The following is a 144,179-nucleotide window of genomic DNA, read 5'->3' on the forward strand; positions in this document are numbered from 1 at the left end:
CTTATCTGACTTTGTGACAGGTTGCTGCTGTTTCAGGGCAAACTTGAGAGGGGAGAAAAAGTCTTTGAGCTCAAAATCTGTACTTCTGTTGTAGGAAGAAGGCCTATTACAGGCTCCTGACCTTCCCTAAGGAGCTGGCTTTTAGGGACAAGACACCTCTCACCCCCCCAGCAGAGTCATTAACCCTTCCATTAATCTGCCAACAGGGACCAGTTGTGATAAATGCTTTTACAACCAGCTCAGGCTGGGGAGGACCACAGGAGAGCAAAGCTCATCGGACATAGGAAGCAGATCAGCTATGGCACAACAGTAATTTCTGGTCACTACATCCATAAACTGGAATTGAACTGGTGACCTCCAGCAAGCACTTTAGTCCCCAGAGCCCCCCAGTTCCCCTCTATAAAGGCTCTTATTTTAACCACTGACTCTGCTCACGTCTCAGCCCTTCCTCTCCCTGTCACTTTACGTCCCAGCATTGACATATGGTTGAACCGATATCCTTCCTCCGCTTCCTTTCTCATTGCTAAATGTCCAGTAGGATTGCACAAAGGCACCCAACAGGAAAGGTCAAGCTGAGTTTCATGCCTGAGGTCTAGGATTACATCAAATTCTTAACGTTCAGCTGTCCTTAGCATCGAGCAAGCACTTCCCAGTTTCAGCCTAGTCATAGCCAAAGCAACAGAATCCTTTTCACTTGGGTTTGCTCTACTCTTGCCTTCAAAACCCCCACCAGATCATTCCCACGTCCCTATAGGAACCAAGCTGAGCCTGAGCTCACTGGGGTTGTGCATACAGAGACCTACAGAGCTTCCCAAGGCAAAATTAAGACTTGCTAAAACTTTACACCTCAAGTTTGCAACTTGCTAACGTATTATTGACTAAATAAATAAGCCTGGGGAAGCTCTGAACATTTCCAAGCACCTAAAGGGCTGGCTCAGATTCTGAAGACTTTCAATTGAAATCAACACTGAATAAAGAAAACAAACAAACAAACCTCTCCTAAGAAAAGCACAAGCTTTTGAGGGAAATGTTTGGGAGATCTAACATGAAGGGACTGCATCAAAGTCCATGCAGTAATAACACTCTGAACTCATTGATATGCCTATGTGGCTCCCAGGTATTTCACAAACATTAATGAATTTATCTGTACAATCCACTCATGGAATTATCTATGTCCCTGGGTTTGGGCCTTGGATTAAAACTTGCAGATGTCACAAAACCTCAGCTAAACCCTACAATTCAGCTCAAGTCTTCAATGAATGCCTTACCCACAGGTAAGTCCTGTTCAAGCGAGCTGAGCCAGAGGCAAGGTGCTTCAACTTGCACCGCTTGACTTTTCCCTATGTTGAGACCTTGCTGTTCCCACACTTACCCTGTTGGCTGAGGTCTCCACAAAACACTTATCGCAGTGATCCTGAAGCAGAAATATTAACTAATACTGCACCAGTAACACCCATTGCGCTTCACTTCACTACCTGCTTCCCCAGACATCCCAGGAGCTGTTCCCCTCCCTGGTTCCCAAAGGGCTCTGTATCCCACTGCAGGAGCTGAGCACTATTATTTAACCTGGACTGACTTCCACAGGAGCAATTAAAGTCTTTAAGATCTTACCTGCATTTCACCAGCAGTCTTCTCATTAAAATAGTTACTTAGATGTTCCTGAGCCCAAAAGCATTAAGGTGTAAAGGAAACCACTGACTGCCTCTTTTTTTCCTTCCAGGACAAGTCAGGTATTTAACACAACTAAAGCCTCTGCTATGGCTACTCATGATAAAAAGAGAATATAATCTAAGCAGGATTACCATTTTGGTTTATATCAGGTACTAATTAAACCATATCCAACCCTGCAATGAAGCCACTTGCTCACTGGTTTCTCCTTTGACATAAGCTGAGCCCAAATTACATCTCTCCTGCCACTGTTGGCTGAGCAAGTTGGCAGCAATTGACTGAGCAAAGCCAATGCAACAAAATGCTGGAGAGGACCCAAAATATTCAGCCTTGGTAAAGAAAACATGGGTGTCACCCCTCTCCCCTTCAGCTACCTGGCAGAAATGGGCAATTCCAGAAGATACATGTTTTGTTGGCAGGGTTTAAGCAGCTGAGATAGGAAAGGTCTCCCATAGCAGTAGGGAAGAGGAAGCTACATATGGAAAGTTTCATTTCTGTAAGAGGTTTTCTTGCTAAGTACTAGGAATACAGGATATAGAGCATCAAATCAGAAAACCATGGGACTAAAGAATGCTATGAAAATATAAAACCAGTGTTAGTGTAACATTAAAGCTCCAGGGGACAAGCTTAAATAGCTTGCAAGACAAAACAAGGATGCACAACCACTGAGGTGAATGCACAGGGTGTATCAGAGAAGAACCTCCCCAAAACAAAGGTCCAGGCTTTATCCCCTCTGCAAGCTGCAGACCCATCCTCAGAGGAGAGTCTTACATACCCCCTGACCTTGGATGCATTGCATTGCCAAAGAGGAGGGCTCAGGGTGAGCAATGCAAGAATGATTTTCCCTTATCTTTACTGTAGAAGAGATTATTCCTCCCCTGTGTGGAGCAGTTTAAGTAATGAAGACCAGGGAGAACAAGATACAGCACATACACTATGTTTTAATAGCTGTACACAGGGCACTCTGCATCTGCTTGCACTCCAAGGCAATATTGGTGGACTCCCTGGCCAAGGCCATATGGACATCATGAGTCTCAGTTTCACCACCGTCTCCTTGCTATTGAAGCAGTATTGCAGCTTGGGATATTATTACAAGAAGATCTAATAATTCTCTATCCTACAGTAATTATGCCTGCAAAGCTGGTCTTATTTCAGAGGTGACTAACCCTTAAAGAAGGTGTTGTCCTCACTACAAATCAATGACCAACAGGTACCTGAAGCAGCTAGACTGGGAAAAGCCCTGGCTGCAAAGCAGTGCTAGGGCTGTTCTTTCCATGGCTGGGCATTTCAAACTTGCTTATGCAAACACGAACAGGTGGGAGTTGTCAGAAATGGTCAACAGAGCATCACTTGTCGAGCAGCAGCAGATGCTTGTATTACTCAGGCATTGAAAATAGGAATAGATATATTGACAATGCCTGAGCATCCCACAGGTGGTTGCTGAAGAACCAACGCTATGCATCACTTGAACCAAACAAACAGGATAGCAATTAAGCTACAGATTTTGTTAATATTTTCTTTAAAGTAGTTCACCAATATCCTGAACCAAATTCTGCTCTCAGTCACCTAGAACACCAGGGAGAGGAGTCACATCACCTTGCATAGAGGGTTGTGAAAGCACCGGGAAGGCAAGGACAGGGAAAGAGCTATAGAAAAATAAAAGCTCTTACATCTTTCATGAAGAAAGCCTGGATGGAAAATAAAAATAAAGACTTCGTGGTAAGCACAGGCTGGTGAGATTGAGTGTTATTACTTAAACAATGGGCCTAATCCTGGAATGCGCTGAGCACATCTTTAGCCTTTCCCAGCTCCTCCAGCCGCTGTGGGGAACCGAGGAAGATGTGCTTCACACAAAGGGAAGGCACAGTTTAGACTTGTCAAAGGTTTTTCAGTTTAAGCTCTCCCCCCAACTGATAATTTGGGTTTTGATTAAAATAATACAATGAGAGTGAAGGAAAGCTCAGCCTTCCTCAGAAAGGAAAGGGAGCAGGACTTACCTAGGGACTGCCCAGATGGGTCAGCTTTTACTTTCCTGTTAACATATTAAGTTGTGTAAGAGCAATTACCTTACAGACAATTGTAAAGGCAATAAAAAACCAAGGGATCTGTTCTCTCAGTGAATGCATGCTGAGCTCTCACTTCAAGCATTGGGAAGAGCTACAAATGCTTCATATGCTATGGAAACATGGGGCAACTCCAGACATTGACTTCCAGTTGCCTAAATAGAAAGTGAACCTATTCATGGCAAATAAGTAACATGATTTTATTCAACAGACATGGATCTATTGGTCAAGGGAAAAGTGGCATGGGAAGAGGAGGTTAAAGCAGCACTAACCCTCTACAGACTCCAGGCAGCAAAAGGCACAGTCTTGACCCACAGTGTAACTGAGGCCAGGAGGAATTCCAGTCCGTCTGGGAAGTGTTAATGGTTTCCCCTTTACTTTGGATTAATTTTCCTCAGAGAATCTTTGCAAAATATTCCACAAACCCTTGATATGAGAAATATGTGTTAAAAAGATTAAGAGTTCTCTCCCTTTGAGTCAAAGCTCCTTTCCTGGGGCAATGAGAACAAAACAAAAAGCCTACCCTTCCTGAAACTACAACAGGAATTAGGAGGGCTGTAGCTGCAAAATCCACAAGGGAGTTAAGACCTTGGTTATAAGCTTCCCAACCCATCACCCATTGTGTGATAAAAATCTTCCTAAGTAGGCACTCTCCTTTTCCCTCAAGCACCTTCTTTAATTGTGTCTTTGACTAAAAGCAAATCATTCTGCCTCTTAATATCAAGTTTGATTAAGTTAATCTTGATGTGATATCATGAAATAATATTTACTGCTCTCCAATAATTTATGTAAATAGCTTCCCCTTTCACCCTAGCTATACAGGATGACAGGTGATTCAGTGCTGCTGTTCCACATGTACATCTGTGGCCAAAGTGTACACCTTTACACCGTGCCTCTACAGAGCGCCTGATGGATCAAGCCATTGTGATAACAAAACACATGGCTTAAAGAAGACAGTGAAGCCTACCTTTCTCTTTGGCCTCAACCCCCCAAAACCTGCTCCAAAACTGAACAAAATAATGCTTTTAAGTATTTTTTCCCCAAACCAAACCTTTAGACAGTTGTATTTCATGCACAATTTTGCTGTTAAGTAAAGTAAGCACAATTCTCACCAGTAGCCAGTTACCACGGGTAATTTCCAACAGGGTGAGATATCGCACTTGCTGACCAGAACTTGAAATAAACACACTCAGACAAATTAACACCACATCATCACTGCAGCCACCAGTGCTCTGCTCAGATTTAAGAAGAGCCTGAAGTCAGTACAGACAGGCTGAGATAAGGAGGGGGATAGGAGGAACTGCATGAAAGTAAATAACCACCTGCAATCTCCAATGACTTGCCAGCAAGGAAGTCCAAGGCAGAAACAAAATACTCGAGGCCTCAGACAGCAGTTGGGCTTGGAGACATGGTAGAGCAAAAGGACACAACCCAAACTCTACCCTTAGAAGCTGAGGTCTGCAGGGGATCTCGACTCCAGCAGAGCAGAGCACATGTTCTCCTATAAACAAGCTTTAGTCATCTCTGTCTTCAAGGCATGCCATGGCTTTCAGCAAACGTATCTCTTGGAGACCTCCACACCAGAAGAAGACTGTCCATCCAAACCCAGGGCTTGCTTGGGTTCATGATGACCCCCGTGAGCAAATGGATGGAGAGGGCAGGTAAATGGGTGCAGAAGCAATGAAAGGCAATCTGTGCTCACACTTTATGTTGTGGGAGACAATGACACTTTTCAGGCTGTAATTGATCAGGATTTACTATCCCACATCACTTCTGACACTCTCCCCACAAACTACCCTCCCTGGGAGCATCCCCTGCAGCACCAATCTCACCATTTGCATGATTTTGAATTACATTTCAAATACCAAACCCGTAACAACCATGAACGCAGCAACCATTAGATGCTTCTGCCACTGAAAAGCTTCCACTCGATCACAACTCTAGACTTATTTTAAGTTGCATTTTCTGGGCATGAATTTACAAGACACTTTGGAGCAGGCACCTATTGTGGGAGGGGTAGGAAATAAGCCAAAGGGATAGCACTGTTTTCATTCGCCTTGCTTCATCTACAATAGCTCACATCCTTTGATTCCTTCTTTAGAGAGCGTTTAAGGCTTGTATAACATTGCTAGAAACCTGAAATCCTTTTAGCACATGAAACACAATGCAGCTGCCGGAAAGGCAGATTTCTTCCTATCCACACACAAGCCATTCCTTGTGGAAAGCGCTTCCATGACCGTTCGTAACTCATCTTTGCAAATAAGAACGCCAATTAGTGTCCGGTACAATGATGATGTGTATGATCGTGAGGAAGAAAGCGAGAGAGGACAGCTGTCCCTTAGAAACTCGATTGAGATTACCTACTCATTAGTACCAGACCATCTAAACAGCCACCAGATGGTAACAACTTCCAGTCAATAATGTGACATGTTTTGCAATCACCAAATCCCTTTGCAAAAACAGGGCAGGACAAATCTTATTGCCTGAGCACTTGGGCAGACTGGTAAAGAGAGCTGGAGAAGCTTGGCAGCAGGTGGAGGCAGGGTTTGTCCACACTTGTTCAGCCTGGCAGTGATGGGAGGGAGTTGGGCGAGTATGCACAGAGTTATATCAGATTTGGGATGCTCAGACATGAGGACCTTAGAGCAGATCACATTCTTCCCCTCTTGTGCCATGGTGTTTTCCAAAGCTACATAAGCTTAATAATGCTTTCTGTATTTTGCAGGGTATTCCCAGGTCTATGGATTAATATTTTGGTCATTTCCAAATCAATATAAAGCACCTTTAAACTTCATTAAAATTGCTGCTGATGCCCACCCTTCCACTGCACACTGATCTAGACGTGTCCAAGTAACTGTATATTAGTAATTCCAGCTGCAGGGAGGATCTGGACTAGGAAAGGCAACATCCAGCTCATGCAAAGGTTTGCAATACAGCATGCTACACAGTCCTACTCCCAGCTCCAGAAGATTTCTCATCATTGTGAATTCCACACAGGCGAGCTGCTTTAAACTGAATATCCTCCCTTCCTGGTGATCACAAGCAAATTGAAATGGATCACCTGGAAATTCATTGTTCAGAGCAACATTGTCTCCATGAAAAGGCCTGTAACACTGAAACCACAATTTTACAGTAGTTTGAAAGGAACAGAAAGAAAAGCTTCAGAAAAAGACCTCTGTCACATCTCAGGATTGTTTTCCTTTTTCTTCTTCTCACCTTCTTTTTGTCTTATTTCAGCCTCTCTGCATCTCACCTGCATGTTTTTGTAAGTTCTGGTTTCTAATTTCATTGAATTCTCTGCACTTGCATAGTTGGAGCAAAGCCCATTAAAGCCAGCAGAAAGATTTTCATCCATTTCAAGAGGTTTTAAATCTTGACCTCAGTGCATAATCTTTAAACAAATAGAAATGGAGAGCTACTAAGTCCACCCAAGATAGACCTCTTAGAGGAAGGCAAACATCAGCTCTGAATGGGGCTGTCCCACATTGAAACGTCAAGCTCAGATTAGCACTGGGGTGAGTGCAAGGTGTCCTTCTCCCAGCAAAACCCAGGTCTTGGCTCTCAACACAGTTAACAGCAGCAACAGTAGTATGTCCTAATCAATAGGTCCACTGGACATGGGACTGAAAGACAACCAGGATATTCTGTACATCTGAGAGATGCTTAATGTGCAAGGGCTTTGTACCAAGCAGAGTTGAAATATGCATTGTAAAAGTGAGAGGTAGCATATAGTCCACTACAGACTCAAACCAAGCATATCTCTAAATACTGACATCAAATCACCCTGTTAAACAGACACTTCCACACTCCCCAGTCTATGACAGCTGCAGCTGGGATCAGGACTGACCACTTGCCACATCACTTAAACAGGCAGAAGCATCCTTGTGCACCAAGGTGCATGTACAAACTCCAACAAGTGCCTCTAAGGCCATAGGAGACCTCAGACAAGGTCTTCTACCATGCACAAAGAGAAAGGCAATTTCTACCTGCTGCTGGGCTATAGGGAGATGGTCCTCCTTGCACTGCACTTGCTTGTCCACGAGGAAGGGGGATGCCCATAGGAAGCCTTGAGGTGATTTTCATTCCCCTGCTGTAAACTTAAAAGCCTGGAAGGCAGCAGGGAAAAGAGCAGTGGGGCTGCTTCCTGCATAGTGCTTTTGGAGGAAAAAAAGAGAAATAATAATTATCTCATAGCTCTCCTCCAAAAAGAACACGAGGGCACAGGCAGCCCATGGAAAGCAGTTAAAACTTCGCACAGAGGAAGGCTTGAAATCACCAAGCCCATGAAGATGCTGTGAAAGAGTACAAACGTGTCAGAGGGCAGAGCCCTAAACTCAACTGATCCCCTCCCACATACACCTAGCTTTTAGCTTGATCCTTCACAGCCAGCAGGTTTGGACCACTAAAGTTCAGGCTATGTCTCAGATCACACAGGCAAGCAGGGAAGCTTGAGGAAGGTCTAATCCTGGCCTCTTGGGAAGGGAACCCATCAGCTCTCCTTTGCAATAGAGTTGTAATGATCAAGACCCCCACCATGAAACAATATGTGTGCCAAACCTTGCTTGCAGCACCCTAAATCAAGAAAAAAGGCTATAAATACTCATCCTAGACACAAAGAAATTGCTTGACTTAGCACACAGTAGTTGCAAACATCCAATTCACTGCTGGTGCAAGAGCGCAAGCCTGGGTGTTGGAAACAGCATGTGAAAAACCCACAGCAGGGCCATGTAACAGGCACTTGCCTCCAGCAGGATTGGGATCCTGCCCCTAAACTCCAGCTGCAGGTACCTCGCACCCATTGCGACACAAAGCAGCACTTACGCCAATGTGGCCCTGTGAAGACTCATACCTGCAGACTTTCACACAGCAGACAGTTGCTAGCCAAGCCATAAACCTCTTTAAAAACCCATAGAGCTTCACAAAAGCCTTCTCTTAATAGATTATTTGCACCAGCCCTGCAGTCTCAGCAAGCAATATACAGTCATAAAACCCATTCTCATGCTATTTCAAAACTCCTCATCAACACTCGCCGCTGCCCTGCTCGGGTTTTATTTGCCATGTTACCCGAACGAGAAGGGTACGTTCCAGTTGCACAAAATGCAAACGGGGAGCCCTGGGCTATTTTACCACCCACACAGTTAATTACACCTTCAACAGCCAGCGGAGGGTTGGGTGTAAAGGATCCAAGCCCTCCCGTGGCTAGCAGAGACACGAAGACCAGCTGGCACCAGGATGCACATCCCACCAGAACCCTGTATCACAAGCTGGAAGAGACATGAGTTGATTCTTACCAGTGGGGTGTTCATAAACCTTAATGGATGTCATTCTCCCCCTCAAAAGCCGAAGCTCTCACACACCTAGACTGTTGTTTTTGTTTGTGCATAGGTTACTTTGACACAAGCTTGGCACATGAAATGAAGCTCTTAAGCTTGTGCTGTCAGTCACCTGAAGGTGCACAAAGTTATTTCAGTGAGAACCACTCAGTTATAACCAGGTTTTGTGATGTGACCATTTGTTCACCACATTCCCCTTCCATTCCTGAGATGGTTCCAGATTAACTTCTCTCTTTTGCCAACCCTACTATGCTTAAAGGCAAAAGTAATGCCTGCCATAGAGAAAATAAACAAACATTAGCTTGCTGCAAACCTGTATTTATGGTACTTCTAGGGTCTGGTTTCAGTGGTCAGTTCCCTTCCACTCAAGTCTTCTTTCTCCAAGTCATTGCTCTCCCAATCATTCATCTCAGCCTCCAAGAAATTACCCTTTATTTGTGTTTTCTGCACAGAAATCTCATTCCAAAGGGAGGTCAGTGTGCCTGTGAGGTTTCCCTAAGCCACAAATGTGGAGGGCACAGAAGAATTAAGAAAAGTATAACCCTTCTAAATAAAGAAGAGCCTACTTTATTAGCTGCTAATTGAGAGCTACATGGCTCTTCATACTGAACATTTATTTCTAATGGTGTGGGGAATACAGGCACACAAAAGCCTTGTCAGCTTGGTCTTTTAAAAAAGAAAATAGTAATGCAATTGCATTCCACATCTATTATAATGTAAGGAAAAGGCAATATGAAGTTATCCTGAACTTTTATCTTGGCTGCTTGCCACTACTTACAGAGGTTCACATGTGCTTGCTGTCATTGGGCTTGCCCTCTCTGGGCTTGGGGAGTGGTGGGAAGAGATGATAGGAGAAAAGGTTGTCAGCTACCCTAAGTCTATAATTGACTGACACAGCCACTTACTGAGCGTTACTGCTCTAAAAGGAGTGATCAAGGTAAATTGGGCTACTTAGAGTAACTTAAACCACAGGTTATTCACCATTAGGATTTCCCCATCTTCTTTGCCCCCAGCAGAGCTGAAGCTCCAGCAGAAAATGTTCCATCCATACAGGTTGTCCCATGCCACGGACACCCAGACTTGTGGTACAGCAGGAAATGGGACAAACTCATCTGTGTTCATCCCTGCAGGTCTTTAGGAAACATCCAAAGAAACAGGGGGTAAACAAAACACAGTTTTATGGACATCAATGGGATGTTTGCAATTATGGCTTTAGTCCTAGAGTTGATCCCTCACAAAGATGAGAGAAGCCAGCTGGTTTAAGACCCTCAAGCTTTATATACACTTTTATCCCCCAACTAACAGGAAAAGTGACTTTCTGGGCTGGAAACAGGCACTGCAGCCTTTGCCAAAACCACTTCCAGATTTGTACAAGCAGGCTCTCTGCGCTGAAGGCAACAAGTCCCCATCACAGGCTATGTCCATTGGCACTGAAGTCAAGGAATGTTTTACCATTATGAATCAACTTTACACTTCTCTTCACAAGTTACTACTCAAATAACATGAGGCTATATGGGGTGAAAATAGGTTTTTTACTGGATGCCTAGAAACAGGCTTTCATGTACTGGTTTGACCATCTAATTGCTAGCTTATCTCTTCAACTTTATGATTCACCTCGAGGGAGATCAACACCCAAAATATTACTTCAGCTTCTGCAGTTTCGGTTAGGCATCCAGCTGAGCATGATCCAATTTGAGCAGAGCACTTGAAACACCCTACCTACCCATATTTTGGATGTGTTAATAATAAGCTACAATAAGCATAAATCTCATGGAATGAGCTGAGATTTAAATGCAATGTTTTATGAAGTTATATAAAAATAATATCTGGTGAAAGCTTATTTCTTGGGGTAATTCCCCCACCTCAGCATAGCACCAAGAGAAAGTAATTCATCCCAATTGGAGTTGGGACTCAGCCACAAAGTATTGAAAATGGTCCAGATCTGCTCCCTTCCTTCTTCAGGGGTGATAAAATATGAGGGTTTTCTTTGACCTAAGAGAGAAGAAGGTGCAGAGGTAGCGTTCAGATGTAGGTTTGCATCTCAGCACCTTCCATGAGAAGGATGAAGTGTTTGTATGGGGACCACTGGTCCATAGCCACCACTCAGCTGCCTCATGGACCACTTTCTGGGCTAATACATCTACTCTCATGCCATGTGTTAATAAAACACAAGAAGTAATGCTTTCTCAGACCTCTGGATATTTTACTTCATCTCGGTATCAGTTTACAGCCACCATAAATCAAGCAGTTCCCCCTCCCTCCTTCCCTAATGTTTTATAAACTGCAGAAAGTTGGAGTCTTTTTTTGGCCCAACAGCCTACATATCCTATAATAAATGCCTCTCCTAATGTTGCTTTATTTTATCAATATTGCTAGACTTCTTAATGGGACTCTAAGCTCCTGACTAACAAAATATATTATCTGTCATATTCTGTATTTATTTTTACTGCTAGGAACAATGATGCTCTATCATGACCAGCGCAGGGTAACGGAGGTCAGAGCCCATTAATTGAAAGAACACATGGGCTGACCAGCCGGTCCCATACCCTGAGGGATAACCAGCACCCACAGCCACTGCTTTTTGGGGTTGTGATGTACCCCTGTAAGAGGGGCTCAAGCCCGTGACACCCGTTTCTCCCTAGTGGGAAACAGCACCCAAAGGATATTACACAGCACGTTATGGATGAGTTTTGGGGAAAGGCAAAAAGAAAAATATCCAGCCAGGGTAGCACAAGGTTGGCTTGCCTTCAGGAAACGCCTGGTTGTATGCAGCAGCTGTGGTGCGAGTAGTACAACAAATTCACTTACTGAATGACAACAGCTTTATTGGCAAGCCAATTCAATTAAAGCCACTGCAACCAACAAAGTCGCAGACAGCGCTCGCCGCATAACGAATATGGAATCATGCCTACGTTTCCCCAAGTGCCCTCAGCCCTCCCTGTCCCTCTGCATGAGAGGGAAAGGGATGAATGAATTAGGCTCAGATGATGGTAATTAATGGCTTGGCTGTCAGAGAGGCATTTTGTCGGCCCGGCAGTTGAAAGCTCCATATTACAGATAAAGTCCCAGCACTGCCCAGACAGGGTAACCCGCCTCCTGGAATGGTGGGAGCAGGAGAGGGGGGGAGAGCGCTGCTGGTTTGCATTGATCAACGTTGCACAGTATTGATAGGTAAATAATATGTTCATTTTTCATTTTCACAAAACATATCCTTCAGGCTACGGTTACGGGAGCTCTGACATGAGCTTATTAAGAAAAAAAGTATCCTTAATGCTGGGCTAAACACAAAACAAATATTCTTATAAAATATACATAAGAATCCATTTTAGCCTTTGGTAAAATAGATAAAACTTGGAATTCTTTTCTGTTGTTGTTCTTGTTGTTACACTAGAACTTTGCTTTCTAATGCAACATTTAATTTGAGACCTCCCCATGCACACATGGGTGAGACTGGTTTTCTGCTGTTACTGAAATTACTCAGGATTCGTTATCTTCTGCAGCACGACAAGTAATTAATTGATACTGGCCAGGTAAAATGACAGGGGTACTATTTTCCCCAAAAGCTCCATAAAGGAAGAATTAAGACTTAGGCCTAAACTCTCAAAATGTCTCACAAGACTTCTCTCATTAACTCATTTATGAATAAGGCAAAAAAGGAAGAAGGTACTGAAAGCTTCTGGGCAAAACCCTGTTATACCAAAGCCACAGGGAGTTTCAGTAACATGGAGGTGGGAGGATCAGACCATCACCCAAACCCGAGTATCTCCATCTCAAGCAAGCCAGCGTTGCTCCTGGCTGGTGGTACCCCACCTGTACCCCAGGGAGGTGATAACCTCCCTGGGGTGTTACTATCACAGCATCCCCCTTGCTGCAAAGGGTACATGGACACCATTCGGTTTAGTTTCCCTTTCCATAATAAGGAAAAAGCCTTTACAGATGCCCCTTGTTGCTCTCCTTTCTACATCCTCACTTCCCAAGACCCAATGCTAGCTCTGAGGTGCTAAGAGTTAAATACAGCCCTAAACCCCACATCCCTTTTTAAGCTGGAGTGGAAGCAAATTGAATTCAAAGCAGCAACCAGGAAGCTCAGGGTGTTTCTGGGCCTTTTTTTCAAGTTTTGAGTTATGAAATCAAATCTCTTTTCGGAGCACGCCAGTGTAATTGCCTGGCTGCTTTCCGTGTCAAAGTGACCAATACTTTCTGCGCCTCTGGGAATGTAAAACTGAAGAAAACATCACTCATTTGGACGTTCATTATGTGACTCGTTATTGTACATTAAACATTTGTATCCTTAAAATAATGGCCTCGCTATTACCAGCCACAAGATTCCCACTTCTCGGTTTAGTTCAAAGATGAGGGCACTGCCAGAGCTCCGGCAAGGTGACACCCAACACTTAGAGGACCATAGTACAGTGAAAAATAGTCCTGGCTTTGTTTGTGTCACAGAAAACACACGCCTTTTCATTTCCAGACAGCATTTCAATGTTCATTAAGGAGTAGACTAATGGCACAATCCTTAATCGCTCAAACAAGAACGGATGAGAGCAGCTCAGGGTCCACAGGAGTCAAGGGTGATGTTTTAATGGATAAGTCTTTATCTTGCAATCCTTGCTGTTGGAGTTACTCAAAAGCTAAAGCCAAGTGTCCCATGGCCATGCTAGGGGTGAGGAAGGAGCAGCCAAAATGGTTTCAACACCATAACACCACCAAGCTAACACCTTAGGCTGCTGCTGGGCAATGCAAGACCTTGATGGATGAAGCCAAGCTGGACTGGTTGGTTGTATAGCGGGACACCTAACAGTGCAATGTCACGCCATCCCGGACAGTGACTCATTGCCTGGGAGATGCAATTCTCAAACAAGCTTTCATGAGGTTGCCACCAGGCATTTTCAAACCAGTCCAGCCAGTTGTAGTGAGGGTTTGCCAAAGCATGAATAAAGCTGACCTTTGCTAGGGTGTTAAGAGGAGAGGAGGGTGGTTTGGGGGGAGGACAGACCAGGGCTGTGGTGCCTTCAAGTACAAGGTGATAGAACACCACCAAGGTAGTGGAATGGACCATGAAGACTGGTGGTGTTTGGAGATAGTCTCAAGAGACTTGGGTTGAGCTCAGCACCATGCAGACCCCAGACATACTGGGACTGGGTAAGCCTGCTCCAGTGCTTCTGCAGTGGGATAAAAGGAAGAAAAGGTGTCCTTGGACTGGGTCTCCTGCATGCAGAGGGGGACTGAAAGGGAATACAAGGACCTAGAACCAGAGGAGCTGGTCTGGCTTTGGTGCAGGACCAGCATCTGCTGCACTTTCTTCCATCCACCCCAGTTACAGGCAGGACACACAGTGGGGTCCCCCAGCCCCAAATCCTGCCCACCTCCCCCCAGCCCTACCCCACCACTCACTAAACTGCAGAGAGAGATTATTTAAATAGCAAAATCCAGCAGTTTGACATCATCTGGTCTCCAGCCACCACATTTGCTTCTGCAAGGTCCCCTGCTACTTCCCCAAGGTAAAGAGGAATTAACCCATCTTGGTTTCATCCCTGATTCACCAGCAAGGGCAAAGCTAGTCACAGTACAAAGCTGCTCATCAGAGAGGTTGAATATTCCCTCCCTCTTGTAAGTAAGAGATGCTGATGTCTCCAGGTGATATAGTTTGGTTATTTCCATTAATTTCAGAGTGCTGAGGGACATCCAATGAGCTTCAGACCCCTAAGATAAACCTACCAGCCATCTGAATTCCTCTGCCCACTGCAGCACTAAAACACAGCCCTTCCCTAAACCAGGAATTGTTAGGTACAGGGAAGAAATATGTATTTCTGCTAGGATAACGGAGCAATGTATCTTCTCACAATGAAGACGTCAGCACAGACCATGCCTCCAGCTCTAGAGGTATGTCTTCAAAGCAGCACTACACAATCCTGCACACTCATAACACCCAGTGTTTCTCTTACAAAGCAGCACTACACAATCCTGCACACTCATAACACCCAGTGTGTTTCTCTTGCACAAAGGGCTAAGCTGAGCCCACAGTGCCAGGTTACAGAGGCTTTACAAAAGCCTGATGCATAATCCATGCTAAGCTTTCCTGTCCCCATGGCAAACATGGGAGAAAGATGGTGTGATATAACATACATTGCAGATGCCATACTGTGGGCATGGGGAGATGACATATTTACAAAGAGCTACAGTCTTAAAGAGAGGAACAATTTAAAGAGCAGCAGCAGAGAACAACATATGGGTACTACTCACCTGCCCCATGGAGAACACCTCCCAGCAAACATCTAGTCTTCCTCATTCAGAACAACCCACAGTGGTCATGAAGATGAGCAGGGTGAGATGAGGTGCCACATAAGGCACACAAGTGAAGCTCAACAGGAAGCACCTTGTTAAAGTCTCCATCCTCTATAAACTAGGTGAGAACGTCCTCTCTTCTCTCCCAGAGCAATGCAGCTTTGCTCCCCCATATCCAGAGTAGACTTGGTACCTTGATGACCTGGGTTGTGATCAGAAGCACAGGCCTTGCACAGACCCAGAGGCTTTTTGAGTCCAAGGATGCTTTCTGAGCCAGCCAAACTCAATGAACACCACAGGCATTGCCTCCCAGGTCCAAAGAAACAAAGACAGCTGAAGCACAAGCACCAGGCTGCAGAACTCAGAGCAGATTCTGAGTGAAGACTGACATCACAATGCTGCTGGGTGGCACCGGAACCCCTCACACTCACAAGGGACCCACTAAGACATCCCAAGAGCATCAAGGTAAACCCCCAAAACACAGGAGCCTCTCACCATAGAAGGACAAACTGCTTCCAAATTCAACTCCAACCTTTTACTCCTCAGTTTGCTATCAGCCCATGCCTTTATCACCTACCCCATCAGCTACCTATTAGGCCTCTGTAACCAGGAACACCTGGAGGTGCAGTGGGCTGGATGCTCCACCTGTGGGTGATGAGTGGATGGTCATAGCTGAAGGTCATAGAATCATAGAATAGTTAGGATTGGAAAGGACCTTAACATCATCCAGTTCCAACCCCCTGCCATGGGCAGGGACACCTCACACTAAACCATATCACCCAAGGCTTCATCCAGCCTGGTCTTGAACACTGCCAGGGATGGAGCATTCACAGCCTCCCTGGGCAACCCATTCCAGTGCCTCAGCACCCAACAGTACATTCCCATCCCTGGCCAAGCAAGGCAGCCTTGGATGCTTTCTGAGCAGCTATAAGAGGATTAGTGGATCAGGTGAATCCTGGAGGCTGCAGCCTTGTCTCCTCCATCCTATCCATCTCTGTCTCCATCCCTATCTGGCTCTTGGCTCTGGTCATGCCTGGGGCTGTCAGTGGAGCCTGTGATCTGTAGCTGGCTCTGCCCATCTAGGTCAGACCCCATGGGACAGAGCTCTGCAGGTGAAGCCACAAGCAAGAGCACATATTACCCTTGGTCATCCCCCATTGTGGAGCAGCTCCAGTCTCACTGACTTTCTCCTAATGGAGATAGCATGCTCCAGTGTCCCAAGTTTTCCAGTTCAAACCACCCATGGGTTGTTGTGTTTTGGGACGTTAACATTCTTTTTCCTACTGAAGGTGACCACATTGTCAGACAACAGTCCTTGTCTTTATACCCAGTAGAAATTTGTGCATGACACCAATAAAACTGTGCAAAGCATGGATGCAAGTCAAACAGCAGGGAGAGCAAACTCCTTCAATCCAGGATTTACATCATATTCACCAAGGATTTATTTATTTAATCCATTAGCATTGATTTTCCTGATAAATCATCTGACCACGTGTCACAGAGATGTAACCTGGAGCACATGAACCAGTGCATCAAAGCACATGAACCAGTGGTGAATTGGGAGCTGTGATTTGTTCTGAAAGTGTGGGAGTCCTATGGCATGGTACCTGCTTGTGCAACCACCAGGTTTCAACAGCATGAGATTTCGGTGGAAGGTCACCAAAAAGCCCTCATCACTCACCTCTTAGTGCAAGAGACCTGCCCTGACTTTAATACAAGGAAAGAGAATGTCCCACATTGTTTCAGGGGGGCTTTACTTTGTCCTCCCCTCGCTTGGCTCATGGGTTTCTCCCCATCCCCAGCCCATGGATCCCATACATAATTATATATTAACTAAACATCCTCACTTCTTCTAAGAAAGAAAATATACAACATACATATGCTTTAATCTGAGCTTAAAGGGATTCAGGGCCCAGGACTCTGAAATTGAAGGAGATATTTATGTATTTGCTAAACTAAAACTCCCTGGCCTTTTAGCAACCATGTAAAGAGAGGGGGGTAAAAGGGCGGAATGAAAAGGCATGCTGAGGAAAAGTTATTCATTTTCCATTGGGCTCATGTGTGTGCCAAATTATCCCTTAATGTAAATTCTCCTGCACTTTTACTTAAACAATATTAGTAACCACAGCTCAGCATTGCTCCTCTCCCCCAGGTTTGGCAGGGGCTGGTTTAGAGAGGCCGGTGGTTAACCATCACAGGATGAACATCCACAGGGCAGAGCTGAAATACCCCAGTAATTAACTATGGGTTAATCATATTTACCCCAGCTCTGTTGTTCCAAGATTCTCAGACAAAGGCTAAATTCAAGAAAACTTAAAAAGAAACAGATCTTCAGAGCTGATTTATTAGTAATGCAATTAGGATGAGAGAGAGAATCTAATTACCAAGTACTCTCACTTCCCCCCCCCCAAGCTTATTTAAAGAGGAACCTCTCAGTGCAATAACTACTTTCTGGTTTACTTTACTTCTTGGCATGGCAGTTGGTGAAGCAGCTTCAGTGTTTTCTCAGCTGCATTTTTATGTCAATACCAAGAATGGGATGAAGCGGTTCGGACATGTCAAAGGAGGGGAAAAAAATCATAGTGATTGAGGCACTAATGTCAAAAACACCCCCAAAAACATTTCAGAGGAGCTAAAAATGCACCTGAGGCTGCAATGTGATTGAGGAGAGGCCAGAAGAACAGGTCATGCATGTGGCTGTCCCTCTGCTTCCCAGAAGCGCACGTAGGAAAGCACTGATGGAGTGCCAGGACGGTTTGCCCTCGGGTCTATCCCATGCAGATACATACTTACCATGGGAACCAGTGGCATAAAACCTTGCATTTAGCCCACACAAGGTCTGTAATCTACAGCAGACAGTACCAGAAGTGCAGCCAGGCTTGGGTCTGGGTGGGCAACAGCAGGCTATAAGCCCTGCATTGGCAGAGCTGGAGCTGCAGTGATTAATGCACATTGAATAGTAATAGTAACATGAATGCAGAGCATCTCTCACATGCAAGTGGCTGCACAGCTGCAGATCCTCACAGACACCCCAAACTCCCACAGCAAGGACCTCAACCAGCACAACAGCATGTCCATCCATTGCAAAACCTCTTGCAATTCAGAGCTGTATAGTGTGTGCATCTTTAATTACTGCTTATTGTTTATCTCTCCATGAGCCTCAGAGCTCTGAGTCTTGAAAGGCTTAGATGTGTGTTACAATGATATGTGGCAGCTTCATTGCTCTCATTCTGTTACTTCTATTATTGCAAGTTTGGCAATATGTAAGTGTGAGGCAATTCCCATCACTAATGCACCTATGAGGAGGAAAGGGACGGGGGTGCATTGGTGGCCCCAATTGAGGGTGAAGGAACTGACCTCTGGAGATAGGGAGAAGTTTGGGGGGTGAGTAGAAGAGAAGATGCTGAGCAGAGCTACAGGATGGGATGCAGGTGATTGATGAATGTGCATCTCCAGCAGCCCAAACCCATCCTCACTTATCTCCTGGGTGAAGGCAGAGCCTGACACTACTTGCAGTGAGGAGAAAGAAAACACAACAACAACATGCAAAAAGACACCTTAAAAGCACTCCCACAGCCCTTTGCCAATCCACCTAAATCCTGACCTGGAAGGAAACACCCCACCTTGTCCCAGGCTCCTGTGAGTCATGCTGAAACCTGCCAGCAATGCAGGCAGATGGGCCCCAGCACTGGGGCTCCTATTGGAGGGAATGGCATGTCCAAGCCAGGGCTATCAGCAAAGATCATGCCCTTCCTGGCTGCACCTCTCTGTGTGGGGAGGATTCACCTCCACCTTCTCAATGCAGTGCAGGACACACCAAAATTAGAAAAATCATTAAAATGAATCCTGTAGCATGAAGTATTTCTATGAGTCCCACTGATTTTTGAAGCTGATCGCTGCTCTTTCTCACTCCTTATATCAGAGCAGGTGTAAAAATAGGACCTTGCATCATGTTCATGGGAATATGTAAGGGAGGTTTGAAGAGAAGCACCTCTACAAAGACATCTGGCCCCAGGCAGGACCATGCTCTTCCATAGAAAACCTGTGCTCAGAAACATCACTGCTGTGGATGGATGTGCCCAGGAGCCCTCTGCCACCCAACCCACTGTGACTGTCACACCACAGGGAGAGAGCACCCATGACCAGGTCCAGGCCAGCTGCTTGTGCTGCTTGTAAATCAATAATTCACTGTCTCTTAAGTTATTATCCCAAAACACTTCAAGCACACATAGAATCATAGAATGGTTTGTGTTGAAGAGGACATTAAGACCATCTAGTTCCAAACCCCTGCCATAGCAAGGACACACCAGCTTCTTTCATCCCTGCAGCATCTCTCAAGGAGCCACCATCAAGCCAGACCCAGGTCCATCTCTGGAGCAATGGCAAACCAGATATCAGGCATCACTCTGTCCTGGAGCAAACCCTCCCTGCAGCCCTTCCAGAGCATCCTCACTGATGGACCAGCCAAGCTCCTCACCATCCATCCCTTTGCTGGTGCTGATCCTGAAGCTTTTCTAGGCCTTGGTGGTGCAAACATCAGCTTGCCATGGGTGTGTGTGTGAGACAAATACATTACTTGCTCCCAAGATCTGAAGGATTTCTGGGGTTAAAGGTGGAGGTTGGAGTTAGGGCACCACATTCTCAACCACAACAACACAGGCACAAAGGGAGGCTGGGGTTTTAATTGGGGGTGTTCATTTGGTTTATGTGAATTTGGTTGGGTTATTTTGTTTCGGTTTCTTTCAAGCAAGGTGCTGCGTGATATTAAACCCTATTCCCAAACACCACCAGAGCCACACATGGGCGCAGACCTGCATTTAACCTCCCAGGGAGCTTTTACAGTCACTTCCATAACTCATTCACCATCAGGCTTTTGCTTTCCCGATGCATCACTCCTCATCTCTGCTCGGCTGAAGAGCGAATCTGGCCTGGGATGCAGAAACACGTTTGTTACTTCCTACGCCATAATTGCAAACCACAAGGAAGAACATCCTTCCTCATTTCGGGGCTAAAAAGCTACAAAACCACAACTGCCTTAGCAATGGCGATAGCAGGGAGCAGGAGGATATCCCCTGTGCAGATGTTCACCCTGCCACCCGCACCGTGGTTTTGCACAGAGAAGCTGGAGCACCCGATAAAGCATCAGGGTCAGAAGGATTTACGAGGCTCCTATTCCTAAATGGAGGGGAGGGGGAGGTTTAGGGGCTGGGAAATGGTGTGGAAAGCACCAGCAGTGAGAGATTATCACCAGGGTTTGGCCATGAGCTCTGCATCATCCTGATATTCACTCTCCTCCTTCCCACAAAGTTCACTTTGTGAATGAGGAGTGAAATTCCCCCTGTCTCTGCAGCAGGGTGATTTTTGGCTGGGTGTATCCTGCTCTGGGTGCTTCCATGTGGATTCAGGAGGGGAAAAACACTCATTTCCTTAGTTATGAATGCCCCATCCCTAGCAGTGCTCAAGGCCAGAATACATGAGGCTTGGAGCAACCTGGCCTAGTGGAAGGTGTCCTTGTCCATAGCAGGGGCTGGACCTGGATGGTCTTCAAGTCCTTTCCAACCCTGACCATTCTATATCTACAAGATATCCTTTATCTTACCCTGGTATGTCCCACTCTACCCAAAAAAGTTGTTTTGTTTGATTTTTGGGGTGTTTCTTTTTGTTTTAATGGGTGTTTAATACTATGTACAACAAGTATTGAGCCCCCTTCGGCACTGCCTGGCCAGCACAGCCCCCCCACCAGGGATCAGCTGAACGACAGCCCCATAAATACTTCCAGCCTAACTAACCTATGGCCCCATACAGCTGCCTAGCCGGTCCACTAACCCTGTTACCTGCTGAATTTATGAGTCTTAAACAAGATAAAAAGAAGGGAATACTGGATTTATTTTCTTTCTAAAAGGAAAACTCAAAGCAAGGAGTCTATATTTCTAAGGGTTCAGCTAGCCCAGAGCCTGACAGCAGCCACTACCTACCACTATTTTATGGTCTTTGCTGGCTCTATCAGTACAGCTTTAAAAAGCAGCAATATTCCCTGTAAACAGTAGTTTGGGAAGGGAAAAAACCTAAGTACTCAATTGGCAGAAAGGGATAGGGAGGCAGCCTTGGGATGAGAAACAGGTTTCAATGCACAGCTCAGACCCGCACAGCCATTGTGGTCCAGCTGGAGACTGGGGTTTCCCACAGCCAATTTTCCCAGCCTTTGGAAAACCCTGTTATTTCATGCCCCAAACCCCAAGCAGCAGCTGCAGTGTGGGAATGGTGCCCAACCCAAAAGTCCGGCTGCAGCCTCCATCCCAGTTTTCATCTCCATAGTTGGAGAGATGCTCTACAACTCCTCCAAACAAATAAAACCACCACGTATTTACCTGTTCTCCCTATTTTAGACAACCCTTGACCTTGTGTGTTGTATAGGAAAGCTGTATAATGCCTGCCTGATAAACAACCTTTCAGGGTAGGGGTTTGTTTTATCTTCTACATTTAAAAGACAATCCCAGCCTTCCATTGATGGCTCCAGCACAGGCAGCTGAACCAGGCCTTTCATCTTTAAGGATGTGAATTAAAGGTACCACCTTTTCTTTGCTTTTATGAACAAGTCTTGACCTTCCAGCCCTAAAGCTGGATGGAGAGTGGATTGAACACTGAGGCTCTCCCCCTTTCATCCCAACTGCCACCACCTTGCTTGACACGTCCTTCTCATGGCTCCGGACTTTAACCTCCAGCATCTCACAGTGAGGGCAAAGGCAGTGATTATGCCACCTTCTGACTTCAGAGGGAGGGGATAAACTACAAAGTGACTTTAAAAGGCTCTGGGAAACAAGAAATGGACAGAAAAGAAACAAACTTGGAAGATAGGGTGAAGCCTCAAATCACTCCCAGCGTGATTTGGTGCCTCAAGCAAAGCACCCTTTTGGTCCCTTCAGCAGCCTGTGTGTTGTCTATAACCCATAACCAACACCACTGTGGGCATCACAGCAGCCCGGCTGCCCCCCATAAGGAGATGTAACACCAAGGGCAGGGAGCAAGTTGCTAAGAAAGTCAAAAGTACTTCTTCTTGACACACAGGGCACCAGTGTCAGCACTGAGATGCTGACCAGAGGTGTAGAAGGACACAGCTAACCACACTGGAGATTAAATACTTCAATCCTAGGGCAGGTTCCGACCCCAATTACACCTTTAGAAACCCACCATGATGCTTCTGGCTTTAACTGTGGTCCCCATCCGAATCCAGTATGAACGCACGCTCTCCAACCCATGATAAGCACCATGATAAGCTGCTTCTTCTGCCACACACAGCATCGCTCAGCATCCTCAACTCTGCCTTCAGCAGCTTCTTCATGGCCTGACTTACTTTCTTCTTGGGTTTCTTTAAGTACACAGCACAAAAAACCACACACAGGCCAACTTCAGAGATATTCCCACTAGAAAAATTAAATACTCATAATGCTTTCTTAAAGTGAATTGGGTCCCTTAATTTGCATCTTATAATAAGGATGTTATCATACTGGTTTATGGCTCAGCTCTTTAGTTTCTGTCTCTCAGGGGCTAGATTTCCCCTCATGAGTTCAATAGATGTCTGTGAACTAATGTAATTTTTTAAAAGGCTTTTCTCCTGTATTAACATTACAACCTTTATGAGTTAAAGGTTTTACTTGCCCAAGTGCAGGGCGTGTTGGTGTTTGAGAGCCAGGCACCGTCCATGCCAGCGTGGCTGCAGAGGATGCTGCAACCTGGGGTTAATCCTGGGCAGCGGGTGGAAGCCTTCCTCACCTCCTCATACCAAGCCGAGCTCTCCAGTGTCCTCCAGCTCTTACATTTAGCTTAATTATAAAACATTGTCACTCGAATATTAAAATAATGTTTAATACACAGAAGGGAATAAGCCAGCCTGGAAAAATGCATAATTTCCTCATGCCTGCCCTGCTACTCACATGCAATGAGCTCTGCTCTTTTCCACCCTTTCTCCTGACTGCCTCTTACAGGAATACGCTTCCAAGAGCCTTTAAAAAGCACTTAAATCCAGGGAGGCTTTCCCCATCTCCACACTTCCGCATGGTGCCCATCCTCAGGAGGCGGAGCAGGGCTGGGGTGGGATCCATCCTCTTATCCCTCTTCCAGCCCTGCATCCCTATGGCAGCACCAGGGTCTCCGGGAGAGGAAAACAGCAACGACTTGACTTAAATCCCAGAGGACGTTTTTAAACTTGCCCAAATTAGGGCCCAGGGGCGGATGCTCAGTGTTTCAAAACAGGCAGTCTCCCAGGTGCTCAAACATGCCACGGGTAGGAGCGATGTCGAAAATGCCAGCCCCTGCTTTAACATACCCTGGGATCATTCGTCACCTCCACACCTTATTTTATATTGCCAGGCTCTACTTTAAATAAGCTGGGCTCCTTTTTCCCCTCCCCTTTAATCACTACAGCTGCAGAAGGTGCTATCTCTTCAGCAGGGAGAGAGGAAAGGAAAATAAAGAGGAAATCAGTTGAAAGGGGAATTTAGGCAGCAAAAAAAAGCCAACAGAAGCAGCCAGGTGCAAAGCAGCTCCCAAAGGATGTTGCTTCCCCAAAGCATCCAAATGGAAAAGCTGAACCCTGGGGGAACATGCCAAGGAAAAGGTCAGTTGGAAGGAGAATATAAAAGAGTAAGTTTATCCATAGAGGAATTAGGGGTGCTTGAGGGGAGCAGTGCAGGCAGAGCCCATGCTGCCTACCAACTGGGGCTTTTCCAGAGATAAGCCATGGGATAAAGGCTGCCAGAGGACAATCTCAGCCATAGGGAAGGGGGACCAAAGCCTCACAGCCACCAGGTTCTGCTCACCAATGCAGGGCTGTAAGAGGAGGCCATGGAAATGACAGACACTCACATAGAGAAGAAAACACAGGTTTATTTAGGGCTCCATCCTCTACTCCCAATGCATCCCAGGTTTGCAAGGGCACAGCTATTTAAAGAGCAATGTGGCATCCCCATAGGCACTACAGGCTCTGCTATAGATGCTCAAGAAGCAAATTCACAGCCCCACTTTCTGCTGCATGCAGGTGTGCTGCACAGGAGGCCCTCGGCCACCAGCACCTTCACCCAACCTCTAGTGATGGATGGGGTACAGACCCAGAGAAACCCCATGGAAAGGGTTAAGCAGCCTGTGGATGCTCTTCCCATGCGCTTACCACATGGAGCAGCTTTGCTCACAACTGGGAAGCATTAAAGGTTTAGCACGGGCTAGTGCAGGTGGTACAGCTTTTGGTTGCAGGCTCTTTGATGCATTTGTCTGGACAAGCTCTGGGGATCTTCTGCCAACCCATAGGGACAAGCTGGAGAGTGGCCACCTCTTGCCAAGGGGCCCCTGTCTTTGGGACCAGCCCCTCATCAGCTCCATGGGGTTGAGCAGGGATCTTACTGCTCCACCTAGACCTTCCCATTGAGGAAAATCCCATCTTGCCTGAGCATTTGAGGTGGTTAAGCTTAGCGACAGCCATGCTGGGGGAAGAGGGAAAGCCCCAAAGTATTGCCTTTTTCATGCCATTTAAATTAAGATGTTGTAAAACGTGAAAATAACTTGAAAGGCAGTAGCCCTGTTTTATTAATAGCAAGTATTTATTAGCCTCCTTGATTTACAGTATGTTTCTGAAAGTCATCAGTCCATCACATTCTTCAGCACAGGGGCTGAGTTGTTTTGCTTGGTCAACACAATATGGAATATAGATCTGAATATGAGAAGCCAAATACAACCTTCATTTTGCATGCACATATCCCACCAACGGGAGGCCCGTAAATGAATCCTGTATAGCCCTTAGACACATGCATTTGCAGACATTTGGGGAGGAGGTGGGAGCTTCTATACATCACCACTGGAAACCCAGAGGGCCATGGAAATTGCCAGAGAAGAGCCATCAGGGCTAGATCAACCTCAGACAGCGTCACAGCGTGCACACCCCAGCCACCAAACAAGGTGGAAACCCACTTTGTGATCTTGCTATTGGGCTTTGACATGAAAAGCCATGTGTCCACCCATCCATCCCACTGCAGTGCCTGATGCTCACATAGCAGAGACCTCCATCTGCCCGCTACCATCCCAGCTTTGATTCCTCCTTTCCCCCCCTTGTCCATCTGTCTTGTCTGCACCACTTCTTGCCCATCACCGCGGCACATGGGCGCCTGCCTACTGGAACCGCAGCCGAGCCGGCATTCCCCAGGGATCACATCGTGCTCATTATGGGAGGCCAGACGAAATTAAATTGGGGCCCACTGGTTCTGCCATCTGAACTTCATCACTGCTAAAGACGCAATAAAAGTAATAGCAACAATGAACAAGCCTCTACCAGATGTGTAACTCTATCCAGTGAGATTAAGGAATAAGGGCCATATTTTGGGTTTGGGAGCCTTTTTTTGGTGTGTTCCTCCCCTCCCCAGCTCCATCTTTCCTTGGGAATAATTATTTGGACCTCTGTGGAAGAGGAATGTTAAGAGGGTGACTTCGAGGGGGAGAGGAGGCTCAGGGGGTATTGGGATGGAGGGGCAACAAGGTTTTATAGACTTGAAGCATACAACTGGATGATGATGCCTAATCACACATGAAATGGTTAAACTGGGGGGGAAGCAGAGACTAAAAAAAGCAGCAAAGAGGCACCACTCTCATTCAGGGGCATTGTTCAGATTGCTCCTCAACAGTAATTTACATTGGGATCACATGGAATATCACAGCTGAGGAGAGAGCCCTGAGAAGGCAGCTATGTTTAGCACGTCCTCCACCTCACCACCAAATACCTGCAGGTAAATCTCACCCCTGGGTTTCACCAGCATCTGGGCAGCTCAAACACACTCAGCAACTGAATAAATGAGATGCAAACCAAAAGTACAAGGTCAACAGCAGAGTGGGTAAAATAACCTCAGATAAGCCCAAGAAGGATGGTGCTTCCCTCTGCCTTCCCCTAGGGTTCAGTCACATTGCTGCCCACCAACACCATGATGCTCCTGAGCCCGATGCTGGGTACCACTGGTACCCAACACAAAGCCAGGGTTGAAATGAAGCACAGAGGGTTGGGAATGTTGCTTAAAAATCTCATTCATAAGTTTTTAGATCTGTTCTCAGATTCCTTCTGGAAAGACCTTTCTCATCTTGCAAAAGCCCAAGGCTCAAATACATCATGAATCCAAAATACATTTTACTTTGAAAGCAAAAATTTAAGTTAAACTTCACAGAAGACTTGACCTTTGCTGCATTTTAGGGTCATGAAAGTGTGCTTAGAAAGAAAATACAGCACAGTCAAATCGCCTTCAAGTTTGAAAGCAGCTTTGTCAACCCAAAAGAAAAATCAAAGCTAAGCCAGTTAATTCCCAGGTATCTTGCTCATATCTCAGGCCCTGGTCTGGGAAAGAAAGAGTTTTCCTTCTGTTTATTAAAACCTCCAAACTTTAGGAGATTTGGTTTTTTTAAAGACCAAACATAATTCACTTTTTAAGTCCAACTTGCAGGCTGATCCATTGGGAATATGCTAAAATACAAAATCCCTAGGAATACTGCCCCTCTTGCACCAAAACCGCAGCAGCCAGATCAAGGAATCCTGATGATACCCCCACTGAAAGCACACAGCATCCCAGGCTGCAGAAAGCAGTGGAAACCCTCATAGCTCCATCAAAGCCTTATTCTGGGACTGCCCTGTTGCTTTGCAGACCCTAGAGCCTGTGGGTAACAGGGAATAGGAGCCCCCAGCACTTACAAAGGGCTCACAGCATTCATTATGTGTATTTGCAACTTTAAGGCAACACAAATCCTGCAGCTATATTAAAGTCTTAAGAGTTGGGGGGGGTTAACACCTGTATTAAATAAAAATAATGGATTTTAAGGACTATCTCACTTTACCTTCAATACCTCAAGAAAGGACAAGTGCAATATCCCCCCCCCCCCCCCCCCCCCACATTCTTGCATTTAGCTGTCACTGCTTCCTTCTGCTTTTCCTGGGACAAACACCTTCCTTGCACTGGTTGCTGGAGGAGAGATGGGCCACAGCCAGAGAAAGCAGAGCACAACACACTCATTCCACCAGGCAGAGCATCAAAAGCACAACCAGGTACCCCAGAAGCCATCAATGAACTGAGCTTTGCCCCTGCTCAGACAAAATAAAGGCAAAACCCCCTAAACCTGCCCAGCACACTAAAAAACCCTTGTAAAGCAGCTTCCCAGCTGCCCTTCATTACAAGCACTACAGGCCTGCTGTAGATAGGTACCAGGTGATCCCTGGCTTGCAATGGGGAGAGAGCAGAGCAACCCCCTTTGCAATTAATAACTCCGTTAGCCCTGATCTGATGCAGCTGCCTGGTGCAGAGATACCCCGGGGCAGGAGCTGGGATGCCAGCAGCTAATGGGAGCTGCTAACTCCTTACTGATGGTGTGTTTGTGATCAATAGGATCGTTAATGCAATAGGATTCACCCTTCCAAGGCTCAAAACACCCCTTGTAAGCACACACAAAGGTGATAGCATAGGCTGGAATAGGAAGAACCTTTATAAACATCTCCGAATAGCAAAACAAGTTTAGGGTGTATGAAGACTTTGGACCTCAAAGACCAAATTGCCTTAGGAGAAGCAGCAATAGCTCCCTTTGGGACTAGCCAGGAGCCCAGGGAGATGGGACATAGGCATGACTTGACCCTACAGCTGTATGTAGAGGTTGTTCTGCTGCCCACCACGGCCCCTGGCCAAGTTTAAGGTACCAAAGTGTCTGTGCTTGTGCCATTGCCCAGGCAACATGAGAACCAAAGCCTGGGGTTTTGAAAGCAAAAGAGCAACCACCACCCATTGCAAAGGCAACATCATATTCCCTATGGCTGTTTCACCAGGAGGCAGTCATCCTGACTGGGCGTCCTGCTTGGATTTCAAGAAAGGAGATGAATAAAACCAGAAGTGAGATTGAAGCTAACACACAAAGCACATAAATCAGCCAGCCCCTCCTGTCCCATGCCTCAGCTCCATCCCACATCCCAACCAGTGACTCCTCTTGCTACCCAGCTGGTTTCTTTCACCAAATAAGGTCCATTCCCACTCGCCGGCACAGGCACAAGTAGCTACAGCCTATAAATCCCATCGGAGACAGCACACAAAGCACACACTTAACCCATCTTCTGTGCAGTAAAGCGCTTGGGCCCTGAACCAGCAAACTCCTTGGGTGGATGCTCAGCTCCAAGCAAGGGACGAGTGCCAGTGGCAAGCAGGAAAGCTGTGCAAGGGCTGGAACACTCAATGGGAGACATGGGGATGACAACCTGATGGCAGCTGCCCCTGGTACCCCAGCTCTGCATCCCTTGGCACTGACAGCATCTCCCCACCAGTTTGGCCTCCCTACTCCTTGCACAGACACTAAGGGGTGTTATAGATCCCACCAGCCCCAAAAGTACACAGTTTAACAGCAGGAATGTAACACGACAGCCAGCATTCATCAAGAGGAGGTGGGAGATGGAGGACAGCTGGGAGACCCCCAACTTCAGCATCACCAAACACCAACGGGGGTTCACCACGACTTGGGGTGACACAGCCCAACGCCTGGTCTAGCTCTGTGGAACACGTCTGCCCACCGGAGCCCCAGACACCAGCCCCAGCTTTCTCTCTGTAAACTCAGCACTTGGTTTTCCGCAGCCGATAACGCAATACAAAGTCATACCAGCCGCCTGGCCCTTGTTAGCATTAAAAATTAAAGACAGAGCAAACAAAACCTAAAGCTCCAACATTTATTATGGCAATTTCCCACCCACACACAGACCTGCGCTGGGGTTTGCTTTATTTTTAATGCATCACATCGGATGTGCCTTCCAAGACACGGCACAGCACAGAGATAACCAACAGGCCAGGTTGTCCACGAGAGCAAGATAGTCTTTTCCATGGGGAAAGGAGCCGGTTGAAGCCATCAGTGAGCCCTTGACCTTGGTGGGTGGGTTTGCTTTTTTTGTTTTGATCTTAGAAAATAACAAAAGAAACAAAGAAATGACCCAAAAAACCCCAAACCAACCCCAAAGAAGTGTCGTACTCTATTACAAAATATAAATACGATAGTCTTGCAGGCAGGAGGAGCCCGGGGAGCGCTGCCTTCGGACGGGGACTTCCAAGGCTCTCCCGTAGGGATGCGGTGAGCCAGCAGGACAGAGGCCACCTCCGGATGCTGAGATGCCGCCGGCCGCTCGCCCCAGCTTCACCTCCTTTCAGAACTTAAGTGCTCTTGGAGTTCCATCCGAAAACTGCCAGACGTCTGGGGCTCCCTGGGCGCTGCGCCAGCCGGGGGGGTACGCCGAACCTACAGAGAGCATGGGGACAGAGGAGAGAAAGGTGTGACATGGCCCTGGGTGAGAGGCATTCGCTTATTTTACATCTCTGGTTTTGGGCTGGTTTGGTTCTTTAACAACTAGGACACCCAGCTGTGGCAAAGGGGCACGGCAGGATGGAGCCCTTCCTCCTCTCAGGACACACTCTCGCATGCAGCATCGCTCAGCACCATGCAGGAACCACAGGGATCACTCAGGGAGAAAATGCTCTGGCCTCTACTGAGATATCTTGGCTGTGCCAGGAGCTCTGCTTGGGCAAGGACTGAGCCAGCCTGTCTGAAAATTGCCTCCTGTTCTTTCCTAAAACCACCAGGGTTTCCCACAACACCCACAGTCCATCCAGGTGCCAAAGACCCTCTTAAAGCCATTGGTACTGTTAACACACCACTCAGAAGGTGGTTGATGGAGGACCTTCCCCAACTCTTTACATGTTGGATATTGCACAACGTGTAAAGCAATGTGCACGCTACAGCTGCAAAGCTCAAGCTGCAGAGTCCCAACCTGCACCCAGCAAAGCATGCAGGCAACTCCAGCAGCATGGAATGGGGCGCTGGGATAGCAAATGTCCCCAGCTCTGCTTGCATGGAGAATGAGAGCGGCTGCAAGCCCCTGCTCGAAGCCCATCACCAAGCACTGCACTACCCCAGACAGCAGGCTAAGGGCTGCAGCAGAGGTGGCGAGGCCAGAACATCATCAGCACACCCTCAAAATCCACCTCTGCCTCCTGACCAGGGAATCAGCTTCAATGGTAACTGGTCCATTAACACTAGAGTGGTTGAGGGGCTACAAGTAAGACTTGTATTAAGACTATTAAGACCAAACAAGCAGCTCCTAGGCCAGATCTTCACCAGGTGTAAACTGGAGTGAGTGTCTCCTCTGAAGTCAATAGCATGTGCCCAATTCCCAACCCAGAGGGTTTGTTGCTGATGATGCCTGCGCCCAACACATTTCACGCTGACATAAAAGCGCGATGAGACTTGCTAGGGAGCCAAGAGCACCAGGGCCACCCCTGCCACAAGCAGTACCAGCACACCACTACTGCAAACCATACATCCCATCAAGGGACATGAAACCCAGGGAGGGGCCTGAGCCTCCTGCCCCATGCCTGGATCCCTTTGGCTTATTGAAACCAGCAGCAGAGGAGCAGCAGCTCTCCAGTGACTGGCAAAGAGCCCTCTGGGCAGTATCACTCTCCTGATCAATACTACAATTTGCCCATGCATCCGCCAAAAGTGGGTTTCAACCTTGATAGGAGAGGGAAAAGAGAGGGAGGGAGCTAAAGAGCAGCTGGTATCTCTTTTCTCTTTTGTACAACCTCTGCACTTAGATAAACCCCGAAACTGTATCTCGTCAGATACGCCAAAGCCTCCTGAATGTCAAGCAAAGACATGGTATCACTTATTCCCGTATTTATCTCAGCCTTTGGAAACACAATAAATACAAAACATCTGTAGTCTAAATTCTGGATACTGGTTCAGCGCCTTCATTACATTAATCATTCAATTTGGAGGAGATTAAATACTAACAGCAAAGGGGGCTGTGCCATAACAACACATTCCTCCTCGAAAGTGGATGGGGTTGGAGGTTTTAACGCTAGAGACATTGCTACCTGAGTATCACACTCATTTAGAGACATCTTTGTGCACAGAAACAGGAAAGCTTCTAAGTGGGTCATGCCAAAGCAGGTAAGAGCCCATGATGGGGCTGATGGGGATACACACCCCAACCCAACAAACCTCAATGGGTTCATCATGCCATTAACTCAATGGCAGAAAAACATCATGATAGTGAACTCTGCTTTGGTGTTGAGGTGACAGCGTGTTCTCATTCACAAGCTATGCTCTGGCAACTTCCACATCAGGAGCTGCTTCTCCTGAAGCTCCTCCAAACCACCCCAGCCCCATGCATGGCCACAGGGTGACACAGCACCCAGAGGGCTCATTTAGCTTGCTGAAACCTGTAAAATTCAGCTCTCTGAAACCTGTAAATCAAATGCACCACTGCACAATACTGAGAAAGTAATGAATAGGTGTATGCTTTCCTCCTATTAAACCTTATAGCAGCACGTGGAGCCCAGAACTGCCTGGAGATGTCTGTATATATGATAACATTATATGTGAAACATAGTTGTGGGGTTTTTATACTAAAACATAGTATAGAGAAAGGTAGTGGAATGACGACCGCCATAGGATAGACATGGGATGCAATACCCACTCCAAAATACAGCCCAGCTACACTCAACCCTGGGCAGACCAGCCGACGCAAGTACCCTAGACAACATCTCAACCATGGGTGAGCAACCAGCAATAAAAAAGGTTGAAAGAGAGGGAAAGACCAGATTCTGAATGGACATTTCATGGCATGGGATCAAAAGCTGTGCTGTTAAGGCAGCTGAAAAGCATTTTGCGCATCCCTGCATGCACCAGCACTGTGGGATGGTCACTGCATCCATCCCCTTCACCTCAAGCCCACCACACTGGGGATCTGTCTCCCCTATGCTGTGCTAGGGGTCCCTCTGGCAGTGCCTGCATCCACACTGGTCCAGCACAGCATCCGCTGGTACTGGCCTGGTGAAGGGCAGCGCAGTTCAGGGGCGCTGCTGGTGTTTTCCCAGCCTGTCTGCATGCTCATCCCACTATTTGGACAACACAACCTTCATTCCTCATATATGGGATTAAATCAGAGCTTTTTGCCTCTCTTAAAAAAGGAATAATATTTTTTCTTTAGATTATCTATTCCTGTGTGTTTTAAATCACAAACTTCCCCTTCAAGAAGGCGCTGGGCAAAATACAGGCAACAAACGATGCCATCACGAGAAGACGACAGAACAACTGGAAGGTTTTACAGAAATCAAGAGAAAAAAAGGTAAAAGGAAAAAAAAATAAAAAGAAAAGTATTAAATCCATTACACTAGGAACAGCAAGAGACAATATCACAGCAGTACGTGCTTTAATAAAGTAAAGAGATGCTGCAACATGCAGTATTTGTCAAACTGACAACATATACAGACCCCTAAGGGAGAGATGGGGAGACCTGCACTGGAGCCCGGATTTTAGAGGCAATGCACATGAAATGTTTCATAAACCTGCGATTCCCACCAAAAGAAAAAAGCCCATGGGAAAAAGGAGCTCCCAGCTCCAGCCAGGAATGGTGTCAGGAGCTTTGGGGTGCGATCCCAGAGCCGCGGTGTGTATCCCCCCGAGAGAAATCAGCTCCTGCCCATGCACCCGTGTGCGCCGGTGCTGATTTCACCCCACAGCCCCAAAACCTTTAGGTTTGGGGATGGGGGAGTCCCGGGGGGGGGGGGGGGGGGGGGGGTGTAGGGCTACTTTGTGCTCACCTCTTCTGCCAAAGCACTGCCAAACTGGGGAGGGAAATCCCTGCTGCAGAAGCCAAAGATGCCACCAGTTATCAGGTGGGGGGGTCACAACTTAGTCCTCAACCAAGGGAGGCAACCCCCCCCTCCCAAAACTACACATCCAGACTGCGAATGCTTCCCACTGAAAACTAACTTGTTTTAGCCCAAAAATCCTCTTCCTCAGCATAAAGGGGGTTTATCTAAGGGCAAAGCTGGGCAGCGGGCGCTCCTCAGGGCTCGGAGCGCGCACCCCAAAACACCCCTGCCCGGGTACCTTCTCCTAGAGCCTGCCGCTGGGAGCCACCTCCAGCGTGTGTCAAATGAGGACACCAGAAGCTGACAACTGTGTACTTTAAGGTTTTTTTTTTATTTTTTCAATAAAGGGACAAAATGGGTGTATGAACAGGATAATGCAGACAACTGCCAAAAAAACACAGACAGTGGTTTTTCCAATAGAACTTAACAAAGACCAGAAACAAATACAATAAAAAGCCAGGTTGTAATGACCTTTGGTCATCCAAATAATAAAAAAAAAAAAAACAAAAAACCAAAAAAACCAACAAAAATAAGGAAAAAAAACCCCAACAAAATAACCCCAAAATAACCAAATCCCCCCCCCAAAAAAGATAACCCCCAAAGAAAAATAAAAGATCAAATTAAGTGCCTCTGTTTTGAACAGAGCACGTAAGCAATAATAAATAGTGACTCCCATAGTAAAAGATAAAATTTCAAGTTACGACAAACAGCTTTCATTACAGGAATAGAAAAGGCCAATAACAAAATATTCTGCATTGCCATTTACAAAAAAGTATTGACTCAAGCGGGCTTTCTCTTTAATATGCTTTGCATATGAAATTCTTTCCAATCTAAATATAAAGCACCATTTAGTTTTTGGCAATGAAAAAAACTGCAAAACGGTTTTTTCTCCTTTTTTTTCTTTTCTTTTTTTTTTCTTTTTTAAGCTTTTTTTATTCTTTTTTTAAGCTTTTTTTTTCTTTCTTTCTTTCTTTTTACTGCATATGAAGTTAAGATGCTGGAATGTCGGGTGATAGAAGGAAAGGGACATAAAGCACACTACAGAACAAACCAACGTTATTAGCTTGCAGTACTGCATACAGTATGGCAGCAGGAAAAAAGAACGCAAAAAAGATATGTACACCCCTCTGTGACGGCCAGCAGCGTGACATCTCCACAGCATTCCCCCAAAGAGCCATCATATGGCCTCGGATCTGTACAATGTCACACTTTTCTTCTTTTTTTTTTGTCTTTTTGTCTTTTTTTTTGTCTTTTTTTTTGAAACATACAAATAATTTGCACTATATTATCCTGCCAAATTAAAAAAATATACTGTGGCAGCCTGTGGTTTTTTGTTTTTTTCCACTACCAAAAAAGGTACATCGATACCTTTTAAGAGAACAAGCAACAGTTAAAAATACAAGCTTCAATATAAATACTATAGTGCCTACACTAGATGAACATTTAATTCAAATACCATTCTAGAAATACAGAAAAAAGAGACCATAAATGTGTTTTTAGCATAGGAATCAACATGAGTGTGCATTTTCCTATATTTAAGTACTATATAATCTTAAACCTTTCCCCAATGCATGTTTTTCTTTATACAACCTGAAGAGCTGTGTATATCCAAGGCATAGAATTTCCACTACCAAAATGAAGAACAAGTCTTGTACACCACCAAGACGATGAACCCTAAAATACAGTTTCCCCCTAAACATAATGAAGTGTTGTGATTTTTTTCCTTTTTCTCCTTAAAAAAATTTTCTTAACATTTATATTTAAAAAAAGTTTTTTGTGTTTTTTTTCTTTTTGTTTCCTTTTTTTTGTACAAAAAAAAAATCCTTGCACTGTAAGAGCCAAAGCAATCATTCATTTTATGGGAGTGTAGAGTCTGTTTCCATTCACAGCGCTGTAATGTCGCGTCCGAGAAGATAAGCTCATTAGTCAAGTAAATGGCTGGCAAAGTTTTGTGTTTTTTATGGGTTTTTCTTTCTTTTATGCTCATCAATGAGATCATGTTCGATTTTTTTATTGGGTTTTTTGTGGGGTCTTTTTTTTTCAGCATTCTTGCAACTTTTCCCTTAAAGTATAGACCTGTAAACTGGGAAAATTGTACAGTGCACTTAATTGTCCTATCTGAGCAGTCTTAGTTTTATACTCAACCTCTGTACCTTCGATTAAAGAAAAGATACAGACATCACAGGCAGAGTCAAGTGCTATTTGAACACCAACCGGGGCGGGCGCTAGCTTAAGAATAAAACAAGGAATCCTTTTCCACATCAACACAAATAGCACACAGAATATGGGAGGGAGGGGAGAAAGAAAAAGGACAACTTTTAGGGAGCACAGACAGATACTGCTACTCTTTTGCTTATTATTTCTCTTTGTTTTAAATTCTCCATTACTTCTTCTGAGCATCACATTAAAGGCAAGTCTTAAAGAGTTCATAGTTAATCATCACTGTGTCGGTATTAGCTTATAACCTGTTCTAGTTTTAAATGGCAAACAGTACCACATTGTGCTAATAAATCACAATATTTTATTTTACTTTTTTTGCTCCTCTATCAGTTACACTTGGTAAAATATTATTGCCAGTCTTCTTTTTATTCTTTATACGGTACACACGCGGTCTTAAAAGTTTATAATTTGATTGTCAGCTTTGACAACCAAGTGGCTCCGGATTTATTTGCTTTTGGTGCCAGAATCAATAAAAGATATTATTAAAAGTAAATATCTTCATCAAACGGATTTCCTTACTTGTGTGTTTAATGGCATTGAAGGGCCTCTGCGCGTTTCACATTCTATTTAATCATCGATGGGGAGGGGAAGATAAAAGTTTGGGGTTGGTGGGGGGAAAGGTCCTATATCTTGTTTTAAGCTCTCTCCAGGAGCGAAGAGGGATTTTAGACTGGTACGATCAGTTCTGCTTTAAAAAATAATAATTATTATTATAATAATAATAAAAGGTGGGGGGAGAATGATGATTAACTAGGACTGAGCGGGTCATTTCTTTCTCTTCCTTAAAGTTTTCTCTTTCCTCTTCGTTCTTAGGTAGCCGGCGCTGTAAGAGCCACGAGACGGGGCTCGCACGCTCGGTGGGAGACGAGCTACGCGTGGAGGACGAGCAGAGAGGAGCCATCGGCATCGGCCGCGACAGATCCAAGGCACTCACATTATTTGTATGTGTGTGTGTGTGTATTATGTGTGTTTTAAAACCAAACGCTAACAGAAATCTACCTCTTTCTGACTGGTGGCAGTCGGTTACTTTCCAATTCAAGGCCTTTTTCCTTTTGTCTAATGGGTATACTCCAATCGGTGGGCTTATTCCTTTTTTAAGACAGCAAATCTAGCTAATGCAACGCTTCTTCGGTGCTATCGCTCCTGTCCGTAGAGGGTTACCCAAAGCGTGTTTTCCTTCGCACGTCACAAAACAAAACTGTACATGATATGTATTACAGGATGTATGCAGCATGGTCGGTTTTGTTTGCTCTCGGGTTTGGTTTTGTTTTGCTTTTTTTTTTCCTTTTTTCCTCTTTTTTTTTTCTCTCTTTCTTTCTTTCTTTTCCCGAACGGAACTGGAAACAGCGACGTGTTTGCTCAGCAACTAATCAGGGACAATTTAAAAACAGCCATAACATACCATACATGCTGTCTAATCCAACAAATAAAAATGAAAAGAAGAAGAAGAAAAAAGAAGAAACAAACCAAAACAAAAGAAAAAAACCCAAAACAAACCAAACCAAAAAATAAGAAAATAAAAACAACCCCAACATACACAACATGTAAATTATTGCACAAGAGAAAGGCTCAAAGTTTGCGTCAAATGCAATAGTATTGCCCCGATACAGATCATGCATTCAAACGGTGAGAACAAAAAGAAAATAAACAGGGTGTGCTGGTGACAAGCACTTTCCAAATATCCTTAGCTTTCCATGATTTCCATCACAAGGGACTAGAAAAACCTCTACGGGGATGCGGGGAAGGGATGGGGGTGATGGGGGGGGTGGGAGGGGGGGGTAACGAATATACCTCTATTCAGTTTTTATCTCGTTATTCAAGACTCGATCACTGTGCCATTTTTTCATGTGTTTCTCCAGGGTACTGTACACGCTAAAAGGCATCTTACAAATCTCGCATTTGTAAACGTCCTTTCCCACCTGCCCGTGTGTTTTCATGTGCCGGGTGAGCTTGCTACTCTGGGCGCAGGCGTAGTTGCAAAGCTCACACTTATACGGCCTCTCGCCCGTGTGGCTCCGTCTGTGGACGGTGAGATTACTACAGTTCTTGAAGACCTTCCCACAGTACTCACAAGTGTCGCTGCGTCTGCCCTCTTTTGAGCTGGGCCTCCCAGGGCCCGGGCCACTAATATGGGGGGTGCTCCCTCCGCTTCCCGTGCCGCTGCGGCCTGAGATCCCTCCGTCCAGCTCGCCCGGCGGCGTGGAGAAGCGCAGGCTGCCGTTCTCCGAGGAATGCTCGGAGGAGGAGGCGAAGGGCGATTGTCGGGAGTCGCCGAAGCTGAGGAAGGGGTCTTTCAGCTGCCGGGATGCAGCGTAGCCTGCCAGCCATTGGGAATAAACGTTCTCGGTGTTGGGCATGGCAGCGGCCGGCAGGTCGAACTCCTTCTCCAGCTTGATGCGTTTGGAGAAGGGGCTCAAGGAGCTGGGGCTACCCAGCAGCAGCTTTTTGGACAAGCCTCCCGAGGCGGATTCCCCCGGGGAGCAGCCCCGGCCGTTCACTGCCCCTTCGTCGATGCGGTCGGACTCGCCGGCCACCGAGTCTTCGTCGCAAGTGTCCCTGTGCACCTCGGGCTCGGGGAGGTGGCCCCGCTTGTGTTTCTCCCCCAGGACCTGGTGGAAGGCCTCGCTGAAGTGCTGCATGGAGCTCAAGACCATGCCCTGCATGACGTCCGGCATCGACCGACCCTCCTCGCCGGCCCGAGAGTTGTTCTCGTGGTGGCGGGCTGCCTCCAAGCTCATCCCAAAGCCGTAGTCCGGCCGGTCGCTCTCGTTCAAGTCCTCCTCCTCTTCCTCCTCTTCCTCCTCCTCCTCCTCCTCCTCTTCCTCCTCTTCCTCATCCCCATTCTCAGGGATCATGTTGGGGTCGTTCTCGCTCTTGAACTTGGCCACCACAGACTTGAGGGCGCTGCTGGCGCTGCCCACCAGGTCGCTGGTGCCCGGCTCAGGGGAGCTGGCGGTGGAGAGCCCATCATCCGACTTCACCGTCATAGGGGATGACTTGTGCATGTGGGTCTTCATGTGGCGCTTCAGCTTGCTGGCCTGCGTGCAGGCATGGTCGCAGAGGTTGCACTTGTAGGGCTTCTCCCCGGTGTGGCTCCGGCGGTGGACCACCAGGTTGCTCTGAAACTTGAAGGTCTTCCCGCAGAACTCGCAGGACTTGGACTTCATGGGCGGCTGGGAAGGAGGAGGAGCAGACTGCAGAGGAGGAAGGGGTGGCGTGGCCAGGAACGGGGGCTTGCTGCCGGGCTGGAAGGGCTGCAGCAACCTTTGCATAGGGCTGGGCCGGCTCGGGGACAAGGGTGGGCTGGAGGTGTTGCCGGCCAGCTCCCGCAGCCTCCGGGAGAAATCCATAGCGGGGGGCTCCATCGCCATGGGGTTCAGTCGCAGCACCCTGTCAAAGGCACTAGGGTGATGGGTGGCCAGAGCCATTTCTTCCGCACCCAGGCGCTCAATGCGATGCGGATCCAAATGGTGCCTCGGGGGAGGGCTAAAGAGGGGCGGTGTGGGTGGGAAGCGCCCTTCTCCCAGCCCCGATGCCTCCCTCGAGACTGAGCCGGGTATTCTGAGCAGGTTAAAAGGGTTATTGTCTGCAATGTGAATCCCGTGGAGAGGTGGCTGGGAAGGGCACTCTGCACCTAGTCCTGTTGGGATACCAACCCGTGGCGTCAGGGGGCTGCCGTGCTCGCTTTCTAGGTAGATCCGTAAGCCGTGCGTGTTCTGTGCGTGCTGCAAGAGGAACCAGGCGCTGTTGAAAGGCTGTTTACAAGTCGTACACGTGTAGCTGCTGGGCTCGTCTTTACCTGCAAAATAACACAACAAGCAGCGTCAATCTTCGGCCAGGCACAGGCACATGAGAGCTGTCTCCCTGCCTAAGCTGCTCTCCTTTGGGATGCTCAGCTGGGAAAGGGACATCCCAGCTTAGGCATAGGAAGCGGACAGGGGGACATGAGGGGTGTGATGGGGAGGTACAAAACCCAACCCACCCCTTCCTGCTGTCCCCAGCCCTGGATTTAGAACTGAACCCCAGAGGGTAACTCCAGCAAAACAGGATATAAATAATAAGAGATGTTAAAGTCAATGGATGCCAGAGGCTGCTAATATTTAAACTGAAATAAATAAGATAAATAAATATAAATCTTCTAAAAAGCACTCCAGAAAACCACGCACATCAGTTCAAAGCAGCAACGCAAAGCATTCCAACTGCTGGCAAGCTGGGCATCACCACATTAGCCTCTCGCTTATGAGACTAACAATAAGTACAAAAATGGACAGTATCTCCTGCTCTTTAGCAGAGGTTCAACTCTGGGGCAAATAAGGAGAAAAAAGGGGAAAATGCTAAATAAAAACATAGCATGGGATGTGGAAAGGGGAAGGCAGAGAGAGCAGCAGCTCCACCAGGGAAAGAGCTGGAGGGTGGCCAGGAGGCCTGGCCGAGCGCCCTGCCGGAGCCACATTATTTCTCTCACACTGAAAAGAAGCTGAGGATGGTAAATGCCACTTTGGCAAGTAGCAAGCTAACTCTATTTCATGATAATTTATTTTTGGAGATAACACGGACATTAGAAAAGAGCAACCAACTAATAAATAACTAAACAAAAAGCCAGCTAATAATGACAGCAGAAAGCAGCCCCTTCTGATATATGGCAAAACAAGGGGGGTGAGTAAGTTTTTGAGGGCTGCCCACAAGGAAGGGGTCGTGTGAGATATGGCAAAGGTGAGAGTGCTTTTATCGATGACTGTGATTTGGTAAATAATTCACTTCCACCCCCCTATGGATGTTCTGCTAAATGCTGGTAAACTGGAGCTATGAGGATAGAAATTCGCTCTCAGTTCATGTAGAGCTGCTCTTTAGTGATATTTGGAAAAATAAACATGATCTTGAGGTCTGTTGAAGAATAAACCAGAAGCCCTCAAAGAGCATCAGTGCTTGGGGTGATAATTGCCTGCACCACATACTCCTGCCCTGACCCAACAGTTACATTACGAGCATCTGGCTCCGTAGGCACCACTCCTGGGTAAAGCTGTCTATGTGCTGGCACTAAGAGCCGCCACTGTTAGGTTTCCCCTATTTGCCTAATACGAAGGAAAGGAAAAGAAAAAGCCAAATGTGAAGATCTGGAAGGAAAACATTGCTTTATCTGCGCTCATCTCGTTTCCCATCTCACTTGGGAGGAGAGGAAGAAAAGCCTCCTGTGGGCATTTTCATTCTCTAGCAAGCTGAGCAATGATGTGGGGATACAAGAGGCCCCGTCGCAGCTTTCCTCCCTGCCTCCCAGCCCTGTGGTTACTCCACGTCTGGCCTGAGAAGCTGAATCAGGCGAGTAAAAAGAGACTCAATCATCTACAGCAGGCATTTAACACTTTAATCACTTGAAAAGCCCTTGGAAAAATATTTAACGTTTCATCCTGAAAGCAGCGTCGGAATAAAATGCACTGCGGTGTTTAGGATGTGCCAGGCGTGTGAGTGCAGATAAATACTTAAATCTACTGAAATGAGAGGGAAATTCAATTGGACTTTCACATTCCTATGCTCATTTGTGAGCTCGGGGAAAAAAAAACCTTCAATGGGGAAATTTCATCTTGCTTCGCCATAATGAAGTGGAAGTTTTTAACACCACGGTGGGAGCTAACAATGTAACGCTGCCTCGCCTCTCTACCTTATAGATCAGGTCAGAGAAAATAGCATTTTATCTTCTAATGAGGATACAACATCAAGCGTTCGCTACCACATTTTAGTATTCCCATCAACTAGATATTCTAGATCATAAGGGCAGCTCGTGTAATCATAATGTCAATGAGAAGGGCTGTTACGACTGAGACTAAAGATTACATGGAAAAAGCTGCTTTGAAACTGGTAATTATTACCAGTCCACTAATAGCAAATGATGCATTACAGTTTCACCGTATAATCTGTATTTCACTCAGCTCCTGCCAGTACGGCCTTATTATATTACAGCACTCACAAATTCTAAATTCCTAAACTACAGTCATCAATAAATGTGTTACTCGCCATAATTTGCGAAATTACTTTGTTCATAACATCTTCGACTGTTACAAAGACTGGAATTGATTTCCTGCATGGCAAAATTAGGGCTACATTGATTTAGTGGAGTGTAAAATGTAATATTATTCTTCATGTGCTTGCCTGAAAAACAAGTTTTCAATTCACCATCCGCGTTTGGTAATCAAGAGAATAATTTAAATTCAAAATCATGTTTATGTACAAAACTTCCCCTATAAACAACCCAACATCTCCAAGGGAGCAACGTGAAACCAGGCAATAAAATCAAAGCAGCGAAACAGTTAAAATCCAGCAGCCATTTGCCTCCACCTCCTGCTTTGAAGAGACATGATTTCTAATTTGTCTATTAGTGCTTGATTAATTATGAAGGCTATTGACTGACCATATCACCACCTAGAGATACGTTCCAGTCTGATGCAGCCTTGCCAAACTGCAAGAATTATGGCACTAATCCACGCACTGCCGCCAGCAATGAGACAGGTCCTTAGACCGCTGCAGCAACCTCTGGTTTTGGAAGGGAACTCGCCTTTTCCTTCTTCCCATCCTACCAATATGGTTTTATGGTGCAGCGTTTGGGTCCCCCCAAAAGCCAGACACGATCATAGGACCCAAAGGCTGTGGATGTACTGGTGTCTCCAAGCTATGGGTCTTTGCATCCACACGTGTTTCCCAGCTAAAGCTTCTGTGCAAGACCCCAAGCACAACAGGGAGATGCAGTAGCTGGTGCTGGCCAAGGACAGAGCTGGACAAGGTCCCACTGGGCTCTGTACCTCATTGTCCACTGGGGCAATGCGATGGGATGTGTTATCCAAAGCAGCACTGTGATGCCATCAGGACTTTCAGCTGATTTCCAAGAGGACAGCAGGAATGCTGAACCAGCCCTCCTTGGCCACCAGCAGTGGGGCTGGAGCTCACATCCTCAACTGCTTTGCATCAAGGAATTTAAGGTCAAAAGTGATCACCAGCTCTCATTCTCTAACCTTCCCTGCAATACATGTTTCTCAGCTGTCCTAAGCCATGGCCAACAAGATATCCTTGGGTAAAGCATGACCTCCTCCCACCTGCAAATTGTCTTTAGTGCAATGCATGAAATTCCAGTGGAAACCATTCAAACCAGCTCAGAAGACAAGGACAGGACCCACTGCTTGCACTACAGCCCATCCTCATAGAGAACCACACTCAAGACAGCTACTGGGGTCCACCTGAATTCCTCTGGCTCCAACCTCTACCCATTCTCCTTTTCTATTGAGGGGCTTTTTTGGGTTGATACACTGAAAAGCCCTCTGGTACACAATGTGGCCTTCCCTGCACACCAAGAGTATTTGTGCACCCAGAAATCAAGGCATACTTTTAAATTTAGTCATTTTTACAACGCAAAGCCACCCCTCCATCATCCTCCATTACTCAAGCCTTTCTCACCCCAGCATCATGCTGGGAAGGGGTTGGTTTTCCTTGAAGCCTCCATCACCTCCATCAGAGCTGCTGCCTTCTGGGGTCCCGCACCGCAGCTCTGTAAGCACAGCCCCAATTCCATTCTTCTATCCAAGGACCAGAGCAGGCTGTACCCAACCATGTTCTTAACCATCTCTGAATCACCCATCCTAGCGATACCGCCCAGTGCTCGGTCTTCCTACACACAATGTCACACAGCGCCACGTCCAACGCCTTGCACAGTCTATTTCATCTACATTTATCAACCAAAGTTGTCATCTGGAAGAATGAAATCAGGTTTATTTGACAAGATCTATATTCCATAAATCTAAGTTGAGTGGCATGAATTATATTTCTATCCTTTAATTCTTTATCAATTCCATCTTATATAGGCTCTTCAATTATTCTTCCCAGTAGAGATAAGCAAAGTGTTGCCAACTCTCCCCCGCTTACCCCGATGAGCTCTTGACAGCATTTTCCCAGTCCATAAGCTTTACTAAAAACCAGCATTCACATATCAATTCTTTAGGGATTTGGGGTGCAAGTTGTCCAGGCTTTTTCATTTAAAAATATTTATTTCCATTGCACCTTTTATAACATCATCCTTGGCAACTAATCACAGAAACAACTAGGTCAGAAAAGAACTTTAAGATCTTTGTAAGCTAGAAAAAGCTTCATCAGCTACCTATGATAGAAAAACATAACATTGCTGCTTTCCAAGTCTGCAGCAGAAATATTCCTTGCAAACTTCTACCTTATTGCTTCTCCCATGCATCACTTCAGCAGGTCAAAGGAGGTGATCCTGCCCCTTCTACTCTGCTCTCGTGAGACCTCACTTGGAGCATTGTGCGCAGTTCTGGTGTCTTCAACATAAGAAGGACATGGAACTGTTGGAACAAGTCCAGAGGAGGCCACGAGGATGAACAGGGGCTGGAGGCACCTCCTGTATGGAGACAGGCTGAGAAAGTTGGGGCTGTTCAGCCTGGAGAAGAGAAGGCTGCGTGGAGACCTCATAGCAGCCTTCCAGTATCTGAAGGGGGCCTACAGGGTTGCTGGGGAGGGACTATTCATTAGGGACTGTAGTGACAGGACAAGGGGTAATGGGTTAAAATTAAACAGGGGAAATTTAGATTGGAGATAAGGAAGGAATTCTTTACTGTTAGGGTACTGAGGCACTGGAATGGGTTGCCCAGGGAGGTTGTGAGGGCTCCATCCCTGGCAGTGTTCAAGGCCAGGTTGGACAGAGCCTTGGGTGATATGGTTTAGTGTGAGGTGTCCCTGCCCATGGCAGGGGGGTTGGAACTGGATGATCTTAAGGTCCTTTCCAACCCTGACTATTCTATGAGTCTAAGGGTTTCTCTTCCCTCCAGGACCCTGAGAAGCTCTCCTCTTCTCCCCACCAGTGCTGGGCACAAGTTTTCCTTGGCTTCTTCTGGACAGTTCTCTACCCATGATGATTTCTCACTGCCATTGATTGCTATCTCTTTTCCATTTTTTAATTGTCATCTATTGATTTTTTTAATATCTAATTGCTGTTCTCATCTCACCACTGGAGCGGGTGAAGTAGGTTTTGGATATGGGCCAGAGTTGCCCTATCCTTCCTGGACAGCTCATCATCTCTTTACAAATAGCTTCCAATTACCATTCACATTTTTGTGTCTACATTTTTCCTCCCAGTCAATTTTACTGCTCATTTGCTTCATATTTGGGAAATTACCCCTACAGGAGAATTACGTGGGGATACCATGTACCAGATACAAACACGGGGCCAATATGAAACCTGACCAGTCTCATGCAGTGAAGCCTCACCCACCATTACGTATTTATTCCTTTCCTACATCCCAGCCAGCAAAGGACTAATGACAGGGCACAGCATTTCACCACAACACAAATGTTCAGTGTCTCTGAAGTCATTGGCTCCTGCCTAAAAATTAAAAGCAGCAGAACAGCTCTTATGCCCCAAAAAGAAGTGATTTAACCAGTGACACACGAGTGACAGATTTAGCTTCTGATCGGAAAAATGTTAACAAATGAGTGGGACGGATACTGGCATTTGAGTCCCTTTAAGGGCAGTTGGCACAATTAGTCAGTAAAACATGAAGAGATGGATGCTCTCAGCATTAAGGGGCTTTTCTGATATTTAAATAAACCCTGGCTCTTCTTTACTGTGCTCACAGATACACCCAGCACACTAAAAGCCCGAGTCGATGCAAGCCAGCATCTCCAGGCACAATATAGCTGGCTCTGAGCAAGACCCAAAGCCATGTCCACAGCCACCAGCAGCAAAGCCAGACAAGATGCTGGGGAGGAGACCAGCTGGGAGGAGAAGCTGTCAGCTAGATGCCACTGCTGGGAGGGGGAAAGTGAAAGGATCACAAAAGGATTTCTGGAGCTAGGCATGCAAGTTCAGGCACTGCCAAGTGAGTAATGGAATAATCTGCATGCGGGTGCCAATGTGCTTTGGAAGAGCTTCCTTCGTTTCTCAAAAGTCAGGGCTGGATACAGGAAAGCTGCTCGCCGGACACACCAGCGCTTGACAGTACAATGCTTGAAACACCACATGCAGCATCCTCTCAGTGCCCCTGTCTGAAACAGGCAGCAAGATGTTGTTTGGGAAGGATCACCAGCTTACGGAGTAAGAGGTTAATGTAACGAGTATTGTACCACAGGGCATCGTACGGGCTGCATACAAACACGCGCTATTAGAGACACCCCAGTTTTCCCAGTGTTTTCCCAAACAAAATGGTGGTGTAAACACTGACTGCCTCCATGCCAATGGAATTTCCAAGGATTTTATTCACAGCTGCAGATTTACTCCCTCGGAGAAATCCCTGTGCCAGAGAAATCTCCAAGCAGACCAGGATGTGGCCCTCACTGCCCTAGTGGTCCAGCCCTTGCTCTGAGCAGCATCTCTCCACAAGCCAGCATCACCAGCCAGGGTGGCTTAGCTCCTGCTTTCTCCACCTTGCCAAAAATCCCAAATGTGTAAGCAAAGCCAAGGTGTCTTTACTGGGCTACCTGCACCTACAGGGAACATTCACACCTTCTGCTATCAAACAGCAAAGAACAGAAGTTAAGAGCGACTCAAAGAGCAACCTGCAGTAAGCATCCCCCCTCTCTTCTGCTCACCACCAAACAATTATCAGAAGAACACCCTGAGCCAAAGGCAGGAACTTCTCTATTAAGCTTTAATATCAACTGCTTGAATTTTGGACTGATAAATTTGGAGTTGATATGGTATTTAATGGGGGGGTAAGAAAAAAAAATGAGTTAATTGTTACCACTTGTACTTGATTCAGTTCTTCTCCATCTGGCTTGTCAAATATCTCTCTTTTTTCCCTTCCTCTCTCTTTTGGAAATCTGTACTGTTTGAAATTCCTCTCAACTGAAAACTAGAGAACTGAAACAGTTGGGACACAGGAAGCATCACAAGGCCAGGAGATAAGTGGGTCCACTCCACGCCTGCAGCAGCCCACTTCTCCCTTGGTAAGAAATAGCTGCTTTGTCATGACTCACCTTTTCCTGGTAGTCAGCAGCATCAGTTTAGACAGGAAACTGTAACTGTCCAAACATATTTTCTCCTTCTTGCACTAATTCTTCCTCCTGATTCTCCAGATTGCAGAAGGCACATTGTTAACCTGGTCCATCACTAACCGTTTGTAAGTAGCTGTTAGCACTGTTAGCATCAGCGCTGTCGCTGCTGTTGTCATAATTATTACAGTACTAATAAATAACAGCAGTAGCTGCATTTCTGTACAACAGGGTACTTTCTCTCTAATGTTTTCTCTTTATCACTAGATGAACTGGATTCAGAGACACTGAATAAGGAAAATGTCCCCCAGAACTCTCTAGGAAGTGACGCAACATTGCTTGTGAAATGAGAAGCACCATTGCTGTTGAGCATCTGATAAATGACATGCTGCAAATCAAGTCCTTGCTGTTTACGAACAGGCCTAATGGAGGGTCCTTGGACTGGCTTAGTTGTGAAAATGTCCAAAACACAGAAGATGTTTTGCCTTGTGGGACCCTCAGTATCCCATTCACCACCTTTACCAGCCTTTCCTTATCTACTTTTACCAAGACTTATTGATATCCCTTAAAACAATTATTCTTCCAGCAAATTCTAACTTCCTGAAATAATGTTAATAAAACTGGCATAATATTTCCTAAACCAAGTATCAATAGTGCTGGTTTTCATTACACCTCCCTTTAAAAGCCCCTCGTTTAAAGAAGAACCAGGCCAAAATGCCACACCATGAACCAAACTTCAAAGAGAAACCCAAGCAACAGCAATAACAAAACCAACGGTACAGCTGGCACTGCCTTGCCATTCAAAGATTTAGACTGGAATTAGGAACTCCAGGAATTCACCTTTTTCTCTCCCAAAGCCAAATTTTCATTGATTTGAGCAAACCAACCTAGTGGAAGGTGTCCATGTCCATGGCAGGGGGTTGGAACTGGATGAGCATTAAGGTCCCTTCCAACCCAAACAAGTCTATGATTCCACAGAACAGCAGGATTTTGGGACTGAGGAAGGAGTGAGTGGGAAAGGGTGGAAACAGGGAGGCCAGTTCCTTCCTGCAGAAGAGCAACGTGCAGCATCCCTTAGGGGGGGGATGCAGTCAGGAGCAGGAAAGGCTCCATCCACAGCCCAACATCTGGGCTCCTCTGTGGCACATCTGGCCCTTGCAGAAGTGCCAACTTCATCCATGACCAGTTTGGTTGTAACCTCACCAAATTTTGTGTATTTACTAATTCAGAACCAACCCCATCTCACCCAATTACCAAAAGCAACAAACTGGATGGTTTGCTGGAGCCTCAGCACGGAGGTGCAGGATGTTGGGGTCCTGCTGGAGCACCCCAGCGCTACCAGGAGTACGAGCCCAACCTCAACGTCTGTCACCATTCTGGAAGGCGATTATGATTTGGCCACCAAGAAAACTTGCTTCAAGCTCCAACTTGGCAAGTGAGGGATGAGGCTGCGACTGGTTCTGTGCTTTTTTAAAACTTCAGGGGGGTGGAAATCTGTCGTGTCTTGATTAGTGAGGAACAGAAGAAAACTACAGTCGGAAAACAACACTGTGACTGGAATTCAGCTTGGAAGGAAAGAAACCCTTCAAGCAAAAAAGACCTGATCACACACATGTATACCTTTTGGGGGGTATATCACGCTATACCTAATGCCCAGGGATGGGAAATAGAGGCGATGCAGACTGCAGCATCACATGGGTGGTAGCTCAATAACTTCCAACACTGTCAGCGGGACCTAAAGGGTAAAATACACGTTGTTATCAGCCCCATAGGAGGAACTCCTCAATGACACCATCTCGTTCCTCTAAAAATATCATTAGCAAAGTAGCCAACATCCCAGATACGCAGTGATGAATGTAAATGAACAGACTGCAACAGAAATGACATTGCAGGAATGAGACCTCCTAAATCACCTCCTCTGGACCTGCCTGGGTGTCCCTTGCTGGAAGGTCCACCTGGACTGCAACCCACCAAGGACCAAGCCTCATCTAAGTCCTGCCCCAAATAAAGCATCAAAGCCCTTTCAAGCCTAACCTGACTATCCAGCAAACCACAGTCCGCAACAGTCCAAATGCTCCAACAGTCCATAATTACACACCCACCCAGTGGCTGCTGGGGACAATCAAGTCAAGAATTCACTTTTAAGTGCAATGTTGCTATTATAAAGCTACAAAGAGCTTTCAAATTACCTTGCTCACCCTCATACACCTATGTGAGGAATTGTTCCCTTTCCTACTGTGTTATTCCTGGCCAGCAGCACCTTAAGAAAAGGCAGAGTGCACTTCAAAAACCTTCTTGCAACGGAAGAGATGCTCTAATGACATCTCAGGCCATCTCTGCTGGTGTGGGGTGTGATGTGACACAAGACCCCTGAGCCCTGGCAGAGGCCATCCATGGGATTTGTATCTGGTTTGCATCCCAGCTCCGGCATTGCTCACCCTTGACACCAGAGTGTGTGTTGTGGACACTGCTCTGCAACACACAAACATATCCCTAAACATGGAGAATCTCAGATGCAATGCCAGGATGCTGCTTCCCTGGGAAGAGTCACTATTGTTTGGAGACCTGATTAGCACTGTGGGACCTCTCTGGAGGATGTGGCAGCTCTACTGCATGGGGCTTGCCTGGAGAGACTGAAGCAACACTGGGATTTTGAGAGGGCTGTGAACCTTCTCAAAGTGAGAAATCCGGAGCTGGCACCTTCCCACCATGGCTCACCAGCAGGCATGAAGCTGCCCTGGCACCACTGGGCCATCAAGTCTCCTCATCACCTATGGCTTTGCCTTATTTTGCTGCATCTTGCACATAAGCATCTCTATTTGACATGCCCAGCTCTGTAAAGCACATACATTCAAACCGTGGCCTTGCAGAGATCTGGTGGTCCCTGACAGCCCATCCTTGGCCCTTCTCAACTGCCAGATCCCTTCTCCATCGCACAGCACCCCTGTTCCCACCAGTGCAGGGTACCAGTGAAACCAAAACACTCCAGCTCTCAGCCAAGTGATGGGCTTGGGAACACGCATGAAGAGGGATTCTCCTTAAAAGCCTTATTCCACCTTTTCCTTCCCCAAATGGATCCTCTTCACTCTCCTCTTTCCCAGCCTTCCCCTTTGGCCTGCTTTCCTCTCCCTTTCAAATTAATGGTATTTAGCCAGCAGCAAACCATCCTGACAAAGTGGGTCAAGGGACCCATAGGTCCCCCCAAATGACACCTCTGCTTGCAAATCATCTGCCATGAAGGCAAAGGTTTATTCTGTCCCTGAGCAAGTTCAATGTCACCATGGAGTTGCAAGCACAGCAAGTGCTGAACCAGATCCTACAAGGTTTCGTTTCATAACTTGCACAAGCAAGTATTAGTCGAATCAATAATATATATTTTTCCCCATCCCTGCTTTGCAAATGGGACCAAAAGGTGTCGTAAAGTTGTCCAGTCTCCTCTGGATTATTCTGTCTCCTCTCCATCGCTGAGATATCCTTGAAGTTGAAAATGATATAATACTCTGAATATCTGGAGTTTGGAGGTTGTTAAGACTTGCAAGAATTGCTACAGCTTTATTGCATTCCCGGGGCACAGAGAGTATTTACCATACATACATCAAGTCAACCAATGCAAAAAGGGCACATGAAAACTTGGCGCTTTGAGCTCAGGAGTTTAAATTCCCAGAAAGGCAGAGAAAAAAGTGGATTTTCTTATTTATAGATTTGCAGATGAAATCCAACAAAACCAGCCCTCCTCCCCCCAAAAAAAACAACCCTCCTTTATGTCAGTAAGGCTGATTCAATTTCCAGGCTTGCAAGGTCTCCTCTCACCGAGTATTACCCGACCCCAATAACACGCACTGTTCCAAGGTTAAGATCTGCTTCCTTACAATAATGCAGAAAGCTGTTGTTTCAGTCGCCGCTGCAGATTTCAGCTTTGAAGGACAGGTTAGTACCACACTACATTTAACTGGATTCAGTTCATCTGATTATACAGTGCCTTGCTTTCTGGAATATGTAATCATCTCTTTCTGATGACATTTTAAATATCCAACTAGACAAATAATTGCGGCAATAATTGATAGCTGAGTCAAGCTGGAAGTTTATTGATTGGCACAGGACCCGCTGAAACAAATGTTCATCTTTCAAACATTACAGTGAGGATGCTTAAATCTAACTTTTGCTGATAAATGATAAAAATCTGATTTACAGATCAAGCCCCCGGAATAGGATATGTACTTCAGGATTTGATTACCTTGTGGAATCTTTCCGGAGAAAAATTAGGCGGTGGGATTTATATTCTATTTCACGTGAATAATTGCCCAAGATATGGATAAGCCGTTGAACATAAACACACACGGAGAAGTCGGAAAGAGTTGCTGATTAACTCCCTACCTTCCTGAACGGAATTCATCTGTTCCTAAGCACTGCTTAGCTGGGAGTTTATCCTGCTGCCTTCCCAAGGATGCCTCGCGTGGGTCTCATTATGGGAAAGATTCCCCCCGTGGTTTTCCCAGCAGCTCAAAGCCCTTGGCTTAAATGTGCATATTCTTACTCCGCTGTGAATGCAGCCAAAATGATGGTTTGATCTCATTTACCATGGTGTAAATGAGCCTGAATCTGCGGCACTACATAAAATCAACGGGGGGGAGGTCAAGATCAGGTGCATTTGCAAACTGCATTCGCTATCTTATAGGGAGGGGGTTGAAAGCTGAAACAAAACCACTTTTCAGCTCTTATTACGCTGTTTAAGCATGGGTTTCCTTCTAATTATGGAATTCCGGGCCCCGCAGCACTGCCTATCCACATCAGGGGGAGAGAAAAGGGGCATTTCTGAAACTTGCTGATTAGAAAGCAGAGCGAGCGGTTGCAGCAAGAGGATCGCGTGCAGGGGAAAGGCAAGCGATGAGCTGCCTAGTTAGGGCACAGGAGCCATCGCAAGGCAGGAGCCTGAAATTAAGGAAGAGCGCCAGAATATTGGAGCAGGGAACAAAGAGCATAAATTCCAGTGTAAGAGATGAAAAATGCACTGAAACGTTTTGAAACGGAGCCATTAGGAGCTGATTGAGTCTCGGAGCTCCTGTTAAAAAATCAGCCGCTTGTTAGATGCGGCGATCAGCTGAGCCCTGGCACTTGAGGCGTACGAGGGGGCTTGTCGAGCGGCTTCGCTCCAGCTTGGAGATCCTCAGTTAATTAGGAAGCCCTCAGATTCCCTGCAAACGCAAGTTGCCATCGACAGCTCCTGCTTTTGATGCTTTCCGGGTGACAGTAGCCAGACCGACCTTCCCGAGGCTGCCCGGACCATGCCGGGGAATTCAATCACTGCCATCAGTGCCGAAGGGAAGTTACAAGTCGCTCCTAGATGCCGTTTCCTCCTCCGAAACGAACCCTGATGAAATCTGCATTTGCTCAACGCTATAAATAGCTCCAACTTTGAGTTATTATTATTTTTCCCCCCTGCCGAGTGGATGTCGCAGCCAGAGCAGGACTTCGGGGTGGGAATTCATCGGAGGCGGCGCCAGCAAAGGTTGGGAGAAGAGGAATGCTTTCCGGAGGACAATCTGCTCGCATTGAACCCACATCAACAACACTGGGAGAGAAACCTCCCCTTGAGATGTCCATTTCCCCAACACCTACAGCAGACAGTGGTGGCTGCAGTGGATGGTCCCCCTGTTTGGGTGACAGCACTCCCCAAGCACTCATTACACCCATCCCATGGGGATGCCTTTCTCGAGTTCACGGATGCTCTCCAAGTAGAAAACACTGATAATACATAACACAGGGCAAATACCAACATAAAGCAACCACTGAACAAAACGAGGCTTGTTTGGAAATGCAAGGAAATGAGTGGAAGTTACAGCGACAACCCAAAGGCAAGATGACAGACCTGCAGTCACACAGGGAGTCGGCAGCAGACACTAGAAAATTAACTCTCAGGAACAGTCTAGCATTGGCAGGGAAATGAATGAGATGATCTAAGAGATATTTTCCACCTCTAATAGGATTTGATGATGATTTTGCATAGGCTTTTGTGCTAGCCTGGCTTTTGATAAAGGCATGGTGTCTCTTTTCAACCCACATGCAAGGGAGAGATTAATAAGTTGCAAACTCGGCCCACCTCGGCTATAAATGGTTCCTGTGCCTATAGGGGAAATAAAAAGCCAAGCTATGACTGAAAAAAAACCACAGTGAACTGAGTGCAGTTAATGCTTTTACACCCAAATCCTCAGTTATTAAAGGATTTAGAAAGCAGAGAAAAAATTCTCCTCCAGCATCCAAAAAAGCATCAATTTAGTAGCCAGATGGGGCAGCGATGCACAAACTGTGGCCAGTTTAGGAGCACTGGACTGAGACCTGATACAAGGGGGGATGGGACAGCTCCAGCACATCTTGCTGGTCACTTTTGACCTATGCAGGAGAAGGGGACAAAGCCATTGGCAGCTGAGGACAGCACCCATTTGGGAAGACCTGGTCTGGAGACTTTTGCCCACTTATGACCTTGGATAAGCAGAGGATAAAACCAGAGGACTGGCCTCGGAGGATGGATTAAGATCTGATGGTAAAGAATGAAATGGAAACAATTTTAAGCCTACAAAACTGATTGTAGAGAATCCCATCTTTTAGCAAGATAAGCATTTTCTTACAGGAAAATGCAATTAAATGTTGTAACTGCCAGCGCTGAGATACCAGTAACAGATAGCAATAAAAAAACCCTAACCTCTCCTGATTAGGTGAATAATCTGTGTAGTCTATAGGGTCATATCACAACACCCTTTCTGGGGATAAATCCCCCCTTACTCCATGGGCCATTTTGTTTCACTGTTATTTTTCAGCAGGAAGATTCAGGGATTCAGGCCATTTAGCATCACTGGGACTAAGAACTCTGAGCCTTGCTGCTGTCTGATCCTTGTGCTGGGACAAATGAAGGTGGTTGCCACTGTCCTGCTCTTCATCCATGAGTTTTCCTTTTCTGACTCTTCACCTCTTTGACAACACATTGGATAAGGGGGCTGGGACCTCCATCATCCATCTGCCTACACTAGCAAAGTCACCACACATGCTGCTGGACATCCTGATGCACAGAAAGACATGGGGTACACTGTGACCTACCAGCAGCACCTCTACATCCACACAGCCAGGACAACTCACTGAGGAGCCACATGCCAGTCCCTTGCTGCTGCTGCTTGCACTGCAGCCAGGTCTGGTGGCCACCACAGGGGACCAGAGCCCCTTAGAGCACACCATTGCACCCAGAGATAATGAACCAACAGTTCCTGCCCTTGGAGCTGGCAATTATCATCAGCGCTATTATAACCTGATGAGAGGGGCTGCCAGTTTAAACAGGCGACTGCTCCGACGCCAGCGCTTCCCACTCCTCGGGCTTAAGGGTGTTGAATATTTCAGCAGGTAAACAGCAGAAGTCACAACCCCATTTGCTGCCATGTCTCGTAGTGCTTTTGGAAACCACATTTGTGGTTGGAGGAGAAGAAATTGGCCTCACGTCATTTTTTAGCAAAAATACAGTAAGAGAGCAATAATGTTAAGAACAATTAACACTCAAATGTTGCACTTAATTGCATTTTAAGGTGTGCTTTGCAAATGGATGGTAATGCCATGAAGGCTGTATGGGCAGCGGATGCATTGCCTGTGGTCCCATAGGGGCGTTTCCCAGCTGCTTACCTCCGGGTCCTCAGTTTCTCAGGGATGGGAGAGCACTTTCCAACCAGCATCAGTGAGCACACAGCTCACACCTGCTGCATCATACCTCCAGCATCAACTATACACCACATCTGCACCCAATCACCGGTGCTCCCCAGAAAGGGTGCTGGACACCATGGTGATGGGCAGCAGCTCCATAAAGGATGTAAAAGCCCTTGAGTCATCACTACCTGAACACGTTATCAGAAAACACCCCATACAGGGCAGGCTGGGAGGTGGCCGTGTATATGGCAGGTCTGAAATTGCCATCAGCTTCACCTCGATCCTCTCCCAGTGTCCTTGGCCACCCAGTTAAGATCTGACAGCATTTAAAGATGACAGTGCTTGAGGTAATGGGACAATGCCGTAACAGGATTACAGGAAATGTGAAAGAAAGGACATCCGTACGTAATGTCATTTAGGTAATGTCATCTACGAACAGGTTTTGCTGCCATTTTTGCTGACAAAGAAGTCAGTCTCACTTTATACAATTCCTTTTAAACTCTGTTATTGCCCTAAATAATTTACTTCTTCCTGAAAGAAAGCCTCTTAGACACATCGTCACAAATACTGTTTCTCCCTCGTCCAAGGTGGCGTATCCTGGGTAAGGGAAAGCAACATAAACCAGCACAAGGCAGCAGGACCGAAGGGCTCCCCACCACCCTCCTGACCATGCTGCAGCACCCAGACTTCGTTAAGAACTTCCCAATTAATTTCCACCGGGCTATTTCCTCCCCGCGCCCTTTTCTCCATCAGTATTCCCTTTCAGTCCCACCGCAGCTGCCCCCGAAACAGCTTCCTCATTGTCCCCCCAACCAGAAGTGGTGTATGTGTGCCAAGCAACTGACCGCAAACAAAAGCTTGTTTGACCAACCCTTGTTCCGAAACAAAACCCCGGCTGGAGAAGGAAATCCCGCAAAGGAGGGGGGATGGATGCTGGGACAATTTGGAAGGCGAGCCCAGGCACGCTCGCCCCCGGGGACTCACATTCTTCACCAGACAATGGTGTCTGGCCTCCCCATTCACTGCCCAGCCTCCCACCCTCCCCAGAAGATCCCACCCCCCTAAAAGACATGGTTATTATATAGTCTGATAAGCAGGAGGGATGCTGTTAAATCGAGCCCGCAACCATTTCGCACGCTGCCCGCAGCAGCTCATGGATGGAGGGTGGACAATAGAAGAAGCCTCTAAAGGACTTGGGGAACTGTTTGTGGAGCTAAACTTAGTACTAGGAAATATAGCACAAGACAGACAAGGGACTACTGGAGAGGGTCCAGCAGAGGCCACAAGGATGATCAGGGGTCTGAAGCATCTCTCTGAGGAGAGATGGTAGGAGCTGGGCCTTAGTCTAGAGCAGACTGAGAGGGGATCTCATCGATACAGATCAATATCTCAAAGGTGGAGGATGGGGCCAGGCTCTTTTCAGTGGTGCCCTGCGACAGGACAAGGAGCAATGGCCACAAACTAAAACACAAGTTTCACCTCAACAATGAGGGTGGCAGAGCACTGGAACAGGCTGCCATGGGGGGCTGTGGAGACATTCCAAACCCACCAAGGACACATTCCTGTGTAACCTGCACTAGGTAGCCCTGCCTTGGCAGGGGGTTGGACTAGATGATCTCCAGAGGTCGCTTCCAACCCTAATCATTCTGTGCAATACTGGGATAAGTCAATTCCCTCTATGTTGGATGGTGAAAATTCATGACCACTGGGGTGGCTGTAGCTAGAGAAAAGGTAGCAACAGGTCCCACTTCCTACCTTTCCTTGGGGAATACTTACTCCTTTGGGGCAGAATATCCCTTCCAAACTCCCCAGCCTTGCCTTAGATGACTCCTTCCCCTGAGCCCAGCAAAAAGCTGTTAGGGAAAAGCCGAGCCCTTGCCCCCTACACATCTGCCTGCCATTGGCATGTGAAGCTACCGATTAGAGGAACCACCCTCGCTGGGCAGGCAGCCCCCTCCCTCGATAAGTACAGTTGGAAACCACAGGAGTTGCACAGGCCATGACCATCTTATCCGTTAATGAACAGACGTGTGGGTCCGCGCCACGTTGAGCAATGTTGACATCTGCCTGTTTAGGCAATGCACTGGGCAGCAGCTGGGGTTGTGGCCAGCGGGGTTTGCTGCAGGGTCCCCATGGGCTTTCATAGGGGTAGCATACTACTGCCTGCCTGTCTGTCTGCTCAAGCACATGTTATTGTTGAGAGATGCTTGTAATGCACACAGATACATTAGAACTCCTTACCGAGTCGTAATACTTGGCCATTGAATGGCGTGTCCCAGATCAATCATCACTGAGCTGTCCACAGGAACACATCACACCACGTAGAGACATAGCAACCAGCCAAAGCAGCTCTAATCCTTCCCCCTGCACCCACTCTCTAATCACCATCTAAGAAAAGCTTGTGCTGTGATTTAACTAAAGCACATTGACCAGTTCAGTGCTGAGACCATGCATGGTGTTTAATAACTGCTGTATGTTTGCAAGTGTATATATACACCTTTTATTTCTACCCCACAGAAGTGCTTGTGCAGGTGCTGTAATAAGGTACAGGATAGGAGTACTCAGGGACAAACCACAACACCAGGATGTGGATTTTGTACTGTTCATGGACTGTCGCAGCTACAGCCCCAGTGCTGGGGCTAAATGCTGGTCTATTGCTTTTGGAGCAAGGGACTGTCCACCAGACACTGTCAACCTGCCCGTTTTGCTGCTGTCTGAGCTCCACTGAGATCCCACACCATTGACACAGCCCTGGAGGACACTGAAATGGGGTAGAACCTGTCCACTTGTAGCATCTCCCTGCTCACTTCAGCAGGACACATGGGTGATGAGGATCACACTAGTGCAGGCTGTGACCCTACAGGGCTACGCACACAGTGATGTGCATGTGCCTTGTGCTGTACATCCATGTTTTTAAGCAGTTTTAAGCAGTTTTGTGCCTACTTTCCCATCTTCTCTAAAGCTGAGCTTATAAAAGCCCTTCCAAACCAGTGTGTCCCTATAGCCACCACCTCTAGCACTCAAGATGAGGATGTTTCATACCACTACACCCATCCAGAGAGGGACAGAGCTACTGCTTCTAGAGGAAATACCAAAGGGGACAGATGACCACTTCAAAACCTGCCCACTCCAGCTCTGCTGCCTGTGAGACACCAAACAAAATGCTTCTGGTCCATAGAGCTACAGTATACATTGAGCAATACACTGCACAGACTGTTTCTTCCGGGTTTTGTGACATTAATAATGGTACCTCACACTTGCCCATAGCACTTACTGTTTCCTTCTGCCTCCTCTGAAGCTGGGATGCTGCAGGCAACAGAGCACATCCCTGCTGGAAGCTGAGAGCCTGCCAGGGAAACACATGCAGGTTTCCTGAGCCAAGCAGGCATTCTTAAGCACAACCCCACTACTTCCAGAAAACCAGCCTCAATCATTCGTGCCCTGGAAAAGCCTCTCTGAGCACAGAGACACCCCACAACAGCAGCAATAACTCTGCTCAGAGGGAGGGGGGCAACCCCATCCCATCACTGTATCTAGGCACAGCAGCAATCTGCATCTCACGGCCAAAAGAGATGATTTGACATAAGGTGTGCAGGTGAAATTTCAGGAATAGGGCTATTCCTGTTAGAATACAGTCAGAAGAACAGGGTTAATGCCCTTGTTATCTGGCTCACCACATTGCTGTGCCATGTGTGGTCCATCCAGTGATACTGGCCAGTCGGGATGCTATAGGAGCAGGGCCAACACAGCAGTCCCACCAATTACACCAGCCACCATGGAAAACCTGGCTTGATTCCTTTACCAGGAGCATCAGGAGGCAACGTCTTCCTCCCTGACTCACTCAATTCTTCTCTGTACTGCATATAGTTCTGGTGTCCCCAACATGAGAAGGACATGGAACTGCTGGAGCAAGTCCAGAGGAAGCCATGAAGACAGGCTGAGGCACTCATGACTCATTTATAAATCACACCATGGTTTGGTTTGTTTGATTGGGGTTTTTTCACTTTAAATACCGTCAGGCAGAAATTCCACAGCAATTTGCTTTGTTTCTTTGATCGTGGGATTCCTACTCCTTCCCTGGGGAAAAACATGCCCTAAAAACAAACAAATGCTGCACTGGAAGTAAAGAGCCCACTCATTTGAAACCTCTGGAGATACACTCACAGCTGCTGGAAGACACACACTCATCCTTAAAAACCAGCAGCATTCTGAGCTGTGATGCTGAAGAACATCAGCACCCCTGGATTCATAGAAACATAGAATAGTTTGGGTTGGACAGCACCTTAAGATCATCCAGTTCCAAGCCCCCTGCATTGGCAGGGACACCTCACACTAAACCATGTCACCCAAGGCTCTGTCCAACCTGGCCTTGAACACTGCCAGGGATGGAGCATTCACAACCTCCCTGGGCAACCCATTCCAGTGCCTCAGCACCCTCACAGTAAAGAATTTCTTCCTTATATCCAATCTAAACTTCCCCTGTTTAAGTTTCAACCCGTTACCCCTTGTCCTATCACTACAGTCCGTAATGAAGAGTCCCTCCAGCATCCTTATAGGCCTCTTCTTATTATTACCTGGAATAATCCCTTTGGCCTCATGGCAGCAAGTGGTGTGAGCCTTGCCTGTGTAGATCTAACCTGAAGTGGGACTGAAGTCCCATTTTCAAGGATCCCATAATCCCATGGCTCCAAGAAAGCTTTAAGAACCACAGATGCAGTGAGAATCACCATCATCACTCTATGATCAAAACACGCACATGGGTGATGCCAGGCTACCTACCTACATGGGTATTTGGATTAACTGTGCAGAAAAGGCACAAGACGACTTCTCTTCTATGCCTAGTTCAAATCGATTCACATCTGCTCTGCACCCACCTGCACATGAGCCCTCACAGCCTCCTAGTCTCTTCTTCTAGGTGATGACTGTCATTTTCCTATACAGGACTGAGGGCAATGCTCAGTCATAGAACCATGGAATGGTTTGGGTTGGAAAGCACCTTACAGCTCATCCAGCTCCAACCCCTTCCATGGGCAGGGACCCCTTCCACTGGAGCAGCTGCTCCAAGCCCCTGTGTCCAACCTGGCCTTGAACACTGCCAGGGATGGGGCAGCCACAGCTTCTATGGGCACCCTGTGCCAGCACCTCAGCACCCTCACAGGGAACAGCTTCTGCCTTAGATCTAACCTGAACTTTCCCTGTTCCACTTTGAACCCATTACCCCTTGTCCTATCACTATAGTCCCTAATGAAGAGTCCCTCACCAGCATCTTTATAGCCCCCCTTCAGATACTGGAAGCTGCTCTGAGGTCTCCATGCAGCCTTCTCTTCTCCAGGCTGAACAGCCCCAACTTTCTCAGCCTGTCTCCATACAGGAGGTGCTCCAGCCCCTGATCATCCTCATGGCCTCCTCTGGACTTGTTCCAACAGCTCCATGTCCTTTTTATGTTGAGGACACCAGAACTGCACACAATGCTCCAGGTGAGGTCTCACGAGAGCAGAGTAGAGGGGCAGGATCACCTCCTTTGGCCTGCTGGTCACACTCCTTTTGATGCAGCCCAGGATATGGTTGGTTTCTGGGCCACAAGCACCAATAGGAACCCTTCCACAATCAACTGCAGACTTGGGGTCAGACCCAGCATACCTGGATGAGGTGGGAATCTGCAGCCTGGCATTAAAACATGGCTCTCAAACACAGCAGGTTACCTCTCCACCACTCTTAGCCCTGAGCTTGTTCAGCCCACAATCTCACTCCGAGCCAGCCCTGTGCCACATGATTGCATGTATTCAATGCTAAGCCTGAACTAATACAGCCAGGCTCTCCGCAGAGCTTATCAGCTTGGGCTGGGTGCTCAGCACCTACCCTGCTCCCGACTGGGCTGTGGCAGGGATCCAGCCAGCTCCAAACACAAGCAGGAGCTGGCAAAACGCATGCGAGCCATAAGAAGTAGAGCTCAGGAAGGCTGGAATTGTGACAGCTTTTTCTGTTGGAATAATGCGATTCAAAGAGACTATGGGGACTGTGTAAATATTTGTACAGACACTCATCCCCGTGGCAGGCAGATACGGGGTCCCCCTGAATCAGCTGAGCTGCTTCAAGTCCTCGCCTCCATTCCCAGACGTCTGCTCACCAAAAACCCAACGTTCACCATCCACACAAACCCTCTGTTTATATACAGTCTCCATCCACTTGCTGGGCGGCAGAATAAAAGCGGGATCAGATTCCCAACCCACTAACAGAACATGAACAGGATGTACATTTTAGCAGGGAATTAATTAATTATTATCAATGCAAGGAATGCTCGCTAGGAAATGTTTGTGCTTTGCCACTGTAATTAAATACTCTCATTCAGCTCTCAGCCTTCAGAAATTAGTATTGCATTTTATAGTCCAGTTTGGGGTTTTTTTCCTTGAATAAGAAAATACTTTCACACTGAATGTTTCATTTTGTGCTGGCTCAGAAAAGGGAGGGGAAGGTCTCTTAATATTCATGCCCATTTTCCTTTCTAAACAATTACAACTACTTTTGTTCAGCAGCATGTATAGTTTTCACCATGAAAAGTCCTCTGCTGTTTCTGCTCTAGTACAAGCTCCATCCTGATGAATAAAGCTGGTCTCACCATCCTTCCTCATGCAAGAGGGTGCCTCACTCTGCACTTACATTGCTGCTATTTCCATCCCCGTGAGCTATAAACCACCAGGTACCATGATAGGCATCTCTCATCCAAATCAAAAGGGAAACTCATTCAAGGAAGGATGTGCCCACAGCACAAGGACTGCAACACCTTACCCCAATGAAGGACTAGCTTCTAATCCCTTTACTCAAGGTCCATTGGCTCCAGCCAGCTGCTCATGGAAATAAAGGCAGCAGAATCCATCCCTCAGTCTCCATGAACCGGGTAGAAGACACATGGGATTACTACTAACTTGGGAAAGCAAGCACCCAAAACATAACCTAATTCCACCGCTAGATTTTATCACTTTTACTCACAATGAGCAAATACCTGGGGAATCACTGAGCACAGAGCTTCTCACCCACTCAGAAGGAAACCAGACCCAGCTCCACCACCTGGGTAATTACCCACCGGACCAGACAAGCTTCACCTGCCTCACCCTTCCCAGAAAATGAAAACCAGTGCAGCTCAGGTTCAGGGATTTCACTTTAATCCTTTCTTTACCCTCGGATGGACGCGCGCGATCGCTCCGCTTTGCCGTCCCCAGCCATCGCTGATTTAGCTAATGCTCCGCTCCAGCAGGAAACATCTTAACTCTGAAGATCTGATGATTGCCCCAGCAATCAGTTGTTCAAATAGTTGAAAATTAAGACTATTGCACACAAAGTAAATTAAGTAATTTCCTACCCTCCTAGGGTCTCCCAAGTCTATCAGATTTCCCACAACTGGTATGTCACGCTGCCTCATTACTGTAAAGAAAATACAGCTCCATGAGTCCTTTAAGTGGACTGCCCTCAGACTCCAGGGGAAAAAGAACCTTTGCAAACACAGATCCTGCTGCAGATGAAACAAAGAGCAGAAGGCATTAAGCAGAGCATGTTTATCTGTTCCCATGCTCAACTCTCATGCCTTAGGGTGCATAACTCTTCAAGGGACTCTTCATCAGGGACTGTAGTGACAGGACAAGGGGTGATGGCTTCAAATTGAAACAGGGGAAGTTCAGGTTAGATATAAGTAAGAAGTTCTTCCTTGTGAGGGCAGTGAGGCTCTGGAACAAGGTGCCCAGAGAAGTGGTGAATGCTCCACCCCTGGCAGTGTTCAAGGCCAGCTTGGGTGCCACAGTTTAGTGTGAGGTTTCCCTGCCCATAGCAGGGGGTTGGAACTGGATGATCTTACGGTCTTTTCCAACCCAAACCAGTCTGTGATTCTATAACCCTCTGCAAACCCCAAAAGTGTGTATGCAGCCATTCTCCATGGCACCAATTTTATTGACAGTGATGGTTTTGTTGGCAAGGGTGCCAGCAGAATCAGTGGTGATGGAAGATGCCCTCCAATGTAAAAAGACTGCAAGCTGATCCTAAAGCATGTACAACTTCAGCATCCTTAATAGAGGGTCTCCTTCCTAAAATACATAAGCAAGGCAGCTTTTAGGCTGATCACTTTTAAATAAACCTTGTGAACTCAGCCTGCAGACAATCCTACCACAACACTATGGGATGCTCTGTGAGTGTTAGCCATTAAAACAAGCCTTCAGCATGGGGACAGTGCTGCACTGCTTCCCGTCGCTCCCTGGATCCCTTCCACCCTGGCTGCAGCATCTCAGAGAGGTTTTGTTCCTGAGCCCAAACAAGCTGGAATCATTCCCAAGCATTTGGAAACCTTGAGCCCAGCACTAAGTACTCAGCATTATGGTAATCACCTGGTGGTGGCCGCTGCAGCTTCAGTTTTGCGTTGAGACTTTCATTGAAACCCTCTGGTTTGGGACTATTTTCTCTTTGCAGCAGAAGCTCTCCCTGTTTGGTCACAAGAGGTGAACTTTTGTAAGACCAAAAAGAAACCAGTCACTTATTTTCAGTTAGAAAGAGAGGGGATGGGAAAACCCCACTGACAAGAGCTTTATAAGACAGTTTAGTCACAAGTTACCAAATGAGGGGACAAACGGCTGCCCCACGGTCGCATGCAAATCAAGCCCTCAAAGAACCTGCTCTTCACACTGTGGTGGGGAAAGCAAGAGGAAAATGAAAGCAAATGCTACTAACAGCTAAATATTCTTGTATGTGCTTCAAAGTGTGTCCACTGATCACTTTGTGCTGTGTTTCTTCAGCAGAACGGGGCCCACGAGGCTGGGTCACATCACCTGGATCCATTAGGACATAAAGGGAACCCACCTTTATTCTAAGAGATTTTGAAGAAACTGGAGCTATTGGGTTCTTCCATATAAAGTCTGACTCCCCAAAAACACCAGCCATGACCATGACTCCTCACACCCATCTCTTTACCTACCTATTCCTCTGGTTTGGGCAAATAGGGACCATGGCATCCCCTTCAAGGGACTGAAGAGTGGGGGTCCATCTCTTCTCCCAGGCAACAAGGGACAGAACAAGAGGAAACAGCCTCAAGCTGCACCACAGTAGGTTTAGACTGGATATTAGGAACAATTTCTTCCCCAAAGGGTGCTCAGGCATTGGAACAGACTGTCCAAGGAAATGGCTGAGTCATCATCCTTTAAAAGACCTGTAGATGTGGCACTTAGGGACATGGTTTAGAGGTGGCCTTGGCAGTGCTAGGTTAAGGGTTAGATTCCATGATTTTAAAGGTCTTTCCCAACCTGAACGAGTTCTATGATTCTGCTCCTCCAGGCTCTGTCTGTACTCACATCTCACCCCAATTCCAACCATCAGCAAAGCCACACTCATGAAAACCTCTCACAAAGGCATGGAAATCTGCCTGGATCAGGAAGCTTCACCAAGTCTCCACAACCAGAAAAATCCCTTCCTTTCATCTATGTGTGCGCTTTGCATTAGCACAGGAACACCACTGTCTGTATCTACATCAGCATTTTCATCTCGAGAAGATGCCCCAGTTGGCCCCAGTTGTGTTTGGGTTCAGTGCACACTTCTATCAGGTGCTTTGCAAGGGAAACCAAGCAGAAGGCTGCACCCGGAGCATGCCAGACATGCTCCAAGCCTTGCTGCAGGCACAGGAACCCAGAGCAGCGACAGGTCCTGCAGGCACTCATGGAAGAGTCTGGTGGGGACATTTGGCTCAGGCCACCATAGTGCATCGAGGATGGGGTAGAGCTCCCAAGGACAGCGTCTGGGACCTAATCCCAGGTGTACAAAATGCCCCAGGATGAACCCTGTGTTCAAGTTCAAAGCCTGAATGAAAAGCTACAGGCTGGAGAAAGCAATGAGTAAGACTGGGTGAAGGAACACAGCTATTCCTTAGACATCTGCTGAAGCCTTGGGTCATTCAGAGAAGGGCAGAGGGGTTGTGGATGCACCATCCCTGGAGACATTCAAGGCCAGGGGCTGGATGCGGTTCTGATCTAGTTGAAACGTCCCTGCTCACTGCTGGGGGACTGGAGTAGATGGTACCTTTCAACCCAAACTGTTCCATGATTCTATGAAGGTCTGTGGTGACCTGGACCTGCTTGCCCCCAGGCCCCTGCCTCAGCCATGCCTTAAGCCTTGGGTGATATGGTTTAGGGTGTGGTGTCCCTGCCCATGGCAGGGGGGCTGGAACTGGATGATCTTAAGGTCCTTTTCAACCCTAACTATTCTATGATTCTATGAGTATTAGGGGAGATAACCACTCAGCAAAGGTGTGATTTGGGGGAAAACCTCACACCTCAGTTAGCATCCCAATCCAGATAAACATCGGGGAGAGGCACTGAGCCCCACACACACAAGTATATGTACAAAACAGATTAAAACATCCCAGTGCTGAACCCAATGAATTTTCCCTGCCTTGTCTGCACCACAAGAGCCTGAGAAATACCAGGGGCCTCCTCACCACCAGCTTATTCCCAAACACTTCCCACCACCTGGGTGTTCAGGTCTTGCATATCCCCCTTTTCCTCCTCCAGCCCTCCCAGCATGCAGGAACCCAAAAGGAGATCGCCCACCGTGGCACAAGAATGCTGCACAAGCTGTGACTTCCTTCTGGCTACCCCTTATCTATCCCCAGCCCTGATAAAAATCAACCTATGACCTCCTGCTCCTTTTATTTATGCTAGTTTGCTCCTTTGAAACCACCCTCACCCAGCTGTCCGGATCCTATGAGGGAGCTGCAAAGAGCTCAGCGCCACTCGTGCTAGAAATACCAGGATTTGAGTATTTTCCTTGGAAATGGGTGCATGCGGAAGCTGCCGGTGTAAGTAAAACCAACCAGTGCCAGAGCAGTTTCTCCCATCCTTTTCCTCCCCAAGCCTGCTATTCTTGGGCACCGTCACACCGAGGAATTTTCCCTCTCCCTCTCCTGACAATGCACTGTTTGAAAGTGTTTATGCTGAGGATTAAATCCCCATCCGGGCTGGAGAGCGTTGGTTCATTCACAGCTCTGCTCTTCCTCCGAGCTGGCTTCCGAAGGCTGTTCTGCAGCTCCCTGGCTGGGGAAGGCAGCCCACAGCCAGAACCCGCGGGTACAATCCGGTACGGCAGCCGGGAACTCACTCAAGGAACAACCAAAAGGGCTCGGTTTCAGCCAGGCAAACACTGTGTCCACGTTGGCTAATGCACGGCTCCCTGCCCTCCCGCAGCGCGCCGGCTCACCCCTTATCTCACCATCAGGACTCGTATGGGTTGTTGTTCTGACCCCAGTGCACCGGATCAGGACATGCAGCCACCCAACAAGGTAACTCCCCAGGAGCTCCTGCTATGGGAAGAGGCACACACGGAGGGGTTTAGGCCAATAGGGAGGATGGTGGCCAGACCTAAAGTGCCCAGGTCCTCTTTATCAGGGACTGTAGTGATAGGACAAGGGGTAACGGGTTAAAACTTGAATGGGTAATGGATTAAAGCTTATTTAGATTGGATATAAGGAAGAAGTTCTTTACTGTGAGAGTGGTGAGGCACTGGAACAGGTTGCCCAAGAAGCGAGTGCCCCATCCCTGGAAATGCTCTAGGTCAGGTTGGATGGAGCCTGGAGCAACCTGCTCTAGAGGAACTGGATGAGCTTTAGGGTCCTTTCCAGCCCAAACTATTCTGCGATCCTATGACTCTATGCCTTCAAACACACACACCTCAGTGATTGTGGTCAAGTACCCCATTTCTCCCGCAAAAACACTTGCTGGAGTTTCATTTCCCCACCACAATGCTCTAGCAACATACTAAATGCCAAGATTTATACGCAGACACTTATAAATATATTCCATTATAGCCTCTGCAACACATTTCAACCTAAACATTCAATTAATGTAATTAAATTGCTACCTGGTGGTATTATCTAATTTCACTTCGGATCTGTGCTATTGAAAAGCATGTGTCTTTTAGCACTCCGACTGGCAAGACATGTGATAAACAGACCTATAAACATGTTGGCTCAACCGAGCTGTTTAAAAATAAATTAGCCAACTATAAAAATAAACAGTACCATACATATGTACTCAATTATGAACTAACTCTAATTTTTGTTCTGAAATACTGTCTTTGACCTTAGCCATAAACAAGCGCTATTAAAAAAACATAGTATCTCAACAGACAGAAGGGCAGGGATTAAACACTCATCGAGCACGGGAGAATGCAAAATAAGGGATGAAAAGAAAGAAGAAGAAAAGAAAGAAGAAAGGGAAAGAGAGGGGGAAGCTCGCCCTGGATGAACCTACACCCATTGCAAGTGTTTGTGGTGGTTAAAGCTGCTTGGAGTTGAGATGAAGAAGTTAAAACTGAAGTGCATATGGTTAAAAACCTTGTATGGTCTAGAGGAAGGAAAATAACATTACAGCTTGTGGCATGGCATTGGGAGGGAGGGCACTGCGGGTCCTTGGCTGCACAGGTATGCAAAAACCCTGCTACTGCCTTGCAAGAATTCAGCCATACAAAAACACATGGCACAAAGGTGGGAACCATCCTCATATCGACCACAACAGAGCAGAGGGAGAAAACAGACAAACAGGGTGTGTTTAAGCTATAGAGCAGCATCCAGGACATGTTTGTGCCATTTATCTATCACTCCTGTAAAAAAGAACAAGGCACCACACTATGGCTGTCAGCACTGCTGTATTTTCTTAGGGAAGGACGGAAAGGTGATGCACAAGAACTTAAACAGGGGAGATTTAGGTTGGATATAAGGGAGAAGTTCTTCCTGTAAGGATGCTGAGGCGCTGGCACAGGGTGCCCAGAGAAGCTGTGGCTGCCCCATCCCTGGCAGTGCTCAAGGCCAGGTTGGACACAGGGGCTTGGAGCAGCTGCTCCAGTAGAAGGTGTCCCTACCTGTGGCAGGGGGTTGGGACCGGGTGAGCTTTAAGGTCCCTTCCAACACAAACCCTTTCATGATTCTATGAAAAGCCATATTTTGCACCCAGGGCAGAGATTTTCAAGGCTTTCAGGGTACACAGAGGGCACCAATGTCCCTCCCCACAGCAGGAGCCATGCTTGCACACTCACCCAACAAGCAAAACCTCCCAAGAAACCCAATACAAACACCAAAAGCAGTTGAACAACCACTAAGCACTTCATCATCACGGAGAACCAACCTAAACCTCCAACTGCCGTGGGGCTGTCTCCCCAAAAAGACACTTGTATAAATAAAAACAGGAGGCAATTCGTGTTCATTGACACACAGGCTCCAAAACAGGCATAGAGAGAGGCAGGAGGAAGAAAGGCTTTGCCCCAGGCCAGCTCCTTGGCAGCAGTGAGACACGTAGACCCATCCACGCAGTCAATAACCAGACAGGGTCTGACATTTCCACAAACAAGAGCTGCCAGGTGCTGAGACACAAACAAAGCATTCACAAGGTGCGTATTTCAAGGGATGCAACAGGAAGGGTCCATAGGAGCTGGTAACAGCAGGCATCTTTGTTCCCAAGGATCTCTGCATCGGCAGAAGAGGGATGACAAAGAGCTCTGTGCAATGGAGGAAGCTCCAACTGGATGATACAAGAGGATGGACACAGAGACAGGCAAGGCTGTGCTGGGTCTTGGGGTTAGTCAGGAAGACCACGCAGCTTAAACAGTGCAGGAGTCACTTCCAGCCATCGGAGCTGGGATGTGCCACTGCTTGCTGGGGAGCAACAGCCTCTCCTCCACAGTCCACAACAGTGTCAACAAACCCAAAATGATTTGCCTTAATTTCTTGTACACATCATAGAATCATGGAATTGTGGGGTTGGAAAGCTCCTCCAGCTCCAACCCCTGCCACAGGCAGGGACCCCTTCCACTGGAGCAGCTGCTCCAAGCCCCTGTGTCCAACCTGGCCTTGAGCACTGCCAGGGATGGGGCAGCCACAGCTTCTCTGGGCACCCTGTGCCAGCACCTCAGCACCCTCACAGGGAAGAATTTACTATTTGCCTGTTCCCCCCCCAACACTTCTTTATTTGCATTCATTTCTTTCTCATTTTAATCTAAATGTCTCCCATTCCCTTAAGCAACTGCTGGATGCTGCCGCTCCAGAATGACCATCAATGCTCTCGGGAATGACCATCAATGCTCGGTCAAACAGCAACCAGCAAAGCATCAGTGCAACCAGGAGGTGCCCTCAGCGCTGTGCCTTGCCCATGATCTGGCAATGGGAACACTTCACACAACTGGACTGACCAGCACATGTTACAGTCATATTCAGCTCCACAACACAGCTATCCCTTCACACTTCTTTCCAAGTCAGGTACCTCATCACATCCATTGCAACAGCAAAATAAGAGTAATAAATAACACGTCCTGTCCAGACTATCTGCTCCTTTCCCCTTTTCCTGGCAAAAAGGCTTGTATACTTGAAACCCAGCCATGTCCCAAGGCCACCTCCCCAGCCCAGAGCAAGAAGATATCTTCCCTAACAAGACTGACAGTGAAAAATTGCTATTAAAGCAATGTGCCGGTCTGGAAATGAATGCCATTTTCTGCCCATCCTCCCTGCTCAATAAAACACTTAAAGACACTATTCATGCAGACATAAAGTGCTAATGGCTACCTGTTAACATGTTTCATCATGCTAACATTTTTCCTCTGATTCTGACAGTCCCCTTTTTGTTATTTTAAACTAAGGGAGCACTAATCTGGGTTGGAACTGAAAGCTGCAAGAATTACAATCAACATCAACTGCACAATTAACGACACCATTTCCTTCCGCTCTGCACCATTTCATGGGCACGGTCCTCTCCCAGCCAAGCTCTTTTCCAGGCTGTAAGAGGTTGGAAGTTCAGGAGCACACAAGTAACCTGATGGCAAGATGTTACTGAATAGTACCATGGATTCTTGCTTGAGCCCCCTGTGTTTGAGGACTGATGGGAGGGAGGGAGGGGAAAGAGCAATGTGACTGCTGAAATCCAACATACTGGGAAAGTCATTTTTAATGGCTTAAGGAGAAAAATTCAGTAGCCATTCCCATCTGACTGCAGGGATGAGTCTTCAGGGCTAGAACATCTGCTGGTGAAACTGGCCAGGCAGGTCCCATCTGATTTACACCCCAAGGGATGCCCTAGGTGTGACTGTGTCATTCACTGGCTCTTCTGGATGTGGAAGGAACAAAACCCCTTGGGTATCAATCAGCAGCCCCTGGCTCCAGCTGGATGTCTGCACAGGTACCCAGTGCCTGAGGCCTTCCACACTCAAATACACTGGGCAGGTCTCTGACCACACTCCTACATGAGAATACTCCTACTGTCATCCACTGAGTTACACCAAACGTGTGGGAGAAAAGCCTGGTCCTCTCTGACCAACAGCACAGGTCAGAGCTGTGGTATGATTTTCCATGGAGCAGGAGCAGAAGCTCTTTGGTCTCCAGGGCTATTGCAGCTCTGCAGATTCCCATCAGCTTTGAGTATGCACACAGGGGCATTTCCTTTCCCCAGCTTTGTGACTGTTTATTATAGCAAATTAGGAGTGCTAACAAGCCTTACTGGAGCCTGCTGCACTGAGGGTAAGAAACACGACTCATCTGATGCAATTACTGACACAAAGCAACATCCCAAATCCCAGTCCAGGCAAAATACATGCAAGTAAACAGAGGAGATGGGCACAACCTCAAGGGAGAGTCAGGGATGCTCCCATCCAACCTGCAATGCAGGAGAGAAAATACAAGAGAGCACAGTAAGGAATGGGCAATTCCCTGCCTGCTTTGTGCCTTCTGCTCCTTCCAAGGGCTCCCACTTTGGCCAGGCCAGAAAGAGGACACTGGCTCAGGTGAACCTCTGGTCTGACCCAGCATGGCTGGTTTTGTATTTTCAATGAGTAAGACTGTTCTACAGTACAAATATAGCTGAGGAAAACCTTCATTTCTGAGCTGAAACATAATCATGGGCCAGCTTCACCACCTATGCTTTGTCATTTGATTGCCACTGCTGCAATAGCAACCTCACAACAGGTTGAGGATGTCTCATCTGCAGACCCCAGATGTCCAAGCAGTGCTGCATGCCCTGTGTCAAAGTGGGTGACAAGAAGAGTGGCAAAGTAGGTGACAAAGGCTTTTCCAGCACACATGGACACTTAGGGGGAGGCACACTGATATCTGATAGGGTTTTCCTCCGTGCAACCACTCCTGCAGAGCACACTACTGTTCTCCACCTTCTGTAAAGCTCCAGCATCACTGTGCTTGTCTGCAAATGGGTTTTACCCTCTTTGCTTGTGGCTATGGGCTCCTCCAGCTCCAAAGAGGCTGCTCCAATCCACATGAACATGGGCATGACTGGGAAAACAAACCCCACGTTTCTAAGGTTGCTCCATGTTGACATGAGCTTGGCTACTGCTATGACCAACCAGAGCATCTTAATGATGTTACCTGCGATGCCAGGATCCTGGCCAAGTCCCCACAGGAATCATTAGCCAGAGGGTGTTTATTCCCAGAGAATCCCCACATGGAGCCTGAGTCCTGCTGTGCCCACCAGGCAAGAGGGATGTGAGGGCAGCATGCCCACGTGGGGAGGTTTCCACCACAAACCAGGTTGGGAGGCATGAAAAGCAGGAGAGCAGATAGCATTTGAGGGAGTATGAGATAAGAGGAGGTGGAGTTTCCCGATAAAGAGGATTTCCCTGCTCAAATATCAAAGGATTCACACTAAGAAAAGGGGGGAGAAGGGGAATTACATCAGTCTGAGGCACACTTTCTCTTTTAAACTCTGACCTTCTATTGTCTGTCTTCTTGACTAGGATTTAAAGGCCCTTTGTTGGGCTGTGTTACATGGTGTGATCTAGAAAGCCGTCGCAGACGAGGCACCGTGGGCTCCCCCCTTGCCTGCACCGGACTTTGAGGAGGCATTGAGCCAGCTCAGATAAGTCAGCACTTTCTATCAACACCCTTTCCAAGCCAAGCCAAGCAACACCCTCCCAGCACCGCCTCTTCCGGCACGGCCAACACGGACCAGTGGAGCTGGGCTTCACCCCAGTGGAGCCTCCAGCAGGGAGCTGGGCTGCTCCATCACGCTGGCCTGCTCTCACCTCCTTTTGCATCCTCTCCAGGCTCTCCTGACAGTGTCCTTCCCATCCCAAACATAAATGAATGGGCAAAGAGCAGGTGACGGAAGCGTAGCAGATGCCTAAAATGGTTTAGAGTGATCTACGAGCATCTTTTGGTTATAATGCTCCATTAATGTGACACTTATATGAGGTAATATAATACTGCTCGCTTACGAGCATCAGCACCAGCCAGTTAGGTTTCACTGGATGATGTGGATAACTGGGAGGGTTTCAGCATAGCCAGGGATCCCACAGGCTGCATCAAGGGGAACAGGAGGTGCAGCGCTCCAAGGGGATGAGCTGGGCACCACGACTGCTATCCCAAGGGGAGTGGGGGGCAAGGGAAGTTAGGCAGGGAGAGGAGGATGAAGCAACAAAGAGCTGCAAGTGGCGAAAAACATGGCTTGAACCTATGGAACATAATACCCAAGGAAGGTTTGACCCAGTCCCAAAGGCACAGCCATCATCTCCAAGCGAGCTGCAGCGTAGTAAGAGCATCTGTCTGGCTTTATAGCAGCCAGTGTTACACACGGTAGCTAAATGCAGCTTTAATGTCACACAGGCCTAATAAGGGCTCCTATTTTGTTACCCTGATTTATAAACGCTGCTGCAGTGGGCTGGAGAAGGGGCTGCCTCACAACCACAAGCTTTCGTTATTCCCCACAAATGACTTGTTTGCAGCTTCTGAACTGCCTAATTTATTTTGCCCCTACGTTTTGGTCATTCATCTAGTCTTTTCCTAATGGTGCTCTGAACACTGACACGTCGGGAAATGTCTAAAATGCTGTAACCCTTACACGGCCCCGCGGAGGCGAAAGGACCAAGGGCAACCGCTGAATCTTCCCACAACAAGAGAGGGATCATCCATCTCCTCCTCCCTCCTCCCCACCCACCACTCCACTGTTCTCATCTCAGCACACTGGAGTGAAACACAAAAGGAGGTGAGATGCAGCCATCTCAGCATCGTCTGACAGCCACAGTCTGTACCTGGGAGATCCCTCATGGGTACTTAATCCTATAGCTCTGCCCATAAGAGAAGACAACTGAGAAATCAGTTCTGGTTCAATCCGGGTTGTGGTGATGGCAACTGGATTGGAGAGGGGTGGAAATCCCAGGCAAATGGGGAAGGAATGAAGTCTGAAATCGGAGCCTGATCCAAAGTCCTATAGAGTCCTATAGAACTCGGAGCCTGATCCAAGCCAACAGAAAGAGTTCCATGGATTCTGGCACTGTGTTTCATCACTCAAGCGCACGCTGCTGGTTAGGAAATGAACAACCAAAGGCATTTTACTTCACTTTGCAGGCCCAGCAAATGCAGTTGAGTGATTTCAGCAGTCAGAAATAAACCCAGGAAGTATCACAGGGTGCTAGCACCGGCCTTTCACCAGCCTGGAAACCCAGGAGAGGCACCCAGTGTCACAGGGAAAAAGCCGAGGACACAGAAAGTGTCCTCAAAGGACAGGCAGAACAAACAGAACAAACTCCATATGAACAGATTAAATCTGTGTCACGGTATTTCACCCGCATTCTGCACTACTCAGGGTACCTTGAAATACGTGCAGGCAACCAGAGCCGCGACACAGCAGACCTTTACAGACGTGAGAGCTGCAGATTAAAAACATGTTGGAACGCTTACCGTGTCCAGTGCCAAAAATGTGTCTCTAACCTGTAGGAAGAAAAGGGTGTGGAGCTGCTCATAGAGAGATCATTGCACTCACATGGCAGGGTACAAGGTCACCCTTTTTGTTCCTCCCTTGGGAGAAAAACCAGGGACTAAAAGATGACCAGGAGCCCTAAAAACTACAGAGAGCTGGGTGGGAAAACGAGGTGGGAAGCAGAGAAATCCAGTGTGATTTGTAAAGGCTAAAGCTATGGACCAACACAAATCACTGATCTCAGTGCTTAGCAGAGCATGGGCCCTGCTGCTTCATTTCGGAGGCTTCAGTCACCTCCTGTGTGGCACCGAATCGCTGCGAGGAGATACAAAACCATACACAAAGCCTGAAAGGATTTCATTGGGATTGAAGCTCAATTTACAGCTCCCGAGACTCAAGGGTGTGTTTGGGCAGCCCTTTGTTGCAGGGTTTTGTCAAGGTATGTTCTGACTTGTCCCCTGCGTGGCTGTGCAGTAATTCTTGATACCGATAGTCAATTACTTTGTTCACGTCACTCAAACACCGACTTCTTTTTGTTTCCTTTCTTTCTTTCCCCTCTTCTCAGCGTGGTTAATCCAGGAAAGACAACACACGGCTAAACCACAGCTTCTAAAGGCTTTAACTCCTGGCCAGCCCCGTGCTGCTGCCCTCCAGCCCTGCCAGGCACCTTCCCTTTAGCCAGCACAGGTAAGAAAGCGACCTGCAGAGCAAAGAGCCCTCCTTATCTCTCTTAAAACACAAGTGGGTCCAGGCTCCACAACTTCCTTCCCGACGGGATAAGCACTTACCCAGGTAATCTCATTACAGCCATTGTTCTCTGAAGGTTAATAAATACTTACCAGGATGAGTAAAGGCTCCGCAATCTGACCCCAACGCAGCAGAAGTGATTGCTTAGGGCCAAATTTTCATCCTCTGATTATGCTGAACACCATATTCCTCTGCTAGCAGAGCAGCCTTAGCACCCAAAATAAATGTGAATGCTTGCAAATAAGGTGTTGGCCCCACTTCTGGCCTCAAGTTTTTATGTTGCCATCATTGTGATGGCTCTGAAAATTAGCAGATGCTGCCAGATCCTAACAAATACATCACTGAGTTAGTCTGAAACAACAGCAAAAGCAAATATGCAAAGAACGGAATTCAACGAGATGTCTTTCCTATTTCAGTACATAGAAGTAATTAAAGGGGTTTTGTTAATTTAAGGAAACACTTCACTTTTTCCTCCCATCAGACATGAGGTGTGAATTATGCAAACATGATTCGAATTTGATGGGTTATTTGCATCCTGTATCCCCAATGACTAATGTAAATTTGAGTGTTATGGAATCAAAAACTGAGTTTCCAAGAGCTCCTTAGAAAGAGCAGCAGATACCACTCTTCCCAAAGCCAGGCCAGCACAGCTATTAGACATCCCCATCAGGGCATTCCCATCAGGACAGAGAGCAGCATGGCTAGCACTCCATAAAATCCTCCTCCTAACTCCCACACTCTAACTAAATACCACTGGCAAGGAGGGTTTTGCATACTAACAACACGCATTGTGAAGCAATGCTATTGTTGGTCATTCTAGGTGATTAAAACACATTATCCACTTGTTGCAAAACATACAGGTGAGTTATACCTACAGATGTGCCCAGAAATCCATATAAAACCTTGGACCTGTGCAGGGAAATTGAACTTGCCCCAACATTAAATACAAATCTAACTAAAACAAGGCAAGCAGGTACCTACTTTTCAATGGGGGCTGTCAAACTGTTGTGCTGCCATGAGTATTTAAACCTAAGATGTATTTAAACCTCCCCCTTCATAGGAGGTCCATATCCCAATTATTGCAGGACATAAAACAAATTCTCCATTTGTTTTACATAGAATTCAGAGGGAAAAACTGCATAGAAATAAATTACCCACACAACAAATGGTCCTCATTTTTCAGATGAGCACACTACCATGTGCTGAAATTAGGAGACCAAATCCTACCTCTGCAACTAAACAAACATCATAGCAACTATCTGTGACTCTCCCAGGGTCCCCCAGAGAATGAGGGAAGAGCCAGATCCAAACTTGGCCAGGCTCGCTGCACATCCCTATGGGCTGGCTCAATGAGATCTACCACTTGCCAGGGTCTGCAAGGGGCAACCAGCCTCACAGCATCACAGCTCTGTCCCTTCTCCCACCACCATCCTGACCTCAAAGGTGGTGAACTTAATGTTAATCAGAGTTGCCTGGCTTGAACCAAAGCAGAGAAACCCAAGAGATGTTTCCCCTTTGCCCACAAAAACCTTGCCTCCTGAGTCCCCATGACCATAGCTCCTTCCATAGGTGCAGACACCTATACAGCACCTGTACATGTCCCCCTGAAACACATCCTGCACACAAACCAGACAGAGAGGTTCTCCCACACTGGGAGGCAATGAAATGGGAAGGATGGTGACGGGATGCAGGATTCAAGGGGAAACAGGTCAGTAAGTGATTTCCAGTAAGGAAAAATGGCATTTGCTTATGCCAGTTGTTGACCCTAAACCCTTAAGAGAAGATGCCAATAAACTCAAGTGTTTTAATGCAACAGTTACCTTTATAACATCCACTTCCCCCTGCTAGTTCTACCCAGCTTAAGAGGAGCTGCTGCTCCCACCAGCTCTGGGCTGAACATTGCTCTCCTGTCCCATGAAGCCCCACCAGGCAGGTTTTTGGGGTGATGACTGGTCTAATGCACCACTTCAGGAGGGCAAGGTGCCCTGGAACAGCATCATCCTGCTAGAGAGACCAGTATATCTTCATATGAACAGCCTTCTGACTACTGGCCTGCTCTTCCCCTTCCCTTCTTGAGGAAGATTATTGGGAAAGCTGTTCTGGAGCAGGGCCAGCCACATCTTTGAGGTGCCTTTGATCCCTATCAATCTGACTTTAAAGATAGAGGTGATATTAGATCAGATGTCCAAGAATGCCCTTCAAGCAGAGGATGTTGGGGAGAGGTCTCCTATCACCTCCTTTTTATACCCATGGCTATGGCTATGCCACTTTTCAGTCAGCACAATAAACTTGTGCAGAATCTTCTTGCTGTTTTTCAGCCAAAAACAAGTAAGACAAAACCATGCCCAGAAGCAAAAAGGGACTGTTTGCACCAACAGACACATCAATAAGTAAATAATATTTGTCACGGGCTTTGCACTACAGTGTTTGGACAGACACTCTGAAGATAAGCACCAGTTTGGTGTGCGTGCTTGCCAACTGGTCCTGTCTAAACGCTCTCCATCTCAACACGCTTTGGCTGGTAGGGACAGGGGCTGGCACTGAGATGCAGATGCCCATGGTGCAAGGGATGGTGTTATAGGTACCCTGCATGTCAAGACCCTCCAATCCCAGGTGGAAGGGAAGGCCAGCTAAGGCTCTCCATCCTCACCGGTGCCAGATTACATTTCCACAGCAGCTGCTCCTTTTGTCTACTCCCAGGAAAGCCAAACTAGCCTAAAATTTAATTGAATCTGCTGTAAACCCAAGCGTCAGGCACTTAGATGGCAGCTAAAAGCGCCACTCTCAGATAACTGAGTGACACCAGCTAATAATAGCCTATGCATTAGGAGAGCAGGAGCAGACATTTTGTGTAACCAAAGAGGAACCTGTGCCTGGGAACAGCCCGGGGTGGCCAATCTCAGCCCCACCAGCAGCAGACACGAGCCCACCCGGCCCCTTATGTGATTAGCAGCACTAATACCACCGGTGACCTCTCTTTCAAGCTCAGAGGCAGCAATAGTCCTGGCTTTTGTTAGCGGGAGAACAGAATGCCACCTTTTACCGCTCTGCAATCACTGCTGCTTCCCTTTTCATCTCCCAGAGGCTCTGCACCAGACCTTGCTCACCAGACCCTGCTCACCGGGGAGCCTGGTTAACCCTTGCCAGGCAGCCTGGCCGCAGTGGAGAAGGCACATCTGCAAGATCTTCATCTGCATTGTAAGCACCAAATAAGCCCGTTCTGGGTGGATAAGAGGGTTCGTCTCTGCCAGATGTTGCCATAGGCATTAAGTACCTGATGGCTTCTTCAAGCCCCTCCTGTGCATCAGTTTGCTCAATCTTAAGAAGAGCCATTTAGAAGACAAGGAGATCCTGTTTTCCCAAAGCTGCTAGGGCTCAGCAACTCTCCCAGCAGAAACAGCAAAGCCACATCTCATGGAAGCGATGCTCCCGGCACATGGTGCTGGTGTGAATGTGTATTTGGGCTTGTGTGCAAGAGGATGGATGCTCAGAGGTGCTCACATCTGCTGCCCATGACTGGAGCAGCACTTACTCAGGACCTGGGGAAGACAAGCTGTCATCCACCTTGGGATTCCTAAGGGAGCAGGGCACTCATCCCCCCATGCTCCTCCTGCTCTCCATCCTCCCAGTAAGGGCTGTAAGGATCACAGGGAGCTCTCTCCCGTGGCATGCAAGGGTCTTGGATGCACAGCTGACTGCACGTGTCAGTTATGCTCCAAATGGGTTTTCACAGGTCAAGGTTCTGCAGGCAGCAAGAGCAAATGCTATTTTTAGACGGGATAAGGTCACGGTGCTTTTAGAGACAGTGAGGGCTACAATAAAACCTATTGATCAGCCTCTGGAACTCGTGCTCCGGAGAGACACCTAAATTGAAACAAAAATTGCCTGCCCGTTCTCTCTATAGACTCGGTGGGTAAAAGCTTGTTGGAGCCCGTCTCTTTCAGGAGGTAAAATAAGCAAGAAGAACATTGTACAGACCAGGGTTGTCCATTTAAGCGGAGGCACAGGGGGGGAAAGGGAAAGTGGGACTCAAAGGAGAGACCAGCAAATGCTCCTGCTGCGGTGATAAGGCAGTGGCCCGGAGAGCAAAGGCATCCTTGCCATACCCATGACTCCCACCTCTGCAGCTTGCCCATGCAGGCATTAGGGCAACCTTGATTTCTAAGAGGATTGATGTTTTACTTGCATCTCGGAGGCTAAGGAAAGCCTCTGAATGCATTCACCACTGGGGTCCCCCAACACACATGCATCTATTTGGCTGCTTGTGTTTTGACAATGAGGATCACCCAGCTGATACATGGAGGCCCAAAGATGGAAAACAGACCAGTATTTCAGCCAGGCAATGCATTAAACTGGATGGTTCACACACATCCAAGGTTTTCACAACAAATTGCAAGCATTTATCTGGGTCAGGTAAGAGCTTTAACCAAAATACCAAAGTTGTGGACAATCACACCTTCAAGTTCAGCCACAGACCCAAAGCTTTAAGTCCACTATGAGCACATAAATACCTCTCTATCACAAAGCCAGAGAATCCCAGACTGGTTTGGGTTGGAAGGGACCTTAAAGATCATCTAATTCCAACCCTCTCCCACGGACAGGGACACCTTCCACCAGACCAGTCACAAGAAGCTCTTTATTGCATCAGAGACTTGTGACCACAGGGGCAAGCATGGGACCATGAAGTATCTTCATTCATCATGTGCCCCGCTCCCACAGCCTTGCTCCCAAACAAAACATGCCACAGTAAACACAATCCATACATCACACCCTGACACAAGTGACCCCATTAGTGAGCTGAGCCTGTCCAAGCCGGAGCACCCCACCATACATTAGCAATACAGCGACCGATGCATTTGTAGGATGTTATAATCATAATAGGAGTAATAAGAGTAGATTTAGGCTACTGAGCTGTGAAATGCCAGTATGGGTGATGGGATATGTAGTTTACTTCCTACTCCAGACAATAACTACATGAGAGAAAAGACATATTCAACTGCTCAGGTAACAGCAGAATTAAAGCCCTCACAAGCTTGCTCACCACTCAACTGCTACATTAGGCTGTAGTTTAAGTTTCTCCTTAAGAGAGATGACAAGACACAGTATTATCTCTATGGTGAAAGCACTACAGGGAAATGACAATAAAAACCATGTTTCAAAGCAGTGCAGTAACTGATTCAGGGAAGAAAAAACAAAAAGACAGGCTGATCATTCCAAAATAGATATTGCTGTTTGGTTTCTTTATATCAAGGTGCTTGGGCTCCTATACCAGCACTTTTTACACTTGTATGATTTTCGTCCTAGTGCCTTCTGACTCTAGGACAAAGTTTAAGGTGGAATTAATACAAAGAGTAAGGACAAAGTAACTTGGGATGAGGGATGCTGCCGCAGCCCCTCATCCTCTTAGCTGACAAAATGAATGGAGCCTTAGTGGAATCTACATCTGAGGAAAAAGCTAATTTCTGCTTATAATTACTGATACCATAACAAGTATCCTTTCCAGAAAGCCTACTCTATCACCCAGAAAGCAGATGCAAATATGGGTATAAACGCAGAGTGCAATGAAGCCTGTGGTAATGCTCACATTAACCACTGTGCAGTCAGATTTTTACCCCATATATGTATATGGGTACACGCACCCGATGCTGACAGACATCACTTGCATCCAGGCTCGAGTTGATGCCTGCCACACTGAGGCTTTTCCAGACTTCAGTGGCTGTTAGATGATGCTCTCCCTTAATCTGGACATAAATAACCATAACGGGTTGATCCCAGGCTCCTTTACGCTGCTGTGCCTACCAAGTGACTCCCCTGCCTGCAGGGAAGCTGCTTGAGATTTATGCCTGGGGTTACTCCGATTAGGATCTGCCCCAGCTGATGCTTTCCTTCATGTCTATTTGGGTTTGGCATGAGCAGAGATGCAGGGAGAGGACCACAAGCATCCTACTGCTGCTCAAGAGGGGCTTCTGTGACCTTGCTGTTGGCCACGAAACTGAAAAGTTAAAGGAGAAAGTTGCAGATTTACTGCAAGATGCATCTGATTTGGGGGGCTTCTAGTACAAGGAGGTTTCAGAACAAGCGCCTCCCCAAACCAGGGATAGGGGACTCAACGCCATGCTCCCCCAAGCCACCTTTATCCCTCGCATAGGGAAGGCACAAGGTGTTGAAGGACCCACCTCTCCCCACACCCAGGGAAGGGAAATGAACCCCCAAACTTTTCCTTTTGGTCTTTTCCATTTGTTTTTGAATTAGCATTCAGCGTCTGACGCCGCGACACGGGGAGCTAAAAATGTGTGCGCCGAGGATATGTCATCCATGAACAAAGTGGCTCATGTTTGTTCTTTATTATTTAGGAAATGCACATTAATTACTGCAGATTTTCTCCTATACATCTACTGTATCTCGGACAGAATTGCTGAGAAGGTCTGCAGAATAAAAATGTATGGGGTAATTAAATGGATATTTATAATTAGAACTTAATAATTTGCATCAGGGACAAATGAGCTCTGATTTCAATCTGTAGTGCATTTAGATTAGCCTGAAGATAGTGTAATTTGATGTTTTATAGTCCTCCTCTCAGATTAGGAAACAATACAGTGTCTTTAAAGCAGCCGTGTTTGTGTCAGGAGTGTGTGAAGAAGAAGCCGCAATGAAAATGTTTGACAACGTGAAAGCAGCCATAAATTACATGACAACTGTGTAAAAGTCGTGATGAAACAAATAAAGGGCTGACCTATAACGCATCCGACTCGGCGCCGCACCCGGACCGCTCATCCCAGTGAGCATCCCTACACACCCGGCTCCTTAGCACCAAGAGAACAGTGAATTATCACTAGTCAACAGCATTGATTTTCAGTCGACGTTTCAATCAGGTTGAAGTAGAAATACTCCACTGCTCCCCCAGCAGCCACCTTGCCTGCTGCCTTTATGGTGGCAGCTCCATTACAGCCCCATTGTTCCCACTGTACAATATTTATCACGGGCTCTCCAGACACAGGTACTTGACCTAAAGGTCACCCGCCTTGTCTCTTGGACATACAACCTACCTCCATCACCAACACCATTTACCCAAATGGAGGAGCCTGTTACCTCCCTGAAAGCATCCAGGGTGAAGGTCCCCCAAAGCCAAGCACATGTCCCCAAACCAAGTGCTTCCACAGGGCGAGGTGAAGCAGCCAAAGAAGTGAGGTGGACCCTTCACAGAGCAAAAGGTCTGGAGATGCACCCATGCCTCTGCTTCACTTCCCAGCTTTTCCCATTCGCCAGCATAGAGGAAGGGCAGTGCAGCAGGGATGGCACCAGGCTTCTATCTCCACTCTGCTCACCCAACCAGTGCTGTGCTCTGTAACAGTAGTTCCCTACCTCACCCTGGTACTGCGAGGGTGAACTCATTAACATCTCAGAGGCACTCACATAATGGATGCCATAGAGGTAAACACCTCGATCCGCAGATAACAGGGAATCCTGTGCAGGCATTACACAGGGGAGCTGCACACGTGTGTAGGCAACTGCCTGGGAAAAGATACAGGGGTGCCAAATCACTGGGAAGGTCCCAGTCAAACCATTGCAGGTCCCAATCACAGCACTGAAGATCCCAATCAAACCATTGGAGATCCCAATCAAACCATTGGAGATCCCAATCAAACCATTGGAGATCCCAATAAAACCACTGAAGATCCCAATCAAACCACTGAAGGCTCCTTACAACCCAAACTATTCCATGATTCTATGATACCAGTTATGGCTTGACACACACAATGCAAGTGCAAGGGAAGAACCAGCTTGAGGAAGGAGACTTCCAGACCCAGAGCCCTGGCACCCCACACATCCACATCCCACAGCCTCTTCCCAACCTTTGTGCTGTCCTCCTATAGAGCAGAGCTCTGCTGCACATCATCAGCTGCTGGTAAAAATGGGAAAGGGAGGAAACAAAAACATGAGGAAACAAGGAGTCCCATTAGAAACAAGGGCTCACAACCCGGATGCTCCACACGGAGCAAGGTGGCTAGGGCAAAGGTTTCACCAGCAAAAGCCATCCCCTTTCCAGCAGGGATAACTATAAGACAGAGCCATATGCACGAAGCAAACCACCTAATTCCCCACAAGGCATGATGCTGGGAACCCATGGGAAGGCACAGGATGGGCAGGTGACCTGCTCCTCCCTACCCTCTGCGTCTCCAATAATGCCACCCTTCGCAGCAGGAAAAGCCTGTGTTTTCCCAACTGTGCCCTTTCTGTGCCTTTAGGAACCCACGTGGTGCCAGCAGGACGGAAAACAAGGAGCCGAGATCTTCCTTTGAGGAGTTTCTTGTTTGACCAGAGCGCACGTTATTCAAATCAGCTCGAGTGAAACGCAGTTAAGCTGCTGTTTGTTCCAGCACGATGAGACTGGCCTGTTAAAAAGCAAAGATGTCAGGATGTTACAGGCTCAGCCTCCTGCCAGGACTGGTAAGTAGCTGCACAACTGTCAGAAACAGCACAATCAGGAACTGGATAAAACCCCACAACAACCCTGGATCCAGAGCGTGGCTGGGGCCACCTACACCCCAGCCATGTTCCCTTAGGAAGCTCCCACTCCAGGTAGCATCCACGGCAGCCCCTTTCCTACACCCCTGCCAAATCCACCTACTGCAAGCAAGTAATGTGAAGAATAAGCCAGAATAACCCAGTCAAGAGCTCAGATCTGCCTTTATTCTCACCACCCTGATGTTACAAGAAAGCACCTCAAAGCCATGCATTGTGACGCCCGTGTAAAGGCTGATGTGCGGCCACCTTCACCCCACACACAACCCTGCATTAGGGCACCCATCTGACTTTTGTCTCCTAAAGTTACTTCAATAGGTAAGAGCCACCATGGGAAGGTGCTGTAGTTCCCAAGCTCGGGTCTGCATTGCTTTGTACCCCCGGATTTAACTCCTGCTAGCGCACAACACCCGCACTCCCATCACACACTCTCAGGGTTTAATTTGCCTCCCACAACACCAACCAACACCCCCCCCAACCCTCTTCTTTTCTGTCCTGGGCCCTCAGGTTACTGGCACGGCGACAACTCTTTTTTCCCAACAGCGAGCCAGGAAAGATGATAGAACCTACGTGCGTGGCCAAGGGACTGGTCTCAACTGGTTCAGAGGGAGAAAACGGAGCTGTGTCTCTCTCCCCGCCACAACCCCCTCTCCCCGTTCCTTGCCTTTGGCCAAAAGACCTGGGAGCATTTGATGTACAGTCAGCAGGTATTAAAAAGGAGAGGGGAATGATTGAAAAGGCTGGCGGGCTCCGGGGCTGTGACACTCTCATCAAACTCTGGACTTCAGCCAAGTTCATCTGTTAATGGAGAGCCACAGCCAGGGCCTCCCCCCCATCATCACCCCCCTCCCTTTCCCTCTGCTCCCTCCTCTACCTCTTCCTCCCTCCTAAAGAGAAAAAACTAGACATCGATTATGTCTGTGCTTTTCCCTTTCTATTCAAGATAAACAAAGTGCTCCAAGTTCAGGGCACACCCTGGGACCCTTGACAAAGCAATCTATCATCCTGTCTGCTAAACCAGTCTGGCCACACCACCGCGGAGGAGACTAATGCTTCCAGTGTACAATTTTCTCTTTGTGCTCCTGCCCTATTACTGGTAACCTCTTTTCTTCCCTACCTTCCCAGGAGCAGATGTGCTTGACCACTTTGCCTAAGCCCCTCCTGGCAAAGGCATTTCATGCTGAAAGCAACCTCAAGGATTAAAAAAGAGCCGAGCCCCAGCCTGCCCCCTCCTCCTCTCTCCATCCCCACGTCCACCTAAGAAATCCAGCACAGAGCCTGGTTTTCCCTTCCCCACCGAAGACTTTGTCTTCTTCTTAAGGAGGGAGTTGGGGTTTAAATCACATCCACTAATTCATTCTGACTTGCAATTAAATGCAAATACACTTTTATAGCCAGCATGGAGTGTATTAATTTTAACAGCAAATGACAAAATAAGAATACAGTCCCTCCAATACCAATAATGAATCGCACTATAAATCATGTGAGTGGTCACATTCATTAAAGCTTGTGGAGCGCTTTGAGATCCGTGGGTGCAATGTGCCACCAGCATCACCTCACCCCAATCTCACTGCATCACCCAAGACCCCAGTGCCGGTGACACCCCAATGGCACAGGGAACGCCCCATGAGTGCTGGGGGTCTAAATCCACTCCCTGTCCCTCCTGGCAGGGACACTGGTGCATTCCTCAATGTGGGATTCACAGCCCAGTATTGAGGTTGGGTCTCGCCATGGGACCAAGCCATTTAGGTCAAGGGAAAGGCCAGGCTGAGTGCTCTAAAAACCAGGGCATTACAGAAATTAACAAGGAACCACAAATCACCGTTTAAGGCGCACATCCTAATGCTCCGGGCTGCAGACAGCTCTTACCCCTTCTTTCCCCAGGTCTACACAGCGCTCCATTTGCTCACTGCCAGCACTGAGAGCCTCTCTGCACACAGTTTATTAACCAACATGGGGGAAAGTGAGGTTTTTCTGGCTCCTTTGTTTTGTTAGGACAGCTGTGTGCCATTCCCACCCCCTCCCACCCATCCCCTCCTAAAGAAATAATTAAATCCAATTAGGACCAGAAAGTAATTTACATTTTGGTTCTGTGTAAGATAGTGGGGGGAGGGACAAAAAAAAGGAAACCCACACCAAAATCCCATAAAAACACATTGCAATGAAATTTCATTCCTCTGCTACTTATTTGTCTGCATCTGAAGACACTTTCCCTTCTCTAAAGGTCTGTAAACGCTGGGTTTGTATCTTGCTGTGAGGACCCAAAGGGAAGAAGAAGGAAGGTGGAAGAGAGCAAAGTTGCTCCCATTCCCTGCTCTGGGAGCACCACAGTTGTGCTGGAGCAGCCCATCCTGCTCCTGCTTCTCCCCTCGCCATGCCGGGGGCTCCTCCGCCGCGGTTTACTGATTTACAGAACCTTGGTATGTGAATGGCAAAAATTCCTTGGCATAAGTATATGTTTGCTGATCACATTTCAGATCATGTGTTGTTCATTATTATGACTTGCTCAGAAACAGTTTGCTACAGTTATGTGGGTTTGCCTTGGATATTTTTCCCCCCCTCTTTTTAGTACATTGGAAACAGCACCGGGAAAGAGGGGTGGGGAGAAGAAGAAATGAGAGAATGTTTTTGTGTCTATACGTTACCTCAAACGGGTATTTAAAAACATTACAGAAAGGGATACACAGTATTCCAGGGCTGAGAAAGGAAATGAGATTAACAAATCATGTCTTACAAGACCCAATGTAATGTCGAATTGTGAAGCGGAATATTTTCCTCTGGATGCGGCATGGAATTTTGTGTGGATTCGGTATTTATACACTTCTGAACCGTCTAAAAATACACCCAGCCAAACCGATGCGTTGGGTTTAATCTGGTGCATTATTTAAGCAGCTCGAATAGAAAAGGTCTTTTTGCCAGGCAAGGCACCCGCGCGAGTACTATCTGCAGCACAGGGCAGCGAGTCCAGGACACATTGAGTTCTAAAAATACCACCCCTTGCTTTGTGCAGAGAACTTCCCCCCCCCCAGCCCCGAGTCCATATCCTGGCAATTAGAAAAGCAAATACAGCATCGCTCAAGAGAAAATAAACAAGGTTTTCAACCAGCTCCAGTGCTTCCCTTCCACCTGTGTTGTAAAACTCCGGTTAATGACAAAGAGTTTACTCTGAACTCCAGCCGTTCACCCTCATTCTTTGCTCATGGGATATGGTACAAGCGGGGTTCCCTTCCTCAGGCAGGTAACCCACGCGCCCTCCTCTCCACACACGGCACAAAACCACGAGCATTTACCTTTTTTTGGTCATTTTCATACAGTAAATTATCCATTAGATTTCATCATATCTTACTAAAGCAATTACATCAAGAAAATGATAGCGCGTGTGGAATCAATTATGCATGCACTTGGCCGGGGACCAAAGGCTATGAAGTCGGAGAGGGCAGAATCGTTCGACACACACAAATAAAAAGCCCCTGGATCTCGCAGATGGACCCCATCAGTTCATCTTACTGCCGAAAAAGTTCATGCACTTAATAATTTATTTGTGTTCTGGATACTGTTTCCCAGCTGAATATTAACAACTTTGAACTGAACCATGCTTTTAGCGTGGTATGGGTAGAAGTCATGGAAGGGCAGCAGTAGGTCTCCTCCGAGGTTAAAATTATACTTCTGTTCCTTCCAGAATGGCCATTTTTTTCCCCTCTTCTGTTTATTTTCTTTCATTAAGCAGTCCCTTTAATCAGGGTATCCGTTTCACCCTCCCGATTCATCTTCTTACCCCGTGATAAACTCTCAAACCAAAGTTGAGCATCAATTACCAAAGACACACAACTGAATGGATGGAGCGAAGGCAACAAGAGCCACCGTGCCGCCGGCACGAGGGCCAGCCAACGGGGACCCAAGGGTAACGCCAATCCATGCAGGAAGGGTGGCGGATGGCCTCCGGCAGTGGCCGGGCGCAGATGCCCGGGCAGGTTATGGGAGCCGGGCATGCTTCCAGTCAGGCTGCTCCCAGTTTCCCCTCCCAGCTCACAACAAGGGTTGGACAATTAACGCCTTGCCCGGGCAGGCAGGAGAGAAAGACCCTTCCTTGCGATGAGGCAACTGGAAGAGGAGCAGCACTGACAACGCAACTTGCTCCTATGAGCAGGGTGCTCCCTCCCCAAACACAAACACCACCAGCAGCTTCACACACATGTGCAGCACAGGATCAGGCCTGGGACATGCATGTTTAAGGCCGGCCATGCAAAGAAAGGTCCAAGCATTGCTGTATCCTGCCCTGCCATCACCTCTCCCTTCTGCCCAGGCAACCCTGGATCATGGAATTCTTTCCTAGCTTATACATATAGATTATTATTTTAAAGGAATGTCTCCCCCAAATGGGAACAATTTCCGTCTACACTTCCAACCAAGTGTACTTAACATTAAAAGAGAACTGATAGAACATATTTAATTACTCAAGGTTAGACTCCTAATTCCTCAATTCACTAAAGGAAACTTGGCAAGAAGATGCATCATTTTGCTGCTTTCTACTGGAGCATCTGAGGGAGAAGAGCCACTGAGGCAGCTAATACACAAAACATGATCAAAAGTGATTAACAACAGCTTCATATGCAAATTGCATTAATGAAGGAGTGCAAAGTCATCATGTAAATTAAATATGTCAAATCTCTTGGTGAACTTTCAATCTTGAGAAGAAAAAACACCGCTTTAATTTTTTTACATCATCAATTTTCCAAGATGGAAAATCTAAGAATCTTGGTGCTATAAAACAATTTTCACCTTTTTTTTCTCCTTCAGCAGCCTGACAGGCTGGCCTGATGTGTGCCGAATGCACATGTTAATAGGCCAATCAAAAATGCAAAACAATTCGCAATTACTGCAAGGACCTAATGGTCATTAGAATTTACAACTAGGTAATGAACTAAAGTCTGCCCACACCATGCATATTCATAAAGCAATTTAGCCTTTGAAGATTAAAGAAGTGCTTAAAATTCAAATGAGCTTTAGCAAATTATCAGTAAGATTCATCCAAAAAGCAAAAGGGTTTTTCTTCCTGTGATTTCCTTATTTTTTTAATGCAAAATTGTTATATCTTCCAGACGGAGCTTCAACTAAACACAGGGCTCCGAGTCAAGCCAAAGGGGCTGGAGACAAACAGAGGCAGAAAACATTGTTATGGACTTTGTTCCGAAAACTAAGCCCTTAAGAGCCAAACCTATCTCTAAACATGGTAATTTATCAAAAGCAGCACAGACTTGCTCATAGGCAGTATTGTGTGCTGCTCTCCGAGAGCAGATTAACAAGATTCCAGCCACCCTCCAAAAAAAGCCTTTTTCCCCTCAAGTCACATCTCCCGTGTAAACAGCAAATGTATTATAAAAACATTATTTCCATCCAAGTGCAGCAGCATTAATTTTGGGAGCCTCGGCGCATTTAAAGAGCAGGGATGAAAAGCTCTCCGCACCGGAGCGTGCCACCGAGAAAGTCACTTTGCTCCCAGGGAGCGAAGCCGATGCCGGCAGAGAGGGAAGAGTTTGCTGGGCACTGCTGAGAGCCGGGAATGCTCAAACTTGGCTCCTCTTTCCCTATCCCAGCCTGATCCCAACAGCATCTCCTGCAGGGGAGGCGACCTCAGCATCGGGAAGAGGTTGGGGGGGAAGGCAGCACTTTGAATGCTCAGATGATTTCTGTTCCTACCTTTCCCAGCCTCATGGTTTACCTCACCTGTCTTCATGGGAAGTAAAACAGAGGATGCCCGGGGCCGTGCTACTGCTTCTTTAACATTTATTACACAGCCAAACATCTGTATCGACCATGAGTCCCCCATTTTAACCCATTCCCCCCAACACCAGCATTACTTCCCGTGAGTTCAGGGAGGGCCGGTATGGGATGTGACAGCATAAATCACAACTCAGATCGCAACCAAAACTTTAGGAGCCACCGCCGAGCTGCCGAAGGCCATATCTCCCAAACCACCTCCAAGCCATCTCCCCCATTAGGAGACTTGCTTTCTCCCCCTCCAATCCCTCCTTTTGCTGCTTCGGATGCTAAAACCCCACCACCGGGCTCAGAGTAGTCCTTAAAATAAAGCAATTAACTTATATCCAGGCTCCAGCGAGCGATCGTGACAGCCTCCCCCCCGGCAGAAAGTGGGAGCCGTGGTCCCTGACCCCCGGCCAACACAAAAGAGGCAGCCCCAGCACAATGCCTGCTGTCAGCAACTGAATTATTTTTATACAGGAATTTTTATCTCTATGGTACAAACAAGTACGTGTCTGTGCTGACTTGTTAAGCAATCCACTTGTATGTAGAATAAGGTTTCTTTTCCCCCCGCTACCAGTCACACAGCTCCTAAGATCAGAAGAAATACGTACTCTTTGAAGCTCCTCAAATGTTTTAGTTAAAAGGACAGCAGTTGTTTTCAAAGATCCAAGAGTATCTTTATCAGGATTTAATTTTTCCTTATTGATTTTCTTTCTAACGTAACACAAATTTTAACACAGGACAGTTTATAGTTTATTACAAAATAATACAGCCTCTAAATAATCTTTCGGGAGGTAATACTCTCTTTTCCCCCAGTGCATCCCGCTGTGCTTTACCTCCTCAAAGAGAACAAGGCTCTCCTGGCTCCCCAACTACCACTTCCCTCTGCACAACCACTGTTTCCTAAACATGAAAATCAGCGTTGAGAATAGAGAGAATCCAGGGAAAAGCCGGAAAAGCCCCTGGCCACCCTCACACAGGGAAGGCTCCATGCACTCGCAATGCCCTGGCTCAAGCACGACACATCCCCTTGCTCCATAAAGGATAAACTCAGTGGCTAAAAGGCAACGAAGCCCAGCTGATGCACGCACTGTCCGAAAACACCCAGCTGTGATGCTGTAGCAAAGTAACGCCGGGTGACAAATTAATTGCTGTGAATTTGAGGGGAGGGCGAAGGGAACATCTTTATTTCTGCATTTTATATTTGGCCGCCTGCTAAATCAATTAGGCAAAAAGCAATGAATGCAAAATTACAACTCCTCGCTTCCCAAGGAGCGAGGAACTGTCGTGCGTGTTGATTCAAAAGGGTAATGGTTGTAGTAATAGTAATAATAATACCAACAATAATAATAATATCCACAACAATAACAGCACTGAAGGCAAGGCTCTTCTTCACGCCTTTGTTGTTCAGCTGTAATTCCATTGTTTATTTAGGCAGAGGTTTTTCTATCTGAAGCTAAGATCAAATTGTAGGTGCAATTGTTCAGCACTTACGCAAAGCAGAGGGAGGATGGAAGCACAAAGTCCTCGGGTTTGACTGACCGGAGCTTCCCAGGTCTCCCTTCATTCCCATGTGGATGCAGACCTCAATGCCTACCTGGAAGGGCAAAGTTGAAGCAGGGCTTCTCCTCGCCAGCTATTTCACAGGGATAACAATCCTTATTTCCTTGATGGCAATGCTGAGATTAGGATTTTGCTCCTTACTCCAGTCTCAGTGTTCCAGTTATTCAACGTGAAACACAAAACATCTCCGTACCCATCAAACAGGGGCAAATCGGGGGGGGTTTGGAACAGCAACCTCTCCAGGTAGGAAGTTCCAGCCGGATTCAGGCAAGAGGTATCCGGGAGGGGGGGAGCGGGGAGCAGGAACACTTTGGTGCTCTGTCTGCACACCCCGAATTGAGCAGCTTTGGTTTTGGCAGCCGATTCGTTTCAAGTGTTTTGTCTCAGGAAACGTACGTATTTTTCTTTGTGCATTCTGTGGATTTACTACAACCGCTCCTGACAGCTGTTGATTCAGTTAAATGAGCACATTATTAAAAACCCTCCAACACAGCCACGCTGAGAAACAGACACCTTGGGATAAGGAGCGGAAGAGCGGAATACAGAAGAAGATGCAAATGGAATGGGAAGAGGATGCGCAGAGCATGGGCTGTGCCTGCAGATGGGGGGCAAAGGGGGCTCCAGGCTCTGTTTATGGTGACCTCTGTTTTAGACCCAGATGCTAAAATAGAGTAAAAAGCAGAGCAAATGATCCCCAAGTATAAAAAATAAATGTTTGCTTGGAAAATGCTTGGAAAATACTTGGAAAAATCACATTCCCACCAGGCCGGCGCTAATGGGCTTCAAATAAATCTGCGCTATGCCCCAATACTTTGTTTTGTTCCCTTACTTAGGAGCCAGTTTTGCAGAGCAAGAACACCTATCCAGGAGGAGGAGGGAAAGAAGTGGTTGTTTTCATTTTGCTTTAGACCAAAGGCAAACAAGAACACAAACTGTGGCATATTGAGTGGTTTTTTAGAGCGCTGTCACTCACGCGAGGCTATCGAAGTTTTATACAATTCCCCAGCCCCGCTGCATATTAAGCTGGCTGTGTACAGCTTCATTACAGCGTGGTGGCGAGGAAACATTAATATTCCTGTGTTGCATCTGACAGGACATTTACATGCGCCCATCTGAGCTCACACCTGAGAGCTGCTCCAAGGTACAGTAGCTGTGCTCCGATTGTAAAGGCAAATGAAGAACACAAATTCCCTGCTGGGATCGGGGCTGACCTCACCACACCTCGCACCGCAAACCTTTCCCTTGCCAACCCAAGGCAATGCCACCTCCGAATGAAGAATGAGCCGGGGAGCAGGCACCGAGTTACCAACCCTCATGGAAGATGCTCCCCTGCAATCTCTTAGAGATGCAGAGCGAATGTTGCTGGCCAATAAAGGTTGGGAAACAAACTCGCTGAACCCCGCACGGGATGCGTCGCATACTAAACCTGATTAGGAGGATGGGGACGATGTTTATGGGCTTCAAAATGGGTTTGGCATTAACACAGGAGGGTTTCAATAATGGCAGCGCTTGGTCTGAACATCCACTGGGGTCTGCAGTCACTGGTCCAGCTCCTGCAAGCATTGACATGCACCGAGTGCGGTTCAGTCCATGTCCAGTGGGACAAAGCAAAGGATGGGGCCCTAAAGAGCAAAGTGTTTCATGGAAATTCATTATACAGAAAACGGTTCATCCCAACCACTCGGGTGGTTTGTGGGGACATTAATGTGCTTGTTGTGTTTAAAGGCATGTAATAAATCACAGCACTCCATGTACCGGGATCAACCATCGAGAGCCCAAACCTGCTCTGCCCAATGTGACCATGAGGCAAGCTGGAGCTATTGCATTTGTACAGAGTAAGGTGAAATATGTTCATCATCCCAGGGAGGAAAAAAACAACCAACCAATGGTTAATTTTAGGGCCACGCTACCAGTAGGAATACATATATATAGGTCTTAATGTACTAAAATATATGATCTCGGTGTATTTTATGAACTTGTGCAATATCCCAAAGCTGGCACATAAAATAGAGCCCTCCTGGATGGAAGTTGCATTCAGGCTGAGACAACAAACCCCCCTCAACTCACAACACCCCTAGCAGCATCACGACCCAACCAAAATCCCAACAAGCAGAAAGGTAACGAGAGATCCCCAGTGATAGCTTAAAAATGAAACCCAAAAAAGCCCAGCGGCAACGTGCCAGGCCGCATCCAGCCTGATGCTAAATGCCTTTTATTGCACAGAGCTGGTCCTATTGGATGTAAAAACAGAGGAAAGCTTGAAGGGAATTTTGTCCCCAGAAATGCCCATAATGAGGATGCGTGCAGGCAAACAACTGGAGGCTGAACTCCCGTTGCCCGACACTGCCTCACAAGCCTCTTTATTATTTGGATGCAATAAGAAAGAGCTCGTGGGCTGAGGGCTGCATGTACAAGACAGGGTGATGCTAATAGGCCTCCTCCTCTTTAAAAGAGGCATTACCAGATGATGGGAATGTTTAGGGAAGACTTTACTTCTCCCACCGGGCTAATTAGAAGGTGCTTAATTTACTCCCTGCCTCAGTTTCCATCACCCAGCATTAGTTGTGGCGACTTGCTGCACAGAGCCTTATGTTTCTTTGCAAAGCTTTCAGCACGTGATGCTAACGTGCCCCTTTGGAGATCGATACGAAGCTTAACGCGTGCTGGGACAACCACAAGCATTTTGGATGCAGCGCTGCTTCTGCCCATGGTGAGCTCCACAATTAAAACATCCCGTGCAATAGGAGAAAGAATGCAAAGCAGATTGCTCATCCCCTAAACCAGAAGATCTGATTTGAAGGGAACAAAAGTAAAGCAGGAATATTCAAGGCACCGCAATGCTTGGATGCTCCTCGAGAGCAGAGGAAAACTTTCTACCCTAATTCTGTGCTTCAAGTGAACTCGTGTTTGTGTTTCCAATAAAGAGGCATTTTTACACTGGCTGGCTGCAGCAGCAGGGAATAGGAAAGCTAACACAATCCCTACCTCGTACAGAGGATGGTACTGGTGTCACGTGCTTGCTCCTCCAAAAAATGCTATTTCTAAAAGGCAAAGAGACTCCACTGGCTTCTCCCTGTGTCCCCACGCGAGCAGCATCGGAGCAACTTTGGGATCCCCGACATCTCTCCCACTTTTCCCCTCCCCGAGAAGTGAATTTCACCGCGGCGCAGGCCACCGCCTTTAATTAAGCTTTCAAAAGTCTTCTGACAATGCCAACAATTGCAAGACACTTCGAGAGCTCAATCATGCAATCATCGTGACACTTCTATTTACAATTTGTCTTAGAAAGAGCCGCTCTGACATTGTACTGCGACAAAACAGCCGAGCTGCCGGTTCACAACCTTTCCCTGCCTTATTTACAAATACACGGGGCTCCCAGTCTCAGCACCCACACTATTCCTCCTGCCTGCGAGTGGTTTATACCCAGCCTGTGCTATGTGGTTTTGTATGGGGAAAGCAGGCAGGATTTGACTCCAAAACATTGCCGTATTCCTCTTTTCCCCCTCTTTATTTTAAGCTTTCATCTTATTGTCCAGACTCTTCAATAGACACCAACAATTTGTTGTCTCCTCAACAAAACTGAATGATCAGATATTGCAATTTACAACCACCAGCATCCTAACGGCAACTGCTAACAGCCCAAGACAAATTCAGCTCAGAGACATCACCTCCTGAGAACCACAATAATCAAATCAATGCCCAAAATCCAGTGCAAAATCACATCCACCCTGCCCTGGCTACCGCAGGCAGAGGGTGTTCTGACGCTGTTTTCCCACGTATCCTATTTGAATGCCACAAGCAGCTGGAGAATAAAGGATTCAAGCAGTAAAAATGACCTCCTCCTCCCCTCTTTGTACAGTAAATACGGCATCCGCGGATGCACACCCGGCGTTACGAAGGGGAATACGCAGCACCGCTCCAAAGTGTTCCTCCAACTGCATCCAAGAAGCATTTCAGCTCCTTCCTCGCCCAAAACAAAACCCCCCACAACCTTCCATTAATTCCCTCGGATTTCTACATTCAACAGACTGCTAAAACCTGCCACCGGGCACACGATAAATAATTCTCCAGCCTTTTCAATAAGTGAGCAGCAATTTTACACGCGCTGATCTCCAGATACTTCACTTCTTATTTCCCCTTCCTGTAAAATACGAGAGCGGGTAACTCAAGCCCTGCCGCTGCACTCACTGCAAATCACGGGCTGCCGGTATCTGGTGGTGAGGCTTTGACATACATATTGATGAAAGCTGCCTCGTTGGACCCACACCACATCTCCTATTAATTTCCAGTTCAATTTATGACATTTCAGCTCTCGCGCTGGATCAGCATCACTCAAGGTTTTACAGCGACGCAGGCTGACACACACATGGAAGAGGCAGGGACGCGTTCCTGCGACGATGATCTCCCTGCTACTGCACAGGTTACACATACACACACACACATGGAAGCTCTCTGGCTCATCCCAGTCTCTGGAAAACTGTGGGGATAAAGAGCAGCCTGTCGCTGGTTGAAACAGACAGTGTTTCTGCCTCCTTCCTTGTCTTTAGGTGAGCTGATCCTTATGCACTGCTTGTATTTAGATGGTGTTTTAGTGAGACACACCAACTTACTGACTACACAGCTGTACCCACAGCACCTCTTTCAGCCTCACAACTGATTTGGGGGTGTTTTTACAATGCATATTTTCAAGTTTCTTATGACAAAGAATCAGTGCCCTCAAGTCCTGTGTATTTTCCTATAGGCAGCCTCTGTCCTTTATGGTTTTTAATTACTCCCATCTATCTTTTTGCACTTTGCATTCTTGCACAGAAATCAGACATAAAAGACTGAAGCTGGAAGCGCCTGAGGTTCACTGCAGGGGCCTTCCAGAAACCTGAACTCCACAGCTCAAATCCCAGACCCTCACTGGGAATATTACTGTCAGACCCCCCAGCTCCCAGCTACAGGCAATGGGTCACTCCAGCCATCACCGCACTTCTCGGTGAGCTCAACTCATCCAAGTGAAAAGGGAGATGAAAACATGAAGGAGAGGGACAGTGCAATCCCACGTAACTCCTTGTGTTCCTTCCCAATGCATGTCCCACCACTGGGAACAACCAGGAGACCCCAGTGCCCATCAGCTCAATGCAAGAGGGGTGGTGCCAAAGACCTGCACACTTTGACATCCTGTCCATGGGCACACTGGGTACCACCGCATAGAAAACTCAGGGTGGGAGATGCCTGGACAACACAGCTCCATCTCTGCTCAAAACAGTCATAGTTTGCCCTGCAGACCTTCCTGCACATCACCTGCAGAGCAAAACCCATCTCCACATGCAAGAGCGAGCAGGATGAGGCCACCGCACACCTCTCCATACCCACTGCTCACCAAACCATTAAAGTCCGTTAAAACCACAGCCTCTTCTGAACTAACAGCACCACAACATCAACCCCTTCTCTGTTCACACCACCAAAGGGTGACTTGGCCAAGCCTCATGTGCTAAGCACCACCAGAGCAACAGAGCTTCCCATCCCTGCAGCTGAGGGACCGCTCCGGGACCACGGGAGGAGAGTGTGCTTCATTCCTGCTTGACAGACACTGTGTTTTGTCTGCTCAGCGGAGCGGCGCCATGCGTAAATACAGCGTTACATCACACTGCTGCTCCTCCATATTTGGTGATTTAGGATGGCTCCAGAGCTCGGAAGACTACAATTCCCTTCCGCCAGGACCCTGCTTCATTAATCATACCCTGCGCCTCGGCTCTCGCTTCCCGTCGGATCTGGCTGGGATGGGCAATAGGAGGGATTCTTGGGGTGGTTTTTTTAAGTCTCATTCAAAATGCGGCTCAGCAGTAGCTGAGCTTCTGCTTCCTCTTAAACAAGTACTCAAAGCAGTACCTATCACCCTGCAGAACTAGGATATACTCATTCGCATGACGTATGCGTGTGCGCGTACATGGCGTTGCATATATACATGTGCATATACACGGATGCATACTCGCTGCCACCACAAAGCCGCATCGCTACCAACACGATTTGATGTCCAGTTCGGAGGCCAGAGAGGCTGCGGGAGCATCACACTGAAACCTCCCCTCGCCTACTGCCCAATTATGGTTTAACTCTGTGGCCAAAGCAAGCCCAAGACAAGCTCCAGCCCCTCATGTGATGATGATGTACCGCGCCTCTGACAACCCTCAGCGGTCCTGTGGGCTCCCCAAAGGCAGAGACTGGCTGTACCACATCCCACATCACCCTGGGAAGGGGAGTTTGGGACTGGATGGGGTGTTTGCTGGTGTGGATATGCTGCGGTCTCGCCTCTTTCACCCGGTAGCAGTGGCACGGGCTGAAGTGATTTGCAACGCTCACTGTGAACGGGCAGGACTGTTGTTTACTAGCAGGGTTCTCAAAGCAGAGCGTGTCCTGTTACACTGCCAGGGCTCTGGGGTTTTCTTTCACATAGAACACTCTGGGTTTTCCTAACCTCCCATGTGAAAATACCTGCGCGACAAAACAGCTCTCAGGTTTAAAGGAAAGGGCTCAAAATCACACTAAGAAATGGAATTATTTACCCTTATTCTTTCGTTGTTGTTGTTATTTTTTGAATCCCATTTCGCATCGTTCTGTTGCACAAACCAGAGCCGTGCCTCGGACACTTGTACGGCTGACATGTGGTTGTGTAAACCGCAAACAAAATCAAGATACATCTGTCAAAACCACATCAGAGACAAGGGAGAGCACGGCGAAGCATTTATCATCGGGCTGAGGAGGCAGGCTGCAGAGAGCAGCCTTTCCTGTCAAACCAACCTTTTGAAATATCCAACATGCCCTTAAACTTTCCGAATAAGCACGTCTGTGCGCTTCAGCAACTGCCCTCTCTACTCTGGCCTGGCCAGTCGAAAATGGCATCTTAAAGTCAAGGTCGGTGGTGTCACTTTGCCATGGGGCTGTGTTTAATTACAGTCCATACGCTGCTGACAGCCAATATGGAACCAAAGGCTGGCTGATGCTCGGTTAACTCTTTCAACCCCTGCCTTTGCCAAAGGCTCGGAAGCTCCTCGCTGGATGGCACAACCGGCTCTGAAAACACCTCCCCGGCAGGCGAGGCACTGGGAGACAGTGACTACAATACAGGCACATCACGAGAGCAGCCTCAAACAATGCCACTAGAACCACCGGCTGGCACAGCACGTGCCTGTTGCTCCTGCCTCTGCGCAGGCACTAGGGAATACCGGCTCCCCACTAACCCAAAGGCAGGGTGTATTGAACACGTCGAGCAGAACAGAGAGACAGACAGCGGCAGTTTTACAACTGCGAACAACGCTTACGTTGGCAACTGAAACGGAAACGAACTCGCAAACGCTTCTCCTTGCTTTAATTTACCTGCTATATGTTCCTGTTTAGGGCAAATTCCTCTAGATGACGTTGATAAACAATCGTCATCCTCTGGCGTAACCTGGATGCCAACCTCCACGGGATTGGATGCTTTTTTCAGCTCACTTGGTGAGGGTGAAGGTGGCTTATCCACAGCCTTCTCTAAGCAGAGACTGCCATTGCATTGTTTCCGTTTGTGCTCAATAAAAACAAGAATGTCCCCCAACGGAAAGTTCATCTGACACTGGCCACAAGTGAGGAGGTCGTGGTCCCCTTCCGGAGCTCCCAATGTGCCATGTTCAGGTTCGTCATCAGTGAGAATGGCTTCAAGAGGTTCGGCTGCAGTTTGAGAAACAAAAGGAGAATCATTAGAGCTCTCGAGGGAAAAAGGCACCGAGCCCCTTCTTTCTCCAGGAATATTACACCCTGCTCACCACCTCCATCCCTCAGCTAAACCCATGCAACACAGCTATTAGCACGGCAATGGGGAGGTGGATTCAGTGGATACAGGGAAGGGGTTCTGCAGCTGCAGCAGGCACAACTCGGGGAGCCAGCACTGCCTCTGCCTCTGCATGAGGACAAATGTGGCTCAGTCGAACGATTCGGTGCTCAGATTAAAGGAAGAGGCTGCAGGAACACACTGCAAAACTCTTGTGGTGCTATGAGAAGACACAACCACAGTGCTTTATTGCTGGGTGTATTATGTACGTATACGAATTCCATGCTCCAAGCACTGCACGCGCTCTCACGGGTGTGTGTTCTCCACCAGCCTAGACCCACTTTGTAAAGCCCAGCAGCCTGACCTACACGGGTGCAGACAAAAGGTGTTCTAACATACAGATATCACACGTTCCCAACGCAGGCCGGGCAAGCAGCACGTGTGCTGGTGTGTGTCAGAGAAAGGAGAGGGAGAGCCACACGCCGGCACCAACACGCGGGGAACACGCAGCCCTCGTAACGCACGTGCCTACGTTATACGTAGGTATTGGTGCCACCATCCCACCAACAGCCCCTCTGCAGCCTCCAAATGTAAGATCCCAAAATCCAGGAGTTATTTGGGTGGGTAGGAAAGGGATGAGACAAATAAATACAGAATAGATGGATGGCAGAAACCGAAGGGATAAACAGCAACCGCAGCAGAAGCGCCTGCGGGGCAGGGGGAGGCACCTCGCACTCCTCAGCTGCTCCCCAAATGAATACCAAATTCACCATAGAGTCCACCTAAAGCTATTGTCCAGGTGGGAGATTTTTTAGTGCTTAAGAAGGAAATTTGTAGCTTTTTGCCTTTTTTTCATGCTGAAATAAAGGAATGGTTAAATCCTCTCAGCACCGGTGGCCCTCAGCATCTAAAAATGAGCGTGGCAAGCGTCTGCCTCATTTCCTCGCAGCAGTGCAAAGGCCCTTCTCTAAACTCGAAATACCTTTGCCTAACGTTGTCAAAGTTGACAGCTTTCCTGAATGAGCTCCAAAAAGCTTCGTTATGAAGCTGTTTGTGCTCACGGGATCAGCAGTGGATGCTCTAACAAGGCCGACGCGGCTCTTTTCTGTTGGGCTATTAATTTGGGGGGGTTAAGTTTGCAGACAAACACCTTGGAAATCAAAGCACAGCCTCCATCCCTATTGCTTTCCATGAGGGAAAAAATCCCAGGTACCAGGAGCGTGTTGGTGTTGCTCTCTCTGTGCAATACAAGACGCTAACAGCAGCGAGCAGAGGGAGAGGGGACTACAAATCCAACCCACCTCAAAACAGTGCCAGGTAACGGCGAGTGAGCCGGAATACACCTCCTAAACAGTTAATCAGCCTGACCTTCTTTAGCTGGCTGCCAATCTCCCATTTAATGAACTTAAAGCCACAGAGAATCAAAAAATAGATTTTAATTTGACTGCGCGATATTGGAACTGATTTTGATAAAGTGCAAAAAATCCACTGAACTCAGGTTAAATTTATTCCAACCCTTCCTCGGCTCAATATTGAGGAGGAAGATCTGGAGTAGCTCCCAGTTGTGCCGTGTAAAATAATACTGAAAGAGCACGCTACCTCGCCGTACCTCAGCCCCAAGTAGGACACGGGGATCCGAGCCCATCATTCCTCGCCTCTGGTACTACTTCTAATTTAACGTAAGGTCAACCACAGGAATATGAAGGTTACACTCGTATTAATAAAAACAATATCTCCATCGTTGGGGTTTTCTCCTCTAAACTCAGCAGAGCGACAAGGGGAAGAGGCACACGGTTCGGGAAGCCGGGAGAGGAGCAGCGTGTTCCTTGCGGGATCGCCGGGAACGGCGTTCTCCCTCCTTGCGTTGGGAGCGAGGGAGGCAAAATGCTTGCAAAGGACTCAATTCCAGCCGTAGCTCGCTGCACACGCCGGCAGACAAAAGGTATTTTGCACTAGGCAACTTCCAGCTCCACCAACTCTCTGCAGCACAAGGAATAACCCGGATTCCCCTTACCACTGGCTTAGCGAGGAGCTCTGCATAATCATGACTCAATTATAATGTTTTCTCGCGGCCTGATTTCTTCCTGACGCTGTCAGTATTATTTAGCAGGGGAAGGTAACCCGCTGCTTCGACACCAGGCAGTTAAAAGTAAGAGCTAAAAGCAAAACAGGACTTTGCTTATAAGTCTGCACCGACGGCGGGGCTGATTTACAATCAGAACCAGGAAACGGAGCGGTAATTCCGAGGTTGCTGATTACACCTCCACATTTCACCTAATTAATTTTATAGGAGGCAAAGTTCTTGGAAATAACAAGACGATCAAATGTACAGATATAAAAGCTGTAACCTCAACGTTTTCCCTGCTCTTCACGTAAATTATTGCTAATTAACAAGAATTATATATACTCATGGCTGGGAAAAAGAAGGCTGGCACCGTGCTGAACACTTGGCTCCTGATGCAAACCAACCCCCCTCCCCCCCAAAAATGACGTTTTTATTATTATCGCTACTTTTATAACAAAATATCACATTTGGAACGCCGGGATACAATTCACCTGGTCTCAACACTGAGTCTGTTTGAATTCTGGGGCGAACGCAATTCCCTGCCTGGGTCCCTAATCATCCGTCCCTATTTTTCATGCAAAATGCCCCCTTTTTCCCCCACCAATGTGTGTTTTCAGCTTCTTCCTCAGTCAGCAAAACAAGCGTTTCTCTGGCGAAAGAGGGATAGGTTTGGGAGTGTTGGGAGAAAGGAGGTACAAGGGGGGATGGAGTAAAGGAAGGGGGGATACCACGGTACCATGCGGGGAAATGCCCCGGCAGCGCGGATGCGCTGCCGGGGCATTTCCCCGCATGGTACCGTGGGAAGGATGGAGAAGAAGCTGTTTGATCCCAAGTTTGTGTCCTGGCATCATGCTATCCAAGGAAAAACAGCGACTTGGGGGTACAATAGGAACCACCAACACGTTACGGAGCGGAGATGAAGACCCGAAGAGGGGGGACCACAAGCATCACCGGAGCAAGCAAACTCCGCGCAAAATTAAGAACAAAGAAGAAGAAGAAGGGGGGAATAAAAAGAGGGGAAGAAGAAGAAGAAGGAGGAGGAGGAGGAGGGGAAGGGGGGGATGTGTTTGCCGGCCGGGAGGCAACGGAGGAACCGGCCAGGTTCAAGTTCGCGAGGCTGCCCGGTTGTTTGATCTCGCTGTGCCTCCTAGCGACAGAAACGGGCACGCAGGCGGCCCCGGTACCGCATCCCCCCGGCTCTCCGCTCCCCCAGCCCGGCCTCCCCTTCCCTTCCCTCCATACACACACCCCCCCTACCTCCATATCCCGGCCCACATCCCCCCCCCCCCCCTTTTCCCTTTCCCTTCCCTATCCCTGGAGCGCTTCTCGCCGCCCCCCCATCCCCATCCCTGCCGCTGCTCCCACCCCACACGTGCGGTAACTCCGCGCCGGCCCGCGGGTGTCTCGGCGGAAGAGAACCGCGGGGATCCCTCATGTTCCCGATGCGGATCGGAGCCCACGTCCCCCCATTCCCCTCATCCCCCTTCTGATCCCCTTTTCCCACACCCCCTTCCACACCGGTTGCGGGGAAAGGACAAACAACCCCCCCCCCCTCGGACCCCACTTTGGGATGGGGGGGTCGCACCCCCAGAACCGTGCCGGGGGTGATGAAACCGCAACGCAGCGCTGGGCCATGCAAAAGGAATCAAACCCCCGAGAAGTGGCGGGGAAAGAAGGAGAAAACAACGGGGGGGGACAGGAATGAGCCCCCCGATCCCCCCCCGGGTGTGGGGAAACCTCGGGGCAAGGAGTCGGTGTGGCCCCGGCTGTAAACGGGTGGGTGGGAAGGGGGGACACGGCCACATCGCAAAGTTTATGGGGTGTTTTTGCTCGCCGAGAGGAGCCGGAGCCGGGCAGTGCCGGCAGGAGGAAATCGCCCTGGGTTTCTCTGCCATCCCTGGGAGGGAACAAAACCCGGCGGGAGTAATGGGGGAAAAGAGAAAAGAAAGAGGAAAAACACAAGAGAAGGGGGGGGAGGAAGCAGCGAGAAACATGCAGCGATTCCCCCTTCCCCCCCAGGCTCATCCCGAGGAAAAGGGGAATTCTCCTTTCCTCCTTTCCTTCCCACCCCCCTCGCCCCAAACCTTTCCAGCTCGAGTTGCCTTTTGTTGTGCAAAGAGCGCTCCCGCTTATCTCGCATCTCGCCCTGGTGTGTGTGGCGGCGGCGGGAGGAAGGCAGGGAGGGAACGGAGGGAGGGAACGGAGCCGCAAGTTTTTGTGTTGCGAACGGTGCGGACGGAGATTGGGGTTTTTGGGGGGGGGATCCCCCCCCCTCTCCCGGAGAGAGCGGGTTCGGGTCGGGGGTTGAACGGCGGCGGCGAGGAAGGGCCGTTGGTTGGGGTTGAGGGGATGAGGATGAGGATGAGTGCGTGTGTGCTCAGCCCGGGCTCGCTCTCGCCTGTGTTTGTTGGCAGGAGGCTCCCCGCACACGCGGTGCTTGTAAACATTCAGACACGAGATTTTTCCCAATCAAAATCCACTTCCACTTCTTTTTTTTTTTTTCCTTTTTTTTTTTTTTTTCTTTTTGAAAATCTTCCAAAAAATAGTAAGCGAAGAAGCGGGAGAACGCGAAGCGAGGGCGAGCAGGGAATCCCTCCATCCCTTTTCCCCGGCGCTGCACGGCTCTCCCGGCTCCTCTGCTCTCCGGTGCTTCTCCGCCCCCCACTCTCCTCCAACCCCAACCCCAGCCCCAACCGGGGCGCGGAGCCCACGGACGGGCAGCGCGGAGACAAAAGGGGGAGAACGAACGGCGAGACCCGGCTGCGGCTCGGGGCCGGGGTGAGCGGCCGGGAGCGGCGCAGGGGCTCCGGCCGCCGGACTCGGTGCCCCCGGCGCTCCGGTGCCGCCCGGCCGCGGTGTCCGCCGCTCCCGTTGGGATTCGCTCCCACTTTGGAGCGGGGCTGCCCCGCTCGCAGCGTTACCGGTTACCCAAAGCGGGGCGGAGGGAGGGAAGGAAGGAGGGAAGCAAGGAGTGCGCGCCGGCGGGCGAGAGGCACGGAGCGGAGAGGGAGGAAAAGTGATCAAGGTGATTAAATGAGAGACGGCGAAATTAAGCGGAATGCCGCGAGCCCCGCGGAGTTCAATTCAAACCCGAGTCGCTCACTCGCTCCCACTTTTTTTTTCCCCCTTTTCCTTTTTTTTTCTCCCGTTTTCCTCCCGCTCTCGAATTTAAAAAAAAATAAATTAAATTAAATGAAACCCGTGAAATGCAAATGAAATTAAATCGCTCTCCTCGTTACTTACGTGAAAATTCCCGTTTGCTTAAGTGCTGGGGTTTGCCTTGCTTGCGGCGCGACATGGTGGGTTGGTGGCTTCGGTGGCTTGTGAGTCGCTCGGTTCACATCGGGAGAGACGGGTTAGAGAGGAAGGAGACTCCAGAGAAAATATCTTCATCAATGTCTTTTGACATCCAAAATAAATTAGAAATAATACAAAGATGGCGCAGGGAAGATGAATTGTGGGATAGCAGTCATGGCTTTTTTTTTTTCTTTTTTTTTGTGCAAGGAAAAAGGAAAAAAAAAAAAAAAAGAGGAGAGAGAGAGGGAGAGAGAGGGAGAGAAGGAGAGAGAGAGATGAAAAAAATGGCAAAAGCCCCCCTGAGCTGCAAGTTCAAGTGCGGACGTGACGTCCCTGCGAACTTGAACGTCAGGAGCCTGGATGGACAGAGACATACAAAACATGGGCAGGGCAAGCCGGGGAGAGGGGAGGAGGGAAGGCGAAGGCAACACCAATGGACACTCATCAGGGGCTGGACATGAAAAAGAGAGCAGGACAAGCCAATGGACAGTGATCGCAGGGGGGAGAGGGGAGGGGGCGCAAAGGGGGGGGGGGGGGGGTTGGGGTTTGCACCGGCCGCCCGGCGCACGCTGCCGAGAGGGGCCGGGGGGGCGGCGGCGGCCGGAGCCGCGAGTGGCCGCGGAGGAGAGGGGCGAGGGAAGGGGGGGTTGGACACGGACACGAGGGGAAAGAGGGGAGGAAAAGGGAGAGGGAGCGCGCACACAAACACCCCCCCCCCTTCCTCTTCGTCCCTCCTCGGTGAAGCCGGAGCCGGGAGCAGGAGGGCTGCGGGGCAAGGCTGGCCTCGGGATGCGCCGAGCCGGAGGGAGAGCTGGGGGGAGCCAGGTAGGACCGGAGACCACCCAAAAAGCAAGGGGGGGCCCATCCGGCTCCCGGCTTCCCCGCTCCCTCCCTTACCCCCCCCCCCCCCTTCCCCGCCCGGCGGAGTCCCCTCCTCCTCCCGGGAGCTGCGGCCCGGCCCCGCGGGGAGCTGCGGGGCGCAGGGGGACGGGGCCCACGGGAAACTTAGTCGGGGTCTGCCCCGGCTCCGGTCCGGGCTGTGCCTGCACAGCGGAGCCGGCGGAGGAGGAGAGGGGCGGTGGGACCGGAGCCCGGAGCCCCCTTCCTTCCCCCGGCGGCGTTCCCAGCCCTGCCCGCAGCTGCGGTGTCTGAGCGAAAGCGAAACGCGGGGCTGCGGCTGCTGGTACCGGGGGAGGAGGGGGGGACTGGGGAGGGGGAGAGGCAACGGGAGGCACCGAGAAGTGTCTGGAGTTGGGAGGATGCGGCGGCTGCAACTTGGGCGAAAACACCCGGAGAGACGGAGACGGCAACGGGGAGGGCTCAGGTTGTGCGAGAGGAACGAGCTCCGGAGGAGAACGGAGCCAAGTGCGGCTGCGAGGGGAGAACCCGTGCCCAGGACGGAGCAGGCGGAGAGGGAGACGGCGAGAACGAAGCGGGACGATACCCGGGGAGGGGGGGGGCAGCGGCCGCCCGACACCGTGACCGAGGCTGTAAGCGCTGAGCGAACCGAGGGGACGGGCGGGGAGCGGCTCCGGTGTGGGACGGGTCCGTCCCCGTACAGAGCCGGGACGCGGCGTGGCACCGGTGCACCCATGGGTGCTGTACGGGTGAGTGTGGGAAGAGGGAAGGATACGCGTTGTCGGTGCTAACCGTGTCTAAACAGGCAGGTGTGTGTGTGTGTTGTACCGGAGAGCGATCCGGGTGTGATTTATATCTGAGAGCACGTCTGAAGCTTGGCGAGGTGGCTGCAGTGTAAAAAGTAATGACTTTATTACCCCTGAAAGGTTCTGCGGTTCGCAGTTAACAGTCCTCGGAATTACAATTCATTAGGCAGTTGTGCGCTCTCGGAAGCCAACCTGCAGCAGGAGGATACCTGCCCGTGGGTATTCCCAGGGAATAACAGGCAACATTGCATTGATCCGCGCTTTAAAAATCATAGCAAATTAAGCACTTGGTTACAAGTAAACCGGGTTTCTTATCGCGCCGGCTTTTGAGATTCCAGAGGTGACTTCCCCGACCGCATCTCAAAACCTGACAGTCAGGAGCTAATTTTACAGCTGCTTTCATGAATGGCAGCGAGGATGTACCTACCATTAGCATGCCCTTAATGCCAGCTCCGTAAAAATGCCTCGAATTCAATGGAAACTTCGCTGCCTTCAACACGACCAAATATCCCACAATATTTCAGCCTGGCTGGAGAATTATCCCTATTAGCATGTGCTGGCAGCGGTGCTGTGCTCCCCCCCCCCCCGTCCCTATTCCCCCCCTTTCCCAGCGCCATGGGATTGGCGGCAGATAACAAACCTTTTGGGAAAGAAAAGGAATCAGAAGGCATTTTTTAACACGGCATGACCGCAGATGAATAATGCAGGTGGGTTTGGATTTGATGGGGGTTTTAGGGGAAGGGAACCGAGGCTGTTTTAACGAGCGGTCGTGGACACCAAGTAACTGTATTTACAGTCCTTGATGTGGCTTTTCGGTGGGTAATAAATTATGACGATATTAAGATGATTTTCTAGCAGCCCCAGTTAACTGCGCTGGGGACCGTAAAGCCCTCGCTGATTCCATTTATGCCTTGTAATTACGGTCCACGGGCTCGCTCTAAACCCTTTGGTGTATATTGTGTGTAAACTTTGAGCTAATAGAGCTCTTCTGAATGGAAGGGACTTTTGCCGGTACTTCCTGCAGTATTTATGCCGTCTCTGATCTCTGTATTTAATGGCCAAGCCCTGGTTTATGCTTTATAATGTGTTGACAAGTTTTCTAACAGACTTTCTGAAATAATGCACATATATTCACGTCGGTTAGAAACTGCACAGTATTTTCAGAGTCGAGTAGATCTATATCCTAATGCACTGAGAGGGAGTGTAAATCATAGAGGATTTCATAGCCCTTTCAGTAGTTTTCTGTATGAAGTATGAGCAGCGTGGCCTCCAGACGTAACCTTTGAGAAAAAAAGACAGTGCTTTTATTTTATGGTGTAAAGTGCTTTTAGCTTCAGGGCTCGGAACGTGAATGTGGTCAACAAACAGCTCTTGCGAGGGAGTTTGCTACAGCCTCAGCCCCGGCGCCGGGGCTGTGCCTTGGTGATGGTGGAGGGTGATGGAGTGCTCCTGGCTGCAGGAGTGGGGATGGGGAACCGGGTTCCCCCCTTCCCAAGACAGGGTACCCCCTGAAAAAGCAGCGGACACCCCAGAGGAAGAAGTGGGGATGGGGAGAACAGGCTCAGCCCCATGGGGACTGTCCCGGTTTGAGCAGCCCCTGAGCTCACCCCAGTGGCAAAGGCAAAGCCTGGGGGTGCAGCCGAAGCCAGGGCATTTCAGGGGACCCCACTGTTGCTCTGCTCCTCCTGGATCATCTGCTCTGCTTTCAGCAGAACCGCTCTCACACACAGAGCATCTTTAGCTTTATACCTCTGCCACCGTGGTGCCACTTTGCGCGCTTATACCAATGAACCTGGTGAATGTGGCAGGTAAAACCAGGTAGAAATGCTCAAATATGGGCTGTCAACACCTAGGAATGCTGGCAGATAAGCAGGGCAGGTGAAAACAAACCCAGGCCAGCTTTGAACGTGACCCAGCAGCGATCAGGCTCCGAGGACTGACACAAATGGTTGTGTCACCTTCTGCTCCTCCACAACCTTTCTTTGCCCAAGGATGCCCTGCAAGCAATCCTGCTGCTGCAGCTTGAGCTGCCCTCATCCTCCAACCACCTTATCAGCTGCTCTTTGGCCATGGATGGAGCCCCAGCCCCAGAGCAAAGTCAGACAGAGGATGTATAGCCCCACATCTCCAATGCATGCGGGCATGGACTAAAACCAGGGCCGTGGTGGTTTTCGGGCTGCCTGCAATGGGAAGCCAACCACAAAGAGGGTTTGCCTTGTTAGCTGAGCATCTGTCCCACCTCGATCTGTCCCTGTCCTAGAGATGCCTTGAAGCATCTGAGAGCAGAAGTGGGCACCCACCCCCCTGTGCTGCCCAGGGCAGGGGCTGTAACCTGCAGCTGAAGGGCAGTGTCCAAGTGAGCGCATTCACACTGTAATAATTAAGTTTACCATTAAAGTCTGCCCCAAAGTGTCTGTCCCTCTTCTGGTGCCTCAGCTTTCTGCCTGAGAAACACTATGATCCTCAATGTGAAATGCTTAGAGGTTACTGTAGAGAGGGACATAATAGTGATCGTAATTGAGAAGTGTGGCCTTGCTCCATCGCGCAGGCAGCAAGCAGGACCCAAAGGAGCATAACACAGTTTGTACCGTCCACCACTCCCTGCCTATGCTAATCTATTGGCAGACTTGGCAGGGGATGAGTTCTGCAGCTTCGGTGGGCAAATGTTCCTGCTTCGAAGCTCCAACTTGTCACTCATGCGGAGCAGGAATCTCACTTGCCAGCTCGGAACGGAACACTGGGGCCAATGCGGATTCCCAATTCTGCCAGTTCCGGGGCGCTGGGCTGCGTTCCCTAACGGCACATCCACCCCAACACCTCTTGATAGTCTCAATCAGCCGCAGGCAACATGGGTGGAACTCTTATCTCACCCCAGGCTGGCTCCCCATGGGCGAGCAGAGCTCTTGCACGTTCTAGATGTGCTACGTGCATTAGTATCCCTGCATGAGAAACTTGGGCACGCCGGTTTTCCTTTCCCCTTTCTTACTGTTTTCCTTCCCTTTCTTAATAAAGGCTTAAAATAAACCCTTAGTTCTGCAAGCGCTTACTTGTGTCCCTGCAGGATCACAAACACCTGAGTGCCAGGTGAAAGATGTCCTCATCGGCAGGACCTGGGATAAACCCATTGACTTGGGAATGCTTTTCCTATGGGTTTCAGCAAGGGATTTCAGCCTGCCTCTGTGCTCGCCCAGCACCAAGCACAGCAGAGCCCTGAACCTTGACTGGACAGCATGGGGATGACTTTAAATGGCACAAAGCACTCAGGAAACAGACTTTCAAATGGTAAAAAACCCATCCTTGGAAGCATACAAAGAGTTCTGCTTGTGTGTGGGCAGGCAGAGGAAGGCACTAGTAAATGCCCATCAAACCTCCTTTTTAATCAAATGCTTGATTTCAGCCAAACTGGTTTCGCTTTGTGCTGCTCTGGTACTTGCTATTTGTCGATTCATGTGTTTAATATATCTCTTTGTAAGTAAACACGTAACACACCCGACGGTTTCCACCCTAGGTTTCAAGCCAAGATGATTTAAACTCTGTGCATTTCCAACCTCCCAGAACTTGACCTATAATGCAAATCCATACAGTCTTAATTATAGCAGCACCAGCAGCACGAGTGGAACAGTTGAGCTTTCGTTACTAAAGAGGCACAGTAGTTAAGGTCTGTCAGCGCTCCTGTTACAATCCCCATCCTGGAGAGGTTATAACTTGGGCTGTGTAAATTTGATTGAGCTGAAACTTGGGACTCAAACTGTCAGTCCATATAGGGAATTATCTTATGAATAATTGGCTAACCCATTGCTTGATTCACAGACCTTTATAAAACGATTTTTAATGGGGTTTCATGTTTTTTTCTTTTACTGACATCTAGGGTATGAATTCGGTACTTCCAGCTCTTCCGAAGCTCCACACTGAACTGCATAAACCCACGTTAAAGCTACAGCTGCCCCGAGATCATAGGGCACACGTGCCACACTTGCCCACCTATATGTACCCATACACCAGTAAGAGACTCTGAATGAGAAATGTCTCTTAAATCTGTCTCAGGAGAGAGTCCTAAATGTGTAATGGAAGTAACATGAGTGCCTCAAACAGGAGGGAGTTAAAGTTCATAACAGGGGACTGCTTTGTACACCAGCTGCACCGGTCACTTGGTTATCTTTGCTGAGTTCCACACAATCATTCCATCTTCTTGGGCTTCATCTTGCCCCCCAAATGGGTGCAGGTGAGTCCCATGTGTGCGTTGGCATCACTTTGAAATGCATGAGCTGTTCAACTTTGAGCTTAAATATCACTTTGTGCTACAAAGGGGGTTTACTGAGATTGCTCCCCATAACACCTCTCACTAGTGCTGTACTTCTCGGAGGTGGATGTTATCACTTTGAATCACCTTAAGCTGAAGCACATGGTTAGTTAAATGCAGACTTGGAATTTCCCTTAACCCTAACAGAAAACCATGACAAACCCAAAGGCTAGGAAGATGAGCCACAGGCTATGAGCAAACAGATTGCTCACACAGGGCCAGACCCACAGTCTCCATGCCCACCTCACCACAGTTACAGAGCAGGAACACCACACGGCATGCCTGAACTCACGAGCAGCATCTCCATCAGTTGCAGGAAGAGTTTCATTGACCAAGGCAGGCTGCAGCATTGAGTTCACTCACTGAGGGGTATTGTGAGCAGGTCACTGTGAAACAAAGCACTGTGAGATGCCAGATTCTCCTCAGCAAGATGTTTCCACACATCCAAGAGCCCCCATTCATCAGGGCTACTCTTTGGCCTCACAGAAACTGGTGATGGCACAAGGGCATGTAAGGATAGAAAAGGGGGAAATGCCTTAAAAATAATAGAGGGGAGATTTAGATTAGATATAAGGAAGTGAGGGTGCTGAGCACCTCCCTGTGAGGGTGCTGAGGCGCTGGCACAGGGTGCCCATAGAAGCTGTGGCTGCCCCATCCCTGGCAGTGCTCAAGGCCAGGTTGGACACAGGGGCTTGGAGCAGCTGCTCCAGTGGAAGGGGTCCCTGCCTGTGGCAGGGGTTGGAACTGGATGAGCTTTAAGGTCGCTTCCAACATAAACCATCCCATGATTCTATGAAGCAAGAGTTGTGAAGATCCCAAGTCATTTACCTAAGCAGGTCCCATCTTGAAGCCTGTGAGCAGTAGAAAGACAGGTCACTGACATCTTTGATTCACTTTCTGACTAACGGCTCAGTTTGAGGAGATGCTCAGCAAGCACAATGGTACAGAATTACAGCCAAGTCAGGCCATGGGGAGACAGCACCCACAGCACAGAAGCAGCCAAGCAATGAGCAAGATGCATGGACAGGAAAGGCTAAGCAAGGCTCCCAGCCCTGCAGGGACGAGCCAGGAACAGTGTTGTAACATGAGGTTTAAGCTAGCAGCATGTCCAACACCAGCACTTCATCTCCCAAGTATCCCAAGTTCATATCCCAAGTGAAGACAGGCAGGAGAGCTGGATCCTGACCAAATAAAGTGTATGGGGTCACTACTGATCATTTGGCACAGTGGCTGTTCATGAACAAGATCTTTCACACTTCTGTGTGAGATTAGATCCAAGGGGCTCAAACTCCCTATGAGGAAATCTGGAAAGCCCCACTCTGGATGTGTCAGGTGGGAAAAGAAAGGAATTGCACATACTTTGTCTTGAAGAATAAATCCCAACTATTCCTTAAATCAATTTTTTAAAGTAGAATAACAAAAATAACTCATTTATCTGAGAAACCCAATATCAGCAATAAGAAAGAAGTAATTTCCATTGAGATATTAGTTTTGCTACAAGGATGAGGAAGGATTTAGCTGTTTTCTTGTATGCTGCCAAACACAGCTCCTTCTTCCCAGCACACTTGCTGTGAGGGAGAGCAGAGAAGGACAGTACAATAATAAAGGGTATTTTCCTTCCTTAACCCTGCTCCATATGTCTCTTAGCAGAGGACTCTGCTCAGCCTTTGGTACTGCACGATTCTTAAGCACATATGTATCTTTGGGCACATGGGCTGTACTTTGCATGCTTAAAGTAAGCATGTACTCAAGCATGCTGTTAGATTTGTAAATAACATCTATTATGTTGCTTTTTAGAGCTTGACTTTCAGTCACTTCAAAGGCATCACACTGAAATTCAGCATACACTGTGGTCATTCTTTATATTCATTTTACATTACTGCTTCAGGTGACATTTAGGTTCAGCTTTTACCTTTAGCGATGAAGAAACGCACGTGCTTTGCAGAACACGACTCAGTTTGTGTGAGGATCTAAGATGAAAAGGAATTAATTGTGGAGATAGCAGAGATCTTCCCCTGCATTTAAAAACTACACCTTTACTGTGGGTTTCCTTCTTGGCCATATTTATTCTATGCAAAATTTCAGCTTAATTGTTAGAATCCTCACAGTAATATTTTAATGCGACTCTCTGTAGTTGGAAGAATATATGATTATGTAGCCCAAAGATGCATGGAAAGACACAGTACTAAGGGGGAGCAGGAGCAGTGGTGAATAACCTGTGATAAGAGCCCACTTTTTTGGAGCAGCTGGGATAGTTTTGCCACCGTTTGTTATTGTCAGCACATACAATTTTTATGGTAGAGTCTGAATTCTGACTGCAGTGAAAAGAATGCTTTGTACCACCAGTGTGAATAAGATTTCACTCAATTAAAATGACATGCAAGTATATTGTATGGTGTTACATAGAAAGCTGACGTGCATTAAGTGTGAATGCAGGGGTTGGGGGAAGTTATTGTACTAACGCTATTGTTCAGCAAGCAACTATTCCCCAGCATTTAAAAAATAAAAGCAAGGGAAATTAAATACAGAAATCAGAAATACGTGCACTGTTTGATATTACCATACTGAAATGAATGTATTCACAAGTCAGACTTCCATTTGCCCCGTCATATTAAGTTTCACAGCATCTGAGTGCTGACAGAGAGAGAAATAGGTGTAAACACATGGAGGGAGAGAACCACAGATTGCTGTGCTGATACTCACCACCCTAAGGTCTTAGTGTGACAGGAGCTATAGGTAAATTCAGGGTAAACACTGGCCGTATCATTTAAGTGCTGTCCCCACCACAGCAGGGAGAAGTTCAGTCTGGAGAGACATGGACCACTGCAATCCCCAGCTCTGGAACAGCTCCAAAAGGCTTCTTGGTGCAGGGTGAGGTGAACTACAGACCTCTGGCATCCTGGTTCATGGTACCCGGATCTGAAGGCATCCGAACACATAGGGATGTGCTGGGGAAACACACAGAGCAGATCCTACAAGGAAGGCCAAACGCGGAGCCGAGGTGGATCTCAGACAGCCGTTGTACTCAGAGCCAATAAAAAGGAAACTGTTCTCTATCGAGACCTAATTAGCTTTTATATTCAAAGCCGTGCTGCACATTTGTACACTGCTTATGAGCGGGACTAAAAAATATATGTACCATGACACCAGACTTTTAGAGTGTCTATTGAACGCTCTCCCATTCTCCGAGGATTGCCTCCTCCTTCGACGTAGACACTCGGTGAATATGAGGAGGCCAATTGTTTTTCCTGGCAATGATCAGCACTTGTCTCTAGCACTTTGCACAGACCGAGCATCCTCAGAACTTAATAAAACCAAAACCCCACAACTGCCTTCAGTTCTTAGACCAGCAAACGTTTGGGAAACAGATTTCTTGCCAGGGGCTTGCTCTTCTATCAGAGCCCCTGCGCATGTAGGAGTCTCTTTGCCATTTTAGAGGGGGTTATGTATTTCTCTGTTACCTTTCCTGCCTGTAAAGCAATCACGGAGAGCGGCAGGAGGCACCATAAATATGCAAATTGCTGCCAGATAACTGGTTTCGCTGGTTCCGCCTTAAGAAGCGGCATTGCCGCTGCAGGGGGGGGGACCCATCCACCCCTCTGAGCTCCCCCCTCTGCGGCTCAGCCTCTGCGGGGCCCCTGGAGCAAGGCTCAGCCAAGGGCACAGAGCAGGGAAGGGGCTCGTTTGGTTCCAAGTCTCCAACTCATGTCCGCATCGGCGCTCGCTCACGTGGTGTTTCTGTGTGTGGCTTTGTGGGCTTTTACACTTCTCCATCTCTTTCCAAGGGGGGGTTGAGTCCTCTTTGCTTGCCCTGAGCACACAGGCAGCTTGATACAACCTCTCTCTAAGGTGAAGATGTTCGTGCCTCCATCAGCTCACCTGAGAGGTTGTTCTAAGAGTGGAAATGACCAGCTCATCCCTGTGCAGTGTTGCAGACCTGTTCCAGACAAGCTGGGGATGCTCTCGTAGGGATCTGTGGTCTGAAACACACACCAAAGCACTCTCTTTTCTACCTCAGCATTTGAGGGATTGAAAGGAATTGCTGGTTTCCAACCTAAAACAGAAGTATATTTCACAGGTTTGCAAAAGTACATGGGACCATTTTAAAGCTCACAGAAGCAGCAATCTGAGCTGTATTCTAAGCTCGCTCTCTGATAAATCTTAAGCACCACAGCTTATTACACCAACCTCTTGCAGAGCATTAATCAAAACTATGGACTGAGCATTTGGCTGTTTAAAGAATCACCCAAGCAAACAGTGCAGCTGATTTTTAAGTGTTCAGAAGTGCAGTAACTTTAACACAAATACTCCTATCTGTATGGTAAGGTAACACACTAAGATGCAATTCAGACCTGTGACAATCCATTGCATGCATAATATGCATTTTTAAAATCACCTGGAAATGTATTCATGTTGTCAAATCTAATGGCTCAGGTGGAGCTTTTACTCTTGATCAGATAATTAAAGTTGTTAGAGACCACTGTGTCATCCCATTGCTCGCCAGCCTCCACCTGGACTGGTTTATGTTCCCCTTTAAATAGGACAGGAGAGCAAGAAGGAAAACATAAACCACACAAGAGTTACTACAGGCATTAACTTTTAAGCCAGAAAAGCAAGAGAGCTGAGAAAGAAAGAGGGGGAAGTGTCTTCATCACTGCATCCCCATTGAGGGTTCCTACAGCTGAAGCCTCTGGGTGGACAGACACTGATCACATCAGGGCAAGGCTGCACTCACTGAGCCCAGCTGGTGACTCGGGTGAGGTGTCCTTGTCCTGCTTCTAAAATACCTTCTTTCTGTGGATTCAGATCTGCCAGGGAAGGGGACTGAGTGCAGACAGACAGACAGGAGACTCCGTGTGGGACAGAGTGGGTGGCAATGGCCTTGTCCACGGAGAAGGAATCTGAAGTGCAGACTAGTGGTAGTAATGGTGATTACTATTAAAGCACAGAGCTTTTCATTACTGGAAACTTCAAATAACTCTCCTGAACTATATTTGAGACATTTCTTTTTCATGTTAACTCCAGGTTTGATTGCTGGAAAAGGTTGACTGCTAGAAAAGGAAAACCAGTGCAGTGCACAGCAGTGGGGAATCGAAGCCCTTCTTCACCAGAACCCCTGCCATATACGTACTGTCACTCACCTTCCAGACACTCAGTACAACCATTCAATCTATTGAATCAAGAGACTGTTTGATCTTATCTGCATCTGTGAGCTGACTGTCAACCTGCTTAGGCTGCATATTAAATCATCTATAGTAGCTGTATCAAGCTGGGATGATCTGTTAATTCTAAATTTATTAACCCTTGGAGTGCAGTCATCGTGTTTAATCTAGTGTAGCCAGCATTTATTTTACAAGGCTGAGCCCTTCTTTAAGATATGGCTGCACCTCAGGTTAAGGAAGCAGGAATGAGGAGGAGATGGAAACTGGGAAGAGCTCCCATTGATCTCCAAAAGGTGACATCCAAATACATGCCTGCTGTGCCACACTCTTGTGTCCGACATATGGGGTGTGTGCACATGTCTACACACCAAATAATGTTTCCTCACAGAGTTTTGCCTGAGAAGGGAAAGAAAAAGAGGGTCCTTGAACAATTCCTGAGCCCTGCACCTCCAAAAGCACTTGAAATCAAACCCCAAAGTGACTCAAGTCAGCTCCTGCTTCTTGGTCCATAGCTGCCATCCAAACCACCCAAACCACTTAACAAACATCCCCGGAGCACTGAGGACCACAGCTGCTGGTGGACCTGCATGAAGTCAAGTGCTGCTGTCCACATACAGACAAATATACCCCCCCACAGACACATATACGTATACAAATGCTCCTATACGGACGCATCAATACATTAAGCCGTTCGTTACACACACACATGGTCTCTCCCTGCTCCTCTCTCCTGTTATCTATTATCCTCGCACGTTGCCGATGGTATCACATACTCACAGCTTTTATTTCAGTCCCCAACTGCCAGGCATGCTTCCTTTTTTGGTAATCATGTGCCCAGTATCTCTCTAATGTAGCCTAATAACAATTTTAGCATTCAGATGAAGCGATTTCATTCTGTGACTGCCTTTTCTATTAGATTTGATTCTGAGAAGCCCCAGTGGGTGCCTCGGAGGCAGAGATCTATCTGTGAGGCTGCAACCGATTCAATAGCAGCCTGAGCTAACCTTGACCTTTCCCTAGACCCTGCTCCATCTGGTGCCAGCCTGGTGTGTCGTCCCGTCCCCCCCCCCTCCGTCTCCTCCTCCTTGCTTCACAGTCAGCATTGATCAAGGCGGAATCGAGCCGTCTCTCTCCCTCCCAGGGCTGGGCAGTGGAGGAAAGGACAGCACATTTCAATATATGGAAATGATCGAGCCTCTTATGCAATCGTAAATCTACATAGAGCCTCCTGATTTGATATTTCATTCACCTCCAAAGACTCCCCCCTCCCTCCTTCCTTCCTTCCCGTCCTCCCTCCCTCCAGCAGGGATTTATAAACTATAAGACAACGGCTTTCCCCAACACCTGGAAATTATAAAGCTTGCCGTTCGTTGGGAATGAATGCCTGGCGGTCCCATCCGGTTTATTTACTTATTCGCAACTCTCAGCGTTGCTTTCCCTGCCTGCTCGGGTGATGGGTTTAAGCTGTTTTTACGGTGGGTGCCCCCCCTTCTCTCCCCACCCCGTTCCCAATGGGGCTGGTTTGATGCCGCCGCTGTTTAAGCCGAAGGAAGGAGCGGCTCAGCTCTAAGCTCGCATCGGAGCACACCCGAGCCCCGCCGGTCGCCGGTGCCGCATCCCACTCCGCTCCGGAGCCTTCAGTAGCTGGAAACTGCGGCTCCCGCAACACATCCTCCTCTCTCGCCGCTTCATCTTCTCACTTGTGCTTCATGTGTGCTCCTCTCCCCCTCGCCCAGCACAACCGGGCTCTGCTTTAACATCCTTGCGTGCTCCCTCAATCCCGAGGACACCCACTTTTACAAGCAACAATTTTCCCCAGGAATCCTGACGTAACCACGTTGTTTTTCCTATCGCATTCCAGCCGGGAGATTAGATAACAGATTATGTAAAATTATAATCACCAGATAATATATGCAGGAGCTAATTATTATATAGGGTTTCCTGCATATCTATAGCCAGGCACGCAGCACATATGGGAAGAGTCGGCTCTGCAGCATTTGCATAGCCAACACTTCTGGCTGCAGACGCAGCGTAGGAAAGGAGGAGATAGATATTTGACAGTACATATGTATAAAAGAAATATATTAATGGGAAAAGGCACCTGGAAATGTATTTCCCTCTGTTTTGAGGAATTTGTTTTGCTTTATCTCCACAGATAGTAAAAAAAACCAACAAACTAATAGGAAGAAACTGTGAATTACATAGAAAACCCCCCAGATCTATTCAATTTGTCAGTTTAATATTACACTTCCTCTCTGCGATGCTACAAAGATTTAGAGCATTCCCCAAACTTTCAGCTCTAATCTGCGTCTCCGGTTTGCTTGGAGGACCTGCCACCACATGCCAGCTAAAAATGAGTGTCAATTAAAACCAGAAACCACTCGTCCCTATTCCTGCACTCATCTGATTTAACAGGTTCTGATCAAACCACAACGCAACAGTGAGTTTTCCAGCGCGAGCAGCGTTAACAGTTTTCATTCCAAAGCACCAAAACTTCCTGAAATAGAACTCCTGAGTATTTCTCTGCTTTTCCCAGTGGCCATCTACATGTATTATACACTTAAAACATAGAGAATATGCAGCTCCTTTAAAAGCGTGGTTTGTTCTAGCAGGAGCATAGCTGGGGGAAAGAATCCCAGCCCTAGGTGGTTAAAGTAACTATGCTGTGTGTGTTATTTGTGGCCTCCAAAATTAGAGATAATTTGAAACAAGAAGTAAAGGAGAGGTTTCAGCTCGCGTTTTCCACCACGTGAGAAGTAACCGGAAAGCATTTGCCCTTGTAATGCAGCAGGGTTCATAAACTCTTTGCTTTCTGAGCTACCTGAGTAATCCCGTAACCTCTGCAGAAGTGCCTGAGCGCGGGTTTGTTGTTGAAAAGCATATTGTACTTATTAGTAAAATGTGAAATGGCTTAAAAAACAATCTGAGCTACAGCTTGCCATCTGCTCAATGAGGGGAAACAGAAAGTAACTGAATGTATTTTCTCACCTTTTTTTATAGTAACATAAACAACACTCCAGAACACCATAAACTTCTGGCTGTACGAAAGGCACCGGTAGAGTTCATCATGCTTCAGGTCAGGACTTGGTCCACACTGTGAAAAGCTTTTTCTTTTAATTATCTGCAAATGTCCCCAAGTATTTTTTTCCCCCCATTAAATAAGATAGCCTTTTTTATTTCAGGGATTAGAAGTCTGAGCCTGCTTCCCATATGATACTGTGGAAACTGGCCCTGATAGAGAGCTAGCCTGAGATCTGTGCGTGCCTCAAGACATCAAAACAGGGGTGAAGCAGCGCACAGAACTTGTTCTGGTTCTCGAGGAGGGGAGGGAGGAAGGAAGGGTGCCTGTTACCCAGCTTTCACACAGCACTTACACTGGGGAAACCATCACTACGCAGCTCCCACTCCCCAAGACAGATCTCACCACGGAGACACTACAAGGAAAGAACCAAATAACATCTCTTTTTGTTTTCTACTTATCTGGAGTCATTTCTTTGCTCTCCTTCAGCTTTATGCACCTGGGAACCCAGATTTCTTTTAACCTGTTTGTTCCATTTCTTGCCCAACAGCAGCTCAGCCAACCTGTCCAGAACACTCTGCTCCTACCAGCTATGCATCGGAGGGATGAGCATTCCTGGGGTGCAGGTTCCAACCAAACGGCCAGCTTCAGGCACATGGAGAGCACATGAACTGGAAGATCTTGACTTGGAGGGAGTTACGCAAGGAGCACGAGGACAGGAGAGCCATGAATTGCTATGGCTCCATCCCACGGGACAAACACATGTCAGGCAGTAATTCCACAATGCAGTTGTCTTCATTTGCCTGTCCAGTGCCTTCTCCTCTCTGAAAGACCAACTTACCAAAAGCATCACTTAAAAGTAGTAACGATATGAGGAGCAGCTTTTCTGCTGCCTTGGAACTTGGCAGGAGCATAAATACATAGTAAGGGAAGAGGGGAACTGGAAACTCAACAGCAGGAAAGGGAAAACAAATGGCATAAGCATGGCCTGCACCTCTCACATTATAATTTCCACCAGTGCCTTTTGTAGGAATGGGCATAGCAAATGGCCTTGAGATTCATATGCAAAGCCTATGAGCTCCTGGCAATAGCTGTATCACAGCACACACCTCGGTGCTCTACACCTCCCATACAGATCACCTCGAAGCATTCAGATTCAAATCGCCTGTCCTTCACTGCTAATAAAAATGAAATGTATTAGAGGAAGCTTGAATCCATTGGCTTCACAGAGCCTGTCATGTCTCACACATGAGAAAGTGTGGGATCAAGAGTGGCTGCCCGTTTTGGTGGCATTTTTCTGTTCCAAGGGGCAAAATGCGTGCTTTGAGACAAAGTAAGCCTGAACCCTGGAACTCCTACAGCCCCTAAGAGCACAGTGTGAGCCAACTCGGATTTCCTACTACACTGTGAAAAAATACACATTTTTATGAGACTCCCATATTGTCTTTTTGTTTTCCTTTGTGAGTCACAGAATCCCAGACTCGTTTGGGTTGGAAGGGACCTTAAAGCTCACCCATTTCCATTCCTCTACTATAGGGAGGGACACCTTCCACTAGAACAGGCTGCTCCAAACCCTGTCCAACCTGGCCTTGAACACTGCCAGGGACAGGGCAGCAACAATGGAGCAGCACTGCATTTTGAGCGGTCCTTTCCCAGTTAAGAAGTTGCCACAACAGAACACCACCCTTAGGTGGAAGTTGCCAATATTGTCATATTAAGGGTTTATCAGAGTTTACATTCCAAGCCTAAGCCATTCTAGCCTAAGGCCTAGACCCTACTAGGAACAGAGTGTCAGCCAGGTAGATGAGCACATCTCCTGAGAGCTGATAGGGCTGGTGGCTTCTTCAGCCTTTCCCCAGCTTGGATTTTCAGGAAAGCAAGAAGCCAGTCAGGCTTTGGGATGGAAAGTGTGACGGTACCTCTGTGTTACAAACCAGCCCACAGTGACCATCTGATAAGCAGTGAGATGCAAACAAAGGACAGGGCCTGTCATTAAGGAACTACGCACAACAGGTTTTGCTCTGCGTGAATGGTTTCCAATATTGACACAAGGATGGACATTACCAGCTCCTCACCCCTGCTCAAGCTCTGATAGAAACTGTGCCCTTCCCCTAATCGAAGGGATAGGACTGAACCAAAAAGGTGTATTACAGCCCTAGGTGGTGGGGACAGAAACATTAGTAAAGCTTGTTTGATGTGGATTCATGCCACAGACAGCAACTGCTCCAAAACCTGCCTCAGCTTCTAAGGAGGATGCTTTAAGCAGTTGCCAAAAGTAGCCCTGGGGAAAAGCCCCATGGAGGTGTGTGTCAAATGTCTCCAAATGCACCACCTCAGCAGGTTCTGGGGTGCCCTCTTCCTCCCCAGCTGGAGATCGGGGTGGTGGCAGAGGGAGATAGAAGAGGGAAACTGAATATGCCATTGCTTGTGCCATACCTGCTCTGTAGATAGCGTGAGGACTTTGCTCCTCAGGACTGTCCATCTGGCGCCATTCCTGAGCAATAAAAGCTCACCCACAAAGTATTTTAAAGCAAACAGTCGGTGTAATGAATACCTTAATACTCCTGTAGCTAGACAACAATACCCCCAATAGTCACTGCTTTAAAATACCCTGTCAATGAAAAGAACCAAAAGAACCCAAGTTCATGTACAAGCTCCTTCGGCCCATGGGAGACTGGACCTGCAGAGGCTGTGTGTTATCTCACAGAGAAGTGACTCCTTGGGTCATTCCCTGTGATTCCTCATGGCTTATCCAAGCACACTAGCTGAAAGAAGAGGTGTTCCAGCAACCCTTGAACCTAGTGAAAATGTGAGCTGGCCACCAGTGCGAACTCTGGGGAAGCAAACAGAAGTGTGTGCATGGAGGTGTGGGGTCAGGCATCACAGTGAACAAAATAGGGGTCTACACTGTACCACTTTCCTAAACCTTTTAATGATCTCTGCACAGACTCTCACCCTGCTTTCATCTCATTTAAAAAGGCAGGGACACTGAAACAGCCTCCAGAGGCAAATACCCCCATTCATCAGCACCACTGTGCACCAGAGCAGTAGCTGATTTCATAAGATACCTGGAAGAAGACAAAGTCTTCATCGTTTAAGATCAGGATTTGTTTAGCAGGGCTGATTTTAATGAGAAATACAGGCAGAAATCTGAAAATCCAACTTAAAGATTACTTTGTTGTGCTCTGTGTTATTGTTCTTGCAGTTGTCTCTTTTCAGGCGATTTTACAGCAGGCAGGCTCAAGGCAACACAGGACAAGATACTCTGTGATGAGTTGCTCTGAATTCCTCAGTTTGGATTTTGTTGGCTCAATATCAGATCCTCCTTTTTTACTTTTGAAACTACTTATGAATGTAAATAATTACTGAAACCAGGTTTATATAAGTACTGTACCTAAGGAAGACTTATAGTACTTCAGAGAGAAAGAGTGCTGCATGGAGCCTTTTTTGTTTGACTGGGGGGGTTTAGCATAGTCCATTCAATTATTTCATGGCATTTTATGTACTTTTACCTTTATACCCTCCACCTAAAATTAAACCAGGGTCAGTCCATATCCTCCTTCCTGTCTAAATCAAAGTAAAAATCAGGTTTCTCAACTCGTTTTAAAATTAAGTACATCTTCCACTGAACAAACAGGTCTTTTTTCATGAGAGCAAGTGCTGTTTACTGTGGGTGGCTATTCCAGCGAGCTAAATATTTATCGAAAGCTCAAAGCAGTCACCAGCCTCATTTATCTAGTTGTTGCATTCAGATTAATAAACCCGTTTCCCACTTAAAATGAAAAGAGAACTCAGAAATGTTTAGCATGAAGTGGGTAAAAAGCAGGCAGAGAATGACTAACAGGTACCAGCACACTGCATATTTATTTGGGCCTGTCAATTATTTTTAAAGGATTCCCTGCTTATGGAAGAAGATGTCTAAAAGACCTGGACTAGCAAATAAAGATGTCCACAAACAACTGGTTGCTTCATTTGTCCTCATTTTGGAGATAGGGAATTGCTGCGAGGGTTTTGGGGGGTTCTTTTTGCTTTATTATACTTTTGCCAGTGCTGAAAAAAATAATCCTGTTTCAAGGGTCACAGAATAAACCTGCATAAAGAGTTTATGACACTAAAGTGACACGTTTATGAAGCCGAATATTCGTCAGTGCTTATAACATTAGTAAATGGCAAGTATCAGATGTTCCTCACTTCAAAGCTGCAGCCAAGTGTAAAGTTCCATAGGTACCAGCTACCCCAGGGTCAGCGGTGGCTCCAAGCAAAGGCTTGTGGAAGGCTAGACCTGGAGGCAATTTCAATGTGTTTGTATCCAGCCATGAACACACAATCACCTATTGAAAGTGTCTGGCTTGGAGTGCAGACAGATGGAGAGCACAGAGGTTAGTACAGCCAGGCCTTGGACTGACCTTTGCAGAGGGAATTAAATCAGTCTGACCTTGTTGTGAAGCCTAAATTATATCCGTAGAACCCCCCAAATAATGCATCTTTAATGCATCGCTGCCCTCTTTTTATCAGGCTCTTTACCTCGAGGGTATCTTGTTTGCTAACTACTGCTGTTAAATTGCAGCTATTTGTGCTTACATTTGTGACCTTGGTGGACTTCTTGTCACATTTTTCATGAACGCTTGAATCAAATACAGAGAAATATTTAGATAGAGAAAATATATAAAACTAAAGTCCTGTTTCACTTCATTTAATAAACATTAACAGGAAAAGAAACCTGCTTCAACCGGAGGGCACCGTATTCATTGTAGGAATCTAACACAATAGTCATTGTATAACTCTGAGCTTCAGTATCACCCATAACCTGTCAGCTGGACAGCTTAGAAGTCAGAACAGTGCCATGGAAGAGGATTTTACCTTAGAAACACCTTTTCTCCTCAGATATTTATAATATTTCCGAGTTTCTAATGGGAAATAGCACTAAGAACAGAGTCACCCCTGTGACTCCTGTCAGGTTTGGTAACACAGACCTCTGGGTAGAAACAATACCGAGTCCACAGGCTGGGATCGCGCCTGGAAAGTACCTCCCTTCAGCCGAGGAAGCGTTGAAGTGGCTCTGCTGTTGGCTGTAACAGGAGAGGAGCCCAGTGGAGGTTCAGGGGAACTGCATCCCTTCCCACGGGCTGCGTTTTGTGGTTTCCTCTTGTACCTTAACCCGAGCAAAAGGTGCTTGGAAATAGAAGATCTTAGCCCAGGGTGTTGCCTTCCAAGTCCCTTCATTCTAAGGTGCACTGAGTTCCTTTTGGCCCCTGTAAAATCAAAGCAAAACTTTGATTTAAACTACAGAAATTAACGAAGATTTGTTCCTCTGCAGCTAGTTTGGGGTTTTGTCTCTGCCACAGTCTTTGTAACCTTGGCCAAATCACTGAGGCCCACAACAGGGAATCCTCTGGGAATCTCCTTATGGAAAACTGTAACTCCACAGGCTGGCCAAGTCCACTATCCACTGGGGTGGCACCACACCACTTCATACAATCCCAGACTGGTTTATGCTGGAATAGACCTTAAAGCTCATCCAGTCCCAACCCCTGCTACGGGTAGGGGCACCTTCAACTAGAGCAGCTTGCTCCAAGCCCGTGTCCATCCTTGCCTTGAGCACTGCCAGGGATGGGGCAGCCACAGCTTCTCTGGGCACCCTATGCCAGCGCCTCAGCACCAATAGTAAAGAATTCCTTCCTAATGACTAATCTCTGTCTCCCCTGTGTCAGTTTAAAGCCATTTCCCCTTGTCCTACCACTACATGCCCTTGTAAAAGTCCCTCTGCACTGCCCGGAGCACTGTTCCAGGCAGTGGTGAGCTGTTCAGTGGCTCACCCCACCTTGTGGAATCACACCTGTCCGCACAAGTGGTGCTTCCACCCCGGCTTTGGCACTGCCACCTCGCTGACCTCATCCATTCGGCTCTCCAAGCCAACAAAGAACTATGTGCTACCTTCTGCAGAGGCTGTGTTCTGCTGGTTTAGCAAGCCAAGGCGAGAAGGGAGAGGTGAGCCCCAGCAGCAGCACACAAGAGCACACAGCTGCAGGGCGGAGAGGAGAGCAAACCAGTGCAGGACTGATTTAAATCAGCTACAGAACCACACCATTAGATTAAACTGCTGATGAAGGTTAAGTTTGGTCTAATACTTGGCACTGCAGCAGCTGAAATGCTGGATCACGGTGCTTTCTCCCAGCTTTGCTCTGCCAGAGGAGCTGTAACTCCTTGAACTGGGAAAAGCTCAAACCATGAGAACTCCATTTGCATTGCTAAAGAGCTGACCTCCGGCGTGGGCTACAACGGTAACACTCCTCAGATATACTGTTAAGAGGCACATTTATATGTTAAACAAAAGAAATTATACTGTATTTTACTTCTCTTAAACAGTTTATTTTCAAAATAGACACAATAGACACAAGTTCCACCCCAACCTGCCCACTATTAATTCTTTGGGAAGTTCATTCCTTACCCCAGAAATGATCTTTGGGATCAAATCAGGCACTCAGCATCCTGTAGGTCCCTCACTGTCGACAAAGGAATTGTGTCCCCGATAGCTTTGCTTGTGCTGAGTGAAACCTGTCCTCATAAAGTAACAACTTGGTCAAAAGCATCAGCCCTGGATATAGGAAGAGGAAAACCAGACGTTATTTTAATGGGGCTTCTTTAGCTCACAAGCCTACAGGTTCTACTGAGAACCGTGCAGGGATAATCTACACAAAGAGCAGAGGTCAGTGCAGCCCGTGGAGCTGAGCTGTTTGCATTTTCTGTTGGCAAACATGCTAGAAATCCCCATAAACACAAGTTTCACATTGCCAAAAGCACACTGCAGAGCTTGAGCACCAAGCTGCACATTCTTCCTGATACTGTAAGGGTCTTCCAGACAGAGATTCCTGCATGTCCAGGGGCAGGACCGGCAGGTGACTACAACAGCAATGAGTCAGGGGCTGCCAAGTCCCCCAAAGCCAGGGTTACTGCTGCTGTTGCTGTCATGGAGTGAGTGCTTGGGGTGGCTGCTGCAGCCCAGGTTGGGAGAGCAGCTCCCTTCTGCCAGAAGCAGCCTTTCTCCACCTTCTAACCCCTGACAGCTCCAAGGTCACCAAGCCTGGTCCCAAGATCTCATGGCTGAGCAGCCAAAGTCAGTCTTGCCAGCCCTGCTGAGATGTCTTGCTCCAGCTCTGACCTCACTACTCTTAGTTCTTCCTCTTCTTCTATGTGGTTCCCATGTGGCTCCCTACAAGGTGTGTGGAAGGCACACAGCCCTCATGGGTGAGTACATACCTGCCTGTGTTTGCCCTGCCATGGAAGGGATAATCACAGCATGGAAAGGATGCAGGGGGGAGACAGGCCAGGAAGAAAGGTCTGTCTTTCAAATAATTTAGTACTCCAGAGTTAGAAGCTCCAAAACCAAATCAAGCCTGATTTAAACACATAGGAAATAATGAGTACAAACTACTACCTGCTTCCTTTGGCTATACAAAGCAAAAAGAAAACAGTGATAATCACACTGTTTGATTCCATGATCTGATTCCTGCCTTACCTTATTTCCCGGAGACTACAGCTCTGCGTCCCACAACATGCCTGTCAAGATGTGGATTTACAGGTTACACTGTAGTAGAACCTGCTGGTTTTCAGCTCCAATCGACATCTGCTTGTCGGTACATGCCTGCCAGAGTTGCAGTCCAGATTAGGAAACATTTGTTTATGCCCCAAAATCCCCAACATATTTTTCCAGCCCTGTTCCCAGTGTTGAGCTCCATGGCACTCCAGCTCGCTGGTAGTCAGCTCTCACACTGCTTCCTGGTATAAAATTGATTAGAAGCAGCATGAAATGTCATCAAGCTGACCCTCGGGAGGCTGGGCCCAAAAATAACAGATGGGAAAAGTGGCCTTTTGATTAAACTTTCAATTGCCAAAAAGTGTACATTTCCCCTCACCGTGCATGTGCACACATGTCGCAAGTCAAGAGAAGCCTACACGAGCTGCAGACACAACAGTGAGTTTTGTACAGACCTATCTTAACAACAGGAGCGTTGCTGAAGTCAGCAGGACTTTTGCCATCAGCTTCAGTGGTGGCAGGAAAGGGGTCCTTTGGTGCACTTTTTCTTTCACATCTCTCTCTTCCCGGTGTCATTCAGCTGATACCAGAGAGAGGACGTGAATGTAACACAGAGCAGGCCAAGGCTGGCTGCTTGGGACATAGGAGGTGGTTGGAGGTGGTGGAAAAAACACTGATTTTCAGGCATTCAATGCCAAAAAAAGGACCCAAAAGCTCTTCTGGAAGGATCCTGATAGACTCAGGTCCCACTGCAAGGAGACAAATGAGCCACAAAGCTTTTTGGTGGGAATCACAACGCCAAAGAAAGAAACACATCTTGGTGCACACCTATACTGATATGAACCTCTGATAACACAAATGGGATTTACATATTCATGTATTTATACGTCTGACTGTTCCTATTTCAAAGAGCCTTATTACCTAAATTGCTGCAGAATAGTCAGATGCAAAGGAATGAGGGAAAGATGGAATAGCAGACTTTGGAACCTGAATTTCCAGGCTTGGGTAGCTTTGCCACAGTCTTGTTTGCATAGGTTTTTACTCTATCTCAGAAGCACCAGCTTACATGAAGCCACTGGTACATACAGCATCTATGCCAGAGATGGGTAACAAAGCAGCTTGGCTAAGAGTTGAAACACAAATGTTTGCATCTTCAGGTCCAACATTTAAAGCTCATCCCTCAGCCAGGTAAAATCTGTGCTATTTAGTGACAGCCCTGCCGTCCTGAGAACAGTGTACACCAACATTTATCACTGCTTGCCTGCACAGGTCAGTGCTGTGGGGTCAAGAACCTGCCTCTGGGGGTTGGGTAAGGATCCTATGGTTGTTTTTTCACATGTTAGCAGAGCCACAATCAGTCTAAATTGGTTGTGGAGGCCTACAGATGAATGACAAGAGCCAGGCATTAGAGCAAATAACGACCACTATTATTCCCAAAACAGGGCTCGAAATGAGCCAGCAAGAGCTAACATAATGTATGGTGATCCATATTCATTCTACCTCCTCTCATTCACACTTCTCTTTGTCTTTTCAGAGGATATGGGGACCTTTTTGTCTCAACCCCTGCTGTAGTTCCTCAAAATCTGAGGGCAGATCCATTACTACACTATCACCTTTTTCCTGCTTTTTTCTCTCCTTTCCCACCATCTTCAACCAATGTTCAATGTGTAAAATAAATAGATTAAAAAATAGTTTCCAAAAGACTTCCCTAGTAATTCTCAAGGATTACCAAGCCCATTATTGAGAAGGTATTTGGGAAGTGATGGAAAAAGAGAAGGAAAGTCACCCATGCATGGTGGAGCAGGGAGTCAGGATTGAGTCAGTGCAGTGTACCCGTGTGGAGCCTGCACACCCACAGCAGTTTAAGGTAATATTCTGGTCAGCAGGTGAAGACCCCAAGTACACAGTGGTTTAAGAGCAGATTTGTGAGAGGCAGACATTGGAATCGCATGGTAGGGCTGTTGTTTAACATTCTACGTATGTGAGATAGAGAATGAAAGAATGAGAATTATCTTTAAATCCCTGCTAAATCATGCCCTGCTTTCTCAAGGCAACCTCGAGCTTTAGTAGTTCAGACAGATTCTCTAGCTGACAATTAATATTAATGGCTAGATTTCACAATGTGGCATTATCACACTGTGAGATGGGTGGGCATACCATCTGGGTTGTGGCAGGTATTAGATGTAATCAAAGGGATTACTTGGCTCGGGGAGAAATAGAAAACCTTGGGTTTGTTTAGGCTTTTTCTCCTTTTGTTTGGACGCAGCTCTAGGTGTACTTAACTGTTTTCCCCGTGTCCTTTGTTTCTCGTGATGAGCGTTTCTGAGTTTACATGGGAAATGAGAGCCAGACACCCAATGTATTGTCTCAGCCGGCGTCCGGAGCGATCTGCCTCAGAGCCTCCTTTTCTCATGCGTTGTTTTGGGATCGATCGTCCGCTCGTTTAAGGGTCCTCTGCCGCGCTTTAGAAAGTTAAGCTGTGAATTTAAACAGTGGAGGAATTAAAGGCAGAATAGATTAAGATAATCAACCGGATCGGACCTTTTTCCAAGGCACCCGCTGAAGAAATCAGGTGTGTGAACAGATACACACGCGAAGAAATAGACTTTGTCCTCTTCTTCCCACAAAGCAAATACTAAGTGCCAGCTTTCGAGGGGGATGGGGGAGGATATTTCCCTCCCTCCCTTTTCCTCCTCCCAGCCCAGCCACAACAAGCCCCCGAGCATCAGCAACGCTAAAGGGAAGAGGTCAAGTCCTAAACTTTGGGAAAGCTATTGATTTGGCAGCCTTTCTCCTCTCCTGTCTGCGCCCCAGCTGATTGTAACTAAGTAATCCTCATCAATCTGTGGTAATGCAGGACCATGTTTATTGCTGTAGTAGTTAAGTTGTTGTTAATTTTACACTAAACGGTTGTTATGATGATGAATGAGCAGCTCGGGCTGCCACCCAGGGGACTCCAGCCCATACAACCAACAAAAGGGAGATCGCAAAGGGAAGTGCAGGGAAAAACCTAGAGTTCCGTAACTTTTCGCAGGACTTCAGGAATCAAAAAGGTAGGAAACAAAAAGGAAAAGGAGGAAGCTGATCTTCAGGTTTGTATTTGAATCTGGATGCTGTGGGGTAAAAAGCTGCTGCCTGAGCCTAATTGCAATTCTTTTACATACTGGCGGGGATCAAAGAGGGGAACGACGGCACAAGCGAATTCCCTCCCGCCGCCGATGGGATCCTGCCCGAAAGCACCGCGCTCCTTTGCTCCTAAACAAACCCCGTCCCTCCCGGGGCTCCCCTGGAGCCTCGGTACCATTAACGGGGACTGCAGGCGCTGGGCACGGATCCCCGTTCCCCGGTGCCTCCGGCCGCTGCCCGGGGCGGTGCCGGCGCAGCGCGGCTCTTTGTCCCGGTGCGGGCGGCGCGTCCGCGGGCCGGCGGCGCCCCCGTGAGGCCGGAGCGGGGCACTGCAGCCCCGGGTGGATCAGCATTGATCGGCCGCCGGATCAAATCCCGCTGCAAAGGGAAGTTCTCCCACCAGCATCACCGCATCTGATGGTGCAGGAGGGTACCAGAGCCGGGAGGATGCACTGACACCGGTCGCCTACGCACTGCTCCATCTCCCATCGGCTCTTTCCCAAAGGGATTCCCGCAGAATGAGGATCAGGGCAATACTAAGGTCAGAGAGCCCCGGGCCATTCGGAAGGAAAAGCCCTCCCATACCTAAAGGGGGACTACAACATATCCAGACTTTTTACAAAGGCCTGTAGGGACAGGCCAAGGGGAATGGCTTGAACCTGCCAGAACAGGGGAGACTGAGATGAGCTCTGGGGCAGAAGCTGTTCCCTGTGAGGGTGCTGAGGCGCTGGCACAGGGTGCCCAGAGAAGCTGTGGCTGCCCCATCCCTGGCAGTGCTCAAGGCCAGGTTGGACACAGGGGCTTGGAGCAGCTGCTCCAGTGGAAGGGGTCCCTGACTGTGGCAGGGGTTGGAACTGAATGAGCTTTAAGTTCCCTTCTAACCCAAACCATTCCACAATAGTATTCCCCCCTCCCGCTGCATTCAGATTCACATCTTCCTTCAAAGCAAACACCAGTAGATTGAATGGGTCTCTTAAAGCTGCAGGCCTGATGGTTTAAAAAGCCCAGCACTGCTAAGAAGAATCATCCAAAACCAACCCTCCTTCCCATGGGCATATCTCACTGCAAATCTGCCTGCAAGGGGGACATCCTGGTACTACTCACTGAAGGTCCGTGCACTTCCTAAGCCATCTGCATTTATCCTGACGTGGGAGACACTGCATGTGTTGTGCAAAACTATTAAAGTTATCAGCATACTGCCCCATGCCAGGTTATAAGATTACCAGACTGAGGAATAATTGGGATGGTGGCAGGTGAAGTTGGATTTTCTGTATCTCAGGATGATTATGGGCATGAATGTGGAATTCCTCCAGCATTACCAGCCAGCCAGGTCAGGGGCACTGCACTGCCATTTACTGTCAGCACTCAGCCACAGGGAGGAGGAAGAAATGTGGCAATTTAAGCTGAGAGGACCTGGGGAGAAAATAATGAGAGAATCCAGGAGTTACAGAGGTCCCCTGTGCAGGTTAAGGACCAGCTCCCACATGGAGAAATTAGAGGCCAAAGTCAGAACTTGAACATTAAACTTTATCAGGCCCCTCCATTTACCATTCATTATTTCCCTGTCTGCATTCTGAAGTCATTTGATAAAGGCCTGAGGGAGGAGATGTTCCAGCAGGCCACAGCAGAGGTATAAGAGTGCAGTCTCCTTTCTGGGGCAGGGCCAAGTGTGTTAGTGGGACAGCAGAGGAACCACCAGAGGGAAGACATAGATCCTGTCCTCCAGGACAAGCACATAGTCCTAGCCTGGGCTTTTACTTCCCAGCAACAGTCAAACAAGAGAATAGTAAAGGGTGTGATCAGAAGGTATCAGTTGGTAGGTCTCATCATTATCTTCCATTTTCATACTCCAGAGATGGGAAAAATATACCAGACAGACCTTCTGAGCCCAACAAAAACCATCACTGAAGGGCTCAGGGTCAAGACAGACTTCAGCAATCTTTACATTACTCTAAAACTCATGTCTTACAAAACCAATACAGGACAGAACAAACCATCAGTACCTGTACTGGAGAAACAGTAAGGCCATCTCACCTGAACGATGGTGCTTTGTCCCTGCTCTAACAGCACCTCCATAGCTTAGATTCAGAATCTACAGGAGTGCCCCTATCCTGACAGGTTTCCCAGTGTGGTCTGCAACCGCTGGGGTTACAGTAAATAACTCTATTGCTGGGTGAGCTGTTCCTCAGTTCCAGTGTTCAGACCCCAGGGAAGCAAGTCAAGCCCATGAGCGTCAGAGGGGACCAGACAACAAGGATTTCAGCTTGTTCTGACCTTAGCCCAGCTCCAGACAATGCTCCACAGGCTATTCTGAGACTGGAGCTGCGCAGCTCAGCGTGGTAATGCTCCAGGTTACACTTCAACATGGGCACATGCTCTAGAACCTGAATTATCTGGATAAAGCCAGATGTGGACAAGAGGCCAAGAACCACTCTCCAGATGTTAAAGATGTCTATCTTTGCCTTCCTGTCACATAAAGCAACGTGAACACACTGGCATGTTAAACAAGTACTGTTAGCTGATGGTAGTGCCTCCCATCCCAGTTTTCCATAGTCATTAGTATCTCCAGACTCTTAGCCAACCTTCTGCAACCTCTTAGTAACTCCAGCTCCAAAGGAGCTATACATGAGTGCCCCAAGGGCTGGGAGACTGTAAACCATATGCAAGGCTATCATATACTTTCCATACCTACAGTGAACACTAAATTTGGTTATAACTCAAAGCATTATTGTGATAGCCCTCTGCAGATGCTGCCAGCCAGCCCTGTGCTGAGATGTAATCATGACAGATAGGATTCTCCCAGGAAAGCCAACACAAATAAGTTCTAGGTGGCTCTGAAAGCTCAAAAGCCCATCACTAACCCTTTGCACATCCAGCTAGTATCCATGCTGAGCAGGTGAGATCCATCTGTCTGAGATTCAGAGATGTCCATTACAGATGCCAAGCATCAGCACAAGTACCAGATGAGTAAAGGACTCTGTGTCTTGCTTCATCTCCTCACCTTCAGCAACACAGTCCAGCACCATTCCTGCACATTGTGTGACCGCAGCAGTTGACTCTTGCTGGTCACAGACTTTTTGACACTGTCCATGTGATGTTTGTGAAGATGGCCTGTTTCCAGTGCAACTAACTAATTCAAAGCAATGCTTGGTGTAAATACATGCCCCATTTATGGACTTAAGACTTCAAGGGCATTTGGAAGATGACCAAGTGTAATAAAAAACCAAACACAACAAAACGCACCGTATTTCTGTGTTACAAACAGAATATCTTGTAGTCTCTTAGAATTTACATAAAGCATCAGAATATGCCATTCTCTAGGAGAAGAGCAAGAAATATTGTGCTTAAGCTGTTTCAGACACTTAATTCTTCCTGGACCTCCCCTGTAGCACTCTGAATGCTTCACAGCTGGAAACACTCACTGCCAGCCCTGCCATACAGTCACCTGCCTGGCTCTACCTGCCAGCTTTATCTCTGAGCAGGAGAGGACATGTGACAGGCAGCCTTTGAACTCTTGTTCCCGGCTAGAACAAGCCCCATCACATCAAGGGCTGAGCAAAAAGACAGCTCCTACCACAGACTGCTCATGCTTCAATGTGTTCCTAAGGCAGTGGCCAATATTTGCTTCCTGTTATGTGTAGCCGCAACCGGACTACTGAAAATATGCAAACACATCAGCACTCTTTGAAATCAATGGGTAATAAAATAAATTAATGCTGGTTCTTTACTGACATAGCTGTAGCTGTTCTGAGCATGTTAATACCATCTTCTGCAGTAAGAGGAATGCAGCTCCTATGCTGTGTAAGGCTTTGTGGTACCCTAAACTGCGAGAGAAACACAGAGAGCCCTACACCATGACAGTCTCTGGATATATTTAATCACACAGCACTGGTATCCTTGCATAAGATGCTTGCTAGATTATCTTCTGTGCATACATATCCATGCTCCCAGGCAAGACTGTGCCTTTTGCCAGGGACTCACATCAGTGACAAGCAGGGAGAAGGGGCTGCTGGGTGGTCCTACCCCTAAATTATTTGCTGACTGCTTCCCTAAGGACCATGGCAACTGTGGCACAGACAAGAGAATTCCTTAGGAGAGCACTGAATTGGGGCTGAGCCAGCCACTTGCAGGAGAAGAATAAGGGAGAGGTCCTTGTGTTGGCATGGCGATAAGGTGCCATCCCTGTTTTCTTGGGGCCAGAACCATCTCTGGCCCTAACAATCTACACTCTAAATTAAGGGCTACTATCCATGTGAAAAGGAAAAGGAAGCAGCAGCAATAGGAAGAGGCTAGACATTCATTCCTGGCTCACTTGCTCTTAATGGAGATAACAATACCTCACTCCTTGACAGCAAAGCAGGGAGACTTAATGCATGGAAGTTTGCCAAGTAAATTGAGATCTTTGTACAAGAGGCACTTTCGACACGCACAACTTCTGGCTTATTAAAGCCAAACAAAAACTGTTCACCTTGAGGAGTGCTCAGAAATTAGGAGCCACGGATCCCCATGGCACAGTGCCCTGTGTGATTACTTAAGCTTACACACGTCCTAACAGCGATGCTTGACTAGCTCAAACACCCAACACACAAGGTGGAAAACAGTGAAGGTGCAGGATTGCTCTCTCTTCCACACAATTTGCCAGGGCCCTGCTCTGCTCCCTTCAAGCAGCATCTGAGTCGTCAAACAAGGCCTTGCACTGTAACCTTATCACATACTTACATCTTGGATAAACGCACATACAGAGAGGAAGGGTTGCAACTAAGTGGCCTATTTAGAAAGGTCCCAGAATAGTTTCTGTGCAATTTTCTCCTTGCTTCCCCGTGCCTCCCTTCTCCAGAAGTGGCAGGTAACCTGAGCAGGAGCAGCATGTGAATTGATTTGGAGGCCATCAGCGCGCTGGTGCTCAGCTCTGGGCAGCTGCCCTGTCATTGATTGCCTGGGGATCGATGCGCAGCCCATTCCCGCTCAGCACACCTGCCAAGGCAGATGAAGTGAAAAGAAAATCATGTATTTGTGGGTAGACACTTTCACCTCGCTCCACAACCCCCTCGAGAGACCTGGACTGATTTCAGTGCTCCTTTTAGTGAGTGTGAGAAGTCGGTACAAAAAGGGGAAGAGCAGGATCCCCCCTTCCAACAACAACCATCTATAAGAATTAAAGAAACTAACATTTCTGCCTGTATCAGAGGCAGGGGTAGAGCAGGCCCGAGTATTGGCTGATATATAAACATTTTACACTAGTGTGAGGCGTCCCTGCCCATGGCAGGGGATTGGAACTGGATGATCTTAAGGTCCTTTCCAACCCAAACCATCCTATGATTCTATGATTCTTGTGCAACAGCCATGGAGGATACAGGTTTGTATTTCATCTAAAAGAGGTACTTGAATACTCCAACACAAAAGCATTTCACAGATTACTAACAGTGGCAACAACAATTAAAACCAGAACAAGTATGCTCAGGACAAGTTGCTGGAGATACCACCTCATACCTGTTATGCTCACTAAGACTGCCTACTGGTTGTCCTCAGAGGAGGAAAATAAAGGTTTCTAGGTAAAGCAGATAAGACAGAGTTTGATCAGCTACTGGGATACTGTCCACACCAGAGGTTAGTGGTAACTTGGCCCATGTAAGATGTGTGTGCTGCCCGCATATCCTTGCTGCCAACGTATCCTTACTGTCTGGGCCCATTTCCTTTGGAATCAGGAGGTTCTGAGGTCACAAGCCACACAGTTACACCATTTATTTAATGAGACTGTGACCTGCCTTCTCCCATATCATTTCTGCTCTCCTGGAGGTAGCAGGACTCTGCTTACCAGGTCAAAACTTTGCTGCAGACTGATACAAAGGCTCTGCAAGCTGGCCCTTGCCAACACCTCCTGCATCAAGAAAGGTGACAAGTTACTTGCCCATTTCATTGCAGTTCTCCCTAGTGTCACACATCAAATTCTCCACTTAAATCCTGGATAATTCCAAGTGAAGCATATCCCATTTGTACTTCTTTCCCAAACACAAAACTGTTGAAGTTGATTCTCTACCTTAATTTCCAAAACCCTGCACAGATTCTGGTAGTGCTTTTCTGAAGTGGTTGCAGAACTCAAATCCCATTACCAATAAGAAGACTTCTGAGAGTCATTGGCTTATTTCTTACATCACTTACAAAAACAGGCCTTAGGTTCCCCGGTCAACTAGAATGCACTGCACACAACATCCAACTAAGTAAGATGACCTGGATGGCAGAGAACAGAAGGACTCTTAGAGCAAATAAATGCATTAATAAGGGAAAGCACCATTCTGGGCTATTACATAAGATGCTTTGAAAGCAAACTCAGAACATTTCTAATCTTCAGGCTGCTGGAAGCAGGAATTTATAATCTAGACTGTGTCACTCTGCTTGCCATGTTTTATCTTTTCTTTCTTGTGTATCTGGTATTGGTCACCCTTGGAGATGAAAATACTGGGCTAGGAGGGAGTTTGGTTTGACATTGTAGAGATATCCTTATGCTCTTGTCTGTTGGGAAATTTAATTTTCACAACATGGGTGAAATAGGTGTTATTTTTCCTTCCTAAAGAGTTTGGGGAAGCAGGCAGAGTAATTAAAGGTTACACTTTCAGATACTGTCACTATTATAGTTATTACTCAATACACTCATAGTATTTCAGTCACCGCAGTGTTGTGTTCCTCTGGTTTCAGTTTTATCAACTGGAGATGCTTGCTAATTTTCAGGTATGCTGCAGGCTGCTAGTGAAATTTGGGTCTGAGTAGCCATCTATTTAAAAGTACTAGGTCACCTTTACTTTGTTACCCTACTTTCAGCAGAAACAAAACAACCTTACCATAAACTGACCAGCAATTCACAGGACTTTGTGTTACAGAACCTGCTAAATGAAGACAAACTTTTATAATCTGCAGTAAAGGCTCTGCCCTCAGAAACTCAATCCATTTATGACAGTGGCTGCTAGGTCCCAAAAGACATTATTCTGTACACTCATTGTTTGTCTTATGCTACTCAGTGCTATTAACAGACAGGGCAAGAGTAAACTCTACCAACTCTCAACACTGAGTTGAAGTCCAGATGCAAAGGAACTAGAGCAAACATTATCACAGGACCCTTCTTTTCACAGGTAGGATTGAGGGCTTGGGCTCTCTATCTCACCACACTTCTGATGTACATACACATATATGAATACATACACTTACACATATGTATACACACACATTTATAGGTGTGCAAGTAGTCCACCCACCTCTAAGCCACTGTCTAGATTCCCTTTAATGACTATGGGGAAAAAAACCAACTCAACCTAACTGAACAGAAAACACAGCATGATCTAGAAGTATTCCCCTCCACCCCATTTACTATACAAGGAATTTAGATAACAAGCTAAGGTATCAATAACCTACAAGGCAGATGTCTATGTTTGGTTAAGTAACGCCCATCCTTTAGGCTCTTCTAAGGCAGAGAATATCATGTTCACCACCTGTTTCCAGGCAGCATGTCACAAAACCCCATCTTTCTGCGCACCTTCTCCCTTCAAGGCTCTTCTTGATCCTTTCCACCCCATGCTGATGACAAAGGTGACTTTACCCCAGCCATTTCACTCTTCACTTTGGATTCCTATAACATCTCCCCTGTGTTCCATTAGCTCAGCTTCACAAGCCTTGTTCTGAGCTTCCAGCTTCCCCTCCACACTTATTCATCCTGGTTTCCTAAAGTACTGCCCCACCTGCAGGTTCTGCTGCTAAGGCATAAGTGTCACACACAACCAGGGCCAGAAGGTCCTCTCTTACCTTCACCCTCTCCATAAACAGACCCTGTGATCCCCATTTTTTATCCACAACATAAAACAAGACTTGTTGCTTTTGTGACAACCACAAGAAACTGATATTGAAGCTAATAATGAAGATGTTATTGGCTATAGAGGATACAATCAGTCCACATTACACAAAGTTTACTAACAGGAGGGAGAACAACAGCAGCCACTGATCAGTGATCAGTCACAGTGATCAGTGATTGAGAAGATCTCATTTTTCTAAGATAAGAAACAAACCTGCTAAGCATCCATCCTCTGAAAAACTTGAGGTTTTAAAGAAACATACACCTGGACACCAAAAACCTCTGAGGCAACCCCACAATGGTGTAAGTGATTTTGAAAGTCTCAGTTACAGCAACTGCTTTTAAAAGATGAAAAAAGAAGCAATGCACTTCTTCAAGAGTACCTTTTCTTCATTGCTTGAATGTAACTTATGTCTACTGGACAAACACGGTAGGAATAAATGAACCCTTAAAGTTTGTCATAAAAACAACTGCAGAGTCATGATTTCACCTTTCCTCAGTTCCAGTGGATTGCCAACTGTCCCCTGTCTTCTTCCTGAAACTGGGAGAACTTTGTGAAGAATAAGCAACCTGAAGACAAAGGAGACTTCAGAGAGGGCTGGAAGAAGACAAGAGGCATTTTGAAGATGGATTCTCATGGAAAATACCTGAAGACAGCTAGCCCAAAAGGCAGAAGTGTGGTCACCACTTCTCTCCACAACAGGATGCTGCTGCATGCACCAACTGCAACACAACTTCCTTTATCCTGGGGGCTGCTGTCTACTCATACAGATACATTTCAGTCTAGTACAGTGTCTTATTCCACCTTCTGCTATAGCTTCAGTGGAGGTACATACCTAGGAAAGGCTAAAATTCCTTTCTGAGCCCAGGTTTAGAAATACACACCCAGTCCTGCAGCAAACACAGCAACATTAAGAATGTGCAGTCACGCCACACACTTAATTGTGCTTCTCCAATGATATATTGTGGCTGAAGCACACTGAGCACTGATGCAAATGTCAAATTACTAAGTAGCTCTGCATAAACTTCCTCCACAGCTTACGTTAAACTTGGTACCTTGGTGTATTTGAGGTGCTCTACAGAAGAGTTATTTATAGAGTCAAGGTCCCAAGAAAGGTATTCTGTACCATAAGCTTTTGTTTCCTGCCTGAGTCTTTCCAAGATGACAAAATGGCATTCTGAGCTTTAGCTGTGGAATAGAAAACAGTTCATTTACAAATAATCAATCCCATCAAATATAGTTGCTTGGAACACAGGTCAGTGTGAAATGCATCCGTTCTATGAAATGGAAGAAAAAAACCACGGCTGAGTGAAATATGATGGGTTGTGGAACTGGGGAAACTTGTTCTGTCCTTTGGAATAAATAAATCTTCACCAATCTCCCCTTTCATTCTGGTCATTGTAGAGGGAAGTGTATCCTGGTGAGACAGTAACCTCCAAAACCAGGAGCTTCTTGCACATTCCTGTTGTCTTCAGCAAAGAAAAGGCTATGAGAAATCTTGTCTCCTCTCTCACAGAAAACACACACAGCATGATGGCCTACTCTGTTCTCTGTATATCTTGTCCTGCTATGGTTCTAAGTCAGCTTAATACATCAGAAAAACTGAGCCCTCTGCTACTTCTGTGATGGCCTGTTTGTCAAAGCTACTTGTAAAGCTGAAAGCTAACCACAAAAGAGAAGAAGAGTCTGCAGATAATCTACTGAGAACAGCCTGAACCAGCTAGTTGCAGCACTGGGAATGAGGGGTTAACTAGAGAGAGAGGAAGTGAGCTCTCACTTTTGTCTTTAACAGCACAGCTGTCCAATGCAGAAATATCTTCCCCCCTGCAGATGTGGCTATGACTAATGCAGATCTATTTCTCTGCGCTCAGCCATGTCGACACACAACAGGTAGTGCTTTCATTGTGTCACAAAAGACCCTGTGAAGACAGTTAGGTCACCAACAGACAAATTCTTTACAACCCAACCAAGGACAGTGCTGCTGTGAACTGTTCATCCCCATCCACTCCTCTGCCAGCAGAAAAGATCAGATGTTCATGTTGTTTTAATGCACTTCAGACAAAAACATGGCTTATGTGAACTCACCTTGTAGTATGATACATAACAATCCTATCAGTTAACTTAGCCTTGTATCCGTACATCTGTACCTATGATCCAAACCTGTATTTTTCATCCATAAATCCAAGCAACAGAAGTCAGACCCATATGTACTACTCAAGCAGGTCATTATTCTGTTTCTTAATAGTCTTTAAGAAGTATCAAGGTTTTGAAAGCTTGAAACACCAGATATGGGTATTGAGATTTATCATAATGTAACTGACACAGAAAACTTATTGGATTTAAGCAAAGGTTTAAGCCAAGGATTTGGGAAACTGATGTAGAAACTGATGCAGAAGCAGCTCCACAAGCACCTGACAAAAATATTCAGCTCCTCATGGATTTCCAAGTTCTTTTCTCTATTCATCTTCCACTGTCTAAGTCACTGAAAGGGAAAGGACTGAGACTTTGGAATAGAGGGGAATGCATATAGCAGAAAACTCTGCATAACTGTTGTAAAGGGAGCAACTGCCTAGATGACACAGAATCAGCCACAGGTTTGCCTTTGCTGAATGCAGTAGATTTGAAACTGATCTCAGAGGTTGACAGTAGACTCAAATATGTAGAGCCACAAGTAAGGAATGAAACAATTGATGACAAACCTAATTTCTCATCTAATCTAGGAATGATACTGGCAGAGGTCAAAGTCACATGTAACTAAACCTCAAGCTCTACTCTCAATAAGGGTGCAGTAACATAACCACTACCAAAAAGGGCAGGAGAATAATGAGACTGAGGCATCATAAATCTAAGCCCACACATCACTGATGTGCTAAATTCAAAGCCAGGAACTCCATTCTTTGTGCTTGGTGTATTTTTGAGCCTGAACAGCATATCCCAGTCCCATGGTATCTGAACTTGCTTTCTGTTGTGTGACTGTGAAAGAGAACCTTCAGTTCATGCCCAGAGTTTTAACCAAGGCAGTGAAACCTACCTGGGTTAGCATCTCAAATAACAACCAAGAAAAAGTCTCTCACCTCCATGGGGATGTTAGTACCAAAGCCTACCGATGGCACAGAAGAGGTCAGAATCAGATGCTCTGTTGAGAGCATAACAGCTGGCAAAATGGAATAGCAAAGAGAGAAAGGAAAAGAAACAGAAGGCAGCAAATACATAGTGGTCCTAACAGAGGGCATATTTTCCTACAGAACAGGGCTGTAAAGAGGCTCTAAGCAGAGAGGAAACAGGATTATCACTGAAATAGCACTAAGACATCTTTGTGAACTCCTTCCACTGGCATCAGTAGCAATGCTGTTGCAGACTGCAGGAAGGACAGTTTCACATTTACACATTAGCCTGCAGATCAAAGCAAAAAAGTACAACTAGTTATTCTGCACCAGATTACTTTTAACTCACCAGTTTAGACAGATCCCTGCACTACTAAACCCATGAGGAACAAAGTAAACCAGATGCCATTTCAGGTAAAACAAAGCCATCTACATTGTGAGGTTTAAACTAGGGGAGGGCTGCCTGGTGAAAACTGTAACAGAGTTTTGCTGTTAACGACACTTGTGACTGGAATGAGTTACTGTGCATCACACAAATTCCATCATGCTTCACCACCGAGAGGTCTGTACAAGCTCAGGCTGAGGGAGGAATGTTTCATATCTGCATAGCTTCACAGAAAAACTAGAGGAACTCTGCAACTATTTGAACCAGCTAAAGAAACAGACTGACACTGACTTTTGCAGGTTGCTCTTCTTTGAAAGTCTGAGTTTCTTGGCAAACACATAAAGAGAAACAGACAGAAACTGCATTAAGTTCAATTTTCTGTTAGAATCTGAACCTAAAAGCTACTGGCAAAAATAAAAGGCTGATCTCAGCTCTCCAAAAATTCAGAGAGGTGGGAGAAAGGAGCGCAGGAAGGGGTGAAGTGTAGGTCAGAGGATGGTGTCTGAAAAGCACATGGGGAAAACCTGAAGTTTAAAATGTTTTATATCCTAAGAGCTGAATATGAGGCCTGTAACATGTAGCTTTAAAAGCAGGCAGCCTCTGAAACCTTTTTCAGCGCTCCAGCAGCAGCTGAGGCTGCATATAACAATATAACAGCTAAATCACAACTTAACAGCATAGATCATAAACCATGTATCAAGCCTGTCTTTACAGGGAGTGTATTACTGTAGGTTTGCAGTGAACACTCTGGTGCTCGCCACAGTGCTTCACCCAAACCTTGTTCAGTCCTGGGGAAGCAGCCACCTAAGGCCCAAGAGCCTCAGGCTCCTGGTGGATTTGCTCTCTTCCCACATGGAGTTTATGGCCAGGGCACAACCTGAATCCAGAAGAAACAGAGTGAAATACAAGCTTGTTGAAGACTCCTCCTGGTGCTCAGGTATCCATCAGCAAGTCCAGTTGCCTACACCCTCAAGTCCAGTACTTTCCATGTCCTTCCTTATCTTTATGTCTTGTGGTATATTCTTGCCAAGGCAACTCAGCACATTGCAGTACCGTCCACACGTCCCTGACCTCCTCCAGTTTGCAGTTTCTTTCTGTAAACTGCTGCCTTTTCTGTTCACCCTCTGCTTTCCACTGCCATTAAGGGCAGTCTCTACAGCCCCACTCAGCGCACAGCATGGCACCAGCAGAGATAAGCTGTATCAGCAAATAGGACAAAGGATGGATAACAATTATAAGATAGTTTTATGGCTGCAGAGTTCTATAAACAGCATATGTCATAACTGTATTACTGAGATGGACTTTATATGGGGTGAAGGTGAGTCCATTAACTGCTTGACTACATCACTAGTCAACAGTGAGATAACCATTATCTCGTGGACATAGCAGCCCAGTATCTTTTCTTACAGATACACTGGAATCATTCATTTGCAACAGGACTTTGATTTCCAGAAGGCACTAACCAGGCTCAAATCAAAGCATAGTTTGTATTTTCCAGCTTATTCTATAACCAGAGACCACTAGTAGTTTTTTCCAGAATTGCAGTATCTGCCTTTACCTCCCCTTTCCAACCAGGTACCTGTCACTTAAGGAACATTAATTAAGATGGATCCATTGTGATTTCAGAGTACTTTTTGTCTAAGCTTGATAAATTTATCACAGACAGCCTTAACAATACAGAACGAGTTATATCTGCACTTTCTGCAAGTCTCTGCAATTAATTTTCTATTTGTGAAAGGAAATGGAAAATTAAATATTGTGCCCTTTCTAATGCAGAGGCAGATGTAATGAATGGCTTTGGCAAACACTTGTCAAAGTATGTTAACCAGCATCTACAAATCTTTTCCTTCCCCAACAACAGTTTTAGGGCCTGTGATAATTCACTTCCCTTTTTTGTCAGCCTGATGTGACATACTGAATCCTCTGTATCTAGATAAAAGAAACATAATTGAATTCAAGCTGCAAGCCAACTGTCTTCATTGGTTTTTAACCACTGGCTTGAGAGATCCCAGTTGCAGATTAAAACCCACAAAGAGCTCTTCCACTCAGTGTTCCCACTGAACAACGATGCTCTCAGTAGAGATCTAGTAGGCAAACTTGAACAGAAGTCTCCCAGTTCTGGAACAGGCTGCCAACCCATCCTGATCACTATTCTCAAAGGGAAGAATCAGTGCACCCTGCATGTCTTGTCAGCATCATGTCTTTGGGTGGGGACTGGAGAACCCACACGTCTTCCATCCGGACTTTAGAATGGACTTCAATACCTGTAAGTCTTACCTAGACTATCAGAAAGTATCTATAAAACTCCTGCAAACAGAGCATCCCATCCTGCTTCCAGGCTCCCAGTTTGCTGCAGCTCTCTGTTTTATTAATGCAAATGGTGAATACCCATAAAGCAGACCTCAAGAGTATGATGTTCAAAACATGAGTTCAAGAGTGAGAAGACTGCAGTGAGAGCTGAAGTTCCATTCTTTTAGCTGAAGCTAGTGAACAAAGCTCACCAGAGTTGTGTTCAAAACATGGGAAATTAGTCATCAAAACCTACACGAATTTAATCTTTTAGCTTGCCAACTTTAAGCTTTAAAAGGTTAAGAAACCTTAAGATGAACATTACCAGTAATTCCTTGAGTTTGGCCCTTTGGGGCATTCTGAATCAGTCTTTAATTACATGACCGCATCCAATTCTACCCTTACCGTGAGATTTCTCTTGTTCGTGAGCTGTGGAAGCAAAGCATGGTTTCAAAGTGTGAGGTTCTTTAATCTTTTCACATGACTAAGGCAAATTAATGCTGCCCTGAAAACTGGCTAATAACCTGAATTTACCACAGAATTACTCTATTATGTTAGGCAACCTAAAAGCAAAATTAGAGTCCATACTTATGCATAATTATAATGGTATATTTACTTACCTTTAGGATGCAATGTCAAGGAGGACCCAAAACATCTGTTTCAATTAAAACTTGCATTGTATTTGTTATTAACAAGAAGTCAGAATTCAGTTTCTCTGAACGGTTTTGACTCTGGCTTTTTCTACATTTTGGAAGCCTTGAAACTTTCCTAATACTCTCAAAATACTCTCAAACCAATTGCTTTTATCTTTTGGATGGATGTTATATTAGTGTGATGCAAGCCAGCAAGGTTAAGCGACTTGTAAAGCCTGAAATATTATAGCAGTCAAGGACAAAGCAACAGTGCACAAAAAGAAAGCAACACCAAATGCTTGTAGGTCAGCAGTAAAAGTACTAAGCTACAAGAACTTCCCCAGTGTTATGCAAAAGAGGAAAACAGAGTCCACAAAAGGAAAATTGAAATGACATAGCAGTACCATCACCATGCCATTCTGAAAACAGACTAAGGAGAAAGAACACCAGGTTAAAAACCTCATAGCACAGAAGGCATTGCTCCACCTAAACAAGTTGTGAATGCAGCAACACTCACCTTGAGAGAAGTCTGTTCTCTTACAGATTCTTCAGAGCCTTCTGATTTTGTGATGATCAGCACTGCAATAGCCAAAGACGTGCAGCTGCCTGGATGCAAACTGTTCCACAAGCACAGAAGTTCACCTAAACAGGGAAGGCTCCAGATAGAACCAGTCTCCTAAACTGGCCAGACATGAAATGTATAGGGATGGGTTGCATTTCAGCATCTTGGCTATCTCTGCACAAAGATGGTCCCCTGCTATCAACAGCATCAAGCAAGAGTTTCACTCCAGCATCAGAGCAGTTCAGCATCCCGACCAATTTCCTCACGCAAAGAAGTAGTAAGGGAAAGTCCCTGGAGCCATCAGCAACCTACTGGTACTCCCTGAGGAAATTCAGATTCCTGCTGTGTTCAGTTTGAGCAGACACACAAGTCCTGTGGAACCCAACAGTAAAGGCCTGTATAGGTCAAAATTTGGGTCTCCCAAAAGATTAGGGAGCAGATGAATGATATTTTTGCAATTATAAGTGGAATATAAGCATCTTTGAAGACATCAGCAGCCACACACATGCACACTGAAAAAACCCCAAGCTCGGGGAGGACTGACATCACCAAGATGTTTCTGAGATACCAGGATGCCTTCCAGGCATGCTGCACCTCAAAACAACTAGAACAATCCAGCCAATGCAGAACCTGCAATAAAATTAATGCTGAAGAAGGCATCCTTGCTAAAGTCACAGACCCCACAAGGTGAATAAGCAGCATGAGGCTATTGAAGGGATGGGTAAATTGCACTTTTGCATGGAAGCAGATTTTGCAAAGCCACTGAAAAGTATTCATCAAGAAATACTATCCAACTTGGCAGGAGGAGTCAGTCTCATTATTCATTGCCAAAGCCAGACACAGGCACAAGTTACTGTGGAAGAATGAGTTACCTTACTGCATGGTGAACACGAGCAGGTGAATGAAGATGGCAAAGAATGTTCTATGGGACCAAACTTGCCACAGAGGAATATTAATGTCATCAGCAAAAGGAACCAACAGCATTTCTGAGCCTCAGAAACAAAACTGATGATATTCTGGTGTACAGCATAGCAGAAGAGGTGCAGAGCACAGCTGGATCTTCGGTGTCTGCTAAAAAGCACTACCATGGTAAAGTTAAACAAGTTGAAACTGGAAACAGCTGCAGAACTACATACAGCCCAACCTTGCTTTTACTGCAAGAGGTACTAGCTGAACCTGAAAAGCAACTCAGAAGATACCCCAGTGAAAAATGCAGCTGGGGTCAGGGGTTATTAGGGTTTGGTGACATTTATTTGAGCCTCTTGGATGCAGACAAATTCCTGGTGTGAATGAGAGACAAAACTGCACTACAGACATGACTAATTCAGTGCCTTCCTAAGGAGCTGCTGAACAAGGACATCAACCCCAGGATGCTGCCATGTGAAAAGGGGTGTTCAGAGAAGCAGAATGTAGGCTCTCCATCCAAGGAGATGGACAGTAGTGATGTGAGAAAACATATCCATCCAGACTGAATGGGCAGCTGCTGCAGCATTCCAGCTGCTGCTTGAATGTGGACATTTGGCTACTCATGGTGCAGGAGGAAGAAGCCATAAAATTACACTTTTAGAAGCTTATAACCTGGACTCAGCCAGGGCTCACAGGCACAGTCAGTACAGGTCAGTACAACTCAACTCCAGTTTGATGCATAACCACTTCTTTTTCCATGCCCGTTATATAGAATTAAGTAGAAAGAGGTACATAAGATACTTCCAACCATGTGATACAAGAATTACTATGCTATGGTTTTAGAATACAGGCAGTAAAAGAAATTAACAGGAGGGTCATACTTAGCTTCTGACAGCAGTGTGGCAGCATGAAGATGTAGTTCCTAAACAAGATCTTCAAACAAATACAGAAAACAGCAGCGAGGTAATAACAGACTCAGGGATGCTTCATATGTTACTTTCAAGGCTGGGATGGAAAGAGTATAAGAATAAACCCCAGAGGACCAAATGCTTTACAAGTGTTCATATCATCTTTCTGCTCAAAAAGGCAGTAACTCAGAATGTGCTTCCCAGGAACAGTGTAAACACAGTGTGAACTGAGCAGACATGAAGTCATATATAAGGCAGTCAAACCATGAGGCACAGGTCACTAAAACCATGGAACCCTTTCTACTGTTCTGGAGTAGAGATCCGAGTGTGGAAAGTAACAGATGCTGACCAAGCATGTCAAA

At 47.2% G+C, this 144,179-nt stretch overlaps 1 protein-coding gene across 2 annotated transcripts; it reads right to left on the bottom strand.

Annotated features, from left to right (window-relative positions):
- Positions 1–29,379: 29,379 nt before the first annotated feature.
- Positions 29,380–102,908, bottom strand: BCL11A (BCL11 transcription factor A). 2 transcript variants are annotated; one of them, XM_031044387.2, is made up of 4 exons: positions 102,335–102,908; positions 96,597–96,926; positions 37,188–39,067; positions 29,380–29,626 (listed from the first exon to the last, which is right to left on the bottom strand). In XM_031044387.2, the coding sequence occupies exons 1-4, from the start codon at positions 102,387–102,389 to the stop codon at positions 29,525–29,527; spliced, it is 2,367 nt and encodes a 788-aa protein (XP_030900247.1). In that variant the 5' UTR covers positions 102,390–102,908; the 3' UTR covers positions 29,380–29,524. The 2 variants fall into 2 exon arrangements, with proteins under 2 accessions (XP_030900247.1, XP_005143851.1); XM_005143794.3 differs by lacking the exon at positions 29,380–29,626 and having other exon boundaries at positions 33,361–39,067.
- Positions 102,909–144,179: the final 41,271 nt, after the last annotated feature.

Source organism: Melopsittacus undulatus, chromosome 3, assembly GCF_012275295.1.
Source record: "Melopsittacus undulatus isolate bMelUnd1 chromosome 3, bMelUnd1.mat.Z, whole genome shotgun sequence".
NCBI classification, from domain to species: domain Eukaryota; kingdom Metazoa; phylum Chordata; class Aves; order Psittaciformes; family Psittaculidae; genus Melopsittacus; species Melopsittacus undulatus.

Excerpts from the sequence above, each read along its gene's own strand:
- BCL11A (XM_005143794.3), bottom strand. The coding sequence starts at position 102,389 with ATGTCGCGCCGCAAGCAAGGCAAACCCCAGCACTTAAGCAAACGGGAA. Across the intron at positions 96,927-102,334 it reads AAGCAAACGGGAATTTTCAC|CCGAACCTCTTGAAGCCATT; the intron begins GTAAGTAACGAG and ends CTCAAACTGCAG. Across the intron at positions 39,068-96,596 it reads TAAACAGGAACATATAGCAG|GTAAAGACGAGCCCAGCAGC; the intron begins GTAAATTAAAGC and ends GTTATTTTGCAG.